Genomic DNA, 144179 nt, shown 5'->3' on the forward strand with positions numbered 1-144179 from the left:
GAACTCATTGTTGGCTCCATTCATTTGGAGCAGTGTTTTGTGTTAGTGATGCAGGGGTTATCGTCCGATTTGATTTTAGTCCTTCCTTGGCTGCAGACGCATAATCCCACTTTTAACTGGAATACTGGTGATCTTACTAAATGGAGTAATGAATGCATGACGTCATGTTTTTCTATTAATTTGGTTTCTGTCGTTGAGGAGGTGAACACTCTACCTGAGTTTATTCAGGACTTCGCTGAGGTCTTTTCTAAAAGGGCCTCTGAAGAGTTACCTCCTCATAGAGAGTACGATTGCGCAATCGATTTGGTACCAGGAGCTAAGCTCCCTAAAGGTAGGATATTTAATCTCTCTTGTCCTGAACGTGAAGCCATGAGAGAATATATCCAGGAAAGCCTGGCCAAGGGTTTCATTCGCCCCTCTACTTCTCCGGTAGGTGCTGGTTCTTCTTCGTGGGGAAGAAGGATGGTGGTCTTAGACCAAGGAACCAATATCCCCTTCCTTTGATTCCTGATCTCTTCAATCAGGTTCAGGGGGCCCAATGGTTCTCTAAGTTTGATCGTCTGGGGGCTTATAACCTTATCCGGATCAGAGAGGGGGATGAGTGGAAGACTGCGTTTAATACACCCGAAGGTCATTTCAAATATCTCGTCATGCCCTTCGGGTTCTGTAATGCTCCCGCGGTCTTCCAGAATTTCATAAATGAGATTTTAAGAGACTATCTGGGTGTATTTCTTGTAGTGTACCTTAATGATGCCCTTGTGTTTCCCAAGGACTGGTTTTCCCACATTGAGTATGTCAGGAAGGTGCTCCAGGCCCTTCGGAAAAACAAACTCTTTGCAAAAACCGAAAAATGTGTGTTTGGGGTGCAGGAGATACTATTTTTGGGTCAAATCCTCACTCCTAACGAATACTGCATGGACCCTGCCAAGGTTCAGGCTGTGGCAGAATGGGTCCGCCCTAACTCCCTGAAGGCCTTACAGTGTTTCCTGGGGTTTGCTAATTATTATAGGAGATTTATTGCTAACTTCTCGGTCATCGCTAAGCCTCTTACGGACCTCACTCGTAAAGGTGCTGATCTCCTCCACTGGCCTCCGGAGGTGGTCCAGGCTTTTGAGATCCTTAAGAGATGCTTTTTTCTCTGCCCACTGCTGATTCAGCCTAACCAAATCGAGCCATTCATCGTGGAGGTTGACGCCTCCGAGGTGGGAGTGGGTGCATTCCTGTCCCAGGGTACTAGGTCTCTCCCCCATCTCCGTCCCTGTGCCTACTTCTCCAGGAAGTTCTCCACTGAGAGAAACTATGACGTTGGCAACCGTGAACTCTTAGCCATTAAATGGGCATTTGAAGAGTGGCGCCACTTCCTGGAGGGGGCTAGGCACCAGGTAACGGTCCTTACTGACCACAAGAATCTGGTTTTCTAGAATCTGCCCGGAGGCTAAACCCGAGACAAGCTCGATTAGCGTGATTTTTACGAGATTCAACTTTGTGGCTACCTATAGGGCTGGGTCAAAAAATATTGAAGCTAATGCTCTGTCGCGTAGCTTCATGGCCAGCCCTCATCCTGAGGAGGATCCCGCTTGTATTTTGCCCCCAGGTATAATCATATCCTCTGTGGATTCAGACTTAGTCTCCGAAATTTCGGCTGATCAAGGTTTTGCTCCCGAGAACCTTCCTGAGAACAAGCTGTTTGTTCCCCTGCAATTCCGGCTAAGGTTGCTCAGGGAGAATCATGACTCTGCAATATCTGGCCATCCAGTCATCCTGGGTACCAAGAACTTAATTTCTAGAACCTATTGGTGGCCTGGGTTGCTTAAAGATGTTAAGGCCTACGTCGCCGCTTGTGAAAGTTGTGCCAGGTCCACGATTCCCAGGTCCCGACCTGCGGGCTTACTATGTTCTTTGCCCATTCCCCAGAGACCTTGGACCCATATCTCCATCAATTTTATCACCAATCTGCCTCCATCCCAAGGCAAGTTGGTGGTGTGGGTTGTAGTAGACCACTTCAATAAGATGTGCCACTTTGTACCCCTCATGAAACTACCCAATGCCAAGACGTTAGCTACCTTGTTTGTCAAACACATCCTGCGTCTCCATGGGTTTCCGGTCTATATTTTTTCTGACAGGGAGGTACAATTTGTTTCATTGTTTTGGAGAGCTTTCTGTAAGAAGCTGGAGATTGATCTGTCCTTTTCCTCGGCCTTCCATCCTGAAACTAATGGCCAAACTGAGAGGACTAATCATTCTCTAGAACAATACTTAAGGTGTTTTATCTCAGACTGTCAAAATGATTGGGTCTCCTTCATTCCCCTCGCCGAATTTTCCCTTAATAACCGGGTCAGTAACTCGTCGGGGGTATCCCCATTCTTCTGTAATTTTGGGTTTAATCCACAGTTCTCCTCCGTTTCACCTGGTGGTTCCAACAATCCCGAGGTAGATGTCGTTCATCGGGAACTGTGCACAGCTCCCCGGTATATAGGGCCGTACAAAATCATTGAGGTCCTCAACCCTGTCTCCTTCCTGCTGGAGTTACCCCCGTCTTTTCAGATACACAACGTGTTCCATGCCTCCCTCTTGAAAAGCTGCTCCCCGTCCTTGGCTACATCGAGGAATCCTCCGTTCCCTGTTCTCACTCCGGATGGGGTAGAATTCGAGGTAGCCAAGATTGTGGACAGCAGGATGGTCCAAGGCTCCCTCCAGTACCTGGTCCATTGGAGAGGATACGGGCCTGAGGAGAGGACTTAGGTACCCGCCCGGGATGTTCACACCGGTATATTGCTCAGGAAGTTCCATCTTCGGTTCCCCAACAAGCCAGGTCCACCTAGGAAGGGTCCAGTGGCCCCTCATAAAAGGGGGGGGGTACTGTAAAGGGTTTGCCAGACACAGGTTCTGTGTCGACGCCCGGGGTTAATCAGCCTTCATCAGCTCCAAGGTCTGCTAGAGTGACGCGATCTGTTACCACTCAGGCTGGCAGGCTGAGGAGAGGGAGAACCTATCACAGCCTGGCCTGACGGTTCTAGCTCCCGCCCTTGGTCTATTTATACCCTCACTTGCAGCATGTTCCTTGCCTGTGATTGTCTGGTTTCCTGGCTCTGCGATTCCTGCTATTTACCTGATTGACCGCTGTTACTTATTGACCCTGGCTTTACTGACTATTCTCCTGCTCTGATTTTGCTACTTCGTACTCTCCTGGTTTGACTCGGCTCGTTCACCACTGCCTGTTGCTCACGGTTTTTCCGTGGGCAACTGCCCCTACTTCCCCCTTTGCTTCTGTGTGGCCTTGTCTTGTGTTGTCTGTCTTGCACTTATTGAGCATAGGGACCGTCGCCCAGTTGTACGCCGTCACTTAGGAAGGGCCGTGCAAGTAGGCAGGGACTGAGTTGCGGGTAGATCAGGGCTCACCTGTTCATCTCCCTACCCCGATTCATTACAGTAAGGGAAGCAGTAGCGTGATCGCTTACCTCCGTATCCTGAGGAGTCTGGTGACGATACTTAGGCCTCTGCTTCACAGGACTCGCTGAGGGAGAAGATGGCGACGGCCGCATGGAGTTTTTGGCACCCAGAGGATCCGAGACGTCCAATGCAAGCGGGCTGTATCTGGAGCCCGAAACTGTCCCCGCTCTGTCAGGCTGAAGGCGATCCGAGGTCATCTGGTGGCTATCTCTCCTACTCGATGAGCAGGACGAGAGTGGAGAAGCTGGTTTCCCGGAGCTCGAGGTAGGTGAACGGGAAGCAGTACTGCAGGCGCCGTCATCCCCATATCGGTCTTTGTCGAAGTAGAATTCGAGCTTACCCTGCTGTTTAAGGCTCCTCTTGCCTCTAGTCATCATTAGCAGGTTTGGCAGCTTCTTCCAATGTCCAATTAGGTGGATTTGAAGAGCCGTGCTATCACAATTGCTGCTTTAGTGCCGGAGCTCGACGTTCAAGCGGCCATGTCTCTCGGCTGCCAAGCCACGCCCTCTCAGATTTCCGTTTTAACGATGGAATCAATAGCGCAGTGGACTCCACTATTGATAATTAATTTTATTATTCATTTACCCCATTATTACATCATCCTATTATGACCTGACGCACTCTGCTCAGCTTACAACATACCCTGATGTACTCTGCCCAGCTTACATATCCCCTTATGTACTCCGCCATTTAAAATATACCCTGATGTACTCTGCCCACTTTACCTATACCCTGATGTACTCCACAGATTAGATATACCCTGATATACTCCTCAGTTTACATATACCCTGATGTACTCCGCCCAGATTACATATACCCTGATATACTCATCACAGTTTACATATATCCTGATATACTCCGCCCAGCTTACATATACCCTGATGTACTCCACCCAGTTTACACATACCCTGATGTACTCCGCCCAGCTGATATATACCTTGATGAACTCCGCCCAGCTTACATATACCATGATGTACTCCCCCAGCTTACACATATTAAGATGTACTCTGCCCAGCTGATATATACCTTGATTAACTCTGCCCAGCTGATATATACCCTGATATACTCCGCCAAGCTTACATATACCCTGATGTACTCCGCCCAGCTTACATATACCCTGATACACTCCGCCCAGTTCACATATACCCTGATGTACTCCACCCAGCTGATATATACCTTGATGAACTCCGCCCAGCTGATATATACCCTGATGTACTCCGCCCAGTTTACATATACCCTGATGTACTCCGCCCAGCTTACATATACCCTGATGCACTCCGCCCAGTTCACATATACCCTGATGTCCTACGCCCAGCTTACATATACCCTGATGTACTCCGCCCAGTTTACATATACCCTGATGCACTCCTCCCAGTTCACATATACCCTGATGTACTTCGCTCAGCTTACATATACACTGATGTACTCCTCCCAGCTTACATATACCCTGCTGTATTCTGCCCAGTTTACATATACCCTGATGTACTCCGCCCAACTTACATATACACTGATATACTCCAACCAGTTTAGAATATAACCTGATGTACTCCGCTCCGCTAACATATACCCTGATGTACTCTGCACAGCTTACATATACCCTGATGTACTCCACCCATATTACATATACCCTGATGTATTCCGCTCAGCTTACATATACCCTAATGCACTCCGCCCATATTACATATACCATGATGTACTCCCCCAGCTTACACATACTCTGATGTACTCCGCCCAGCTGATATATACATTGATGAACTCCGCCCAGCTGATATATACCCTGATGAACTCCGCCCAGTTTACATATACCCTGATGTACTCCGCCCAGCTTACATACACCCTGATGCACTCCGCCCAGTTCACATATACCCTGATGTACTCCGCCCAGCTTACATATAGCCTGCTGTAATCCGCTCAATTTACATATACCCTTATGTACTCCGCCCAACTTACATATACCCTGATATACTCCAACCAGCTTACATATACGCTGATGTACTCCGCTCCGCTAATATATACCCTGATGTACTCTGCGCAGCTTACATATACCCTGATGTACTCCACCCAGATTACATATACCCTGATGTACTCCGCACAGCTTACATATACCCTGATGTACTCCGCTCAGATTACATATACCCTGATGCACTCCGCCCATATTACATATACCCTGATGCACTCCACCCATATTACATACACTACCGTTCAAAAGTTTAGGGTCACTTAGAAATTTCCTTATTTTTGCAAGAAAAGCACAGTTTTTTTCAATGAAGATAACATTAAATTAATCAGAAATAGACTCTATACATTGTTAATGTGCTAAATGACTATTCTAGCTGCAAACGTCTGGTTTTTAATGCAATATCTACATAAGTGTATAGAGGCGCATTTCCAGCAACCATCACTCCAGTGTTCAAATGGTACATTGTGTTTGCTAACTGTGTTAGAAGGCTAATGGATGACTATAAAACACTTGAAAACCCTTGTGCAATTATGTTAGCACCACTGTAAACAGTTTTGCTGTTTAGAGGAGCTATAAAACTGACCTTCCTTTCAGCTAGTTGAGAATCTGGAGCATTACATTTGTGGGTTCGATTAAACTCTCAAAATGGCTAGAAAAAGAGAGCTTTCATGTGAAACTCGACAGTCTATTCTTGTTCTTAGAAATGAAGGCTATTCCATGCGAGAAATTGCCAAGAAACTGAAGATTTCCTACAACGGTGTGTACTACTCCCTTCAGAGGACAGAACAAACATGCTCTAACCAGAGTAGAAAGAGAAGTGGGAGGCCCCGCTGCACAACTGAGCAACAAGACAAGTACATTAGAGTCTCTAGTTTGAGAAATAGACGCCTCACAGGTCCTCAACTGGCAGCTTCAATAAATAGTACCCGCAAAACGCCAGTGTCAACATCTACAGTGAAGAGGCGACTCCGGGATGCTGGCCTTCAGGGCAGAGTGGCAAAGAGAAAGCCATATCTGAGACTGGCTAATAAAAGGAAAAGATTAATATGGGCAAAAGCACACAGACATTGGACAGAGGAAGATTGGAAAAAAGTGTTATGGACAGACGAATCGAAGTTTGAGGTGTTTGGATCACACAGAAGAACATTTGTGAGACGCAGAACAACTGAAAAGATGCTGGAAGAGTGCCTGACGCCATCTGTCAAGCATGGTGGAGGTAATGTGATGGTCTGGGGTTGCTTTGGTGCTGGTAAAGTGGGAGTTTGTACAAGGTAAAAGGGATTTTGAATAAGGAAGGCTATCACTCCATTTTGCAACGCCATGCCGTACCCTGTGGACAGCGCTTGATTGGAGCCAATTTCATCCTACAACAGGACAATGACCCAAAGCACACCTCCAAATTATGCAAGAACTATTTAGGGAAGAAGCAGGCAGTTGGTATTCTATCTGTAATGGAGTGGCCAGCGCAGTCACCAGATCTCAACCCATAGAGCTGTTGTGGGAGCAGCTTGACCGTATGGTACTCAAGAAGTGCCCATCAAGCCAATCCAACTTGTGGGAGGGGCTTCTGGAAGCATGGGGTGAAATTTCTCCCGATTACCTCAGGAAATTAACAGCTAGAATGCCAAAGGTCTGCAATGCTGTAATTGCTTCAAATGGAGCATTCTTTGACGAAAGCAAAGTTTGAAGGAGAAAATTATTATTTGAAATAAAAATCATTATTTCTAACCTTGTCAATGTCTTGACTATATTTTCTAGTCATTTTGCAACTTATTTGATAAATATACAGTAAGTGTGAGTTTTCATGGAAAACACAAAATTGTCTGGGTAACCCCAAACTTTTGAACGGTAATGTATACCCTGCTATACTCCTCACAGCTTACATATACATCGCATTCCAAATTATTATGCAAATGTTATTTTTCGCTGATTTTCCTAAATAGTCGATGCAAATGACAGTCAGTATAATCTTCAAGCCATCAACCGTTGGAGTATAAAGCGAATTTTATTGAACAAATCTCCTAATGATAACAGATTTTTTTTTAGAAGTAAAAAACTCAAAATGCACTGTTTCAAATTATTATGCACAACAGAGATCAAAACATTTTAAAGGTTGTAAAGAGAACGAAAATGGTAATTTGTTGAATTTGCAGCATCAGGAGGTCATATTTACAGAAATCAAAAGCTCTTTCATTAAAAAAAAACTTAACAGGCCAAGTTACATGTTAACATAGGACCCCTTCTTTGATATCACCTTCACAATTCTTGCATCCTTTACATTTGTGAGCATTTGGGCAGTTTCTGCTTGAATATCTTTGCAGGATGTCAGAATAGCCTCCCAGAGCTTTGATGTGAACTGCCTCCCACCCTAGATATTTTGCTTGAGGATGCTCCAAAGGTTCTCAATAGGGTTGAGGTCAGGGGAACATGTGGGCCACACCATGAGTTTCTCTCCTTCTATGCCCATAGCAGCCAATGACACAGAGGTATTCTTTGCAGCATGAGATGGTGCATTGTCATGCATGAAGATAATTTTGCTATGGAAGGCACGGTTCTTCTTTTTGTACCAAGAAAGAAAGTGGTCAGTCATAAACTCTACGTACTTTGCAGAGGTTATTTTCACACCGTCAAGAACCCTAAAGGGGCCTACCAGCTCTCTCCCCATGATTCCAGCCCAAAACATGACTCCGCCACCTCCTTGCTGACGTCCCAGCCTTGTTGGGACATGGTGGCCATTCACCAACCATCCACTACTCCATCCATCTGGACTATTCAGGGTTGCACGACACTCATCAGTAAACAACACGATTTGAAAATTAGTCTTCATGTATTTCTGAGCCCACTGCAACCGTTTCTGCTTGTGAGCGTTGTTTAGGGGTGGCCGAATAATAGCTTAATGCACACTTGCAAACCTCTGGAGGATCCTACACCTTGGGGTTTGCGGGACTCCAGAGGCATCAGTGGCTTCAAATACATGTTTGCTGCTTTGCAATGGCATTTTAGAGGCTGCTCTCCTAATCCTATTAATTTGTCTGGCAGAAACCTTCCTCATTATGCCTGTAATGCCGGGGTAGGGAGACAGACAGGTGAGCCCTAGTCTACCCGCCACTCAGTCCTTGCCGACTTGCACGGCCCATCCTAGACGACGGCGTACAACTAGGCGACGGTCCCTTTGCTCAATAAGTGCACGACAGACCAACAGACAAGGGTACACAGAAGCTAAGGGAAATGGGGCAGTTGCCCACGGCAACACAGTGAGCAACAAGAGTAGTGAACGAGCCGAGTCAAACCAGGAGTGTACGAGGTGCCAAACGCAGAGCAGGAGAGTAGTCAGTAAAGCCAGGGTCAATTTGAAGAAGAGGACAATAGTACAAGCAGGAGCAGCAGAGCCAGGAAACCAGACAGAATCACAGGCAAAGGAGGAGAAGGAAATGAAGGTATAAATAGACAGAGGGCGGGAGCTAGCTTTGTCTGGCCAGGCTGTGATAGGTTCTCACACTCCTCAGCCTCCCAGCCTGAGTGGTAGCAGATTGAGTCACTCTAACAGACCTAGGCACAGATGCGGGCTGATTACCGACGGGCGTCGACAACGAAGCTGTGTCAGTCCAATCCATTACAATGCCTTTATCTGAACGAACCCGTCTGTGCTCTGAATCAGCCACAAATCTTTTCACAGTACGATGATCACGCTTACGTTTTCTTGAAATATCCAATGTTTTCATACCTTGTCCAAGGTATTGCACTATTTCACGCTTTTCGGCAGCAGAGAGATCCTTTTTCTTTCCCATACTGCTTGAAACCTGTGGCCTGCTTAATAATGTGGAACGTCCTTCTTAGGGCTTATTCAGACGAACAGGATATACGTCCGTCCAACGCGCTGAATTTTCACGCGCATCGCACGGACCTATATTAGTCTATTGGGCCGTGCAGACATGTGCGTGATTTTTACTCAGCGTTGGTCCGCTGCGTAAAAGTCACGACATGTCCGTTCTTTGAGCGTTTTTCGCACATGACGCATCCATTGAAGTTAATGGGTGCATGAAAACCACGCATGTCACATGGAAGCACTTCCGTGCGAACAGCGTGATTCGCGCAACAGCTGTCAAAAGGATGAATGAAAACAGAAAAGCACCACGTGCTTTTCTGTTTACAAACATCCAAATGGAATGTCATAATGATGGCGGCTGCGCGAAAACCACGCAGCCGCGCATCATATGATGCTGCCACACGGAGCTGTCAAGTGTCTTTTGCGCAGGCAAAACGCCGTGTTTTTTGTATGCGCAAAAGGCACACGCTCGTGTGAATCCAGTCTTAAGTAGTTTTCCTTTGATTGGGCACACCTGGCAAACTAATTATCACAGGTGTCTGAGATTGATTACAATGATCTAAAAAACCCTAAGACACAATACCATCCATGAGTTTAATTGAAAAACGAATAATTAAATGTTTATGACACTTAAATCCAATGTACATAATAATTTGGAACACGGTGTACCCTGTTGTACTCCGCACAGATTACATGTGCCCCCACATTATAAGCTGAAATACCAGTAAAACCCCAAACAAAACTACTACCAAGCAAAATCTGCTCTCCAAAAGTCAAATGGCGGTCCTTCTGATCCTGACAGTGCCCAAACAGCAGTTTATGATCACATGTGGGGTATTACTGTACTCTGGAGAACCCACTTAACAATTTATGGGTGTGTGTCTAAAGTGGCACAATCTGAGCACAACACATTGGGCACTGAAATAACATATCTGTGGAAAAAGGCCATTTTCAATCTGCAACATCTACGGTGTACTAATTTCTGCAAAGCCTTTGGGGTCAAAATGCTCGCTACACTTCTAGATGAATTCCTGGAGGGGTGTAGTTTCCTAAATGGGTCACTTCTCAGTGTAGCGTCCATGGCCGCGGGCCGTCGGGTTCACTCACCTCCCGACGCCCGCAGCCATGGATCTGTGAGCGCTGGTCCCCGTCTCCCTCCTAGGAGACGCCAGCGCTCACTTCCGCTCCGTTCGGCTGTGTACCGTACGGTGCGCGCGCACGCTCGCGCCCGGCCTTAAAGGGCCAGTGCACGCAATAAGGAAATCGTCATCATCAACTGCCACGATTTCCTGGTCTATAAGAAGGCCCCTGGCCTTCTAATCCTTGCCTGAGCGTTGTTAGTTTTCCCAGTCTGTCTTGCAAATGGTCCCTTAGTGTTTCCCGTTCCTGTTGTTACCCATGCCTTGTTCCCCGTTCCTGTTTCCCGTGCTTTGCCTTAGTATCAAGTCGTGCCACGTCCTGTGTCATCTGCCACGTACTGTGTCATCTGCCACATCCAGAGGAATGTGCCACGTCCTGTGTCATCTGCCACGTCCAGAGGAATCTGCCACGTCCAGAGGAATTTGCCACGTCCTGTGTCATCTGCCACATCCTGTGTCATCTGCCACGTCCGGAGGAATCCGCCACGTCCTGCGTCATCTGCCACGTCCGGAGGAATCTGCCACGTCTGGCGCAACTTGCGGCTCCTGTGTCATCTGTAACGTTTGGCGCCATCCGCTGCACCCATCTCATCTGTGCCAGAGCTGCGGCCACCATCTGGACTATTTAGGTACCCTTGTGCGGGACATTGTATTTCTGGGGTTTCCGGTGGTTTGGCCAGCTGCCTTCCCACTACGGCGGTATGGCCTAGTGGGTCCACTAACCCGCTTCATGACACTCAGGGGTTTTCACTGTACTGGTACCTCAGTGTAATGCAACATGGCGGCAAAAAACTATTTTGCAAAATCTCCACTCCAAAAACTAAATTGTGCTTTTTCCGTTTAGACCCTTGCCGTGTGTCCAAACAGCAGTTTACAACCACATAAGGGGCATTTCCCTACTCAGGAGAAATTGTGTAACACATTTTGGGTGTCTTTTCTCCTGTATTCCCTGTGGAAAAGAAAAATTCTCAGCTAAATCTACATGTTATTGGGAAAAAAAAAAACATTTTCACTGCCCTAATCTAATAAAATCGATAAAACACCTGAGGGGGTCAAAATGCTCACTACACCTCTAATTTTATTCTTTTAGGGGTAAAGTCTCCAAAGTGGGATCACACCTGGGAAATTTGTACTGTACTGGTACTTCAAAGGCTCTGCAAATGCGACATGGCCCCCATAAACCAAGCAAAATCTGAGCTGCAAAATCCAAATGGCGCTCCTTCCCTTCTGAGCCCTGCCGTAGGTCCAGACAGCAGTTTATTACCACATATGGGGTATTGCCGTAATCAGGAGAAATTGCTTTACAAATGTTGATGTGCTTTTTCTTCTTTATTCCTTATAAAAATTAGAAAATTCTGTTTTTTCAGAAAAAAAGTAGATTTTCATCTTCACAGACTAATTCCAATAAATTCAGCAAAAAACTTGTTGGGTAAAAATGCTAACTATACCACTAGAAAAAATGGTAGAGGGGTGTAGTTTCCAAAATGGGGGCACTTTTGGGGGGTTTCCACTGTTTAGGTCATTCCAGTGCATTGCAAACGTGACATGGCACCGAAAACTATTCCAGTAAAATCTGCGCTCCAAAAACCAAATGGCGCTCCCCTTCTTAGCAATGCCGTGGTTCCAAACTTCAGTTTATTACCACATGCGGGGTATTTCCGTAATCGGGAGAAATTTCTTTACAAATGTTGGTTTGTTTTTTCCTTTATTCATCTCAAAAATTAAAAAATTCTTAGTTTTTCCAGAAAAAAAGGAGATTTTCATTTTCACAGACTAATTCAAGTAAACTTAGAAAAAAACCTGTGGGGTCAAAATGCTAACTATACCCCTAGATAAATTCCCTGAGGGGTGTAGTTTCAAAAATAGGGTCAGTTTTGGGGAGTTTCCACTGTTTTTGCACCAAGACCTCTTCAAACCTGACATGGTGCCTAAAATATATTATAATAAAAAGATGGCCACAAAATCCACTAGGTGCTCCTTTGTTTCTGAGGCCGATGTTTCAGTCCATTACAACACTAGGGCCACAGGTGGTAATTAAACTAGGGCCACAGGTGGGATATTTCAAAAATTACGCCACGAGAAAATAATCTCCGAATCGCTTGGATAGGTAAAAGCATTCCAAAGTATGTACAGTATGTGCCCTCAATACTTGGTCGGGGCTCTTTTTGCATTATTACTGCATCAATACGGCGTGGCATGGAGGCGATCAGCCTGTGGCACAGCTGAGGTGTTATGGAAGCCCAGGTTGCTTTGATAGCGGCCTTCAGCTCGTCTGCATTGTTGGGTCTGGTGTCTCTCAGCTTCCTCTTGACAATACCCCATAAATTCTCTATAGGGTTTAGGTCAGGCGAGTTTGCTGGCCAATAAAGCGCAGTGATACTGTGGTTATTAAACCAGGTATTGGTACTTTTGGCAGTGTTGGTAGGTGCCAATTCCTGCTGAAAAATGAAATCAGCATCTCCAAAAAGCTTGTCAGCAGAGGAAAGCATGAAGTGATCTAAAATTTACTGGTAGACGTCTGCGCTGACTCTGGACTTGATATAACACAGTGGACCAACACCAGCAGATGACACGGCTCCCCAAACCATCACTGACTGTGGAATCTTCACACTGGACCACAAGCTTTACTTTTGCAGCCTTCTTATAGTCCTTGTATCTGTATATTCATTCATATTTTTTACTTTATAATGTTGATGCATCATTACAACATTGACTGTATCATTACTAGAAATATATATGGTATCTTTACTTTATATATAAGTTGCCTGCTATTATTATGTATGTCCATTTGGGTCGATGTTATTCCTCTTCCTCGTATTAAACTGAGATATTCAGAAACAGGACCTGTTCATTGAATATTATCTTCCTAATGCAGCGCATTGGTAGGTCGTCCTACGGAGCGTATATATCCTGATATATAAATTTTTAAATGAATACAATCAACGATTCCAGAGTGTCTACGTACTAATACAACACTAACGGTTATCACTCATTATTTCTATACATTACGTAGTCTGCCTACCTCCGCAGCTCCATTTGATATTTCTTTGGAGATGGTCCTTTAGACCTAACTTAGGTACTTGTTCCCCTTGATCACTTACCTATCACTTAACTGGTAATCTAGTGTACATAATCTCAGCATCGTAGATTCTAAGTGCCCAGACATGCGCACTTACCCTCTGAATTACTAAATCGGCTATGTTCAGCCTGGGACGCTACACGCATGCGCATCCCGCGCGTATTGATTGGATCTTGTGCATACCTTCTTAATTGGCTAATTTATATGCCAATCTTGCTGTGTGTAGGCTCGTCCCTAGTCAGGGAATCCTATTGGCTCCCACACAGGTGATTCATGTGTGGTGTGCGCCCGAGGTCTTAAAGGAAGAGGAATCAGAACGCGCGCTAACTAGCCCCAGCTTGATCCCCTGAGGACGCTGTGTTTACAGCGAAACATGTCGGGGGGGGCTAATACAATTTTAACAGCTATGTCAGACTCAGTGGCGGATTAAGTAGACTATGGGCCCTGGGCTGTTACCCAAACTTGGGCCCCCCTTCTCCCCCGCCGAGCCGTAACACTACCTTTTTGTGCAAGCATTAACAAATGGGTGTTATGATTCGCCTTGTCAAAGGGCTGTGTCCCTACATACTGACAGTCTCCAACCATCGCTGACAGTATCACACTGTGCAGGGACACAACCTCCTAACAAGGGGAATGGTAACACACATTTGTCTATCAGTCCTGGACTGCACAAAGACTTTTAGTGAAACACAAGGATTTCCTATAATAAACATGTCAGGAGAGGTGACAGATTCTCTATAAATCTAGTGACTCACATGTGACGACTCCTCAGATTCTGGTAACTTTTTTCCTCTTTTCTTCTCCATCCGGTCCAGACTTCATGACGACTTCTCCCGGTCATGACCCATTTCTGCAGAATTTGCCACTTAGATGTCTTCTGTTGCTCACTTTTCCAACATTTCTACACCTATAAACGAAAACAAAATGATCATGGTGCCACACACTGTGCCTCTAAATATAATAGCACCAAACACTGCGCCCCTGAATATAATTGTGTCAAACACTGTATAGTAAAGCACCACGTGCACAAAGGCCCCTGTATATAGCGTCATACACATCCCCCTGTATATAGCATCACACACACAGCCCCTGTATATAGCATCACACACACAGCCCCTGTATATAGCATCACACACACAGCCCCTGTATATAGCATCACACACACAGCCCCTGTATATAGCATCACACACACAGCCCCTGTATATAGCATCACACACACACACACACACACAGCCCCTGTATATAGCATCACACACACACAGCCCCTGTATATAGCATCACACACACAGCCCCTGTATATAGCATCACACACAGCCCCTGTATATAGCATCACACACACAGCCCCTGTATATAGCATCACACACACACAGCCCCTGTATATAGCATCACACACACAGCCCCTGTATATAGCATCACACACACAGCCCCTGTATATAGCATCACACACACACAGCCCCTGTATATAGCATCACACACACACACACACAGCCCCTGTATATAGCATCACACACACACAGCCCCTGTATATAGCGTCAAACACACATCCCCCTGTATATAGCGTCACACACACATCCCCCTGTATATAGCGTCACACACACATCCCCCTGTATATAGCGTCACACACATCCCCCTGTATATAGCGTCACACACACATCCCCCTGTATATAGCGTCACACACACATCCCCTGTATATAGCGTCACACACATCCCCCTGTATATAGCGTCACGCACACATCCCCTGTATATAGCGTCACACACACATCCCCCTGTAAATAGCGTCACACACATCCCCCTGTATATAGCGTCACACACATCCCCCTGTATATAGCGTCTCACACAGCCCCCCCTGTATATAGTGTCACACAGAGCCCCCTGTATATAGCATCACACACACACAGCCCCTGTATATAGCATCACACACACAGCCCCTGTATATAGCATCACACACACAGCCCCTGTATATAGCATCACACACACAGCCCCCTGTATATAGCATCACACACACAGCCCCTGTATATAGCATCACACACACAGCCCCTGTATATAGCATCACACACACACAGCCCCTGTATATAGCATCACACAGACACAGCCCCTGTATATAGCATCACACAGACACAGCCCCTGTATATAGCATCACACACACATCCCCCTGTATATAGCGTCACACACATCCCCCTGTATATAGCGTCACACACAGCCCCCCCTGTATATAGCGTCACACACACACAGCCCCTGTATATAGCATCACACACACAGCCCCCTGTATATAGCATCACACACACAGCCCCTGTATATAGCATCACACACACAGCCCCTGTATATAGCATCACACACACAGCCCCTGTATATAGCATCACACACACAGCCCCTGTATATAGCATCACACACACAGCCCCTGTATATAGCATCACACACACACAGCCCCTGTATATAGCATCACACACAAACAGCCCCTGTATATAGCATCACACACACACAGCCCCTGTATATAGCATCACACACACAGCCCCTGTATATAGCATCACACACACACAGCCCCTGTATATAGCATCACACACACACAGCCCCTGTATATAGCATCACACACACACACAGCCCCTGTATATAGCATCACACACACATCCCCCTGTATATAGCGTCACACACACCTCCCCCTGTATATAGCGTCACACACATCCCCCTGTATATAGCGTCACACACACATCCCCCTGTATATAGCGTCACACACACATCCCCCTGTATATAGCATCACACACATCCCCCTGTATATAGCGTCACACACATCCCCCTGTATATAGCGTCACACACAGCCCCCCCTGTATATAGCGTCACACACAGCCCCCTGTATATAGCATCACACACACACAGCCCCTGTATATAGCGTCACACACACATCCCCCTGTATATAGCGTCACACACATCCCCCTGTATATAGCGTCACACACACATCCCCCTGTATATAGCGTCACACACACATCCCCCTGTATATAGCGTCACACACATCCCCCTGTATATAGCGTCACACACATCCCCCTGTATATAGCGTCACGCACAGCCCCCCCTGTATATAGCGTCACACACAGCCCCCTGTATATAGCATCACACACACACAGCCCCTGTATATAGCATCACACACACAGCCCCTGTATATAGCATCACACACACAGCCTCCTGTATATAGCATCACACACACAGCCCCTGTATATAGCATCACACACACAGCCCCTGTATATAGCATCACACACACAGCCCCTGTATATAGCATCACACACACAGCCCCTGTATATAGCATCACACACACACAGCCCCTGTATATAGCATCACACACACACAGCCCCTGTATATAGCATCACACACACACAGCCCCTGTATATAGCATCACACACACACAGCCCCTGTATATAGCATCACACACACAGCCCCTGTATATAGCATCACACACACAGCCCCTGTATATAGCATCACACACACAGCCCCTGTATATAGCATCACACACACACAGCCCCTGTATATAGCATCACACACACAGCCCCTGTATATAGCATCACACACACAGCCCCTGTATATAGCATCACACACACACAGCCCCTGTATATAGCATCACACACACAGCCCCTGTATATAGCATCACACACACACAGCCCCTGTATATTGCATCACAAACACACAGCCCCTGTATATAGCATCACACACACAGCCCCTGTATATAGCATCACACACACAGCCCCTGTATATAGCATCACACACACACAGCCCCTGTATATAGCATCACACACAGCCCCTGTATATAGCATCACACACACAGCCCCTGTATATAGCATCACACACACACAGCCCCTGTAGATAGCATCACACACAGCAGTGATGAAGGGAGGTAGTGAGTTATGGAAGAATGAAGGGAGGGAAGAACAGGTGGAGGGAGTGAGTGATGAAGGGATGGGGGTTTGGAAAAGCACTCACCAGCCTGGAGCGCTGTGTAAAAACTTGACTGGTGGGCGGGCCTTCTTCCCTGCAGATATTCTGCTCCTTCACTGTGATAGACGGACCTGATTGGTGGGCGGGGGTCACATGGGCACGACGTCATCAAAGGTCCTTTAGCCTTCAATTCGGAGCACATTTATGTAGAGGTAACGTTCACTATCCCGACTAAGCCCTCCCCGAATTGTTCTGCCTGCACCTTCTCTCTGCAGTGACAGTTAGCGCTGCATAGTTTTTACGATTATGTGCAGTTCGGGAAGCAATGGGCCCCCTGAGTGCCTCGGGCCCCGGGCGACCGCCCGAAACGCCCATATGATGATCCGCCATTGGTCAGACTAGCCTCTACACTACAATCGATTGTGATACTAGCGTATGTTCAGCAGTCTGCAGCTGCTGACCTAAGCATTTACGCTCTTGCATATATCATACTCTATCCTGCCACAGTGAAGGCATAGTTCACATAGAGCAGGGCTAGCTGACCTTAGCTACAAATTTTAACTTATTGTGTCTGTTGTTCGCCTTTCCTTGGACATTTTATTAGCATACCATTAAAAGTTATATTTTATTAATTACTCAGTTAGTAGTTGGGAAATTGGGTTTACATTAGTTCATCGATTCATTCATATACCTGCCAACTACTAGGGTCTTCCTAGTATCCTAGTGTTACTGGCTCTTTAACCCCTCAAATGCTGCAATCAATCGCGACCGCAGCATCTGAGGCGTTGAAAAGAGGGGGGGCCCCCTCCGACAGCCCATCGCCCCCCCCTGCAACGAGATCAGAGGGTGACGATGGTTGTTATGGCAGCCCAGGGGCCTACTGAAGGCCCCCAGAGCTGCCTGAACTCTGCTTCTGTTAAGCCCTGCTTGTGGCACGGCTTAACAGATGCCTGTAAAAATGACAATATACTGCAATACATTAGTTTTGCAGTATATTGCACCAGCGATCGGTGGTTCAAGTCCCCTAGGGGGACTAATAAAATGTGTAAAAAGAAGTGATATAAAGTTTTTAGTAGTGCAAGAAAAATAAAAAAATAAAAAAAGTTCAAAAAACCCCTCTTTTCCCATTTTTCCTCTAAAGTAATGTAAAAAATAAAAAAGTAAACAAAATTGGTATTTCTGTGTCCATAAAGTCTGCACTGTTACAATATAGCAATATTTAGTGCGCACGTTGAGTACCGTAAAAGATAAAAATTGGAAACCTACAAAATCAGTTTTTTTGGTCACCTTAGCTCCCCAAAAAAATTTAATAAAAAATTATCAAAAAGTCATATGTACCAACAAATGGTGCCAATAAAAACTACAGCTTGTCTCGCAAAACATAAGCCCTTACACCGCTCAATGCACGGAAAAATAAAATGGTATGGCTCTCAGAATTTGGAGACATTTTTTTTACCACACAGTGAAAGACGTAAAAACGGATACCAGAAAATAATGGAGGAATTGCAGTTTTTCCCAATTTCAGCACGCAAATAATTTTTTTCAGCTTCCGAGTACATTATATGGTACTTTAAATGCTACCAATAGAAACTACAACTCCTCCCGCAAAATATAAGCCCTCACACCACTCTATTGACGGAAAAATAAAGACGTTATGGCTCTTGGAAGGCGGGAAGTAAAAAATGAAAATGAAAAATAAAAAATGGCTGTGTCCTTAAGGGGTTAATATGCTTGGATACAGCACTTTGTGAACAGCCAGCTTCTTTAGCAATGTCCTTTTGTGGCTTACGCTCCTTGTGGAGGGTGTCAATGACTGTCTTCTGGACAACTGTCAAGTCAGCAGTCTTCCCCATGATTGTGTAGCCTACTGAACCAGACTGTTGGACCATTTAAAAGCTTAGGAAACCTTTGCAGGTGTTTTGTGTTGATTAGCTGATTAGAGTGTGACACCATAATTCTACAATCTTGAACTTTTAACCAATATTTAAATTGCGTGTAGACGGAACAAAGGCAAACCCAGCAGCACAGGGTTGACGGCCTTGGGCAGGACAAACAGGGAGATGAGCTCAGAGTGAAGAACTCCCACTAGAAGTCACAACGGCTTGGTCACAGACAAAACAGGGTCAGGCAGTGGCAGTCCATCTACCGAGGCAACGATCAACGGCATTTCCAGCAAAACAGTGGGCAACTGAAGAAGATCCACAAGGTCTTGGCAGATGAAATTGGCTGCAGAGCCAGAGTCCAGGTAGGCAGGGACCGGATGGGGCCTCTCGCCAGCGATGATGCTCACAGGAATGAATAGTTCTATTAAATGCAGTATCGCCCAGTGTTGTCTCTCCAAAAAAACCTATGCGTTGCGTTTTTTTGGCTTCTGGGGACATAGACGCACTACATAGCCAGCAAGGCCACAAGAGGTCCGCCTGCGCTGTTTCTCCTGAACAGACAGTTTAAGCCGATCCACGTGCATCGGAAACTTGGGTGAAGCAGTAGAAGAAGGCAAGAGGGGTTGCTGGAAGTTGGGCTCCAGTCTAGGAAGCCGTCTCTCCTGTCGAACTTCTTGAGATCTCTCTCTGAGTCTTATGTCCACTCAAGTAGCAAGTAGAATCAGGTTGTCCAAGGCAGATGGAAGCTCTCGAGCAGCAAGTTCGTTCTTTATTCGTTCTTTCGTTCGGGCGATTGGCCATGCCAGAAGGACACTACCAATGCCTCATTGTTCCAGGACAGTTCTCCTGCCAGGGTCCGGAACTTGATGGTGTATTCGCCCACGGAGGCGTCCTCCTGGCAAAGGTTAAAGATAGCAGTGGCTGCCGACGAGACTCGTCCAGGCTCATCAAATACAGTACGGAATAACCGCACGAACCGCTGGAAGTCTCGGGTCCATGTCGTTCCCAGATTGGGTTCGCCCATGCCAGGGCCTTGCCGGCAAGTAAACACATAATGAAGGTGATCCTGGCTCCGTCCGAAGGAAATGCTGAGGCGTGCAGGGTGTAGTGGATATGGCTTTGGTTCAGAAATCCCCTGCACGTACCTGCGTCTCCATGGAAACGAGGTGGCAATGGCAGCGAGAACCGAGGATCTGAACCGGAGCTGCCAGGAGGTGTAGCAGGAGGATCGATTCGTAGGAGCTTGAACAGGAGCAGAGAAGGAAGCAGCTAGCGCCCCTAGCTGCTGTGCCATGGATTCTGGTGCCACCAGAAGTTGATCCTGTCGTGCTCGCAGATCCTGCAGGTCCGCCTGCATGGCTTGGGAGGGTGACAGGCCCTTGAATTGACCAGTGGGGTCCATGGCCTGAGCGTACTGTCACGACGCGGGGTGTGGACCCACTGGGCCGTACCGTGTAGCGGGATAGCAGCTGACCAAACAGGTGCAGTACAAAGTCTATAGTCCAGAAAGGGTACCTGAGGCAATGTAAACAGTAGCGGTGATTCAGGCTGAAGATAAGGCTCCAGCAGTAGATGCACAACTCGACTTCAACTCTAGACAGCACAGAGGCACTGGATACAGGGTACAGGCAGCAGGAACGGGTAACACTGGGAACTGGAAAACACTAGGAGACCATTTGCAAGACAAACTTTAGGTACACAACAACGCTCAGGCAATGATCATTTACCCCCTTTGTGTCCATGAATAGCCAAATACAATTTTTTTAAACTAATACTCACCTAGTCCCTTTCTCACACTGAAATGCTCTCTTTAGGCCTGCAAACTATGAGACGCTGGGACAGAATCTCTGTGCATGCCAACGTGATGTCGTCTCATAAACTGCAGGCCTCAAGTGGGCCGTAGCCTATATGAGAGTGAATGTTTGAGCCATAGTAGTCAACTGTACCTGTGTCCTGAGAGGATACCCGGATGCCCGGTGCAAGCGATGTCCGTGGGACATGAGCATAAGTGATGGCCACATATGCTCGTGTACCATACACCTAAGTACGTTGCAATTGAAACATATTGGGGGGACACTAGTAGAACGGTCTAATTTTAATAGCACTTAACACCAGTAATACTGCAATAGTAATAGAGTCTGGTAATCTGGATCCCTTCAGTCTCTGTTGTAGTACAGAAGTTCATTGTAGCAATATATAGTGTTCCGCAAATACAATAAGGAAAATTATACAATAATAATACTAGGTGCTCAGTAGTGATATTAAATCCCATTATTTATGGACCGTTTCACAAGATTTTCTTCAATTTTTAACATAAAATTATAAAGGCTGTTTTCATGGTCTGTTAGAGAAGGGCTGGGTCACTAGTTGCACTATATTCCCCTTAAAGGCTATATACATATTTAAAATAGTTTTCTTCATTTGTTTGTTTGTTTTTATAAAAATACTTTTTATTAAGAATAATTTTTACTTTTTCAGTTACAGCTGCTTTGTATTCTGTATACAGAGCGGCTGTATCTAGCGCTGAAACCTGTACCTGTCAGGTCAGTGGCACTAAAATGGTTCAGTGTCAGCGGGTTCTGTGTTTCTCTGACACGCAGGATCCACCTGTTATCCATCACATATAGGTTTATAACTTAGATGTGATTAGTAACAGCTGACACTGAACCCGTCAGTATACAGGATACATGATACAAAGCAGCTGTATCTCAAAAAGTGAAAATAATTTTTAACAAAAAGTACAAAACACACTGATAGACATTTTGTATTTTAAAAAAAATGACATCAAAGCTGTACATAGCCTTTAAGAAATTTATTTCTGGCATGAATTAGTTCCCTTTTCAGACCATTGTTCTTCCCATAATAACTAGTTGGTTTAGCTCTACTGTATTATACTTTATTTGGCTGAATTGCTCCCTGTAGCATCTTTATACCAGCCTGTAGCCCGGGGTTCAGAAACATCCTATATTATCTAGTGTTGACAATGGTTCCATGAGCTGTAGCAGGGAAAGTTGCCTCTTTACGTTGGCTTCTGTTCACCTGTAAGAATGAGCACTGAGAAATGACAGATTTGAGCAGTGGATTAGTCCCTGATGCAAGATCTGCAAGCAGTGGTCTCCTCAAATGGAGCAAAGAAATTTTTGGGGCTCTCTCAAGGCCCAAGTCGGCATCTTTCACACCCCGTATAGAAGAGGCTGGACGCAGCCCGCAGGGATTAAGGGAAGCCGACATGACCGTCCTGGTGGGGAAAGGGTTAATTAGGTGAGGGAGAGTTGGAGGGAGTTGGAGGGGGGACGGGAAGGAGTTAAGGGGGACGGGGGGCCGTTACTGAGCTTCCCGCTGTTTCTCGGCATTGAGCCGGAAGCAGCGGGAGGAGTAACACAGAAACAGTAAGCTCCCCGTTGCCCGTGCTTCTCAGGATGTCAGAGACTTTAATGTTAGAGCGGCTGCGTGCCGCTGCTGTGCACCACGGTCCCGGATGGCTAGAGGAGACCGTGGCTGCAATAACGAAGATCCCGGACGCCGTTTCGCCACGTCGGGCCCGGCGTTCGGGGTCTGTTGCAAAGGACAGGCTCCCCTCCCCCGGCCCCCTTACAAGCATGGCTATGGCGGCGGGGGGGGAGTCGGCAACAACCGCTCCTGCGCAGAGCAGGCAGAGAGCGTTGCCGGGGGTGACGGCGATGCAGGCCGGGTCGACCCGTCCCTCTCGGCGGTCCCGACCTCCAGAGCGCCTCAGTCCGGAGGCAGTCCCGCGGACACGGCGTCGCAGAGGGAGCCCGATCCCGGACGCTGCAGGCCAGGCAGCTGTGAGGACCGCCCCTTCCCAGGCCCTGCGTCCTGGCAGGAATCCCAGGCCGCGACGGGGTCCGGCGGTAAGCAGGGAGTCGCAGGCTGGGCTCCCTGTCACCCCTCCCCCATCAGATGGAAGATTTGGAGGACAAGGTACGGCCGCCCCGCCTGGTGATGTTCCGGCCAGGGGGCAGGCTTCGTCAGGATCGTCTAGACGGACGCCTAGATCTTCAGCAACGTCGAGGCAACAGGTCCGGTCGGAAGTCTGGGTCCCGGCGGTCGGGCGGCAGGTTGCCGGCCCATCGGTCAGCGCGTCCTCATCTCCGTTCCGAAGATGTCGTTGGGATGGACAGTCGTCGGCGAGAGAAGAGCTGGAGGAAGGTGAACTGGACGTGTATCGTCGAGGTCAGGATGGTCCGGCTGACGGGAACACAGCACCTGTGCAGCCCGGTGAGTGTATAACTCCATCATTGTCTTATCCAGCGATTTTTATGTCGGGTGTCGGCGGGGGGGCTGCTAGCATTGCATCGGGGGCCGGTAGTGGCGCGGGCGGACGCGACGGAGCGGGTTGGGCAGACTTAGTGGGTTGCTTACGGGAGCTGGTGGGGCGCCTAGACAGGGCTGCGGCGCCGGTAGTAACGGAAGTGTCCCCTGCGGTAGTTTGGGAAGGCCCCAGGGACGTGGGATCGTTACAGGCGCGTCCCGTGATGGCGGTTAGAGAGGCGGTCGCGGTGTCGGTACAGACCGAGGCACAAAAGGATGGCGATCGAGTGCGTATGGATGATCGTGCTCGGGGGGAGGTGTACGTTTGTTTTGAGGGTCCGTTGGGGGCGCATTTAAAGCAGGAGGTGCGCGATAGGATCTGGAAGGACGAATATGTTGAAATTTTTTCTCTCTTGCCGCTGGCTAAATTTAATTTGGATAAAAGCAAGCGGGATGAGAGTAAAAAGGACGAGGAGGAACGGCGGCGGTATAGGCTTATCCCGCAGACGTTCGTTAATTGGTCGCAGGCGTTCGCCATATTGGCTAGTGTGATAGGGGAAAAGGCGCCGGAAAATTGTTCGGCGTTGTTTTGTTATTTTGATGCCATTGGGGAGGCTCATAGGGCGTATGGGGGTCAGGCGTGGCTGCGATACGATGAGCAATTCCGTCAGCGGAAGGCGGTTCGGCCGGCGATTCGGTGGGACCAGAAGGATATTGCTCTCTGGTTACGGGTTACGGCTCCGGTTAGGCAGTCCTTTCCCGGGAGCGTCGGCCAGGGAGGCCAGTCTAGTCAGGGTGGACAAAGCGGCGGGGGAAAGGCGGGGTTTTGCTGGCAATTTAATGAAGGTCAGTGCAAGTTCGGGGCCACGTGCAAGTTCAAGCACGTGTGTTCCGAGTGTAATGGTGCATCACACGGGGCGGCAAAATGTCTGCGAAAAAAGAGGTCAGGGAACCAGCACGCGGCTGGTCAAGGGGGTGTCGCCGGTGAGGGTGGAAAAGATGGCCCCTTATCTAAATGAGTATCCGGATAGGGCGGCGGCTTAGTTGCTTTATGAAGGGTTTCGTGTTGGTTTTGTTATTCCTCCGCCTCCTTATGAGGTTCCGGTTACGCGGAGGAATTTAAAATCGGCTTACTTGCATGCGAAAGTCGTGTCGGAAAAGTTGTTTAAAGAAGTTTCGTTGGGCCGCATGTCGGGGCCGTTTGTTGAGTCGCCGGTAAAAGATTTAGTTGTGTCCCCGTTGGGTATTGTCCCTAAACGCGAGCCCGGAAAGTTTCGTTTGATTCAACATTTATCGTATCCCAAGGGTTCGTCGGTAAATGACGGGATTGATCACGAGTTGTGCTCCGTAGTTTATACCTCATTCGATAAGGCGGTGGGGTTAGTGCGGGCTGCGGGTCCAGGGGCGCTGTTAGCAAAAACCGACATCGAGGCGGCGTTCAGGTTGTTGCCGGTCCATCCAGAAAGCCAACGGCTGTTGGGTTGTTTTTGGAATGGGGCCTTTTACGTGGACCGGTGCCTTCCGATGGGGTGTTCCCTTTCTTGTGCATACTTCGAGGCGTTTAGTAGCTTCGTGGAGTGGGTAACGAGGGGAGTATCCGGGGTCGACTCATTGATCCATTACTTAGATGATTTTTTGTGCGTTGGCCTGCGGGGTTCGCCGGTTTGCGGTAATTTGCTTCATGCACTACAGAAGGTGGCGAGGGATTTTGGGATTCCTTTGGCGCCGGAAAAAACGGAGGGCCCGGTAGCGACGATTTGTTTCTTGGGAATCGAAATAGACTCGGTGGTAATGGAGTGTCGTCTCCCGGCGGATAAGTTGGGTGCTTTGAGGCTGGAGGTTCGACGGGCTTGTAGAATGAAGAAAATGACGCTGAGGGAGCTTTAGTCGCTGCTGGGGAAGTTGAATTTCGCCTGCCGGATTATGCCGATGGGGAGGGTGTTTGGTAGGAGGTTGGCGGCGGCAACGGCGGGAGTGCGTGCGCCGCATCATTTTGTGCGGCTCAAGGAGGAGCACCGAGCTGATCTTCAGGTTTGGGATGACTTCTTGGGCCAGTACAATGGTCGCTCGCTATGGATGGCCCCAGCGCAGGATACGAGTGATTTGAATATTTGTACGGATGCGGCTGGGGCGGGTGGTTTTGGAGCTTACGGGGGAGGTCCGTGGTGCGCGGGTCAATGGCCGGCTAGCTGGGTGTCCAGTGGACTCATGCGGAATCTGGCCCTGCTCGAGCTGTTTCCCATCGTGGTGGCGGCTACCATTTGGGGGGACAGGCTCAGGGATAAGAAGGTCCGTTTTTACTGCGACAACATGGGGGTGGTGCTTGCCATTAATAACATCACGGCGTCCTCTCCTCCGGTAGTTCAATTGTTGCGACATTTAGTGTTGGTGTGTTTGTCATTGAACGCGTGGGTGGTGGCGGTGCATGTCCCGGGGGTACGGAATTGTATCGCTGATGCTCTTTCTCGCTCGCAGTGGGACCGGTTTCGGCAATTGGCACCGGGAGCGGAACGTCTCGGTTTGGCTTGTCCGGAGCATCTTTGGGATCTGGTATCGGTCCCGTAGAGCAGCTGTTACAAAGGTCTTTGGCGCGCACGACGTGGAGTCCTTATGCTGCTTGTTGGAGGCAGTGGGAGGAGTGGGTAAGAGAGTTGGGTGACATCAATACGGATAGAGACAGGTTGGTGGCACTTTTGTACTGGTTAGGGGACGCCTGGGAGGCGGGGTTTTCAGTAGCGAAGGTGAACCGGTTCATATCTGCGGTGGCGTTTGGGTTTAAGTTGCGGGGCTTTCGGGATGTATCGAAGGAATTTCTGGTATCGCAGGCTTTGAAGGGGTTGCGCCGAGGTAGGGTGGAGGCGGATAGTAGAAGGCCGGTGTCGTTTGCTTTGCTTAGCTCGTTGGGCGGTTCATTAGCATCGGTATGTCGTTCTTCAGATGAAATGGATTTGTTTCGGTTGGCTTTTTCGTTAGCGTTCTTTGGAGCATTTAGAATAGGTGAGTTGGTGTCGCCAAGTACCAAACAGGCAGGGGGGCTGAGATCTGGGGAGGTGAGCCTATTTGCAGATCGGCTGGAGGTATGGTTGCTTCGGTCTAAAACTGACCAAGTAGGGAAGGGTAAACTGATAGTTTTGTTCGCTCTCCCGGGGTCGGTCATGTGCCCAGTAGAGTGCATGCGGGGTTTTACGCAAAACAGGGGGTCTCCAGATTTGCCTTTGTTACGTCATGTGGACGGGTCGTTTTTGTCCAGGTTTCAGTTTGGAGCTGTATTTAAAAAATGTTTGACGGCGGTTGGTGTTGCGGTAGGCTCATATTCATCTCATTCCTTCAGGATTGGCGCAGCAACAGAAGCGGGGCGCTGGGGGTTGGATGATGAGGGGGTGAGGCGTATTGGTCGTTGGGAGTCTAAAAGGTTTAAGTCCTATGTCCGCCCCCATATGTTATGATTTTTGTTGTTTACGCGTTACAAATGATATATGGTGGTGCCTAATTGTTTTTTCCGTTTCAGATTCGCCTCCGTGTTTGGTGTGGTTGATGGGTCATTCGTACGTGCACTGGGGGGCTTTGAGGGCGGACGTCCGCCCGGATGGTCGCCAGTTGCGCATTCCGCGACAGGACGCGGTTGTGCATTGGCTGGGTTTTAGAGGTATGTCATGGAGCAGGGTGTTGGCGGAATTCCAGACATATGCGCGGCTTGATAGGGTTCCGGAGGTCTTAGTGTTGCACGTGGGTGGGAATGACTTAGGAGTCCGCCCCTTTCGTGAGTTGGTGCGGGATATCAAACATGATATGTTGTGTTTGTGGGTATATTATCCCAAGTTGGTGATAGTGTGGTCGGACATAATCCCAAGAAAGCATTGGCGGTTAGCTAGATCGGTGGAGAGAGTCAATAAGGCTCGCATAAAAGTTAACCGGGCGGTGTCCCGTTTTGTGGCAAAGAACGGGGGCATTTGCGTGAGGCATAGGGATTTGGAGTCAGGAGTGGGGAATTTCTGGAGGAGTGACGGGGTTCATCTGACCGAGGTTGGCATTGATCTATGGAGCTTGGCGATAGCAGAAGGCATAGAAAGGGCGGTGGTGGTGTGGAGGAACTCACAGGCTTAAGGTGGTCAAGGCCTGTTTCGCTGTGGCGGGGGGAGTCCTTGAGGCCAGTCAGTACAAAATGGTGGGGGGGTCGCATCGGGGGTATGCGTCCCCCAAAAAAGGTACATGGTTGAAGACTTCATCGGGTGTTATCCCTTTGAAGTGGTCTTCTGGTAGAAGGTATATCACTTGAAGGCTTCATCGGGTCTTATCCCTTTGAAGTGGACTTCTAGTGGTCGGTATATCACTTGAGGGCTTCATCGGGTGTTATCCCCTTGAAGTGGACTTCTAGTGGTTGGAGCCATCTGCAGAGGTGAACGGTGCTTCCGAGCTGGTTTACGGCTGGAGGTAATTGGTGGTTTGCAGATGGCTAATTCGGTGTGTTCTTAAAAAAGGAATATCTGAAGGGGCTTCAAGGACTTCCTCTGCTCGGGTTAATGTTAACGTTAAATTGTTATTTACGATTCTGACCCATGTTGGGTCATGTGAATTATTAGGAGGAATTCTCTGGTGGATTCCTAACTAGTTATCCGAATGTTTCGGATTTAAATTGTTTTTATAAAACTGTGAAATTAATAAACGGCTGCTGTGGCCATTTCACATCCAACCTCGGTGTCATGTGTCTTTACTAAAGTGGGGGTGGGGGGATAGTATGGTCTAAGGTTAACACACGACTCTACTTAGGCAGGTCAAGATACTCCCCTAACTTTGAATAATTTGGAGAATTTAACAAGTTTAAGATCGCATCAACATTTATAGATGCAGGGCATTTAAGAGACAATTTTCAGTGTTACAAAACAACAAAAACAGGAAATGTCAACTTAACTCGCGTGAAATATTTATATATTTTTCCTTAAAAGAACTTCCCTCATTCAGCACAGACACCTCGAAGGGTTTCTCTGGTGCCTACGTGCAGCACATGAATGTTGCCATGTCTTCAAATTTCTTCACAATCTTTGTCTGTAAGTAGAAACTTGTCTTATAAAGGGCTAAATCTAAAACAATCTTCACATAAATGAATGAGCATAGAGATTCTATAGTTTATTCGATTTATTCAATTTCATGACTTTGCTATCCTACTAATTCGGGTTGGGTTGAAATACAAATGTAGTAGTTCGGACTTTGTCATTTAACTCTTTAGTGCTGCATTGTTTGAACAATGTGATCAGAGTCATCAACCTCCTATAAAAAAGTGATATATTCCTGTAAGTAGCATTTACTGGGAACTGAATTGTGAAGACTGGACTTTAAACGCATCGTCTGTGAATTTACTGATAGTTGGCATCCCCGATTGTGATAACTTATACCCTCACCCTCACTTTATACACTGATGTTTGGCTTTCCCAGCACTGACTAAGAAGGCTCTGTTCACATCTTGTTTGTTACGCCAATAAGCCCATAGACTTCAATAGTCAAATGTATGCTAAATACATTTGGCCGGCAAATGCTGGTATACCTTTTTTTCCACTGCATTGAAAACTGTATTTAACTACAATTGTAGTCAAGAGGATCCCTAAAAAAAAAAAAATGCAAAGTGTATTTCTTTTTTACAATGGGAGTCAATAGCAGACATTATATATGCATATATATGCAACTGTAAAGGCATATAGTTGAATGACTCTGGGGCATACATTCGGTGGTGCACTGTTTAAAATGAGCACGCTGAGTGTATGCCCCATATGCAGTATATGCAGAGCCTTATTTCAATTTCAGAGAGTTTTTTTATAGACCTAAAAGAGTTGAGCAAAATTAGAAAAGAGGGTTTACAATTTGCCAGAAACATCGCCACTTGCCGATGGAATGTGTCTGGTATTGCAGCTCAGCACCAATCACTTGAATAGCTGAGCAGCAATACCAGACACTACCCATGCACAAGTGTGGCACTGGGGAAAAAAATCTCTTTTGCCTCTCTCATCTGACAGATTCAAGTCTGCTACATATGCTGATTACTTTACTAATCTATGGAATTAGAGGACAATGTGCTGGGACATGCAGTTTAATCACAGGTGGAAAATGGGACATACGGATGTAGCAGAGTTGAATTTACAATTTTTAGATCTTTTGTGTATTTTAATAGCATAGTGTGTTCACCCACAGTCCTATGTAAAACCAGAAAGCTTGCAGAATTGCAATGAGATGTATGCCCCAGTGTTAAAAAACAGCCTGTGTCTCCTGACATGCAGAATAAAACTGTGGGGAAGTTGGTGAACATACTCTTTTAGGTCTTATATGTGTGGCTTTGGCTCTGTTCATGTCTGCATCAGCACGTCCATCACAGATGATATCAGATTTGACGGTAAAAAGAGTGTACGACAAATCTGGCAGAGGTTTCCGTTATAAACATAGTACATTCATAATTTAGTTTTGTGGGCCACGGTGGTATTTTAGATTATACTGTATATTAAAAGACTGTTCTCCCAATGTGGCTAAATCATGATTGTGTTGTTTTTTTTAGACTTCAGTTATTTTGATAGATCTGGACCTAGAATTGCAGTGAAACACATGTATTGGCCCTCTCCCAAATTCACTCACAAATTTACCTCTCTGGCCTGATGTTACCTCTCACCTCCCGCTTCCTAAAACTCAACAAGGACAAAACTGAATTTATAATTTTTCCCCATTTAACTCCAAGCCCCTTACCAGAAATATCAGTCACAGTTAATGGCTCCACACTTTCCCCAGTCTCAAAAGTCAGCTGCCTCAGGACAACCTTTGAATCTGCAATGTCCTTCAGACCACACAAGCCCTCACTACCTCCTACTGTCTTCACCTTAAAAACAGTTCTTGAATCCACTATTTCCTCAACCTTGAGTCAACAAAAATGAATACGCATGCCCCCATGAAGACTCTAAAAATCCTCTTCTGCTACTTCCCCTGTTACAGACTTGCACAACTCCAATCTATTCTCAACTCCACTGCCCAATTAATCCCCCTCTCCTCTTGTTCCTCTTCTGCCTCTCCTATCTGCCAGTCCCTCCACTGGGTATCCACTGCCAAGCGAATAATTTTTAAAATAGCGACTATAACATAAAAGTCAGTTCACATCCTGCCCCCCATTAATCTCTGCCCTAATCTCCCGCTACCTCCCCACAAATAATCTCCAGTCCACAAAATGTCTCCTCCACACATCTAAGCCTTAATCTCCCACTAACTTCCAACACGTAATCTTCGGTCCTCACCAGACCTTTATCTCTGCACATCTCTGCTTCTACCATCATCATCTTCAAGATGCATCTCCCGTGCATCTCCCATACTCTAGAACTCACTAACCCAACACATCAAACTCTTTTCCATGATATAAACTTTCATAAGCAACCTGAAAATCCCCCTCTTCAGAAAAGTTTACATCCTGCAATAACTACATCTCCACTACACAACTTTTAAGCACCTTTTGTCTCGTTCCCCTTCCCCTCACAGATGGTTTTCCCTCGGGGATCAAGCCCTCTATCCATCTGTCTCTCAGTAAACTCAGGTTTATTGTACCTGCTAGTTTTTATTATTTGTTCATGTGATGTAAGTAAACCCGCTGTATTTCATATGTACAACACCCTGAAAGTTGATGTTGCTATAAAAGAAATAATAATAATGTATGTAACACACACTGTGCTACATTTTTCTTTTTTTGTGGTCTTCCAATACTAGAGGAAACGACATCACTACCAGTATGTAAGGATGTAACCTTTAGGTCCTCTTACACGGCCCGACGAGACAACTCGTTGATTGGCGCTTGTTTGCTCCTTTCACTAGGGGCTATTTATGGGGTCGAGCTCTCATTACTATGATCACTCGTCCCCATACATCTCTATCATCCTGGCAGCACGTCTCCCTGTTTACCCAGGGAGATGTGCTGCCAACAACGATAATATTTTAGGCTGCGTAAACTATACAACTAACCGATGGACAAGTGTTTGCCTGATAATTAGCCGATGTATAAGTGCCTTTACAGTCCAAAAACAATGTAATTTATCTTGCATGTCATTCCACTGATTTAACCACTACATTTTCTTGTCTCTGTTCTAATTTAACGTATCTTACCTTTCAGATGTGTTGTTATCAGCAATACATTTATCTTGGGGTAAGTAATTTTATTTTCTCAAAATTGAATATCAATTTTCAATTGCGAATGACTCAATGGTCAATATTAAAGAACCAAGAAAGTAATAGGATTCTATGAGACTATAAAGCAGGATTTACAGTGTTTTGCTTCATTTTGTTGCATTTTTTGATGCCATTTTTGTAAGCGCATTGTGGTGCTTTTGTTAGTGCGGCCAGATGTTACATTAAAGTCTTTAGTAAAATATCAAATGCACTAAACAGAGCTGCATTTTGGTTTGTGGTGTTTTTTTTTTCCATACGCAGCATGCTCTGTGTATGGCATTTTTTCAGGCGTTTTTCCCATAGGCTTCTCTATAGGACTTAAAAAACGGCAGAAAAAAGCCTGTACAAAATGACACAAAATGAAAAAATGCCCCCAAAAAACACTTTAAAAAACACGTTTCATTTTAATAACGCTGGTGTTTTTAGAAGCGCTTTTTGATGCAATTTAAAACGCCAGAAAAATTTTGTACGTGAAGTAGGCCTTAAGGGGTTGTGGCACAGCGCAATTTTGTGCTTTATATATAAATTGTGCTATGACTCTATTGTGCTGACTGTAGGGTTTGTTATAAAAAGTCATAAATTAAAGGGTGGTATTGTAATGTATGTAGGCAGGTGTGTTATAAGGCCAATGTATGCAGGGTAGTCACGGAAAGATGGAATGAAGACCAGGATGATGGAAAAGCAAAGTCTTTATATGCATACCAGTGTTGCACACACACAACCACAACAGACATAATACAACACTTCTCAGCAGAGCGGCACAGTTCGTTATCAAAGTTACAAATCTGCGGTTCAGGCACACAGGAGGACAGAGTCACTGGCACCCCTTCCTGATAAAGGACCAATGTACTTCTTAAAGAGGCTCTGTCACCAGATTTTGCAACCCCTATCTCCTATTGCAGCAGATAGGCGCTGCAATGTAGATTACAGTAACGTTTTTTTTTTTTAAAACGAGCATTTTTGGCCAAGTTATGACCATTTTTATATTTATGCAAATGAGGCTTTCTAAAGTACAACTGGGCGTGTTTAAAGTTATGTACAACTGGGCGTGTATTATGTGCGTACATCTGGGCGTTTTTACTTCTTTTACTAGCTGGGCGTTGTGAATAGAAGTGTATGATGCTGACGAATCAGCATCATCCACTTCTCTTCGTTACCACCCAGCTTCTGGCAGTGCACAGACACACAGCGTGTTCTCGAGAGATCACTCTGTGACGTCACTCACTTCCTGCCCCAGGTCCTGCATCATGTCGGACGAGCGAGGACACATCGGCACCAGATGCTACAGTTGATTCTGCAGCAGCATCAGCGTTTACAGGTAAGTAGCTACCTCGCCCAGCAACGCCCAGCTAGTAAAAGAAGTAAAAACACCCAGATGTACACACACAATACACGCCCAGTTGTACTTTAGAAAGCCTCATTTGCATAAATATAAAAATGGTCATGACTTGGCCAAAAATGCTTGTTTTTAAAAAAAAAAAACATTACTCTTATCTACATTGCAGCGCCGATCTGCTGCAATAGGAGATAGGGGTTGCAAAATCTGGTGACAGAGCCTCTTTAAAGGACGAGTGTCACGAAAAAATTTTTTTTTATATGTTATTGGTTTTAGTTTGATAGTTAAATACATTTTATTCATTTCTGTTGTTGTGTTGTACTTTTTACGTTTTTACTTCTTTTACTTCTCTATGGGGGCTGCCAATTTTTTTTCCATCTCTGTGTGTGTCGATTAACGACACATACAGTGATGGAATACGGCACACACATCCCCATAGAGAATGCGAACGGGAGCCGTTTCATCCACTATAGCGTACGCGGTCTGTGTGGGAGCGGCGCATGCGCCGCTCCCACACAGACCATAAGTCAGGTCTTCGCTAGAGCGAAATCCGGCGCCATGTTCATGTCGACCAGAAGCCGCGGCCGGACTGTGAGATGACGACTTCCGTCTGCGGCTTCCGGTCATGTGTTCAGTGCAGCGAGGCGGAGGCGCAAGAAGAACAGGCAGTAAGAACTTTGGCAGAGCGGAGGACGCGTCAGGAGCAGGTAAGTTCTGTTCATGTGCGTTCATGTCATGCATATATAGCAGCCTGTGGCAGCATATACAGGGATGCCTGTGGCATCATACCAACGGAGGCCTGCGGCATCATACCAACGGAGGCCTGTGGCATCATACCAGGGAGGCCTGTGGCATCATACCAACGGAGGCATGTGGCATCATACCAGGGAGGCCTGTGGCATCATACCAACGGAGGCCTGTGGCATCATACCCAGGGAGGCTGTGTTGCATCATACCAACGGAGGCTATGTGGCAGCTTATACAGTGTGGCAGCATATACAGTGTGGCAGCATATACAGTGTGGCATCATACCAACGGAGGCTATGTGGCAGCATATACAGTGTGGCAGCATATACAGTGTGGCATCATACCAACGGAGGCTATGTGGCAGCATATACAGTGTGGCAGCATATACAGTGTGGCAGCATATACAGTGTGGCAGCATATACAGTGTGGCATCATACCAACGGAGGCTATGTGGCAGCATATACAGTGTGGCAGCATATACAGTGTGGCAGCATATACAGTGTGGCATCATACCAACGGAGGCTATGTGGCAGCATATACAAACCGGGAATCGGGACGGTAGGGAGGTATGCTTAATGTTTAGTTAGAGGCTGGATGGCCTAGGGTTTACTTTTGTATGGTTTTTGTTGTAACACTGCTTGCTGTGTTGAAGACAATAAAGCTAACTGCGGCTGGTTTAAACCTTTATTCAATGAGCTGGAGTGAACTTTCTATGTGTGCCAACCATCTTACCCAGGAGATAGCGATCCTGTGAGCTAAGTGGTCCCCTAGTTGTCACACAGTCTATCCAAATTATGCTTGTGCTTGCTTACTTGTGATTGCTTGCGCATAGGCTTCTGCCACAGTTACCCGCAAATGCCTGCTGTTACCTGCTTCTGCCTAACACCCGACCGACAGTATAACTCGCGTGTGTAGGCTCCTGCATGTCACCCACTGATTCTCCAGATCCACTGAACTTTAGGCCCCTATCTCATGCCGCTTGGCACTAACAGCTCACAGCACAGGAGCTTGTTGTTCTCACTATGAGCATAGTCAACACACTGAACTCCATAAGGCAGAAACTGCCGCCTTAAATAAACTAATCACCATTCCCAGCATAAGGATGCAGCGTCCATGCTGGTCCCCGATGATGTGGCACGTCAACAGACTAACTAAGATGTCACCCGGCGCCAAGCAATTTAAAGTCACAATAGCCAACCATCATTGCCTGAACCTGCCAAAGCAAACCACACAGTGAAATCATAGTGTCACGGCGCGGGGTGTGGACCCACTGGGCCGTACCGCGTAGCGGGGTAGCAGCTGGCCAACTAGGTACAAAAGAATGTCTATAGTTCAAAACGGGTACCTGACGCAATAGTAGACAGTGGCAGGATCACGACTTGGCTTTCACAGCAGGTGACGCCGCGGATTCAGCGGGAAGGCACGACTTGGCTTTCACAGCAGGTGACGCCGCGGATGCGGCGGAAGACACGACTTGGCTTTCACAGCAGGTGACGCCGCGGATGCGGCGGAAGACACGACTTGGCTTTCACAGCAGGTAACGATAGTACGGGATACAGGGTACAGGCAGCAGGAACGGGCAACACTGGGAACTGGAAAACACTGGGAGACCTTTAGCAAGACAGATTAGGGTATACAACAATGCTCAGGCAAGGAACCAGTGGGCAGAGCTCATTTTTATAGTCCAGCAGCCATTTGGGCTAATAACTTATTACTGGCAGCTGGACGCGTACTGGCCCTTTAAGGCCGTGCACGCGCGGGCGCGCGCGCCCTGCGGGGAACGGCGCGAGGACCCGGAAGACAGTGCCGGCGCCTGCCAGAGGGAGGAGGACGCCGAGCAGAGAGGTGTCCATGGCCGGGATCGTCAGGGGGTGAGTTAGAACGGCGATCCCCGGCCATGGACGTAACAGTATCCCCCCTCTTACGCCCCCTCCTCTTGGGACCAGAGCGGGAAAGAAATTTCTTCACGAGAACCGGGGCATCGATATTCTCCTCTGGCTCCCAAGACCTCTCCTCTGGACCGAATCCCCTCCAATCCACCAAGTAAAATGTCCTGCCTCCTACTTTCTTGGTGGCCAGGATCTCCCTCACTTCAAAAGTTCCGGATGAACTGCCAGGAGCCACTGCGGAACCAGGAGTCCTGGAGTAGCGGTTTAGAACCACGGGTTTTAGCAAGGAGACGTGGAAGGAATTAGGGATCTTGAGGGTAGGAGGCAGTCGAAGCTTGTACGACACAGGATTGATCTGCAGCAGAATCTCGAAGGGTCCAAGGAACCTGGGGGCAAACTTGCAAGATGGCACCCTCAGCCGGATATTCCTGGAAGACAGCCAGACCTTTGTACCTGGAAGAAACTGGGGAGGTTCTCGTCTTCTAGTGTCTGCCTTTCTCTTCATGAGGTCCACCGCCAGCAGAATAGAAGACCGTGTCTGCTGCCATCAGAAAGTTCCTGAAGGTAGAATCGGCTGCAGGCACCTGAGACATAGTAGAGCCGGGCAGGGGTATTCGAGGATGTTGGCCATAGACTATAAAGAACGGACTGGCAGTGGTGGACTCACTGGTATGGTTATTATAAGAGAACTCCGCCCACGGAAGCAGCTGCACCCAGTCATCATGTCTTCTGGAAACAAAGTGCCGTAGGTAGTTCTCCAGAATTTGATTAATCCTCTCAACTTGCCCATTGGACTGAGGGTGATAAGCTGAGGAGAAGTCCAACTGTACCCCGAGTAGGCCACAGAGTGCTCTCCAGAACTTAGAGGTGAACTGGACCCCTCGATCCGAGACAATATGCAGAGGTAATCCATGCAGATGGAAGATGTGTTGCAAGAAGAGGTCAGCCAGTCGAGCGGCAGAAGGCAGGCCAGTCAGGGGTACAAAATGAGCCATCTTTGAAAAATGATCCACCACCACCCAGATCACACTGCATCCTGCAGAGGGAGGCAGATCCGTAACAAAATCCATAGCAATATCCCGCCAGGGGGCCTCGGGCACCGGCAGTGGTTGGAGCAGACCGGCTGGTCTGGAGTGGGAACCCTTGTTGGCTGCACACACCGTACAGGAGGAGACAAAGTCTATGACGTCTTTGGGCAGCGTGGGCCACCAGAACTGATGGGCAATCAGGTCTCGGGTCTTACGGGCACCCGCATGTCCTGCCAGCTTGGAACAGTGACCCCAGCGAAGGATTATTCCTCTGTCTGCCAACCGTACGAAAGTTTTTCCTGGGGGAATGCCTCTAACCTGCAGAGGGTTGACAGGGTAGATGCAGGAGGGATCGATAATATTCTGTGGGGGCTCCACAGTGTCCTCTGTTTCAAAAGACCTAGACAAGGCATCGGCCCTCACATTCTTGTCGGCAGGTCGGTAGTGGAGTTCGAACTGGAACCGTGCAAAAAACAATGACCATCTGGCTTGACGAGGATTCAGTCGTTGAGCCGTCTGTAGATAGGTCAAGTTCTTGTGGTCCGTGAAGACCAGGATAGGATGAGCTGGGCCTTCCAGTAGGTGTCTCCATTCCTGCAGAGCCATCTTGATGGCCAGTAACTCCCGGTCCCCAATCGAGTAGTTGCGCTCTGCAGAAGAAAACAGCTTGGAGTAGTAACCACATACCACCGTCTTGCCTTTCGAACCCCTCTGGAACAATAGAGCCCCGGCACCAATAGAGGAGGCGTGCACCTCTAACGAAAACTGCAGAGACACATCAGGATGGTGCAGAATGGAGGCAGACGTGAAGGCTTTCTTTAAGGTTTCAAATGCGATCTCCGCCTCTGGAGTTCATACTTTGGCATTCATACCCTTTTTAGTAAGGGTGGAGATGGGAGCTGTCAGAGAAGAGAAGTTGGGGATGAATAGTCTGTAGAAGTTGGCGAATCCCAGGAAGCGTTGTATGGCCCTTAAGCCTTGGGGACGTGGCCACTCCAGGACAGCCTTGACCTTCTCAGGATCCATCTTGAGACCCTGATCAGAGATAATGTAGCCCAGGTAGGGAAGAGACTTTTCTTGGAACACACACTTCTCCAACTTGGCGTAGAGATGATTCTCTCTTAATCTAAGCAACACCTGGCGGACATGGCCCTGATGAGTCACAAGATCTGGGGAAAAAATCAAGATATCATCGAGGTACACCACAACACAGACATAGAGGAGGTCACGAAATATGTCATTCACAGATTCTTGAAATACTGCGGGAGCGTTGCACAGGCCGAAGGGCATGACCAAATATTCGTAGTGTCCATCACGTGTGTTAAAGGCAGTCTTCCACTCGTCTCCCTGACGGATCCGGATTAGATTGTAGGCCCCACGCAGGTCAAGCTTGGAAAAATTTTTCGCCCCCCGTATACGATCAAAGAGCTCAGAAATCAACGGCAAGGGGTACCTGTTCTTCACCGTGATCTGATTGAGACCCCGGTAGTCAATACAGGGTCGAAGGGATCCATCCTTCTTTTTGACAAAGAAAAACCCGGCTCCGGCCGGGGATGAAGACTTTCGTATGAAGCCCCTCTCTAGATTCTCTTTAATGTAGGCCGACATAGACTGGGTCTCTGGCAAGGAAAGAGGGTATACTCTACCGCGAGGAGGAGAAGAGTCAGGAATCAAGTCGATAGGACAGTCGTATTCTCGATGTGGTGGCAATATCTCTGCCTCCTTTTTGTCGAAGACATCAGCGAACTGAGAGTAACAAGGAGGTAGCCCAGACAATGACTGAGGCGAAGAAGGCTGGGATGGAAGGACATGACCCAGACAGCGGTCTAGACACTTGGGACCCCACTGAAGAACCTCTCCAGAGTTCCAATTCAGGACTGGGGCGTGAAGACGGAGCCAAGGCAAGCCCAGCAGCACGGGGTTGACGGCCTTGGACAGGACATACAGAGAGATCAGCTCAGAATGAAGAGCTCCCACCTGGAGTCTCAACGGCTTGGTCACAGACAATACTGGGTCAGGCAAAGTCCATCTACCGAGGCAACGATCAATGGTCTCTCCAGCAAAACAGTGGGCAACTGAAGGAGATCCACAAGGTCTTGACAGATGAAATTGGCTGCGGAGCCAGAGTCCAGGTAGGCAGAGACTGGATGAGGTCTCCCGCCAGCGACAATGGTTACAGGAATGAACAGCTTGGACGAGAATTCTCTATCAAGTGCCGTAGCGCCCAGGGTTGTCTCTCCAACCAATCCCAGACATTGGGGTTTCTTAGGCCTCTGGGGACACAGACGCACGACATGGCCAGCGAGGCCGCAATACAGACAGAGTCCAGAGGTGCGCCTGCGCTGTTTCTCCTGATCAGACAGTTTAAGCCGATCCACCTGCATCGGGACCTCGGACGCAGCAGAAGAACAGGGCAAGAGGGGTTGCTGGAAGTTGGGCGCCAGTCTAGGAAGCCGTCTCTCCTGAAGAATCTCTTGGGATCTCTCTCTGAGCCTTATGTCCACGCGGCTAGCCAGCTGAATCAGATCATACAGGGCAGCTGGGAGATCTCGAGCAGCCAGTTCATCTTTGATCTCAGGCGATAGGCCATGCCAGAAGGATGCTATCAAGGCCTCATTATTCCAAGACAATTCTCCTGCCAGAGTCCGGAACTGGATGGTGTATTCGCCCACGGAGACGTCCTCCTGACGAGGGTAAAAATAGCAGTAGCAGCCGATGAGGCTCGTCCAGGCTCCTCAAATACGGAACGGAACAACCGCACAAACCCCAGGAAGTCTCTGGTCACGGGTCCCTGTCGTTTCCAGATTGGGTTCGCCCACGCCAGGCCCTTGCTGGCGAGTAGGGATACAATAAAGGCGATCCTGGCTCCGTCCGAAGGAAATGCTTGGGCGTGCAGAGTGAAATGGATTTGGCATTGGTTCAGGAACCCCCTGCACGAACTTGCATCTCCATGAAACCGTGGTGGCAATGGCAGCGAGAACCGAGAGTCCGAACTGGAGCTGCCAGGAGGTGTAGCTGGAGGGTTGGTCGGAGGAGTTTCACTAGGAGCGATGACGGAAGAAACTAGTGCACCAAGATGCTGCGCCATGGAGTCTACTGCCACAATGAGTTGATCCTGTCGCGCTTGCAGATCCTGCAGGTCTGCCTGCATGGCTTGGGAGGATGACAGACTCTTGACTTGGCCAGCAGGGTCCATGGCCTGAGTGTACTGTCACGGCGCGGGGTGTGGACCCACTGGGCCGTACCGCGTAGCGGGGTAGCAGCTGGCCAACTAGGTACAAAACAATGTCTATAGTTCAAAACGGGTACCTGACGCAATAGTAGACAGTGGCAGGATCACGACTTGGCTTTCACAGCAGGTGACGCCGCGGATTCAGCGGGAAGGCACGACTTGGCTTTCACAGCAGGTGACGCCGCGGATGCGGCGGAAGACACGACTTGGCTTTTACAGCAGGTAACGATAGTACGGGATACAGGGTACAGGCAGCAGGAACGGGCAACACTGGGAACTGGAAAACACTGGGAGACCTTTAGCAAGACAGACTAGGGTATACAACAACACTCAGGCAAGGAACCAGTGGGCAGAGCTCATTTTTATAGTCCAGCAGCCATTTGGGCTAATAACTGATTACTGGCAGCTAGACGCGTACTGGCCCTTTAAGGCCGTGCACGCGTGGGCGCGCGCGCCCTGCGGGGAACGGCGCGAGGACCCGGAAGACAGTGCCGGCGCCTGCCAGAGGGAGGAGGACGCCGAGCAGAGAGGTGTCCATGGCCGGGATCGTCAGGGGGTGAGTTAGAACGGCGATCCCCGGCCATGGACGTAACACATAGCATACAATATACATTTGTCACACAGACTCATATCTTCCTTCTGTACTGCACTTCTGGGAAGTGAGCACGTAAGGCAGCATTAAAGGAAGTGCCCGTTTTAGGCACAGCACTTTTGGTGTAATATAATAGAATAAAACTAGGGAACCTTTAAGGATTGAAGTCATTCCACATTCTTACACCATGAAAGAGTAATTCCTGCCAAAACAAAAAATAACCACAACCTGCTCACCAGTGGTTTATATAGAGGAATGGGTTCCCCATAGCAAAGATTAAAATTTGGCCCCTTTAATATTCTGCTTGACACCACTACAAGTCTAACCACCCAGGACAGGTAGTGCTGGTGCCTCCATTGCCCTACATATACCCTTGTCTCTCACTCAAAATGTATATTACTGGGTGTATTTAGTGATTTGGTGGAAACTGAAGTCAGCACTGAACGGAAAACGTGTAAAACTCATTCCACACTTTGTCGACACAGATATTAAGCACAGTGGAAATAACTAATTGTGCTAAAATATGTTTCTATTGAAAGAGGTATTGGCAACCCCATACGAGGCAGAGAATGAAAAAACTAAATAACATATACCAGTATATTAAAAAGTCTTATTATTCTCAAGTTAAAAATACCCCACTAACTTTTAGATAATATTTTTGTGTAAAATGCAGGATCTACATGTAAATTTAAATTTGTTAGGTGGTGCTATTTGGGCACAGTTTGGCAATATAATTTGAACTCTTTGATTCCATCATTTACACCAAAGATAGTAGTAGTATTTCTAAACCATCTGTCCTAAAACATTAAAGGATCCCATTAATATCATGAGGCTTTACCAGTTTACGGTAAAGATTTATTGACTGTTTTGTGTGCACCCACGCCAAACATCTTTGAGCAGGGTGTGATAAGTTTGCCTCTGCATTGGCCTGTGCCAATAGGCAGCACTGGCGGAGGGGAGCCCACTGAAGGGGAAATTTATTATGAAAACACTGAATAATGCATTTTTATATGTACATTAGGTGTATGTATAAGCTATATAGCTAGATGCTACAGCTGAAAAAAGAAAATGTCTCACAAGTTCAATCAAGGGTTGGGAGAAAGAGACGGGATGTGGGTAAATTATAGAACTCCGTTTCACCTAATGATCCAGAGGAAGGTTAAAAAAATATATATATATATATATATATATATATATATATATATATATATATATATGCATAATGTATTAACCAGTCTGCCCTAAAAAGGAAAAAAATCCCTCTATATCCCAAGTGGCGATCAGACTAAGGTGGTGCTATTTTTCTTGTTCTAACTTTGAAAAAATTACCTAAGCTGTTTTTCACACTGCTGTGAGAGGGTGACGGGGAGGGAGGCAGAGGGTGAGCAAATAGTTTTCCGCTTTCCAGATTCGCACTGAAAGAGCGCTGTTTGTGAGGTACAGAGAAAAGTGAAAAATCTAGTTTTGCCCCAAAAGACGAATTACATCAGCCAATCAGAACTCTCATTTTAGGGCAAGTGATGCATAATGCTGGGGCACATTATAATCAGACCTCCGACCAGACTGCTAAATAAATACAGACCTCAGACCCCCACAATAATTCAAACCCCTGACCAGAAACCCTAAATTAAGACAGAACCCAGACCAGACCTGTAAATAAACACAGACCTCCAACCGGACTCCTACACTAAGGGCTGATTCAGACGGCCGTGAATTGCGTCCGTGCAGGTCGCGTGGTTTTCACGCGGCACGCATGGACCAATAGAAGTCTATGGGCCAGTACAGACAGTCCGTGCTTTTTGCGCAGCGTTTGTCCGCTGCGTAAAAAGCGCGGCACGTTCAATATCTCCGAGTATTTCGCGCATCACGCACCCATTGAAGTCAATGGGTGCGTGAAAACCACGCAGGTCGCACGGAAGCACTTCCGTGCGAACTGCCTGTTTCGCGCAACAGCTGTCAAAAGGATGAATGTAAACAGAAAAGCACCACGTGCTTTTCTGTTTACAAACATCTGAATGGCGTGTCATAATGATGGCGGCTGCGCGAAAAGCACGCAGCCGCGCATCATATGATGCTGCCTCACGGAGCAGGTAAGTGGTTTTTGCGCAGGCAAAACGCTGCGTGTTTTGCCTGCGCAAAAACGCCACGGTCGTCTGAATCAACCCTAAGACAAACCCTCCACCAGACTCCTAAATTAATACAGACCCCTGACCAGACCCCTAGATTAATACAGACCCCCAACCAGACCACTAAATAAATACAGACACAGACCAGACTGCTATATTACTTTAGACCCCAGACCAGCACTAAAAAGGATACTATTGAAAACTATAAATGGTCCCACAAAAAACAAGATTATGCTTTTAAAAGTAGTAAAAGTAACAGTAGTCCTAACCTTTTTTGGTATAGCCATAGTCATAATGACCCATGCGACTACAATGACCAGAAAATAAAAGTTATGGTTTTCAGAATGCAGCGTCGCAAAAAAAATAAAAAATGCTCTGCCCTGAAGGGCCAAAATAGGTTAAGCAATACATTTCATGAAAAAATACACATAAATTCTACTTCTGTACAGTGACCTTTTTTTTTTATTTGGGCAGGATATAAACCAGAAATTCAGGCCTTTCCCAACAAAGTAGTGAGGAAGGGGGAAAACGTAACAATCCGGTGTTCATCCGCATATAATCAGGGAACATTTCGTTTACAAAGAAGAAACACTGAATGGTATCAAACCGGAGGCACAAATGTGAATGAACAAAACTTTACTGTAACAAATGTAGAGAAACTTAATTCTACTGATTATTACTGCACTGTAGAAAATAATGGTGGATGGTGGAGTGAACACAGTGATATCCTCACATTGAGAGTGATAGGTAAGTAAATGTCATTAATATACATGTGACTCTGTATGTAGCAATCATTATACAATGCTATAAGTAGAAAGCTGACGGCCAAACGCGCGTCGGGGGCGGTCAGTGTGGAGTGATCCTGCGTGCGATCCATTATGCAATCCATGGGTTTGTGCAATATCCTTAATTTATAAAGCATGGTCATTGTTTTGGGCGCAACTTGTAGCTCTAGCCGTGTACTCTCATATGTATGCACAATTGTGTGCTCTTCTGTCAGGTGCATAATATATCTATTTGCTTCTGTTTTTGTTTAAATATTGATTTATATAACTACCTTTTTTATAGATCTCTGCACTTTTTACCACATCACAGGATGTTTATATTGTGGTAGCATATATATTGGATTATTCACGCAGCTCCTCCATACTCTCCTTTTTAATTGTGTGCTATACTGTTTTTATATTTTGATGGCCAATGTGTTATGTATACTTCAATAAAGTTTATTTTATATTGTCATGGTACATGATTTGTGCTATGTGTTTCATTTTCTGGATATACTAGTAGTCTTCACAGTCTGGTATAGGTATTGATATTTGCTTTATGATTCGTGTGGACGTATTATTGTTTAGCGTAAGCCAATGGTCTATACTTGTATAGGTATTCATCAATGTTATAAGTATGGAAAAGTCTGAGTTATTATTTATAATATAAATCTATTGTGAATGCAGAGACTAGATACAGAAAAGGAAAGGGAATTTTATGGTTACAAGAAAATATAAACTAATAATTTATTATCTGAATGACATTTATATTATGTCGCTGCAGAATTTAGTATGTCCGTTAACGTTGGACATTATCTGCATTTGTCTATGAGCTCCAAATTACTGAATGCTCTCTCAATGGTGGATCTGAGAGAGGCCGGCCGGAAAGACCATGACACGCAGCTTCAGTGTTCAAACGATCTCTGCCCCCAGGGGGCGATCCATCTTTATTTATAGGAAAATGAGAGTAGGTGGTAACCTCATACTTGCAATCATAAACATTCTATATATGGTAATATCCCAAAACTCCACATATGGTAGACATACAGAATTCCAAGCTTATCTTAGTCTATATATTTAGTGAAATGGATTGCAAGTGTTATTGGGTTTTGTCATGTCAGCCTTTGTATTCAGCTGAACACAAGGTCATTAGGTCATAAAGCAGAAGTCTTAGGCTATGTTCACACGGGGTATTTTGCCGAGTTTTTTGACGCGGAAACCGCGTCGCAAAACTCGGCAAAAACGGCCCGAGAACGCCTCCCATTGATTTCAATGGGAGGCGTCGGCGTCTTTTTCCCGCGAGCAGTAAAACTGCCTCGCGGGAAAAAGAAGCGACATGCCCTATCTTCGGGCGCTTCCGCCTCTGACCTCCCATTGACTTCAATGGGAGGCTTGAGAAAGCGTATTTCTCGCTGTTTTATGCCTGCGGCGCTCAATGGCCGCGGGCGAAAAACGGCGCGATAATTGCCGCGAAAATCGGCGTGCAGGGAGAGGAATATCTGCCTCAAAGTTCCAAACGGAATTTTGAGGCAGATATTCCTCCCCCAAAATACTCCGTGTGAACATAGCCTTAGAATAGAATACTCATCCCCCTCTGTCGGCTGTTGTGTCAAAAGATCTTTGAGCTCCAGTGACAATGGTCTGTGTAAAGCAATATATGTTCACACATATAAAGATAATTAAAATATTTTTGACAATTATGAGGATAAAAGGAAGGCGCAGGTGGCTGATAAATAAGTATTGCTCAGTAGAAGGTTATTAGTGTTTCGGAATATAGAAGATTTCGTTATTCTATAAAATCTGTAAATGAATAATATTTCTTTAGCCTTCAAATAAAAATAACAAGTAAACAATTACATTATTCCTTCCCACCGCAGCCATTTTTCGGTTTATCACTTTTGTTTTTTCTCCCCACATTCCAAAAGCTGTAACTTTTTTATTTTTCCATCAATATTATCGTATGAGACCTCGTTTTTTGTACCATATAATGTAGTGGGAAACTATAAAAATTCCTCTTTTAGGTGGTTTTGTTTTAAGGCGTTCCCCGTGCTGTAAAAACGGCAGTCAACTTTATTCTGCAGGTCAATACGATTACAGCGATACCAAATTTATATATCTTTTTTTTATGTTTTACTACTTTTACAAAATAAAAAACTGATTGTTAAAAATAAAATGTACGTTTTTTTCACCATATTCTGTCAGCCATAACTTTTTGATTTTTCCATAAATTTAGCGGTATGAGGGTTTATTTTTTGCAGGGAGAGCTATAGTTTCTATTGGTACCATTTTTGGGTACATGGGACTTTTTGATCAGTTTTTATTTCATTTTTTGTGGGAGATGAAGTGACCACAAAACTGAAATTGGGACATTTTACATTTTTACAGAGTTCACAATGCTGACTAAATAATGATATATTGTAATGGGAAAATGTTATTTTTTTAACTTTTACATTTTTTATTTTTTTATTTATTAAAATACTTTATTTTATTGTTTTTTACTTTTTTAACTTGTCTCCCTAGAGGACTTGAACCAGCGATCGCTGGATCGCTTGCACGATATACTGTAAGGCCTTATTCATATGGACGTGTCCATTTTGCGCACGCAAAAAATGCTGCGTTTTGCGCGCGCAAGGGGTCCATGTGGCATCAGCATATGGTGCGTGGCTGCGTGATTTTCACGCAGCCGGCATCATTATGACACTCTGTTCTTATGTTTACAAACAGAAAAGAACGAGGTGCTTTTCTGTTTTCATTCATTGTTTTTACTACTGTTGCTTGAATCACGCGTGGCACACGGAAGTACTTTCGTGTGCCGAGCGCAATTTGCACGCACCCATTGACTTCAATGGGTGCATGCTGCGCGAAACACGGGCAAGTAGGACATGTCGTGAGTTTCACGCAGCGCACATACGCTGCGTTAAATTCACTGATTGTCTGAACGGCCCCATTCACTAACATAGGTCCGTGCGACGCGCGTAGCATGGACGTATAACACGTTCGTGTGAATAAGGCCTAATACTAATGCATTGCAGTATATCGTGATTCTGACAGTCTCCTATGAAGCCCTGTCGGAGGCAGACCAAAGATGGCGGACCATGGGGGCCTTTATCAGGTCCCCAGGATGCCATGCCAACTAATGGCACCCCACGATCGCGTCACGGGGGGGCCATTGTAACGTTACAGGGGGTTGTCCCTCTGTTTTTAGTCATTTAAATGCCGTGGCCGCTATTGACCGCGGCATTTAATGACTTAAACTAGCGAGATCGCGATCAAGCTCATTCTATGGAGCGGGATCAGCCCGTGAACCCGCTCCATACTCATCCACTTGACATGCGCCGTATATATACGGTGGATGTCGGGAAGGGGTTAAGTACAGTAAACTTTCTCATATGGTTTATGTAACAATAATAACTACATATTAAATACATAGGAAATCGTGGGATTGTATAATATTAAACAAATCATGGGAATATATGCACCATAAATATGTATAAAATCAATATCTTAGAGGCGCTGTCACCACATTATAAGTGCCCTATCTCCTACATAATCTGATCGGTGCTGTAATGTAGATAACAGCACTGTTTCTTATTTTCCTATTTTTTTTCAACTTTTGACCAAGTGGGCCTTGTAAAGAGAAGTGTATGACGCTGACCAATCAGCGTCATACACTTCTATCCATTCATACTTAGCACAGCATGATCTAGCGAGATCATGCTGTTCTGTCACATACACCCACATTAACTTTACTGAAGTGTCCTGACAGTGAATAGACATCACCTCCAGCCAGGATGCGATGTCTATTCACAATCCCGACACTTCGGTAAAGTTTGTGTGGGACTTAATCGCTGCACAGCTTGATCTTGTGAGCTCACGCTATGAATGACAGCAGTAGCGTGATCTCGCGAGATCACGCTGTGCAGCACATTATATAAGAGATAGGGCACTTAGAATTTGGTGACAGAGCCTCTTTAAATAAAATCACGTAACACTATACTTTGAAAAAATCTGTCCGAGTTGTTTAATAACATGTTACCATACATAATTAAATAATTTAAATCACAGGTCTCAGCCATGTCAGCTTGAGCCAATAACCAATCAATTTAGAAATATGATAAATAGGCCTATCCACCCATATCTAAAGTGGGCGATACATAAACCAACCAGGATCACTTAACCCCTTAGTGACCAGCCTATTTTAGGCCCTAATGACCAAGCTATTGTTTTCATTTTTAAATAGTCGCATTCAGGGCCGGCCCTAGGATAGATGGCGCCCTGTGCGAAATGATCTTTCGGCGCCCCACCCCATGATTAAAAAAAAAAGGCCCATAAAAAAAATTATAATGCCCCTTTAGTGCCCCCCTACAGTATATTAATAATATAATATATTACAACCCCTTCAAGGACACAGTATTTTGTCCTCTAATTGTGACCACAGTATTATGCCATCGGTAGTACCCCTACACAGTATAATGTCCGCTTAGTGGCCCCCACACAGTATAGTGCCCCCTGTAGATTTTTCCATACAGCCTGCCTGTAGACAGTGCCATAATTCCCCACCTCCTTTTTGTAGATCGTGCCATACAGCCCCCACCTCCCCCTTGTAGACATTGCCATACAGCCCCCCACCTCCCCCTTTTAGACATTGCCATACAGTCCCCCACCTCCCCCTTGTAGACATTGCCATACAGTCCCCCACCTCCCCCTTGTAGACAGTGCCATACAGTCCCCCAACTCCCCCTTGTAGATCGTGCCATACAGTCCCCGCACCTCCCCCTTGTAGACAGTGCCCCCAAACAAAAACAAAAATTTTACTCACCTAGGCCCCATTCCCATGACGAACTGAGCTGCGCCATGACGGGACACTGTAGCCTAGTACAGATTTCCCCAATCTTTTCGGACTCGAGGCAGCACTGGAAAAACAAAATTTCCTCAGGGCCCCCCTACCAAAAATAGTTTTGAGAAAGACAGAAAATGGCTAAGAACAAGCACTAAACTCGTAGGGTATGTTCACATACATTTTTTGTAAGGCAAAAAAAATCTGCCTCAAAATTCCTTCAGCAACTGACAGTGTTGTGTGACCTTTTTTTTTGTGTTTTTTTCTTAAGCTGTTGAAGCGAATGCAAAAGACGCAGGAAAAAAAAAGCTCCAAACGGGCGCCACAGGTATTTTCTGCCTCCTATTAATTGCAATTGGAGGTCAGAGGTGGAAACCACTTGAAGACCATCAGCCCCCCACTCACAGTAAAATGACCATCAACCCCCCACTTACAGTAAAATGACCATCAGCCCCCCACTCACAGATTCCCCCTGTAGGTAGCGCCACACAGCCCCTTGTAGGTAGCGCCACACAGCCCCTTGTGGGTAGCACCACATAGCCCCTTGTAGGTAGCGCCAGACAGCCCTCATGTAGGTAGCGCCACACAGCCCCTTGTGGGTAGCGCCACACATCCCCCTTGTGGGTAGCGCCACACAGCCCCCTTGTAGATAACGCCACACAGCCTCCTTGTAGATAGCGCCACACAGCCCCCTTGTAGATAGGGCCTCACAGCCCCCTTGTAGATAGCGCCACACAGCCCCCTTGTAGATAGCGCCACACAGCCCCCTGTAGGGAGTGCAGCACAGCCCCCTGTAGGGAGTGCCGCACAGCCCCCTGTAGGGAGCGCCACACAGCCCCCTTGTAAATAGGGCCACACTGCCCCCCTTGTAAATAGCTCCACACTGCCCCCTTGTAAATAGCGCCACACTGCCCCCCTTGTAAATAGCGCCACACTGCCCCCCTTGTAAATAGCACCACACTGCCCCCTTGTAAATAGCGCCACACTGCCCCCTTGTAAATAGCGCCACACTGCCCCCCTTGTAAATAGCGCCACACTGCCCCCCTTGTAAATAGTGCCACACTGCCCCCCTTGTAAATAGCGCCACACTGCCCCTGTGTAAATAGCGCCACACTGCCCCCCTTGTAAATAGCGCCACACTGCCCCCTTGTAAATAGCGCCAGACAGCCCCCCTTGTCAATTGCGCAACACTGCCCCCCTTGTCAAAGGCGCCACACTGCCCCCCTTGTCAATGGCGCTACACATCTCCCCTTGAAATAGCCCCACACAGCCCCCCTTGTAAATAGCTCCACACTGCCCCCCTTGTAAATAGCACCACACTGCCCCCTTGTAAATAGCTCCACACTGCCCCCCTTGTAAATAGCGCCACACAGCCCCCCTTGTAAATTGCGCCACACTGCCCCCCCTTTGTAAATAGCGCCACACTGCCTCCCCTTGTAAATAGCGCCACACAGCTCCCCCTTGTAAAGAGCGCCACACAGCCCCACCTTGTAAAGAGCGCCACACAGCCCCCCCCATGTAAAGAGCATCACACAGCCCCCCCCCCTTGACAATAGCACCACTGCCCTCCTTGAAAATAGCACCACACAGCCCCCCACCTTGAAAAAAATACCACACTGCAAACAGAGCGGAGAGCGTTAGAGGTAGCCTACGGCTCTCCTCTCTGCCTGACATGATTTACCATTAGGAGGAGCAGAGGAGGTCAGGTCATGCAGCCGCGGTGTTCCACTTCTGACTGGGGTCGGTGATGGTCCAGGAGTGGACCCGTCCATTCACCTGACGTGATTCACCTGACCTTATGTCACTGACGTGAGGTCAGGTGACAGGTCAGATGACTGGCTTGGTCCACTCCCAGCACCAACCTCACTTGCCTGCGGCCGGCCTGCATAATTTTAGATTCTGCAGAAGTCGAGCGGAATCTGAAAATATGCCTGGCCGCGGCCACTCTTCCTTTGCACTGTGCGTGTACATTTTCGCGCATGTGCAGTGTAAAGTTCCAGTAAAATAAGGAAAAAGCCTGGACGTTTTTTTTTTCTGCCGGATGCTACGGACAGCAGAAAAAAACACCTATTTTTGCGGACTGTCCGTAAATTTACGGACGGTTGGCAACCCTGACGGAAATAGATGACAAGGAGAAGATGTCATCATATTAGATTAGGTTTAGTTATAAATCTACTTTGTATGTGTATTCAATCAGTTTACTATAACATTAATTAACATCATAAATAGGTTGCAATTTATATATGGACATTGAATTTAATTTGATCAATGGACTTAATAACATATTCATGAAAAACAAAAGTAGAATAAAGATCTGATAACTATTGTTTTTCGACTATTGCCTGATGATAAACCTATATATTTTGAGGTATGTATCTCGCCCTCAAGAGGGAGAAATGTTAAATATGACAAATTACAATATCAATATAAATGGTATTTGATTTGATAGCTAATAAAGTAGCTATTTCGGCACCCTCAGTGGGTAGCACATGAAGTTACGTCTTCTATATATGCAGTTCCGAAAAGAACCTAAATCTATAAGACACGCCTGTATCTTTAGGTATATATGATAGGAAATATACATGGGGGGGATGACACACAGACCCAAAGCACACACTCAGGCTGACAGATGGACATACAGCAGAGGCGTAGCAAGGGGTTTAGCACAGGGTGGGGCAAGACATATCTGAGTGGGTCCCCCCTAACGGATGTTTACAATTGAACAGGCACATTCTAATGATATACCAGCCAATATCCCTGTATATAACCCCCATAATCCCTGTATATACCAGCCATCATCCCTGTATATACCAGCCATCATCCCTGTTTATAACCCCCATCATCTCTGTATATAATCGCCATCACCCCTGAATATACTAGCCATCATCCCTATATATACCGCCCATCATCCCTGTATATAACCCCAATCATCTCTGTATATACCAGCCATCATCCCTGTTTATAACCCCCATCATCCCTATATATACCAGCCATCATCCCTGTATATACCAGCCATCATATAAACAGGATGATGGCTGGTATATACAGGGCTGTTGGGGGTTATATAAGGGGATGATGGCTGGACTACCCATCATCCCTGTATATAACACCCATCACCCTTGTATATAACAACCATAATCCCTGTATATTCCAGCCATCATTCCTGTATATAAACCCCATCATCCCTGTATATACTAGCCAGGCTGGTATTTACAGGCATGATGGGGGTTATAAAGAAGGATGATGGCTGGCACATACAAGGATGATGGGGGTTATATACAGGGATGATGGAGGTTATATACAGTGATGATGGAGGTTATATACAGTGATCATGTCTGGACCAGCCATTATCCATGTGTATAACCCCCATCATCCCTACATGCAACCCCATCTCTATATATACAAGCCATCATCCCTGTATGTAATCCCCATCAACCCTGTATACAACCCCATCTCTATATATACCAGCCATCATCCCTGTATATACCAGCCATCATCCCTAAAAAATACCAGCCTGGCTGGTCTATACAGGGATGATGGGATTTATATACAGGAATGTAGGCTGGTAAATACAGGGATGATGGTGGATATATATGGATAATTGGTAGTCCAGCCATCATCCCTGCATAGATAGTGTCCTACATATAGCCTTTACTGTAGATAATGCCTCTCACACTTGTAAGTGAAAAAACAAACAAACTTTACATACCTTGATCCAGTTCCCGTGCTGTCCTGTGTTAATGCAGACCTGTTCTCCTATGAGCAGGTCTGCTGGGACCTTGCGCCGCTAGCGTAGTTGAAAGGTGCTGATTGGTGGGGCAAGCCATTTTGCCCTGCCAATCAGCGTCACTGTTAGGCGCTGAATGGTTGGGCACGGAACGTGCCCGTCCATTCAGCGCTTATGAATGTAATTGTATAGGCTGGTTTCAGTTGCGCCGCCGCCCCCTCAGACAAGCAGCAGGTGGTCATGGCTCGGGCGTTTGTGGTGGGCCCCACCACCTTAGTGGGCCCAGGGCCACCACCCTCCATGCCCCCCTCACCAGCTATGCTACAGACATACAGAGATCAAAGGAAGGGGTCATGTACCTTCAACATGACCTCCAACAGAGACAGATATTGACAGCTGTATACGTAAGACTATATATATTTTCCTGTAAATTGCTTCAACTATTATTCCTGTATCTTTTACTACAATAATCACAATTATTGCAATTAAATAAATCTCCATTTTTATAAGAAGCATTGTGGTCCTCCTATTATAAACCGATAAAGAATTAGAAACAAAATACCTAATGCTTAACAGGCCCTCTCTGTTCAGCCCTAGGCGATGTGCTTGGTCCACTTTGAAAAGGTCCTTTCAGGGCCAAGATCATAGCCAATTGCAGTACATAGATATGACAAATTACGGCCTCATATAGCCTCGTAGAGTAAGAGGTGACTTTTGTTGAAGTGACTGCAGAGATTCAGGATAGTGGCTGCTGGGGTGTGCTTTAAATCAGGAAAGATCTTTTTTGTCACTTCAATGGCCAACTTTTTGTAATATATACACAGATGCTGTGAGACGTAGTTGGAATCTAGAGCTTGTGCAACTGGAAAAATGTTTTCTTCCACACAGATGTACTCTAAAATCCTTCAGTTTCCCAATTCCACTAAACAAAGAAGAAAATTCATCAACCGTAATTCGTACATCCTATAAGCAGGATCAGTGATCATGTGAATGATCTGAATTAGACCAAGCAGTGGGCTCTGAGACCCTTACTGAAAAGTTTTTATGTGAACAGTTTCCAGGGCAGGCTGCATCTTTTCATATGTATTAGTGTCTATGATATTCACTGAAGCTCCAGTGTCAATTGTAAATGAAATGTCAGCACTGAATATAGCGATTGTAACACTTGGACCCTGTGCTGATTTGCTGGTAGAGGTAATGAAAACATATCATCAGTTGTGGCAGGTATATCCCCTGTGGCCTGAAGCAAAAGTCTTACCTTAGCTTGTTTTGCTGGATTTGAAGGGGACTTAGTAAGTGCCGATTTGCACACAGCTTCAAAACGGTTCTCTTTCCCCACATTTGCTGAATATTTGCCCTAAAGCTGGACATTTATTTGTGGGAGGAAAATCCTTCCCACATCTGTAATATTTTCTTTGTCTCTGCGTTTTGTTGTTTGCTGTAGCTTTATATTTGACGTTATGCACATGTAAGTCATCAGACTTTTCTATTCTAGCATGATGATCTGCTATTTCTATGGCATGGACCATTTGAAGAAGGTCCAGCTGGGAGTAATCTTCCTGAACTGTTTTGCGCCTTATAGTGGATGATGTGCAAGATACATTATATGGACAAAAGTATTGGTACACCTACACACTACAACTAGAGGAGCTTTTATAGCATCCTATTATACATCCATAGTCATTAATATGGAGTTGGTTCCTCCTTTGCAGCTGAAACAGCTTCCACTCTTCTGGGAAGTATTCCTACAAGATTTTGGAATGTGTCTATGGGATTTTTTTGCACATTCATCTAGAAGAGCATTTAAGAGGTCAGACACTGATATTAGACCAGGGGGCCTGGTTCGCAATCTCCGTTCCAGTTCATCCAGAAGGTGTCTGATGGGGTTGAGGTCAGGGCTCTGTGCAGCCAGTCAAGTTCTTCCACACCAAACTCACCCAACCATGCCTTTATGAACCTTGTTTTGTGCATTAGGGCACAGTCATGCTGGAACAGAAAAGGGTCTTCCCCAAAATGTTCCCACAATAATAGAAGCATACAATTGCCCAAAATGTCTTGGTATGCTGAAGCACTAAGAATGCCCTTCACTGGAACTAAGGGACCTAGGCCAGCCCCTGAAAAACAACCCCATAGCATTACCCTTCCTCCACCAGACTTTACAGTTGGCACAATGTAGTCAGGCAGGTAACGTTCTCCTGGCATTCACCAAACCCAGAATCATCCATCAGATTGTCAGATAGAGAAGCGTGATTCATCACTCCACAGCACACGTTTCTACCCATCCAGAGTCCAGTGGTGGCGGCTTTACACTACTCCATCCAACGCTTGTCATTGTGTTTGGGGATGTAAGGCTTGCATGCAGCTGCTCGGCCATGGAAAGCTCCCGGTGCACAGTTTTTGTGCAGATGTTAATGCCAGACGAGGTTTGGAGTTCTGCAGTTATTGACTCAGCAGAACTTTGGCGACTTTTATGCACTATGCTCCGCAGCACTCGGGGAACCCGCTCTGTAAGATTACAGGGTCTGACACTACATGGCTGATTTGTTGTGGTTTCTGAACGCTTCTACTTAACAATAATACCCCTCATAATTGATTGTGAAATATCTAGGAGCAAAGAAATTTAATGAACAGACTTGTTTCAGTACCACACTCTAATTCGGTGAGACCTTTAGGAGGACTCATTCTTTCACAAATGTTTGTAAAGGCGACTGCATGACTAGGTGCTGGATTTCATACACCTGCGGCAATGGAACTGCTGTATGTGTCCATGTCTGCAGCAGGTAATGTGCTGTATATGTCATATACATCTGTGCCAGCGCAATGTAAAAATAAAGCCCTTTTTCATGTATCGTCTTTTATGTCCATTGTTTCCAGAATTTTTAAAATCGATTTAACCATAAGCCAGGGTATTATCATCAGTTGTATAAAATTTTGAGAACACACAAAGACAATCTGCCATCTTAGTTTTTTTGTAATCAAATCCCACTTAGACTACATTCACACGAGCGTGACGGATTTACACGCGTAAAAAACGCATGTAAATCTAGTCCGTGTGCATTGCGTTATTACATCTGTGCTTTGCGAGTGGCATTCGTTTTTCACGCACTCGCAAAGCACATTTTTTTTTTCAATGTGCATTCGTGTGCTGTGCGTGGTTTTCATGCACCCATTGACTCTAATGGGCGCGTACGTGCAAAAAAACTCACCAATATAGGACATGCGGACTAAAATTCCTGCATGTGTGCATGGCCCAATTGAAATCAATGGGTCCGTGTTCTGTGAGTGATTTTCATGCACAGCACACGGACGAGATTCATGTTCGTGTGAATGGGTCCTTAACTATAAAACGAAACATACAAAAGCATACAAAGATTGAGCATGCAGATTCAAGAAATGCAGGTCTCTAATATAGATGAGGTATTAATTTAATCTTAACAGCATATTGTACAACACACATAGAATAGTCAATTGTTGCAGAATCATAATGGTATGTTCACACGGCTTATTTTCAGACGTTTTTCGGGCTGAAAATGCCCTGAAAAATGGCTGAAAATACGGGGGCTGAACACCTCCAAACATCTGCCCATTGACTTCAATGGGAAAAACGGATGGTAAAAGATGAACTTGGAAAAAAATAAAATAAACTCAGCAACAAATAAAAAGTAATAGGTAGTAGGTGTAGTGTATAGAAAATAAAAGGTCTATTGAAGAATATACTATAGTATATGTGCTATGTATGAGAAATTGAAGTCACTCGAGGAAGAGATGGGAGTATAAGAATGAGGTGTAGGAAAGCTGGGAAGGTGAGTTAGCTGCGATTGTAATTCAGCCATGGTTGCCAGATTTTGAGAAATGGGGCTCTATTTTTATTCTAACAACCAGAAAATGTCTCCATCCTGCACAAATGCTGGAACTTCCATAAGGCAATAGAGGGGGTTCCACACTGCTCTATTTTAGGGAGATAAGAAGACTAGCTGCAGTGAGGAGGTGTGTGGCAAGATCATGGCATGGCATCCAGAGAAGGATTAACTCAGGGGACAGATATAGATTTGCAGAGAATATTGTATTTATGGGGCAATACCACCATATGTGAGTGATGGAGCCGGTGTTTCGCTCACATCTCCAACATTTATCAGAAACAATTACTCCTCTCTGAAATAAAAATGCAAGATTTTGGTAGCATCTAGCAGCAAATTTTTTATGAATTTTCCTGTATGCCAATACATTTGGAAAATCTGTTTGAGCAAGATAAAACGTAGTTCACCTCTTCCTTAGTGAATGAAATATTTAGCTCTTTCTCTCAAGAATATAGAAACTTAGGTTTTTCCACTGATGAGTCCAATAGTCCAATGATGAGACCAGTTTCCGTGGGAGAAAGGGGAAACAGATAGCTTTCTAACCAGATAGGATCTCTCCTCTTGAGTTTAAGGTTGGGTATTAATGTTTTACACGCATAGTTAAAATTTATAACTTGCAAAGTCGTGGGTTTAGGTAAGCCTAAGGTTTTATACAAAGAAGATAGATCAGTGTGTTCGTTATTATTAAGCAGTGTTGCCAGTTGGGTGTTAGTTAACTGTTTCCAGTGAGCTGGGGTAGGAAATGGTTTGCCCTCTAGGGTTGCTTACTTTTGATAAGAGATGCGTGCAATAGTGTGGATTTATGCCATAAATGAATAGAACTTTGTTGCCCCAATAAGTGCAGCTCCAGATCTATGTGAGTAGAGGTTGTTTTTAGGTGGGCTAAATGCAAACATATAGAGAGATAATTGGATAAATAGTATGTATAGATCTCTGGGAGCGCAAAGCTTCCTTGTGTCCTCTTTTGGGCGAGTGTGTTATAAGCTTTACTCAGCTTTGTGTCCTTCCACAGAAATTTGAGGAAGATAGTTTTACGTTTGTTAAGGTTAGTGACAGGTATCTCAATTAACAAGGTTTGAATGACATAGAGCAGAGGCGTAGCTAGGTTCTCCAGCACCCGGGGCAAAGATTCAGTTTGGCGACCCCCCCCCCCCAACCTCTTTCCCGACATCTCCTTCCCCCTCGTCGTGTTTGTTTTCTCTACCAATCGACGTGTCATTTCTTTTCCACATTTCTTTTTATGTAATGCGAGCATAAAAACATTTGTACATTTTACAAGCAATATGGTTCTATACACAACACCAGAACCAAGCTCAGTACATATATACAGCACCAGCACAAATACAGCTCAATTTAGTGCAACACCTGCTGTATAGGTATGTACGGCGTAAAACTACAGCTCCCAGCATGGCCCGAACAATGGTAAGGATATGCTGGGAGATGATGTTTCACAAAAATAAATCCTATCAATCATACCACCATCTCGCTGCAGATCATACAGTGACTACAGTACTGATTAGAGGCAGAACATTTGCACATGAACATTTACACTAGGTGACTCACCGGTGACGTCTCAGATTCTAGTTCTTTTTCTCCATCCGGTCCAGACCTCTATGATGACTTCTCTCGGTCACAGCCCTTTTCTGCAGTTTATACTATATAGCCCCCACTGTAGCTATAGCCCACCTCTGTATATGGTGCTCCATAGATAGCCCATCCCAGTATATAGCCCCCCTGTAGATAGACACCCCCCAGTAGATAAAGTCCCCCCCATAGATAAAGCCCCCCGTGTAGACAAAGTCCCCCCTCCGTAGATAAAGCCCCCCCCCCGTGTAGACAAAGTCCCCCCTCTGCAGATAAAGCACCCCCGTGTAGACAAAGTCCTCCCTCCGTAGATAAAGCCCCCCGTGTAGACAATGTCCCCCCCGTAGATAAAGTCCCCCCGTAGATAAAGTCCCCCTTGTAGATAAAGCCCCCCCCCCGTGATAAAGTCCCCCTGTAGATACAGCCACACACTTTTATTACAATTAAAAAAAAAAACTATTCAAACTCACCTTAATCCCGCTCCCACGCCGTCCGGCAGCCATGGAGACCTCTTCTGTGCAGGTCTCCTGGGGTTGAACGCAGCGTCTATGAATGGCGCTGATTGGCTGGTCAGGTTTACTTTCCCTGTCAGTCAGCGCCTTTCATCGACGGAAGCTTCACTGGTACAAAAGGTACCAGTCGCTTCACTCGTGGAAAGTGGAACGTGCCCGGTCATTCATTGCTTCTAATTGTACCTGTGTCCTTGCGACACAGGTACAATTGTAGTGCAGGAGGAGGTGGCGCTGGCGCCCCCCTCTAAGTTGCGCCCGGGGCACATGCCCCGCCTGCCCCCCCCCCTACCTACGCCCCTGCATAGAGAATTTGTGGAAGGTATACAGTACCGTTCAAAAGTTTGGGGTCACCCAGACAATTTTGTGTTTTCCATGAAAACTCACACTTATATTTATCAAATAAGTTGCAAAATGACTAGAAAATATAGTCAAGACATTGACAAGGTTAGAAATAATGATTTTTATTTGAAATAATAATTTTCTCCTTCAAACTTTGCTTTCGTCAAAGAATGCTCCATTTGCAGCAATTCTAGCATTGCAGACCTTTGCCATTCTAGCTGTTAATTTGCTGAGGTAATCGGGAGAAATTTCACCCCAAGCTTCCAGAAGCCCCTCCCACAAGTTGGATTGGCTTGATGGGTACTTCTTGCGTACCATACGGTCAAGCTGCTCCCACAACAGCTCTATGGGGTTGAGATCTAGTGACTGCGCTGGCCACTCCATTACAGATAGAATACCAGCTGCCTGCTTCTTCCCTAAATAGTTCTTGCATAATTTGGAGGTGTGCTTTGGGTCATTGTCCTGTTGTAGGATGAAATTGGCTCCAATCAAGCGCTGTCCACAGGGTATGGTATGGCGTTGCAAAATTGAGTGATAGCCTTCCTTATTCAAAATCCCTTTTACCTTGTACAAATCTCCCACTTTACCAGCACCAAAGCAACCCCAGACCATCACATTACCTCCACCATGCTTGACAGATGGCGTAAGGCACTCTTCCAGCATCTTTTAAGTTGTTCTGCGTCTCACAAATGTTCTTCTGTGTGATCCAAACAACTCAAACTTCGATTCGTCTGTCCATAACACTTTTTTCCAATCTTCCTCTGTCCAATGTCAATGTGCTTTTGCCCATATTAATATTTTCCTTTTATTAGCCAGTCTCAGATATGGCGTTTTCTTTGCCACTCTGCCCTGAAGGCCAGCATCCCGGAGTCGCCTCTTCACTGTAGACGTTGACACTGGCATCTTGCGAGTACTATTTAATGAAGCTGCCAGTTGAGGACCTGTGAGGCGTCTATTTCTCAAACTAGAGACTCTAATGTACTTGTCTTGTTGCTGAGTTGTGCAGTGGGGCCTCCCACTTCTCTTTCTACTCTGGTTAGAGCCTGTTTGTGCTGTCCTCTGAAGGGAGTAGTACACACCGTTGTAGGAAATCTTCCGTTTCTTGGCAATTTCTCGCATTGAATAGCCTTAATTTCTAAGAACAAGAATAGACTGTCGAGTTTCACATGAAAGCTCTCTTTTTCTAGCCATTTTGAGAGTTTAATCAAACCCACAAATGTAAGGCTCCAGATTCTCAACTAGCTCAAAGGAAGGTCAGTTTTATAGCTCCTTTAAATATCAAAACTGTTTACAGCGGTGCTAACATAATTGCACAAGGGTTTTCAAGTGTTTTCTAATCATCCATTAACCTTCTAACACAGTTAGCAAACACAATGTACCATTAGAACACTGGAGTGATGGTTGCTGGAAATGGGCCTCTATACACCTATGTATATAGACAAATCAAGGGTAGGAGCAGCACTGTGATTCCTTGCCTGTTAAGGCTGGTGCTCAGCTTTCAAACAAGGAGTGACCTCTCCCTGCACAAACGTGTATACAAAAAAAGAGAGAAAGAAGCAGCACTCAAAGAAACTCTGGTTTATTCATCCAGCATCCACTGCAACGTTTCACCTTATGAAGGCTTTTTCAAGTCAGGTGTGTTAATACATACACGTGTATATATAGGGGGCAAAGCCCAGACAATCAGTGTTACAAATTAGTACATAATTAATAAAAAATATAAAAATACATAAATATTATAAATATAAAGTGACAAGTGAAACAAAATTCAGATAGTGAACATGAATTATGACATGATGCAATAATACAAACAGACGATGCAACATGGCTAACATATAAAAATTGATCTTTATGATTGATTGAACCAACACAGTGTAATAGATTAAAAATTAGATCAGCTGGCACTCACCGATATATGAAAGGGAAAAAGATAATCATCCCTTGCCTTTCCTGTGACAACCAGTGGCGTATTAAGTAGACTATGGGCCCTGGGCTGTTACCCAAACTTGGGCCCCCCTTCTCCCCCGCCGAGCCGTAACACTACCTTTTTGTGCAAGCATTAACAAATGGGTGTTACGATTCCCCTTGTCAAAGGGCTGTGTCCCTACAAACTGACAGTCTCCAACCATCGCTGACAATATCACACTGTGCAGGGACACATCCTCCTGACAAGGGGCATGGTAACACCCATTTGTCTACCAGTCCAGAAGGGGCTGGACGGAGCCTGCAGGGCTGAAGGGGAAGCCACCATGACCTCCCTGGTAGGGAAAGGGTTAACAGGTGAGGGAGAGTTGGAGGGAGTTGGAGGGGGGGGGTCAGGGAGGAGTCAGGGGGCCGTTGCTGCGCTTCCCGCTGTTTTCGGCATTGAGCCGGAAGCAGCGGGAGGAGTAGCACAGTAAGGACAAGCTCCCACCCTCCCGCCCTTGGTTTGTTACGTGGTGGGTCTTTGCGTACGTCCGTATATGAGTGTTGTGTTTTATTTGTGTGCTTATCTAACATGTTTTTCCTTTTTTCCTGAGTAGGTTCTGTTGTCATGGCAGCTGGCGGGGGGAGTCCTTGAGGCCAGTCAGTACAAAATGGTGGGGGGGTCGCATCGGGGGTATGTTATCCCTTTGAAGTGGACTTCTAGTGGTCGGTATATCACTTGAGGGCTTCATCGGGTGTTATCCCCTTGAAGTGGACTTCTAGTGGTTGGAGCCATCTGCAGAGGTGAACGGTGCTTCCGAGCTGGTTTACGGCTGGAGGTAATTAGTGGTTTGCAGATGGCTAACTCGGTGTGTTCTTAAAAAAGGAATATCTGAAAGGGCTTCAAGGACTTCCTCTGCTCGGGTTAATGTTAACGTTAAATTGTTATTTACGTTTCTGACCCATGTTGGGTCATGTGAATTATTAGAAGGAATTCTCTGGTGGATTCCTAACTAGTTATCCGAAGGTTTCGGATTGAAATTGTTTTTATAAAACTGTAAAATTAATAAACGGCTGCTGTGGCCATTTCACATCCAACCTCGGTGTCACGTGTCTTTCCTAAAGGTGGGGGTGGGGGGATAGGATGGGGTAAGGGAAGGTTCGTTAACACACGACTCTACTTAGGCAGGTCAAGAAGGGGCTGGACGGAGCCTGCAGGGCTGAAGGGGAAGCCTCCATGACCTCCCTGGTAGGGAAAGGGTTAACAGGTGAGGGAGAGTTGGAGGGAGTTGGAGGGGGGGGGTCAGGGAGGAGTCAGGGGGCCGTTGCTGCGCTTCCCGCTGTTTTCGGCATTGAGCCGGAAGCAGCGGGAGGAGTAGCACAGTAAGGACAAGCTCCCCGTTGCACGCGCTCTTACTGTATGTCGGAGGCAGTTTTGTTAGAGCAGCTGCGTGCTGCTGCTGTGCACCACGGTCCCGGATGGCTGGAGGAGACCGTGGCTGCATTAGCGAGGATCCTGGACGCCGTGTTGCCACGTCAGGCCCGGCGTTCGGGGTCTGTTGCAGGAGACAGGCTCCCCTCCCCGGCCCCCTTCCTAGCATGGCGGCGGGGGGGGGAGTCGGCAACAACTGCTCCTGTCCGGAGCAGGCAGAGAGCGTTGCCAGGGGTGACGGCGACGCAGGCCGGGTCGACCCGTCCCTCCCGGCGGTCTCGACCTCCAGAGCGCCTCAGTCCTGAGGCAGTCCCGTGGACACGGCGTCGCAGAGGGAGCCCGATCTCGGACGCTGCAGGCCAGGCAGCTGGGGGGACCGCCCCTTCCCAGGCCCTGCGTCCTGGCAGGAATCCCAAGCTGCGACGGGGTCCGGCGGTGAGCAGGGAGTCGCAGGCCGGGCTCCCTGTCACCCCTCCACCATCGGATGGAAGATTTGGAGGACGAGGTACGGCCGCCCCGCCTGGTGATGTTCCGGCCAGGGGGCAGGCTTCTTCAGGATCATCGAGACGGATGCCTAGATCTGCAGCGACGTCGAGGCAACAGGTCCGGTCGGAAGTCTGGGTTCCATCGGTCGGGCGGCAGGTTGCCGGCCCATCGGTCAGCGCTTCATCATCTCCGATCCGAAGATGTCGGTGGGATGGCCAGTCGTCTGCGAGAGATGAGCTGGAGGAAGGTGAACTGGACGTGTATCGTCGAGGTCAGCATGGTCCGGCTGACGGGAACACAGCGCCTGTGCGGCCCGGTGAGTGTGTAACTCCATCATTGTCATATCCAGCGATTTTTATGTCGGGTGTCGGCGGGGGGGCTGCTAGCGTCGCATCGGTTGCCGGTAGTGGCGCGGGCGGGCGCGATGGCGCGGGTCTGGCAGATTTAGTGGGTTGCTTGAGGGAGCTGGTCGGGCGCCTAGATAGGGCGGCGGCGCCGGTAGTTACGGAAGTGTCCCCGGCGGTAGTGTGGGAGGGCCCCAGGGACGTGGGATTGGTACAGGCGCGGCCCGTGCTGGCGGTTAGGGAGGCGGTCGCGGTGTCGGTACAGACCGAGGCACAAAAGGATGGCGATCGGGTGCGTATTGATGACCGTGCTCGGGGGGAGGTGTACGTTTGTTTCGAAGGTCCGTTGGGGGCGCATTTAAAGCAGGAGGTGCGCGAGCGGATCTGGAAGGACGAATATGTTGAGACTTTTTCTCTCTTGCCGCTCGCTAAATTTAATTTGGATAAGAGCAAGCGCGACGAGAGTAAAAAGGACGAGGAGGAACGGCGGCGGTATAGGCTTATCCCGCAGACGTTCGTTAATTGGTCGCAGGCGTTCGCCATATTGGCTAGTGTGATAGGGGAAAAGGCGCCGGAAAATTGTTCGGCGTTGTTTTGTTATTTTGATGCCATTGGGGAGGCTCATAGGGCGTATGGGGGTCAGGCGTGGCTGCGATACGATGAGCAATTCCGTCAGCGGAAAGCGGTTCGGCCGGCGATTCGGTGGGACCAGAAGGGTATTGCTCTCTGGTTACGGGTTACGGCTCCGGTTAGGCAGTCCTTTCCCGGGAGCGCCAGCCAGGGAGGCCAGTCTAGTCAGGTTGGACAAAGCGGCGCGGGAAAGGCGGGTTTTTGCTGGCAATTTAATGAAGGCCAGTGTAAGTTCGGGGCCACGTGCAAGTTCAAGCACGTGTGTTCCGAGTGTAATGGTGCATCACACGGGGCGGCAAAATGTCTGCGGAAAAAGAGGTCAGGGAACCAGCCCTCCGCGGCTGGTCAAGGGGGTGTCGCCGGTGAGGGTGGAAAAGATGGCCCCTTATCTAAATGAGTATCCGGATAGGGCGGCGGCTAAGTTGCTTTACGAAGGGTTTCGTGTTGGTTTTGTTATTCCTCCGCCTCCTTATGAGGTTCCGGTTACGCGGAGGAATTTAAAATCGGCTTACTTGCATGCAAAAGTCGTGTCGGAAAAGTTGTTAAAAGAAGTTTCGTTGGGCCGCATGTCAGGGCCGTTTGTTGAGTCGCCTGTAAAAGATTTAGTTGTGTCCCCGTTGGGTATTGTCCCTAAACGCGAGCCCGGAAAATTTCGTTTGATTCAACATTTATCGTATCCCAAGGGTTCGTCGGTAAATGACGGGATTGATCACGAGTTGTGCTCCGTAGTCTATACCTCATTCGATAAGGCGGTGGGTTTAGTGCGGGCTGCGGGTCCAGGTGCGCTGCTAGCAAAAACCGACATCGAGGCGGCGTTCAGGTTGTTGCCAGTTCATCCAGAAAGCCAACGGCTGTTGGGTTGTTTTTGGAATGGGGCTTTTTACGTGGATCGGTGTCTTCCGATGGGGTGTTCCCTTTCTTGTGCATACTTCGAGGCGTTTAGTAGCTTCGTGGAGTGGGTAACGAGGGGAGTATCCGGGGTCGACTCGTTGATCCATTACTTAGATGATTTTTTGTGCGTTGGCCCGGGGGGTTCGCCGGTTTGCGGTAATTTGCTTCATGCACTACAGAAGGTGGCGAGGGATTTTGGGATTCCTTTGGCGCCAGAAAAAACGGAGGGCCCGGTAGCGACGATTTGTTTTTTGGGAATTGAAATAGACTCGGTGGCAATGGAGTGTCGTCTCCCTGCGGATAAGTTGGGTGCTTTGAGGCTGGAGGTACGGCGGGCTTGTAGACTGAAGAAAATGACGCTGCGGGAGCTTCAGTCGCTGCTGGGGAAGTTGAATTTCGCCTGCCGGATTATGCCGATGGGGAGGGTGTTTGGTAGGAGGTTGGCGGCGGCAACGGCGGGAGTGCGTGCGCCGCACCATTTTGTGCGGCTCAAGGAGGAGCACCGAGCTGATCTTCAGGTTTGGGATGACTTCTTGGGCCAGTACAATGGTCGCTCGCTATGGATGGCCCCAGCGCAGGATACGAGTGATTTGAATATTTTTACGGATGCGGCTGGGGCGGGCGGTTTTGGAGCTTACGGGGGAGGTCCGTGGTGCGCAGGTCAATGGCCGGCTAGTTGGGTGTCCAGTGGACTCACGCGGAATCTGGCCCTGCTCGAGCTGTTTCCCATCGTGGTGGCGGCTACCATTTGGGGGGACAGGCTCAGGGATAAGAAGGTCCGTTTTTACTGCGATAACATGGGGGTGGTGCTGGCCATTAATAACATCACGGCGTCCTCTCCTCCGGTAGTTCAATTGTTGCGACATTTAGAGTTGGTGTGTTTGTCGTTGAACGCGTGGGTGGTGGCGGTGCATGTCCCGGGAGTACGGAATTGTATCGCTGATGCTCTTTCTCGCTCGCAGTGGGACCGGTTTCGGCAATTGGCACCGGGAGCGGAACGTCTCGGTTTGGCTTGTCCGGAACATCTTTGGGATCTGGTATCGGTCCCGTAGAACAACTGTTACAAAGGTCTTTGGCGCGCACGACGTGGAGTGCTTATGCTGCTTGTTGGAGGCAGTGGGAGGAGTGGGTAAGAGAGTTGGGTGACGTCAATACGGATAGAGACAGGTTGGTGGCACTTTTGTACTGGTTAGGGGACGCCTGGGAGGCGGGGTTTTCAGTGGCAAAGGTGAACCGGTTCATATCTGCGGTGGCGTTTGGGTTTAAGTTGCGGGGCTTTCAGGATGTACCGAAGGAATTTCTGGTGTCGCAGGCTTTGAAGGGGTTGCGCCGAGGTAGGGTGGAGGCGGATAGTAGAAGGCCTGTGTCGTTTGCTTTGCTTAGCTCGTTGGGCGGTTCATTAGCATCGGTCTGTCGTTCTTCAGACGAAATGGATTTGTTTCGGTTAGCTTTTTCGTTAGCGTTCTTTGGGGCATTTAGAATAGGTGAGCTGGTGTCGCCAAGTACCAAACAGGCAGGGGGGCTGAGATCTGGGGAGGTGAGCCTATTCGCAGATCGGCTGGAGGTATGGTTGCGTCGGTCAAAAACTGACCAAGTAGGGAAGGGTAAGCTGATAGTTTTGTTCGCCCTCCCGGGGTCGGTTATGTGCCCAGTAGAGTGCATGCGGGGTTTTACGCCAAAAAGGGGGTCTCCAGATTTGCCTTTGTTGCGTCATGTGGACGGGTCGTTTTTGTCCAGGTTTCAGTTTGGAGCTGTTTTTAAAAAATGTTTGACGGCGGTTGGTGTTGCGGCAGGCTCATATTCATCTCATTCTTTCAGGATTGGCGCAGCAACAGAAGCGGGGCGCTGGGGTTTGGATGATGAGGGGGTGAGGCGTATTGGTCGTTGGGAGTCCAACAGGTTTAAGTCCTATGTCCGCCCCCATATGTTATGAGGTTTGTTGTTAACGCTTTAAAAATGTTATATGGTGGTGCCTAATTGTTTTTTCCGTTTCAGATTCGCCTCCGTGTTTGGTGTGGTTGATGGGTCATTCTTACGTGCACTGGGGGGCTTTGAGGGCAGACGTCCGCCCGGATGGTCGTCAGTTGCGCATTTCGCGACAGGATGCGGTTGTGCATTGGCTGGGATTTAGAGGTATGTCGTGGAGCAGGGTGTTGGCGGAATTCCAGACATATGCTCGGCTGGATAGGGTTCCGGAGGTCTTAGTGTTGCACGTGGGCGGGAATGACTTAGGAGTCCGCCCCTTTCGTGAGTTGGTGCGGGATATCAAACACGATATGTTGTGTTTGTGGGTTTCTTATCCCAAGTTGGTGATAGTGTGGTCGGACATAGTCCCAAGAAAACATTGGCGGTTGGCTAGATCTGTGGAGAGAGTCAATAAGGCTCGCATTAAAGTTAATCGGGCGGTGTCCCGTTTTGTGGCAAAAAGCGGGGGCATTTGCGTGAGGCACAGGGATTTGGAGTCAGGAGTGGGGAATTTCTGGAGGAGTGACGGTGTTCATCTGACCGAGGTTGGCATTGATCTTTGGAGCTTGGCGATAGCAGAAGGCATAGAAAGGGCGGTGGTGGTGTGGAGGAACTCACAGGCTTAAGGTGGTCAAGGCCTGTTTCGCTGTGGCGGGGGGAGTCCTTGAGGCCAGTCAGTACAAAATGGTGGGGGGGTCGCATCGGGGGTATGCGTCCCCCAAAAAAGGTACATGGTTGAAGACTTCATCGGGTGTTATCCCTTTGAAGTGGTCTTCTGGTAGAAGGTATATCACTTGAAGGCTTCATCGGGTGTTATCCCTTTGAAGTGGACTTCTAGTGGTCGGTATATCACTTGAGGGCTTCATCGGGTGTTATCCCCTTGAAGTGGACTTCTAGTGGTTGGAGCCATCTGCAGAGGTGAACGGTGCTTCCGAGCTGGTTTACGGCTGGAGGTAATTAGTGGTTTGCAGATGGCTAACTCGGTGTGTTCTTAAAAAAGGAATATCTGAAAGGGCTTCAAGGACTTCCTCTGCTCGGGTTAATGTTAACGTTAAATTGTTATTTACGTTTCTGACCCATGTTGGGTCATGTGAATTATTAGAAGGAATTCTCTGGTGGATTCCTAACTAGTTATCCGAAGGTTTCGGATTGAAATTGTTTTTATAAAACTGTAAAATTAATAAACGGCTGCTGTGGCCATTTCACATCCAACCTCGGTGTCACGTGTCTTTCCTAAAGGTGGGGGTGGGGGGATAGGATGGGGTAAGGGAAGGTTCGTTAACACACGACTCTACTTAGGCAGGTCAAGAAGGGGCTGGACGGAGCCTGCAGGGCTGAAGGGGAAGCCTCCATGACCTCCCTGGTAGGGAAAGGGTTAACAGGTGAGGGAGAGTTGGAGGGAGTTGGAGGGGGGGGTCAGAGAGGAGTCAGGGGGCCGTTGCTGCGCTTCCCGCTGTTTTCGGCATTGAGCCGGAAGCAGCGGGAGGAGTAGCACAGTAAGGACAAGCTCCCACCCTCCCGCCCTTGGTTTGTTACGTGGTGGGTCTTTGCGTACATCCGTATATGAGTGTTGTGTTTTATTTGTGTGCTTATCTAACATGTTTTTCCTTTTTTCCTGAGTAGGTTCTGTTGTCATGGCAGCTGGCGGGGGGAGTCCTTGAGGCCAGTCAGTACAAAATGGTGGGGGGGTCGCATCGGGGGTATGCGTCCCCCAAAAAAGGTACATGGTTGAAGACTTCATCGGGTGTTATCCCTTTGAAGTGGTCTTCTGGTAGAAGGTATATCACTTGAAGGCTTCATCGGGTGTTATCCCTTTGAAGTGGACTTCTAGTGGTCGGTATATCACTTGAGGGCTTCATCGGGTGTTATCCCCTTGAAGTGGACTTCTAGTGGTTGGAGCCATCTGCAGAGGTGAACGGTGCTTCCGAGCTGGTTTACGGCTGGAGGTAATTAGTGGTTTGCAGATGGCTAACTCGGTGTGTTCTTAAAAAAGGAATATCTGAAAGGGCTTCAAGGACTTCCTCTGCTCGGGTTAATGTTAACGTTAAATTGTTATTTACGTTTCTGACCCATGTTGGGTCATGTGAATTATTAGAAGGAATTCTCTGGTGGATTCCTAACTAGTTATCCGAAGGTTTCGGATTGAAATTGTTTTTATAAAACTGTAAAATTAATAAACGGCTGCTGTGGCCATTTCACATCCAACCTCGGTGTCACGTGTCTTTCCTAAAGGTGGGGGTGGGGGGATAGGATGGGGTAAGGGAAGGTTCGTTAACACACGACTCTACTTAGGCAGGTCATGGACTGCACAAAGACTTTTAGTGAAACACAAGGATTTCCTATAATAAACATGTCAGGAGAGGTGACAGATTCTCTACAAATCTAGTGACTCACATGTGACGACTCCTCGGATTCTGGTAACTTTTTCCTCTTTTCTTCTCCATCCGGTCCAGACTTCATGACGACTTCTCCCGGCCATGACCCATTTCTGCAGAATTTGCCACTTAGATGTCTTCTGTTGCTCACTTTTCCAACATTTCTATACCTATAAACGAAAACAAAATGATCATGGTGCCACAGACTGTGCCCCTAAATATAATAGCACCATATGCTGAGCCCCTGAATATAATTGTGTCAAACAATGTATAGTAAAGCACCACGTGCACAAAGGCCCCTGTATATAGCGTCACACACACAGCCCCCTGTAGATAGCGCCACACACACATCCCCCTGCAGATAGCGTCACACACACATCCCCCTGCAGATAGCGTCACACACACATCCCCCTGTAGATAGCGTCACACACACATCCCCCTGTAGATAGCGTCACACACACATCCCCCTGCAGATAGCGTCACACACACATCCCCCTGTAGATAGCGTCACACACATCCCCCTGTAGATAGCGTCACACACACAGCCCCCTGTATATAGCGTCACACACACAGCCCCCTGTATATAGCGTCACACACATCCCCCTGCAGATAGCGTCACACACACATCCCCCTGTATATAGCGTCACACACACATCCCCCTGTAGATAGCGTCACACACACAGCCCCCTGTATATAGCGTCACACACACAGCCCCCTGTATATAGCGTCACACACACATCCCCCTGTAGATAGCGTTACACACACTGCCCCCTGTAGATAGCGTCACACACACATCCCCCTGCAGATAGCGTTACACACACAGCCCCCTGTATATAGCGTCACACACACAGCCCCCTGTAGATAGCGTCACACACACATCCCCCTGCAGATAGCGTCACACACACATCCCCCTGCAGATAGCGTCACACACACATCCCCCTGTAGATAGCGTCACACACACATCCCCCTGTAGATAGCGTCACACACACATCCCCCTGCAGATAGCTTCACACACACATCCCCCTGTAGATAGCGTCACACACATCCCCCTGTAGATAGCGTCACACACACAGCCCCCTGTATATAGCGTCACACACACAGCCCCCTGTATATAGCGTCACACACATCCCCCTGCAGATAGCGTCACACACACATCCCCCTGTATATAGCGTCACACACACATCCCCCTGTAGATAGCGTCACACACACAGCCCCCTGTATATAGCGTCACACACACAGCCCCCTGTATATAGCGTCACACACACATCCCCCTGTAGATAGCGTTACACACACTGCCCCCTGTAGATAGCGTCACACACACATCCCCCTGCAGATAGCGTTACACACACAGCCCCCTGTATATAGCGTCACACACACAGCCCCCTGTAGATAGCGTCACACACACAGCCCCCTGTATATAGCGTCACACACACAGCCCCCTGTATATAGCGTCACACACACAGCCCCCTGTATATAGCGTCACACACACATCCCCCTGTAGATAGCGTTACACACACTGCCCCCTGTAGATAGCGTCACACACACATCCCCCTGCAGATAGCGTTACACACACAGCCCCCTGTATATAGCGTCACACACACAGCCCCCTGTAGATAGCGTCACACACACAGCCCCCTGTATATAGCGTCACACACACAGCCCCCTGTATATAGCGTCACACACACATCCCCCTGTAGATAGCGTCACACACACATCCCCCTGCAGATAGCGTTACACACACAGCCCCCTGTATATATCGTCACACACACATCCCCCTGTATATAGCGTCACACACACATCCCCCTGTATATAGCGTCACACACACATCCCCCTGTAGATAGCGTCACACACACAGCCCCCCTGTAGATAGCGTCACGCACACAGCCCCCCTGTATATAGCGTCACACACACGTCCCCCTGTATATAGCGTTACACACACAGCCCCGTATATAGCGTCACACACACAGCCCCCTGTATAATAGCATCACACACACAGCCCCCTGTATAAAGCGTCACACACACAGCCCCCTGCATATAGCGTCACACACACATCCCCCTGTAGATAGCGTCACACACACATCCCCCTGCAGATAGCGTTACACACACAGCCCCCTGTATATATCATCACACACACATCCCCCTGTATATAGCGTCACACACACAGCCCCCCTGTATATAGCGTCACACACACATCCCCCTGCAGATAGCATTACACACACATCCCCCTGTATATATCATCACACACACATCCCCCTGTATATAGCGTCACACACACAGCCCCCCTGTATATAGCGTCACACACATCCCCCTGTAGATAGCGTCACACACACATCCCCCTGCAGATAGCATTACACACACAGCCCCCTGTATATAGCGTCACACACATAGCCCCCTGTATATAGCGTCACACACACAGCCCTCTGTATATAGCGTCACACACACAGCCCCCTGTATATAGCGTCACACACACACAGCCCCCTGTATATAGCGTCACACACACATCCCCCTGTAGATAGCGTCACACACACATCCCCCTATATATAGCGTCACACACACATCCCCCTGTAGATAGCGTCACACACACATCCCCCTGCAGATAGCGTTACACACACAGCCCCCTGTATATATCATCACACACACATCCCCCTGTATATAGCGTCACACACACAGCCCCCCTGTATATAGCGTCACACACACATCCCCCTGCACATAGCATTACACACACAGCCCCCTGTATATATCATCACACCCACATCCCCCTGTATATAGCATCACACACACAGCCCCCCTGTATATAGCGTCACACACACATCCCCCTGTAGATAACGTCACACACACATCCCCCTGCAGATAGCATTACACACACAGCCCCCTGTATATATCGTCACACACATAGCCCCCTGTATATAGCGTCACACACACAGCCCTCTGTATATAGCGTCACACACACAGCCCCCTGTATATAGCGTCACACACACAGCCCCCTGTATATAGCGTCACACACACATCCCCCTGTAGATAGCGTCACACACACATCCCCCTGCAGATAGCGTTACACACACAGCCCCCTGTATATATCGTCTCACACACATCCCCCTGTATATAGCGTCACACACACATCCCCCTATATATAGCGTCACACACACACATGCCCCTGTAGATAGCGTCACACACACATCCCCCTGCAGATAGCGTTACACACACAGCCCCCTGTATATATCATCACACACACATCCCCCTGTATATAGCGTCACACACACAGCCCCCCTGTATATAGCGTCACACACACATCCCCCTGCAGATAGCATTACACACACAGCCCCCTGTATATATCATCACACACACATCCCCCTGTATATAGCGTCACACACACAGCCCCCCTGTATATAGCGTCACACACACATCCCCCTGTAGATAGCGTCACACACACATCCCCCTGCAGATAGCATTACACACACAGCCCCCTGTTTATAGCGTCACACACATAGCCCCCTGTATATAGCGTCACACACACAGCCCTCTGTATATAGCGTCACACACACAGCCCCCTGTATATAGCGTCACACACACAGCCCCCTGTATATAGCGTCACACACACATCCCCCTGTAGATAACGTCACACACACATCCCCCTGTAGATAGCGCTACACACACAGCCCCCTGTATATATCGTCACACACACATCCCCCTGTATATAGCGTCACACACACATCCCCCTATATATAGCGTCACACACACATCCCCCTGTAGATAGCGTCACACACACATCCCCCTGCAGATAGCGTTACACACACAGCCCCCTGTATATATCGTCACACACACATCCCCCTGTATACAGCGTCACACACACATCCCCCTATATATAGCGTCACACACACATCCCCCTGTAGATAGCGTTACACACACATCCCCCTGTAGATAGCGTCACACACACAGCCCCCCTGTATATAGCGTCACACACACAGCCCCCCCTTTAGATAGCGTCACACACACAGCCCCCCTGTATATAGCGTCACACACACATCCCCCTGTATATAGCATTACACACACACACACACACTCCCCCTGTATATAGCGTTACACACACACACACAGCCCCTGTATATAGCGTTACACACACACACAGCCCCTGTATATAGCGTTACACACACACACATCCCCCTGTATATAGCGTCACACACACACATCCCCCTGTATATAGCGTCACACACAGCCCCCTGTATATAGCATCACACACACAGCCCCTTGTATATAGCGTCACACACATCCCCCTGTATATAGCGTCACACACACATCCCCCTGTATATAGCGTCACACACACAGCCCCCTGTATATAGCGTCACACACACATCCCCCTGTAGATAGCGTCACACACACATCCCCCTGTAGATAGCGCTACACACACAGCCCCCTGTATATATCGTCACACACACATCCCCCTGTATATAGCGTCACACACACATCCCCCTATATATAGCGTCACACACACATCCCCCTGTAGATAGCGTCACACACACATCCCCCTGCAGATAGCGTTACACACACAGCCCCCTGTATATATCGTCACACACACATCCCCCTGTATACAGCGTCACACACACATCCCCCTATATATAGCGTCACACACACATCCCCCTGTAGATAGCGTTACACACACATCCCCCTGTAGATAGCGTCACACACACAGCCCCCCTGTATATAGCGTCACACACACAGCCCCCCCTTTAGATAGCGTCACACACACAGCCCCCCTGTATATAGCGTCACACACACATCCCCCTGTATATAGCATTACACACACACACACACACTCCCCCTGTATATAGCGTTACACACACACACACAGCCCCTGTATATAGCGTTACACACACACACAGCCCCTGTATATAGCGTTACACACACACACATCCCCCTGTATATAGCGTCACACACACACATCCCCCTGTATATAGCGTCACACACAGCCCCCTGTATATAGCATCACACACACAGCCCCTTGTATATAGCGTCACACACATCCCCCTGTATATAGCGTCACATACATCCCCCTGTATATAGCGTCACACACATCCCCCTGTATATAGCGTCACACACACAGCCCCCTGTATATAGCATCACACACAGCAGTGATGAAGGGAGGGAGTGAGTTATGGAGGAATGAAGGGAGGGATGAACAGATGGAGGGAGTGAGTGATGAAGGGATAGGGGTTTGGAAAAGCACTCACCAGCCGGGAGCTCTGTGTAAAAACTTGACTGGTGGGCGGGCCTTCTTCCCTGCAGATATTCTGCTCCTTCACTGTGATAGACGGACCTGATTGGTGGGCGTGGGTCACATGGGCACGACGTCATCAAAGGTCCTTTAGCCTTCAATTCGGAGCACATTCACTATCCCGGCTAAGCCCGCCCCGAATTGTTCTGCCTGCACCCTCTCTCTGCAGTGACAGTTAGCAGCGCAAGTGCGCTGCATAGTTTTTATGATTATGTGCAGTTCGCGCAGCAATGGGCCCCCTGAGTGGCTCGGGCCCCGGGCGGCCGCCCGAAACGCCCATATGATGATCCGCCATTGGTGACAACTGTCCCTTCATGATCAAGGGGGATGTCTACACTCACCCCAAGATACATAAAATCTTCAACATTAATTCCTTCTACACGTGTAGAAGTGAATATGTAATATATATACTACAGTGCCCGTGTGAGTTAATCTATGTGGGTGAGACTACGACAGAATGTCGTTTAAAATTGAACAATCATAAATCTAGTATAAGGACCAAAAAGGTGGAATTGCCCGTAGCAAGACATTTTGCTGAAACTGGACACACAGTACAGCAACTTAAATTTACCATCATCGATAGGGTTTCCCCATTAAAACGGGGAGGTAACAGGGAACTGATTTTAAAACAACGTGAATTACAAAACTTAATTCCTTACATCCTTATGGTCTGAATGTGGATTATCCGCTCAATGTATATAGATAAGGTTAATGCTAGGCTCACTTAATAATATACCTCCGTTGTCCAAATGAATTTTTTATATATATTGATACATCTGGATTTGCTCTTTTGGCCTATGTTTCTTCCAATAAATTCTGTTGACACATGTTTGGATGGTATTTGGAATATAATATGTGTGTTAAATCTTGATTATATATTCCGAGGTGACTGTATAGTGACATTCTCCTTTTTTCTTCTTTTTTAAGGACTACCTCATAATTGTTATTGGAATCACACGATCGGAAGAAGGAATCGTTGGACTCATATGTGACTGCTGTTCTTCTAGATCACATTTATGTTGATAAAATTATATAATGAATGCAATTTTTTGAATTTTCTATTGGTCATGTGGTGCAGCGGTACCCCATGAGTATGAATAATACCCTTGTATTAATTTGTCAATTTTTTCTATATTTTGAATTTTACTAATTTTGATCATATATGTGTATCCACTATGAGGTCGGTGGCGTCTCGATTGGCAGCAGTGATGGCACTAATAAACTTTCAATAAGAATAGTCATTAGAATATGACACGCTCTGATAGAGTCAATTAGGTTTATTCGCCTCTTGGCTAGTACCCACTATAAAATCTCTTGGGGATGATATATCCGCTGGAGGTCTATGTGGTGACTGGAGACAGGTTACTCTCTTATGGATAATGAGAGATGTAATCTGTACCGGGATGTTGAATACCTTGTAAGTGCCTGAACGAAAATTGCCTAAATGATGTTGTTTGCGTAAATGCGAACGGACCGTTTTCCCTCTTGTTGGAGTGACATGTTGGATCTTATAAATTCTCCTTTTGAGATGATTATCCTCTTTTATATAACAAGAATAGGTTATGGTTAAACTATGGATTTACCTGGCTGGGATTGCGATATTCCCTCTTTAAAGATGGTGGTTTTGAATACCAAACAAAGGATGACGTTTCTATAGTTGAATCTCGCGAGACATACCTGAGGTTCTGCTGCTCCATGTTGCCTTGACGATATTTGATCTGACGTTTAGTTTATCCAATCTATGCGCTCCCTGCGGGCATGCCCACTATGTTGTGTTTAACGACGGTTTCGATGACTTTTGAGGATTATGTGCGTTACATATGAGTCTTATGATTATATTTTTCCCTTTCATAGATCGGTGAGTGCCAGATGATCTAATTTTTAATCAATTACACTGTGTTGGTTTAATCAATCATAAAGATAAATTTTTATATGTTAGCCATGTTGCATCAACTGTTTGTATTATTGCATCATGTCATAATTCATGTTCACTATCTGAATTTTGTTTCACTTGTCACTTTATATTTATAATATTTATGTATTTTTATATTTTTTATTAATCATGTACTGATTTGTAACACTGATTGTCTGGGCTTTGCCCCCTATATATACACGTGTATGTATTAACACACCTGACTTGAAAAAGTCTTCATAGAGGAGGGGAAACGTTGCAGTGGATGCTGGATGAATAAACCAGAGTTTCTTTGAGTGCTGCTTCTTTCTCTGTTTTTTGGATATACACCTATGTAGATATTGCATTAAAAAACAGACGTTTGCAGCTAGAATAGTCATTTAGCACATTAACAATGTATAGAGTGTATTTCTGATTCATTTAATGTTATCTTCATTGAAAAAAACTGTGCTTTTTTTGCAAAAATAAGGAAATTTCTAAGTGACCCTAAACTTTTGAACGGTAGTGTATGTGGTGAAGAGATTTTTTCTGCTGAGAAATATATGGGACGTTAAAGTTTTTAAGAGTAATTTTTATCTTAGCAAGTAGAGGGGTAAAATTTAAATTATAGGTGTTGTCAGGGTTAGATGGTAATTAGACCACTAGATATTTTATAGAGGGGGATTTCTGTTTGAGTTCCCCCAGCTGGTGTATAGGTACTGTAATATTTAGAGCTTCAGTTTTACCATAGTTTATTTTAGAATTGGCGATTAGACCAAAGCATTCGAAGTTTTGCAACACTTTCAGGAGAGATTTACTCAGCTTTGTGAGTAATAGCAATAAATCATCACTAAAAGCTGCAGTTTTATGGATAAAATTCCCAACTTTAAAGCCATGTATATCAGGGTCCTGTCTGATTTTTTTGATTAATGTATCCATGACTAATATGAAAGCCATTTCTAATGTCGAATGTTTATGACAAGGTGCCTTTCACTCGTATTTTAAATGAGGGTGTGGAGTAAAGAGAAAATATGTATTGTATAAAAATAGGAATTAGGAAATAGATCAGGGGTCTAAAACATGCGGCCCGAGGCTATCATCTGTAGAAAGTGTCCTCCCCTTGTACATAGCATCCCACATATTCCCCTGTAGATAGTGCCACCTCCACTGTAGATAGCGCCCCACACACCCTACCCTGTTGACAGCGCTACACCCACTCCCTGTACATAGCTCCATTGGGACTGCCTCTAGGAGTGGAATACCCGGACAGAGCATTGCCGACGCTCTGGTCGGGGATTCCTCTCCTGGAGGAGCCCCTGACGTCACTGTCCATATATGGACAGTGTCGTCAGGGGCTCCTCCTGGACCGTAATGTGGAATCCCTGGCCAGAGCGTTGCCGATGCTCTGGTTGGAGATTCCGCTCCTAGAGGTAGCCTCTGACATCAATGTCCAAATCCAGACAGCGATGTCAGGGGCTTCTACAGGAGAGGATTCCCCGACCAGAACATCAGCAACGCTCTGGCTTGGGATTCCAGTCACGGAGGAGCCCCTGACATCACTGTCCATATATGGACAGTGACGTCAGGGGCTTCTCCAGGTGAAAAATCCCCAGCCAGAGCATCGACAATGCTCTGGCTTGGAATCCCACTCCTACAGGGAAGCCCAATGGAGCTATCTATAGGGGGGGTATGTGTGTCACTATCTATAGGGGGAATGAGTGGCACTATCTATAGGGGTATGTGTGATATAGTCTATAGAGTGTGTGTGTGTGTGTGTGTGTGTGTGTGTGTGTGTGTGTGTGTGTGTGTGCGTGTGTGTGTGTGTGTGTGTGCGCCACTATCTATAGGGGTGGGTGTGTGGCACTATATATGGGGTGTGTGTGGCACTATCTATAGTGGTGTGTGTGTGTGTGTGTGTGTGTGTGTGTGTGTGTGTGTGTGTGTGTGTGTGTGTGTGTGAGACACTATCTATAGGTGGTGTTTGTGGCACTATCTATAGGGGTGTGTGGCACTATATATAGGGTCTGTGGCACTGTCTACAAGGGTGTGTGTGTGTGTGTGTGTGTGTGTGTGTGTGTGGCATTATCTACAGTGGGCACTGTGGCATTATCTTCAGAGGGGACTGTGGTATTATCTAGGGGTGTGTGGCATTATCTACAGAGGGCACTGTGGCATTATCTACTGAGGGCACTGTGGCATTATCTACTGAGGGCTCTGTGGCATTATCTAGGGGGTGTGGCACTGTCTACAGAGGGCACTGTGGCATTATCTACAGGGGGGTGTGGCAGTATCAACACAGGGCACTGTGGCAGTATTTACAGATGGCAAACACTGCCAACTGAGCGGCCAGACTGCATTTAGCGACACTTAAAGTGGAAAACTGGATTGTTAAAATAAGCACGTGGAGTAAACTCACAAATTTCCATTAAGTTTAAACCTAGCGCTATTATTATAGTAATGTAGTATTGTTAAAGTAATATAGTATTGTTATAGTTATGTGGTATTATTATAGCACTGTAGTATTATTATAGTAATGTTATAGTAATGTAGTATTGTTATAGTAATGTAGTAATATTATAGTAATGTATTGTTATTATAGTAATGTAGTAGTGTTATAGTAATGTAGTATTGTTATAGTAATGTAGTATTATTATAGTAATGTAGTGTTATTATAGTAATGTAGTAGTGTTATAGTAATGTAGTATTGTTATAGTAATGTAGTATTATTATAGCAATGTAGTATTATTATAGTAATGTTATAGTAATGTAGTGTTATTATAGTAATGTAGTATTATTATAGTAATGTAGTAGTGTTATAGTAATGTAGTATTGTTATAGTAATGTAGTATTATTATAGTAATGTAGTAGTGTTATAGTAATGTAGTATTGTTATAGTAATGTAGTATTATTATAGCAATGTAGTATTATTATAGTAATGTTATAGTAATGTAGTATTGTTATAGTAATGTAGTATTATTATAGTAATGTAGTAGTGTTATAGTAATGTAGTATTGTTATAGTAATGTAGTATTATTATAGCAATGTAGTATTATTATAGTAATGTTATAGTAATGTAGTATTATTATAGTAATGTAGTGTTATTATAGTAATGTAGTAGTGTTATAGTAATGTAGTATTGTTATAGTTATGTAGTATTATTAAAGCAGTGTAGTATTATTATAATAATGTTATAGTAATGTAGTATTGTTATAGTTATGTAGTATTATTAAAGCAGTGTAGTATTATTATAATAATGTTATAGTAATGTAGTATTATTATAGTAATGTAGTAGTGTTATAGTAATGTAGTATAGTATTATTATTGTAATGTAGTATTGTTACAGTAATGTAGTATTATTATTGTAGTGTAGTATTGTTATAGTAATGTAGTTTTATAGTAATGTAGTATTATTATAGCAATGTAGTATTGTTATAGTAATGTAGTATTATTATAGTAATGTAGTATTGTTATAGTAATGTAGTATTATTATAGTAATGTAGTAGTGTTATAGTAATGTAGTATTGTTATAGTAATGTAGTATTATTATAGCAATGTAGTATTATTATAGTAATGTTATAGTAATGTAGTATTATTATAGTAATGTAGTGTTATTATAGTAATGTAGTAGTGTTATAGTAATGTAGTATTGTTATAGTAATGTAGTATTATTATAGCAATGTAGTATTATTATAGTAATGTTATAGTAATGTAGTATTATTATAGTAATGTAGTATTATTATAGTAATGTAGTAGTGTTATAGTAATGTAGTATTGTTATAGTAATGTAGTATTATTATAGTAATGTAGTAGTGTTATAGTAATGTAGTATTGTTATAGTAATGTAGTATTATTATAGCAATGTAGTATTATTATAGTAATGTTATAGTAATGTAGTATTGTTATAGTAATGTAGTATTATTATAGTAATGTAGTAGTGTTATAGTAATGTAGTATTGTTATAGTAATGTAGTGTTATTATAGTAATGTAGTAGTGTTATAGTAATGTAGTATTGTTATAGTAATGTAGTATTATTATAGCAATGTAGTATTATTATAGTCATGTTATAGTAATGTAGTATTATTATAGTAATGTAGTAATGTTATAGTAATGTAGTATTGTTATAGTAATGTATTATTATTATAGTAATGTAGTATTATTATAGTAATGTAGTATTGTTATAGTAATGTAGTATTATTATAGTAATGTCGTAGTGTTATAGTAATGTAGTATTGTTATAGTTATGTAGTATTATTAAAGCAGTGTAGTATTATTATAATAATGTTATAGTAATGTAGTATTGTTATAGTTATGTAGTATTATTAAAGCAGTGTAGTATTATTATAATAATGTTATAGTAATGTAGTATTGTTATAGTTATGTAGTATTATTAAAGCAGTGTAGTATTATTATAATAATGTTATAGTAATGTAGTATTATTATAGTAATGTAGTAGTGTTATAGTAATGTAGTATAGTATTATTATTGTAATGTAGTATTGTTACAGTAATGTAGTATTATTATTGTAGTGTAGTATTGTTATAGTAATGTAGTTTTATAGTAATGTAGTATTATTATAGCAATGTAGTATTGTTATAGTAATGTAGTATTATTATAGTAATGTAGTATTATTCTAGCAGTTCAAATAACTAATTGGGTAACAATAATTTAGTATTGTATCAAATTTGAAAGTAATGCGGCCCGTCAACTTTAATTTTTTTCCATATGCGGCCCATTTACCCGCTCGAGTTTAAGACCCCTGAAATAGACCAATATTTTACAGAACCTTTTCTAATATAAAACAAGTTAACCCGATCCAGTGCTTTCTTGGCACAGATGCTGAAAAGGACTAGGGGGATCTTTTTTTTTTTTTGCAAAATAAACAGCACGCATAACTCTGGCTGTATTATGTTTCCCTTCCCTATTGGGCAAAAAGAACAAGACTGTTCAGGACCAATTAGAGATGAAATAAGTGTGTTAAGTCAATGGGCCAGTAGTTTCGCCCACCATTTAAAATCTGGTTTAAGCAACAATATAAGGTGTAACTACTGCAACTCTCTGGGTCTTTGTCCTCTTTAGGTAGCACTGTAATATGAGCTGCAAGAGCTAGCTTGTCTAGCATAGAAACATTTAGGAGATAAGTGCAAAGATACAGAAAGTGCGGAAGGAGTGTGTAGTTGAACTTTTTAAAGTAAATAATGGGGAGTCCATCTGGAACCGGACTTTTCCTATTAGGGGTTTAATTCAGAACCTGCTTGATCTCCAATAGGGAGAAAGGGCAAGTAAGGAAGTATGGGCATCGTTTTCAGTAGTCAACAATTTGAGCGAACAAAGAAATTATTTGTAAAGGGCATTCTTGACTCAGTGGAGCGTAGATTGGATCAAATGTTGAAAGATTACAGAGATTGGAATAATATTTCTAGAATTCCTTGGCAATTAGTTGTGTGATGGAAGCGTGTGAGCTGAGGCGGATCTAAGTTGGTTTATAAAGTATTTATTTTTTGGTTTTCTAATTAAGTTTGTCTTCAGTTTTGGTCCCTTATCGCCGTGTGTGTAGAAATTATATTTAGGAATCTGTAGAGATTGTAAATTCTGGGTGTTGTGAATCAAATGTTGAGCTTTTATGAACATGTGTGGAGATCTGTGCAAGTACAGTTCAGTGGGTTTTTTTTGTCTGTTTTTTAATTCTAGAGCCCAATGCTATGAGCTCACCCCTAAGGGTATGTGCACACACACTAATTACGTCCGTAATTGACGGACGTATTTCGGCCGCAAGTAGTGGACCGAACTCAGTGCAGGGAGCCGGGCTCCTAGCATCATACATATGTACGATGCTAGGAGTCCCTGCCTCTCCGTGGAACTACTGTCCCGTTCTGAAAACACGATTACAGTACGGGACAGTTGTCCTGCAGCGAGGCAGGGACTCCTAGCATCGTACATAAGTACGATACTAGGAGCCCGGCTCCCTGCACTGTGTTCGGTCCGGTACTTCCGGCCGAAATACGTCCGTCAATTACGGACGTAATTAGTGTGTGTGCACATACCCTAACAAAGGTTTTATGGGACTTCCATAATGTGGGTTTAGAAATGTTAGGAGTGTTGTTAAAGGTGAAAAACTCTAATAGCATACCCTCTAGGTCTCTAAAATTTCCCTGGTTCTGTTATTTAGTCTCCAGTTCCAAGTTGTTTTGGGAGACTTGTAACTGCAAGCACTAAATATGAGGGGAAGTGATCTAAAACAGTCTACAAGAAACAAAAATAGCACAGTCAAAATTACTGAATTAGGCCTCATGCACATGATCGTAATTTTTATCCGCAATTACGGATCCGTAAAAATATTGATCCATTAATTTCTATGGGCCATGGACACCTTCCCGTATATTTACGGCTGTAGAAATGACCTCAAAATATAGGACATGTCCTATTTTTTGCATTTACGGACCGTATTTTATAATGTGAGCATGGCCCGCAAATGCAGGTGACAGTCCATGGCCCGTCCGTGCAGAATTTACTGACGTGTGCATGAGGCCTAATAGACCACTTTCTCAGATGCAGCACGATCATGGTAGCAGGTCAGACTACAATAAATCACAAATAAAACAAAACGATAGGTGCAGTCTGAGACACTAAGTTTTGATTGAAACAGGGGGGTAGGAGTCCTTGTGCAGACATCCAAAATGTGATCTTGATTTGTGTGAACAAATTGTGCCCCTAAAATCGCAGATTGCTATTAGAGATTCTACCGGGAGCATAGTCTATGTGCTTGAAATTTCCATAGTGAAATACTGCGACACCTGCTTCTCGAAATGTTTGGTTTAAAGAAACAAAAATGTGCTTGGCAACAGAAGGGAGCACTTTAGCGGTGGCACTTTCAGGGACCCTTCGCGTTCTTATATTGTGTCTCCTGCTACTATTCTCTTGGTCCTTCATCATTAAGTACGTTTTGTTGAGATTTTGTTGGTGCGACTCGCTATGCTGGACAATAGTAGACTGAGCGTTCTAAGGCTTCAAATCTGTGGCCTACAAGCTTAATGTCCGCTTTGATATAGACCAATTCCTTGAGTACTGGAATTAGTTATTGTGTAAGCATTTTTTTTAGAAAAGGGCGCAAGATGTTGGTGGAGTTGCGGTCTCCACAGCTGAGTCTAAGCAGGTTCCTGTGGTCCCATCATCTGTGTCGTCTGCACGGTCATTTTCTGCCTCCTCTCTTGGTAACATTTTAGCCCTCCCCACTTGGAGTGAAGCAAGTTTCTGTCTGGGATATTTGTCAATTTCTACTTGGTTTTTCTTTGATTTTGGTGTCCCAAAATGTTTTTTTTGGGGAATTCCCTGTGGGGGGAACCATCATTATGGTTAAAAGGGCACAGCTGTAGGCCACAACTTAAAAAAGTCTCCAAAACAGCACAATAATGGGCTTGAATTGCTCTGCAGCACCAGCTAAAGAGTTGGATGTGCCCAGGGCATCCTGGAATGGAGGATTGCCATAGATTAGTGGTAGGTGTTGTGGAGCTCCTCTGTAGTGCATCCACTCTGTTCCGTGATCAGGCCATGTCCCGATCTGCCATCTTAGTCCTGCTTAGCAATGTAGTGCAGCAGGTAATTGTGCTGCAGTTTGTAAAACTAGTGAATGCGGCTTCCTGAGTAATGTCCTCATATATGGGTACATCTACATCATATATCTTACCATTTGATACATACAGAATGTCAGTCATTAGTCACTGCAGCAGAACTCTCAATCTTCTCGTCACCAGTTGTCCTCATGAAATGCAGGCACTCAGGGATGCGATCTAACAGCAACTTTCTTTATTATAACCTCTAAATTTGTATTCCCAATTCACAGCAAATGTTCTCCCCCTTTCCAGTTTTCTTTCCATTGTGCTCTCCTCTTTTAGGCCCCATGTACATGAAATATGGAACCATTCATTTCTATGGCCAATGGACTTCCCGTATATTTACGGGAAGGTGTCCGGGCCGTAGAAAGCTTCCGTAAAAAAATAGGACATGTCTCATTTTTTATTTTACGGACCGTGTTCCCATACTTTATAATAGGAGCACGGCTCCCACTGCAACGGCTGGGATTGGAGAAACCTCCCATCCCAGCTGTTTTACCCCTTAAATGCCGCAGTCAATAGCGACCGCAGCATTTAAAGAGAACCTTTCACCTCCCCATACATGTGCAGTCACCCAGATCGGCACAGTAAGACGGCAGGGGACCAATCACAGCGGTCCCCGGCCGGCGATTGCTGTGATTGGTCAGTCACAGCAGATTCCCCGATCACAGCTCCCTGAGAAGGTGTATGTGATGGCGCTATCACCGCCGGTTATCCGCTGTCCGACACCCCGCTGTAATGGCCAGGACCGGAGCTAGGCTCTGATCCGGCCGATTAACTCCTTAGATGCATCGATCAACGCGATCGCTGCATCGAAGTGTCTTCTAGCCTGTCTGCAACCATGATGGTTGCCACGGGCGTCGGCGTCAGCTGTTTGTCACAGCTGACATCGTGCTCTAACGGCCAGGACCGGAGCAAGGCTCCTATCCGGCCGATTAACCCCTTAGATCGCACCCTATGGTTGCTAATGACAATCATCGGCACCGGCGGTTAGCAACCGTAGACTAACAATCGCTTCCTAGTACGGAAGCCTAATAGGCTTGCTATCAGTGAATAGCCGACAGCTCTAATACACTGCACTATGTAGGTAGTGCAGTGTATTAGAATAGCGATCAGGGCTTCATGCCTTCAAGTCCCCTAGTGGGACAAAAAAAAAAGTTAAAACAAGTTAATAAAAATGTTGTAAAAAAGTAAAAAAAAATATAAGTTTCATGTTAAAATATACTATAACGAGGGGGGCGTGGCTTGGACATGGCGCTGACCAGACGTGCTGCTTGAGAGCTCCGTTCCTGCACTTCCCTAACCCGATCATAAGCACATTAATAAGCATCATTTTATCACCCTGATGGTCAGGAAATCCAAGGCCTCCACGGGGACTCCTTACTGTACACAGCAGATGTCTTCAGCCGGCTCCATCCAGAGATTTCTGACCGACGCTGCAGCTGGAACATCATCTAAGATGGCGCCGCTGGAGGGGAGGCGAGATGGCTCCGGGACTTCGCTTCCAGAGGGGCTATCATCTGCGGCCGGCGCTGCTGCATCAGGTACCGCTAGTACCTTCCCCTCGATATCGGGCTCTCAGGGGCAGTTTCCCTCCCTGCTGGATGGGATTGAGTCGTGCTCTTCTGGGGCTGAGATGGCGCTGCCTGCGCGGGACTGCTCGCCACGTGGTGCCTGTCATGGCGGCCGGGTTTCTCCCTTATCCTCCCCTCATGTGCTGGGGCCTGCAATGTCGCCTTCTACCTCTCCCAGAGATATGGCTGTTCATCCCTCCTCTCATATAGGTGGTTCTGCTGTCCTAGGGGATGATTTACAGGGCCTGAGACGACAGTTATCAGCATTGCCCACTAAACAGGACATGGAACGTTATGTAAACCGTCTGGAGACGACGTATAAATCAGAGATACAATCTCTTACTACCAATTTATCTCAATTGTCCGATCAAGTACAGCGGATGGAAAGCGATGTTTCCGGTATTACACAGCAACAAGTTTCTCATGCCGACCGATTGGATCAACACTCTCATCAGATTCACGCATTATTTAACCTTGCTGAGGATCATGAGAATCGGAATCGCCGTAATAATATTCGGCTTCGGGGCATCCCTGAGGATATCTCTCCGGGTCAACTCATTCCTGCTCTACAGTCTCTGTTTAATTCATTACTCGGGCGCCCTGCTGCTGATCCTCTGGAGCTGGATAGAACTCACAGGACTCTAGGCCTGCGTTACCCAGATCCTGATAGGCCTAGAGATGTGCTATGCCGTGTCCATTTTTTTTCTCTTAAGGAGCAGATTATGAGGAAGGCACTGGATAAAGGCGAGGTTTTATTACAGGGAGTCAAGATCAAGCTGCTGTCTGATTTGTCCAGGATGACTCTGGACAAGCGCCGAGTGCTACGTCCTTTGCTGGATGTCTTGAGAGAACATGAGATCTCCTATTCCTGGGGTCACCCCTTTCAGTTGCAGGTTCGCAGGGACGGGGCACTGCTAAATGTTTGTGACCCGGGGGATATTCCGGATTTCTGCGCTGCTCTCCGTTTGCCTAGAGTCTCTCTCCCTGATTGGCCTTATGTTCCCATCCCGCCGCCGCGTCCACGATCACGCAGGCGAGGTCGTTCTCCTGCTTCTCCTATGAGGCGTCATGATGGTCGTCCTGCGGAGCTGATGTGATGCCCTTTTAATGTCTCCTAATTGCAGCCTGCTGTCGGAGCCTAATTACAATGGTTATTGTGTTCATCAGCTGAGGCAATTATATTCGGAGTTTCATGTGGTCATTGCTGTGTGGGTCTGCATTATGTTTTAGGTGATTGCTGTTGGAGACCTGGTGGCTAATGTTGTCGGTTGATTGCTGTTAATACGCCACAATTGTGAATGTTTATTTTTATTATTTTTCTTTATTGCTAACCTGTGTGTACATTTATGCTGACAATGAATGTATTCAGGGGTGTTCTCTGCTGGGGTTTCTTTAGGGCCCTACTAACAATGTATATTCTTATTTAATTATTTTTGGGTATCACACTAAGTGCCTTGGTTTTCCTTTCTTTTCTGTTATATCGTTATTTGCTATATAAAAATTGCTGGGTTGGCTAGACCTTGTCCTGACACTTCTCCTCTTAGGGTCTCACTGGTTATATCCGGTGTATATTGGATTGTTTCTCCTTGATTAGATCAAGGAGTGGGTGCTTGTTTCACCCGCTTGTTTGTCCTTGTTGTCGTGTCTCCCTTCCTTGTCTGTCTTGTCCTTCTCTTCATTGTGGTAGCACATTTCTTGACTTGCTAGATCTACGTGTGTTGGAGATGGCACATTTGAAAGTCTGTACCTTTAATGCTAGAGGGCTTAATGTCCCGGAAAAACGCTCGCAGATATTGTACAACATGCACAAATAGCGTGTAAATATCCTGTTTTTACAGGAGACTCATTTTCAGGTGGGCCACACTCCACAGTTTACAAATCGTTATTCTCCAGTCTGGTTCCACAGTGCCAACCCGGAATCCAAGGGCGCTAGTATATGTATTCACAAGTCACTCTCTCATAAACTGGTAGACGTCCTGGTTGACCCGGGTGGTCGGTATGTGTTTCTTAAACTGTCCATTCGGAATAAGCTGTTCACCTTGGCTAATGTGTACCTCCCCAATCAGGATCAGGCGCGAGTGTGCTGCAGGTACTTGCGAAAATTGGAGGAGTTCATGGAGGGAGTTTTGATTGTGGGCGGTGATTTTAACCTGACGTTCGATTCCAGGCTTGACACCTCCTCGGGCAGGTCTGCGGTTCCAAAGTCCCACTTGGGAACCTTGAAAACTGTGATGCATTCCATGCAATTGATTGACGTGTGGAGGATTCTGCATCCTCAGGTAAGAGAATATACTTACTTCTCCCCGCTACACAATATGTACAGTAGGCTGGACGCCTTTCTTATTAGCCACCATTTGCTTACCTGGCCTACCTCTGAGGTGGGCCCTATGGTTTGGTTGGATCATGCCCCTGTATTTCTGACACTCACGTTTCCTAGTTCGGTACCCAATTTCCAATCTTGGAAACAACGATAATTTATTGCGTGACTCAGTGTGTGTGTCAGCCCTTAAGGACTCGCTAACTGTTTTTTTTTTAGGTACATACACATGACACCACCCCATTACCATTACAGTGGGAGGAGCTAAAGTGTGTAGTAAGGGGAGTCCTGATCCAACATGGGGCTCGTTTGAAGCAGGAAAAAGGGGTAGCCATTGCGCGTCTCCTTGCTCAGATACGGGACCTTGAATCCCGTCATAAGCGTGTGCTTTCCTCACAGATATTTGCGGAACTTACTACAGCGAGAGAATCCTTGCGTTCTCTGATAGACCAGTCACACGCTCGATTCAGGGACCGGATGTGAAAACATTCGTACGAATTTGCAGACAAATGTGGCAGGTCTCTGGCACGGATACTACATCCTCGCACCCAGGCGTCGTATATCCCTAAAATTACTTCTCCCTCGGGCGGTGAGGTTCATGATCCGGTGGGCATCACTGATTGCTTCAGACAGTATTACTCGGCATTATATAATCTTAAAGGCCATTTTCAGGATATGCAGGCGGATGCATTGCGGGATAAAATAGACCGGTATGTGCACGACACTGCGTTGCCGTCATTGGGGGGCGGGGAGGCCTTGGGACTTGAGGAAGATTTTTTGGAAACGGAAGTGGAGCGCGCTATTGGAGACTCCCCCTTGGGCAAAAGTCTGGGACCCGATGGGTTTAATAATAAATTCTACAAGACATTTAAGGATCAATTGGCTCCGTTCTTGACGAAAGTTTTTAATTCTGTGACTTCCTCGTGTCCCTTTGCACCTCAGTCCCTTGAGGCTCATATTACCCTTTTACCAAAACCGGGCAAGGATCCGACGTCGTGCGCAAATTTCCGACCAATATCATTGATAAATGTAGACGTTAAGATTTTTGCGAAGTTGCTGGCCTCTCGACTCTCGCCTTTCTTACACGATCTGGTCACAGATGACCAGGTGGGGTTTGTGCGTGGTAGGGAAGCGCGGGACAACACTAACAAGACCCTCCTTTTAACATCATACTGCCAATCCCATAAGATACCGATGTGTTTACTCTCGGTCGATGCTGAAAAAGCTTTTGACAGGGTACATTGGGTGTTTCTCCGCAGTGTCCTGACACAGGTTGGCCTTGGCGCCACTATGGTGGATAGGATTATGGCATTATATCATGGGCCTACGGCCCGGGTTCGAGTTAATGGTTTGTTATCTGACTCTTTGTCTATTACTAATGGCACGAGACAGGGGTGCCCACTCTCACCTTTACTCTATGTTTTGGTCATGGAACACCTGGCCGTGGCACTGTGGAACAACCCTAATGTTAATGGCGTCTGTATTGGCGCGAAACATCACAAACTAGCATTGTATGCCGATGATCTCCTTGTGTACATTACGACTCCCATGGTTTCCTTGCCATCTTTGACCGGGGAATTTGAGCGATTTGGTCATTTGAGTAATTTTAAAGTCAACTATTCTAAATCGGAGGCATTGAATATATTTCTCGATACTGCTCTAGCCTCCCATTTCGCTCGTGTTTTCCCGTTCAAATGGCAATCTAAATCTCTAAAATATCTGGGGGTGCATATTCCCACACAACAGTCGGATATGTTCGCTTTGAATTACACACCCATTCTGCAGCGCACCTTGAAGGTTTTAATGTCATATGGTGGGAACCGCATATCGTGGTTTGGGCGCATTAATGCGGTTGAAATGGACATTCTGCCCAAATTCCTATACATATTCCAAACCGTCCCTATCATAATTCCAACGAGCTTCTTCCAAACATTGCATAGGGCCATAACTAAATTTGTTTGGGGCTCCTCTAAGCCTCGTGTGCGTTTTGCTGTCCTTAGTCGGCCGAAAGTGGAGGGGGGGGCAGGATTGCCGGATTTTAAACGCTACCACCAAGCTGCGGTCCTCATGCGATTGGTAGACTGGTTCCGCTCAGGTGCGGGTAAGCAATGGGTGCGCATTGAGAAGGCTATGTCTCCCCTAGCACTGTCGTCTCTGCCTTCGTTGTCTGCTCTTCAGCGACCTTCATCTTCTCTGCCTTCCCTCACACGTCAGTTTCTTGTAGTCTGGGAGCGGACCATTGCTACGATCGACATTGTTCACCGTCCAGGTCCTCTAACTCCTCTTTTTGATGATCCTTCCTTCCCTCCGGCGGTGGGTGTGGACACATTCCTCTGTTGGGAGAGACAGGACGGTGGTTTCTTGGCTAAGACTCTTACACCTGAGGGTACAATCTTGTCACAGTCTGTTGTCTCTGAGGCCTGCCCGGGGGGACGTCCGGTTTGGTGGTCCTATTTTCAGTTGCGCTCCTATCTTTCTTCCATGGGTGACCGTCTTGTATTGCTGCAGGATAAGACTCCTTTGGAGCACTATTTGTTGTTGACTACTGCCCCCTCTCATTTGTTGTCCTATTTACACGGGATCCTTCTACCCAAATACGATTACTCTCAGCTGACATTCACTACCGCATGGGATGAGGAATTGGGGACTCGACACTCTGCTGAGGAGTGGGGCACATCTTTCTTCCTGGCGCATAAGCTACCGACCTCGTGCTTCGCCCAGGAAAAAAATTATAAGATTCTGACCAGATGGTACCGCTGCCTTCTTTGCTGCATAGGATATTCCCTGATGTATCTGATGAGTGCTGGAGGTGTGGGGAGGCTCCTGGAACCATGCTGCACATTTGGTGGGATTGTCCCAAGCTTCGTCTCTTTTGGGGAAAAATTTTGGATCTTGGTAACAAACTTTTTCATACTGAGGTTCAGACTTCGGCCTCCATTGGCTTACTTTCCATGGTTCCTGGATCACTCCCACACCTCAAAAAGAGTGTCTTTCGGCATTTTTTGACCGCAGCAAGAACAGTGATTCCTTGTCATTGGAAGTCCAGCACTGTACCTTCCTTGAAGGAATGGGTGACGGAGGTGAACGGAATTATGAGGATGGAGGAGTTGATGTCTGCTGATCAGTGTAAAGCTGAGCTCTTTGTCCGCACTTGGGCAGTGTGGTCTGGATTCCGGGGTGGTAATGATCTACCTCTCTGGCTGGATGGCCTCTTTTGAACACCTATATAAGCCTACCTTTTGCGTGCTAGGTCTGTATGTGTTTCCCCTTGTTGTCTTGTGTCTGTGTTAGTCTGACGTATAATGTGCACTTATATGTGATAATTTTTATTCAACTGTGGGGACTGGCTTCCCTAAATAATGCACTATCTTTGCTGCACTTATGGTATTGTCATTCTCATTGCATTCTTATTTAGTTTTTGCTTAATGATTAGGAGGTTACCTCCTACTGTTGTTTCTATGTCTTTGTGTATTTTATGCGATATTGAAGTGGTTATATTGCACTGCGTGTGAATTTTGCAAATTTATGAAACCATGTGTATGCTGTTATGTTTTGTATATTTTCAAAATAAAAATCTTTGATAAAGAAAAAAAAAATACTATAACAGCCTTTTTTCCTATAATAAGTATTTTATTATAGGAAAAACAAAAAAACATTAAAAAAAAAAGTACACATATGTGGAATCCCCGCATCCGTAACTACTCAAACTATAAAAATATCACGCTATTTTGCCCGCACGGTGAACACCGTAAAAAAATGAAATAAAAAACGATTCCAGAATCGCTGTTTGTTAGTCACTACCCCTCGCAAAACAGAATAAAAAAAGTGATCTAAAAGTTGCATGTACCCCAAAATTATACCATTAAAAACTGCAGCCCGTCCTGCAAAAAACAAGCCCTCCTGCAGCTTTTTTGACGGAAAAATAAAAAAGTTATGGCTCTCAGAATATGGTGACACAAAAATAATTTGAAACAAAAGTGATTTTATCGTGCAGACGCTGCAAAGCATAAGAAAAACTATATACATATGGTATCGCTGTAATCATACTGACCCGCAGAATAAAGTAAAATTGTCATTCATAGCATATGGTGAACGCCGTAAAAAAAAATAATAAAAAACATCAGAATTGCTTATTTTTGGTCACCTTGCTTGCCAAAAAATAAAATACAAAGTGATCAAAAAATCGCATGTACCACAAAATGGTACTAATAAAATCTACAGATTGTCCCTCAACAAATAAGCCCTCACCCAGCTCCGGTGGAGAAAAAATAAAGAAGTTCTGGCTCTCAGAATATAGCAACGCAAAATGTGCAGAGTATCCAAAAGTGGATAACATCTGGCACCATTTATCAGCGCGACACTGGCCACAGATCTATGAAATATGATTTATTTACCCCATTATTATACCCTCTTATTATGCCCTGATATACTCCGCACAGCTTACATATGCCCCCACATTATAAACTGAATTACCAGCAAAACCCCAAACAAAACTATTACTAAGCAAAATCTGCGCTCCAAAAGCAAAATGGCGCTCCCTCCCTTCTGAGCCCTGCAGCGTGCCCAAACAGCAGTTTACGTCCACATATATGGCATCGCCATACCCGGGAGAACACGCTTAACAGTTTGAGGTATTTGTCTTCAGTGGCACAAACTGGGTACAACATATTGTGCACTAAAATACCTGTGGAAATTTGCAATTTTCACTTTGCACCATCCACTGAGCATTCATTTCTAATAGAAAAAAAAAACCTGTGTGGTCAAAATGCTCACTAAACCCCTTAATAAAATGCCTTCAGGGGTGCAGTTTCCAAAATGGGGGTCACTTCTTGGGGGTTTGTTTTACTATTTGATCCCAGAGCCCTGCCATTGTGGGCTAATGCTGCGAAAATCACCAAAATAGGCCTCACGTGCGCCTTCCACTCCTAAGACATGTCATATATCCAGGCAAATGATAAATGCCTTGAGGGGTGTATTTTACAAATTGGGGTCACTTCTCAGGGTTTTACACTCTACTCTGGCTCCCTATGGAGCTCTGCAAATGTGACGTGGCGCCCGTACACCAGTCCAGCAAAATCTGCACTTCAAAAGTCAAATGGCGCTCCTTCCATTTTGATCTCTGCCATTTGCCCAAACAGCAGTTTAGGGCCACACATGGGGTATTGCCGTACTCGAGAGAAATTGGGTAACAAATGATGTGTTGTTTTTTTCTCCCATTACCCCTTGTGGAAAAAAAATTAAGTGCAAAACTACATATTTTTGGGAAAAAAAATAATTTTTAATTTTCACTGCCTCATTCTAATACTATCTATGAAACACCTGTGGGATCAAAATGCTCAGTAGACCCCTAGATGATTACCCTAAGGGGTATAGTTACCAAAATGGAGTCATTTATCAGGGGTTTCTACTGTACGGGTACCTCAGGGGCTCTGCAAATGTGACATGGCGCCCAAAAAACAATCAACCAAAATCTACATGCCAAGTAGCACTCCTGCCATTCTGAGCCCTGCGGTGTATCCAAGCAGCAGTTAATGACCACATATGGGGTATTGCTGTACTCGGGAGAAATTGCTTTACAATTGTTGGGGCGCTTTTTCTCCTTTATTCCTTGTGAAAATGAAAAAAATGCAACATTTTAGTGGAAAGAATGTAGATTTTCATTTTCACTGCATAATTCTAATAATTCAGCAAAAAAACTGTGGGGTCAAAATGCTCATACCGCTAGATAAATTCCACGAGGGGTGTAGTTTCCCAAATGGAGTCACTTTTGCCCGGTTTGCACTATTTTGGCCCCTCAGTGGCTTTGCAAATGTGACATGGGGCCGCAAACCATTCCAGCAAAACTTGAGCTCCAAAAGTCAAATGGTGCTCCGTCCATTCTAACCCCCGCCGTGTGTCGAAACAGCAGTTTATTACCACATATGGGGTATTGCTGTTCTCAGAAGAGTTTGATTTACAAATATTGGGGTGTTTTTTCTCCTTTATCTATTGTAAAAATGAAAAAATCTGAGCTAAAACTACATTTTATTAGAAAAAATTTAAATTTTCAATTTCACTGGATAATTCCCATAAATTCTGCAAAAACCGTGTAGGGTCAAAATGCTCACTATACCCCTAGAAAAATTCCTTGAGGGGTGTAGTTTCCAAAATGGGGTCACTTTTATGGAGTTTCCACTGCTACGGTCCCTCCAGTTTTTTGCAAGACGACATGGCACCGAAAACGATTCCAGCAAAATCTGAGCTCCAAAATCCAAATGGCCCTCGTTCCCTTCTGAGCCCTGCCGTGGGTCCAAACAGCAGTTTATTACCACATATGGGGTATTGCCGTAATCGGGAGACATTGCTTTACAAATGTTGGGGTTCTTTTTCTCCTTTATTCTTTGTAAAAACTAAAACATCGTATGTTTTCTCAGAAAAAAAGTCGATTTTCATTTTCACAGACTAGTTCCAATAAATTTAGCAAAAAACCTGTGGGCTCAAAATACTAACTATGCCTCTTGAAAAATTCCTTGAGGGGTGTAGTTTCCAAAATGGGGTCACTTTTGGGGGGTTTACACTGTTTTGGCACCACAAGACCTCTTCAAACCTGACATGATGCCTAAAATATATTCTAATAAAATAGAGGCCACAAAATCCACTAGGTGCTCCTTTGCTTTTGAGGCCGGTGATTCAGTCCATTACCGCACTAGGGCCTCATGTGGGATATTTAGAAAAACTACAGAATATGGCCAATAAGTATTGAGTTGCGTTCCTCTCGTAAAACCTTCTGTGTTACAGAAATGTTTTTATTCAAAATGAATTTCGTAAAAAAAAATTAAATTTGTAAATGTCACCTCTACTTTGCTTTATTTCCTGTGAAACGCCTAAAGGGTTAAAATAATTTCTGAATGCTGTTTTGAATACTTTGAGGGGTGCAGTTTTTAAAATTGGGTGATTCATGGGGACTTTCTAATATATAAGGCCCTCAAAGCCACTTCAGAACTAAACTGGTCCCTGAAACAATAGCCTTTTCAAATTTTCTTGAAAATGCGAGAAATTGGTGCTAAAGTTCTAAGCCTTGTAACGTCCTAGAAAAATAAAAGGATGTTCAAAAAACGATGCAAACATAAAGTAGACTTATGGGAAATGTTAACTAGTAAATATTTTGTGTGGTATTACTATCTGTTTTACAAGCAGATACATTAAAATTTAGAAAAATGCAGATTTTTGCAAATTTTCTCTAAATTTTGGTGTCTTTTACAAATTTATATTGAATTTAACAACCAATTCAGTGTCATAAAGTACAACATGTCATGAGAAAACAATCTCAGAATCGCTTGGATAGGCAAAGGCATTCTGGAGTTATTACCACATAAAGTAACACGTCAGATTTGCAAAAATCGGCTGTGTCCACAAGGCCAAAACAGGCTGTGTCCTTAAGGGGTTAAAGGGGTTTTCACACTAAAGATTTGGTGATAAATATTTGATCCCTGTGTCCCCACATCTACTACCCCCACCGATCACTAGAATTTTGAATGGAGCACTGCCCTGCCATCCCATTCAATGTCTATGGGGCCGACGGAAACAGCTGAACTCTGTACTCGGCTATCTTCGTCGGTCCCATAAACAGTGAATGCAATTGTGCAGTGAGGAGGAACAGGGACCCCATTCTAGTGATCAGTGAGGGCTCTAGTAGTGGGCTTCCAGTGATCATACATTTATCACCAATTCTGTGGATAGGGGATAAATGTTCTTAGTGGGAGAACCCCTTTAATATGTGTCATGTTAGTAAACTTCAGTAGCATCAAAATATTTTGTCTTAGGCCAGATTCATACCGCGTGGGGAAACTCGGACGTGATAAACGTGACATTTACCACGCCCGAGGCGCCCCCCGTGCAGGTTCCGTTTTAAAGGATCCCCATAGACTTGAGTCTATGGAGGGATCCGTGAAAATGGAACAAAATAGGACATCTTCTATTTTTCAACGGCTCCATTTTTCAACGGCTCCATTGAATTACATAGGTCCGTGTGCCGGCCGTTGCTTCATTGGCTATCACACAGACATATTCAATGCTCATGTAAATCAGGCCTTACTTTCTGAAGATATTATTATTGTATTTAATTGTTCAGATTATCAAAGTTAATTCTGATGATGTGACATCCCCATGACGGCTAAGGTGACAGATAATCGGATTCTGAACCATAAACACATGTAATATGTTCTTACCTGCTACCTGGTGATTCCTGAAAATCACAATTAAGGCCCTGGTGCAATCTGGTGAACTCTGGTACATGCTCAAAAATGACAGACTGGCATCAGCATGGCAGAGACCACTAGTGCACATCATCATCAGTACTTGTATTAGGTGTTTTGTTGTGATCTTAAGAAGCTGCCACTATACCAAGGAAAACTTGCTGTGGACCTGCCGAGTACTAGACTATCTGGTACATTTCTGCTTTTTGAGCATGGTTTTGTCACATTTTTAGGATTTCTGGACCATAAATTGCCAGATTAAAGGAATTTCAATGTACTTCATACATGTTTCTAATTTGATGCTCCTTGGATATCAACAACTCTTAACTCTTTCAGATCCACGCAAACCAGACATCTCATGTTTGCAAGATGACTCAGAAGACATGCAGCTCCTAATAACCTGCAGAGTACCAGATCCTCCAGCAGAATGCAGACTGAAGCGCTTTCTTCTGTATTCAGGAAAGGAGAGAATTACAGATTTGTCTGCTGTGGAAAGTTCCCTACAAGTGACTTTTGAAGTTTACAACCTCACAGCAGAGTACAGATGTTCTTATGTTTTAGAAGTAAAAGAACAACCGCGTCATGTCATTGAATCACCACTCAGTAATAGACTGACACCTACAAAATGTAAAGGTAAGGATACAATAAATCAGGGGTTCTCAGCCTTTTTTTGGGGCATGGACCCTTTGTCAGTCTGTAAGCATTGACCATATATAACATTCTGATATATCTGCAACAACTGTAGTGTATATACAACCTCTGATTTCTACTGGTGACATGTTCTGATAATACTATTATCTGCTAACAATTATCACTGACGGAAATACTAAATTTCAGTAAGAGGTTTGTAAAAATAAAGATGTCATTTTTACAAGCTTACAGATGACCTGAAATCTATCCAGAGAGCCCTTATGTGGAAACCACAGAAGAACTCTTGAAATAAATACATTGTGTAGTGTTAATAAATAACCCTGGAAATTATAAGGGAAGGCGAGCGATATGGCACAATTAAATGAATTATTTTTCAGTGAGGGAGGGAGGTGGGCATTATTTGAAACCACTGCATTAAGCACCCAGGAAAAGTTTCCCTTCTCTGATGATAACTAATATACTGTATGTCTGTAGCTCAAAACACTAATATGGTGATAATATGTAATGTATGTGATATGACCAGCCATAGGTGCCACCACTCCAGCCAGAAGTGTTCCCCCTGAGCCCAGCTTGTGCTTACCCCCTGCCCAGGCCACCTGCCTACGTCTTACATGCAATACATTCATCTACACATCAGGCACAATAAATGACACTAATGGGACACGGCAGTAGCCATGGCTTAGAAGGGTATTCCAGTTTCAGCAAATAGTGTTATTTTATTTTTTGTTTTTTTAAACATATTTTAATTTTATTTTTTCAAAACAAGAACAACATCAATTACACCTCAGCATTTGAGGCGCTGTATAAATGTTTTATTTTTCATAAAGAAGTTATACAATTTTGCAATATTTTTTTCTGCCTCAATTCCTCACAGTTCCTCTGCTTGCAGTAATTCATTAGGAACTTTCATTGTTTACTCTTGGGGGATAAAAAATTGTCCTGTCATACGATGGACACGTCGGTGCTTGGCTCATTACTGGAAAAAGCTCTGATAACTGTCATTTTAACCATTTCTGTACCTCTGTGTCCATTACATGATTCGAACAGAGTTTCATCTCTGGAAATAAACAATGCAGGTTCCTTTTGAATGACCGCAAGCAGAGATCTTTAAAACTGTGATGTATTGATACTGAAAGTATATTTTGAAATTGTATAACTCTTCATTATACAAATAATAATCTTAACTCCTTAACGCCGAAGGACGGATATATCCGTCCTCAGCAGCTGCTAGTTCGCGCAGGAGGACGGATATATCCGTCCTGTGATGGCGCGGGTACTGACACTGTACCCACGCGATCAGCGGCAGGAGCCCGGCTGTTATACACAGCCTGGCTCCTGCTGCAACTGCCGGAATCGAAGCGCGCTCCGATTCCGGCAGTTTAACCCATTAAATGCCGCTGTCAATAGTGACAGCGGCATCTAATGTGTTTGACAGAGGGAGGGAGCTCTCTCTGTCACCCCATCGGTGCACCCGCAAACAAATCGCAGGTCGCAGTCGGGTTTCCATGACAGCCGGGGGTCTAACAAAGACCCCCAGGTCTGTCTTCAGCAACTGCCTGTTAGGCGATGCCAGAGGCATGACCTAATAGGTTGCCTGTCAGTTTTACACTGACAGGCAATAATGCTTCGGTATACTAAGTATACCAAAGCATTATATATGCGATCAACAGATCGCATAGTGAAGTGTTCTGATGGGACTTAAAAAAAAATGTCAATCAGTTAAATAAAGTTTGTGAAGAAAAAAAAATAAAAATTACAGTCAAAGTCATATAAAACTACTTTTTTGGCCCAAAAAGTGGTTTTATTTAGTAAAACTGTCAAAACAAATTACACATACACATATATGGTATCCCCGCGATCGTAACAACTTGACCAATAAAATGAACACATTAATTAAACCGCCGGATGAACGGCGTCCAAAAAAAACGCAAAAAACAACGGCAAAATTCTCTCTTTTCTCCCATTCCCCCCATAAAAAATAAAATAAAAGTTAATCTATAAGTCCTATGTACCCCAAAATAGTACTAATGAAAACTACACATTGTCCCGCAAAAATCAAGCCCACATACGACCACATCGACGGAAAAATAAAAACGTTACGGCTCTTGGAATGCGGCAATACAAAAACAAGTAATTAAAACCTTTACATATTTGGTATCCCCGTAATCGTGCCGACCCATAGAATAAAGTTAACATGTTATTTACGCTGCATAGTAAACGGCGTAAATTTATAACGTGAAAATTAATGCTGGAATAGCTGCTTATTTTCAATTCTCTCCTAAAATAAAGTTAATAAAAGTTAATCAATATGTTATAAGCATCTAAAAATGGTACAATTACAAAATACAACTCGTCCCGCAAAAAACAAGCCCTTATACGGCTATGTCGACGGAATAAAAAAAAAGTTACGACTCTTGGAATGCGACCGTGAGAAAACAAAAAATAATCCTTGGTCATTAACGTGCAAAATGGCCCGGTCATTAAGGGGTTAATCTGCTAAAACTGGAATACCCCTTTAACTGTTGTGGCTGTTGGAGTATGAGGGCGACAGACACCTTACCAGACTCTTGGCTTTACTATGCGACTACAGAATGTCCACTATTGTCGTTTTACACTTAAGTTCACATGAACTTTATTCATTACATTTTAGGTAGTATATATTGAAATTTAAGTCCATAAAATAAAAACCTCAGGGCAAATACAACACATAATTAGGTATAAAATTTTGCATGTACACTCATATAAGAGGACGGGAAAGGGAAGGGGAGCTGGGTTTTCTAAATGTAACAATAAATGAAATTAATCCATTTTGTTTTTGGATTTTATAGATAAAGAGAAAACAAAAAGTAGCAACGATGGTAAGTATTTACCTAAATAAATGTTTTATTTGATTTTAAACAACTTTTAAATTGATTTTTAATTTTAAAAAAAACTTTTTAAAATACATCTTTGACCTATGATACAGCTTTTATGTATACAGCATACATAGAAGCTATATCTTAATAAGTAAAACATTCTTTTAAGAAAAATCTATATCAAAAGTTGTTTAAATTAGATAAAACATTGAGTAATTAAAAAAAATGTAGCTTCAAAAGTGTACTTAGCCTTTAAAGTTAAACTCAAAATCAATGTAGTCACCAAGTTTTATGAATTATAAGCATTTCTCCTACGACAGGCTAATATATTTGGGAAAAGATCTCTAGTCTGCGCTAGATATAGGCAAAATATTGATGCTGTTTTTTAGTCTGTCATTAGGCTGCAGGAGAGCTGAAGGTAATTTGATTTCTTATGTTAGCTTGTCAGGGGTGGTACTGAGGGTTGATGGATTCCCCCTCTAAGAATGGATCGCAGACTGTAACAGTTAGGGTATGTGCACACACACTAATTACGTCCGTAATATACGGACGTAATTTGGCAGCAAGTACCGGACCGAACACAGTGCAGGGAGCCGGGCTCCTAGCATCATAGTTATATACGATGCTAGGAGTCCCTACCTCTCCGTGGAACTACTGTCCCGTACTGAAAACATGATTACAGTACGGGACAGTTGTCCTGCAGCGAGGCAGGGACTCCTAGCATCGTACATAAGTATGATGCTAGGAGCCCGGCTCAATGCACTGTGTTCGGTCCGGGACTTGCGGCCGAAATACGTCCGTCAATTACGGACGTAATTAGTGTGTGTGCACATACCCTTAAACCAACAACACAACTGCAATTGTTTAGTGGTTTCAGTTCACATTGAAAAGTGCACAATAAGTCAGATGGTTACCGTTAACCCCAGGTGGCACTGTTGCTTGTAGGCTGCTGGTCACTCTGTAGGGCAATGGCACGTGAACGTTCTGGAACCCAATACACATACAGTACATCCTTCTATACCAAACAAACAACTGTGACACAAACTACTACTACTACCACTACACACAAACCAACTTTCACTCCACACAGGCCACTATTAGCTTCTCAGAGACCACTGGGAAGAGCACCCTTCACAAGGACCACTTACCCACACAAATAATAATGCTCTGCATCACACGCTTAATATAACTTTCTGTACTCAAACAGGAAGATAGTCACTGCTTCTACCAACTCTGATCTGAAGAGTCGTCCCTCTACAATTCCCTCCTGCCAAACAGGTGTTCAGTCCATGATGGGTCTGGACCGAAACTATTCAGAATATATACATATCTACAACGAAAATGTCCCTCTTTGTCTCAGGTCATTGTTAACTCCACAGAGGCCCCACACCAAGGCAGTTGTTCTTTCACACATGTCTTCACTTAGGATTTTCTTCCCTCTTAGGATTCATGCTAGGCTTATTTGTGGTGCAATGACCACACCCAGGTTGTATTTCCTCACACAGCTCCATGAATTACCCACTGCTACATTCTTCAATGACTATTCCAGTAGTCCAGCCTTTTCTAGGGCTACAATCACTAGTCCACATCTCAGGCCTACATGGCAACCAGTCCCCACTGTAGTGCTCCTCACAGGCCCACCAATCCAGGAATCTCTCTAGTCCCTACGAGGCTTCACTACATACTGCAACCAGTTTTTAGCACAGTGGTTCTCATATACCCACTGGTTCCCATTTCCAGACTGGCAATCTCCATAGCCCTAGCCTACTCTCCAGAGCTTCCACTCAATGACAAATACTCTGCCACCAGCACCGCTTCAATCCCAGACTGTACAAGTCTCCCAATAGCTCAATGTCTGCTCCGTGACGACTACTACTGACTCTGCTGGGTAAAGCTGCCCTACTGCTCTCCTCTAGGGACTCACTTAATTCTAGCCAAAAACAGGTTCTCTAGGCACCTTCAATTTTCCTCCCACTGGCGTCAATACCACTTTCACTTGCCCCAAACACTAGCATTGTTGTGCGGCTCACCAGCACCACATGTCCATACCTTCAAGATTCATCTTCCCTCCATGGGCTTGCTCGCTACTAGCCAAAAACAGGTCCTCCAGGCACCTCTCACTTTCCCCCCACTAGCGCCAACACTACTTTCACTTGCCCCGAACACTAGTATTGTGGTTTGGGTTACCAGCGCCATGTCAATACCGTCCCCACACTTTGGCAGAGCATGTGCTGGCGTGGACACCCACTCTCAAATGGAAGACCTGGTGGTTCCCAGAACATAGGGGCTCACACTCTCAGCAGAACCCAATTCATTAGGTTCTAGAAAGGTGTGGGACAAATCACAACACAACATACACACCTCACACACACAGCATGATACGCACACCCCAATCACACAACACAGACAGACTGTAATGCTGGGGGTAGGGAAACAGACAAGTGAGCCCTAATCTACCCGCCACTCAGTCCCTGCCTACTTGCAACGACCCGCCCTAGGCGACGGGGTACAACTGGGCGACGGTCCCTACGCTCAATAAGTGCACGACAGACAAACAGACAAGGGTACACAGAAGCTAAGGGAAATGGGGCAGTTGCCCACGGCAACACCATGAGCAACAAGAGTGGTGAACGAGCCAAGTCAAACCAGGAGTGTACGAGGTACCAAACGCAGAGCAGGAGAGTAGTGAACAAGCCGAGTCAAACCAGGAGTGTACGAGGTACCAAACGTAGAGCAGGAGAGTAGTCAGTAAGACAGGGTCAATATGAAGCAGGGTCAAATAGATCAGAAGCTGCAGCAGGGCCAGGAAACCAAACGAGAAGAATCACAAGCAAGGAGGAACAGGAAAGGCAGGTATAAATAGACAGAGGGCGGGAGCTAGCTCCGTCTGGCCAGGCTGTGATAGGCTCTCCCACTCCTAAGCCTGCCATCCTGAGTGGTGGAAGATGGAGTCAGTCTCACAGACATAGAAGCAGGTGCAGACTGATTACCTATGGGTGTTGACACAGAAGCTGTGCCTGGCCGATCCTTTACACAGACTGTAACATCACAACACAGGAAAAGCACATTTAGTCGTTCACTCACACTCTAGCCCACCGTTCACATGATTGTTCTTATTCTGTGCCATCACCTCCCATCTACTCCACTGCATTTCACAGGTTAGAGCCTGCTGCAGCTGCTTCGTCTCCAATATGTCCATCTGGAGCTGCAGCATCCTACCAGAATCCTATGAAGTTTCCCATTTATCAGGTCATTTCCTAGGGAACGGCTCCATGCCTCAGGCCTAAGTCTTGTTTCTCTCTCAGCCCAGGGAACTTTTGTACACCATGTGGCTTGGCCACAGACTAACTACTTAATTGAAGTCAGCTATATATTTCCCTAATACAAAAGTGACATCTAATTACAGCAGACAATACTACATTACAAATTCCTACACATTGAACTACATACAAACAGGGCTGGACCCAGCATGACACAGCACATATACAAGCTACTCACTTAGTCTTTTATGTAAGGGGGAATATAGGTTTTATCCTTAAAGCCTATGAATGACTTCAAAAGTAAAAGCCAACTACTGTGTGTCACGAAGCGTGTTAGTGGACCCACTAGGCCGTAACGCCGTAGCCGGGAGGCAGCTGGCCAAACAACAGAACACCCCAGAAATAGAATGTCCCGCACAAGAGTACCTGTATAGTCCAGACGGTGGCCGCAGCTCTGGCACAGATGGAGATGGTTGCAGCAGATAGCGCCAAATGTGGCGGAGGACACAGGAGCCGCAAGTTGCGCCAGACGTGGCGGGTTCCTCCGGACATGGCAGATGACACAGAACGTGGCGGATTCCTCTGGACGTGGCAGAAGACACCGGACGTGGTAGATTCCTCCAGACGTGGCAGATTCCTCCGGACGTGGCAGATGACACAGGACGTGGCGGATTCCTCCGGACGTGGCAGATGACACAGGATGTGGCACGACTTGATACTAAGGCACAGCACGGGAAACAGGAACGGGGAACAAGGCACGGGTAACAACAGGAACGGGAAACACTAAGGGACCATTTGCAAGACAGACTGGGAAAACTAACAGCGCTCAGGCAAGGATTAGAAGGCCAGGGGCTTTCTATAGACCAGGAAATCGTGGCAGTTGATGATGATGACTTCCTCCTATTTGCGCGCGCTGGCGCTTTAAGGCCGGGCACGAGCGTGCACGCGCACCCTACGGGACACAGCCGAACGGTGCGGAAGTGAGCGCTGGCGTCTCCTAGGAAGGAGATGGGGACCATCCATGGCTGCGAGCGTCGGGAGGTGAGTATACCCGACGGCCCGCGGCCATGGACGCTACACTGTGCTTTTAAAAACTTGCAGATTACCCAACTGTTCCTATTCATAACCTGTCCTCTGTCCTGAGGAGACTTTTTAATGTGGCCTTGGGTAGACCTTCCTCCAATAACATTTCATTCTAGGTTCGCTATAAAGAAATCTTTCGGCCCACAGACATTCTATATAAGTCTGCCAAGCTTTCCAACAGAGATGACCTTTTGGAAGACCTATATTCATACCGTCACTTCCAGTATGAGAACTCACAGGTTGCGCTGTCATCTGGCCTTTTCTGGTGACCATTACAGCATCAGGTGGCTTTAAAATGCCTGATTTATTCACTTCAAGATAAGGGAGTCCCTTATAAATCCCAGTTCCCGAACCAGTGGATTAATCCCAGGTTTCCCCTAGACTATCCTCATACGCTTTAGCCCCCAGATGTCTCCATGCTCGACTGAACTATTGAGGCCGCACTATGCTCCGCACAGACATTAAGGTGACCTAGGGCTCACACTGTTACTACAGGTTCCTGTCTCATCTCAAGACTCTTTATGTAAATATAGATTTCACATAGACTTTTCAGACACCTTGCCAGACGCTTTCTTTTACCTTTGAACCACTATTGTCGTTTTACGCTTAATTCCCATCATGTCTTTATTACACTTTTAAAGAAAACCTGTAGGGATTTCCTTCATTTTTGGGTGGTACCAACTGTGAGCGTTAGGAGCTGTTTCTATACAGCAACTGAACAGTAACGTGTAGCCCGGCGCTCAGAACTTCTCAGGAGTAGATTTGCGGTAATCAATTTGCCTGCTTTGCGGCTATGTTGATTCAGTGGTCCATAGAAAACAATTTGAGAATCGATTCCCTTATTTTTCTCATAAATTTGCCAAAAGCGAATCTCAAAAGTGGTGAATTAATCCACCAATGCATTGTAATGGGTGATGAATCAGTGAAACGCAAATTGGGTGAAAAATTGTCTCACCCGTTGCTAGAAGACTGAACTTTACTTCATTCAGAATATTATTTATCAGCCATGTAATAAGATTTCCCTGTGTATTATGCAGCACAGCTAGAGAAGGGGAGGAATAGACAGCTTCTTGTCAAGGGTTAATCTTCTATAGAAGGACACAGCTTCTTGTAAAGAAATAAATGTCATCCACAGGCACATGTGCTGGGCGCCACCAAGCAGTAGGGGAAGGGCAGAACATAAATGATGTTAGGACCGGTGGACCCGGGGGTACCTGCTACTTATTTAAAAAGAGACTGGGAGAGGATGGGAGCACAAAGAGTCAAATTTGGACTGCAATTTTTTTTATAAGCATTTATTGAAATTTAAGTACATAAAACCTTAAAAGATGTTTTATATTCAGTGTAAGTGGAAAAGGAAACCAAGCTCGGTTTTCTAACTTTACCAATAAATGGAAGAAACTTTTTTATTTTATTGTAATTATTACAATAAATTTTTATATATTTCTAGATAAAGAAAAAGCAAAAAGTTTCGACGATGGTAAGAATTTAACTAATCAGAGAAAACTGTGCGTTGATGCCCAAATGATACCAAATCAATGTAATGACCAACTATTATGAACGTAGAATTACACTTGTCTTTACTATGGGACTGCAGAATGTTCGCTATTGTCATTTCGCACTTAATTGCCAAGGCTATTTTTTTTACTTTTTGAGAAAATCACAGAGCATATATTCACACTGTGCGGTTTTGTCTGGTTTCTTTTGCAGCTTGGCCGAAAACCACAACTAAAAAACGCATGCGTTTTTACCACAATTTGGGAAATTGTTGCTTATCAAGGAAAAATACATCCGTTTTTTTGGGAGCAGTTTTCGCCACGTGGTAAAAAATGCGGCAAAACCGCACTGTGTGACTACAGGAAGCGGAGAGGATTCCTCCACAGAGCTCAAGACTGTTAAGTACAGCTGTTTATGTGCTGTACAGGTAGGGAGTACTGTAAATGCTATCTGTTGGGGGGAGGATTCTGTATAAATAATTTTTATGGGGGAGGGGAAACTTTACTGTAAATGCTAGGTGTGGGGGGAGGGGATTCTTTAAAAATAGCTTTTGTGGGGGAAGGGGATATAACAGTGAATACTATGTTTGTGTGGGGGATTCTGTATAAATCGTTTTTGTGGGGGAGGTAGTGTGTGTGTATGTGGCTGCACATAGTGATCTAGTAAGATCACTATGTGCAGAGTAAATTAATAGAGAGAAGTGTATGATGCTGATTGGTCAGCGTCATACACTTCTCTCCACAACGCCCACTTGGTCAAAAAGTAAAACACGCCAAGTTGTCTATTAAGAAAGTCATTAACATAAAGCTAAAATTGTTCATAACTCCGTCAAAAATTATAGTTTTTCTAAATAAAAAAAACACTGCTGTAATCTACATTACAGCGCCGATCACATTATGTAGAAGATAGGCCACTTATAATGTGGTGACAGAGCCTCTTTAATAAGGAGAGCAGGAGGAGTAGGGACGCTTGCAGAATAGACAGAGGGCTAATGTTTTCCACAGTGTGATAGAGAAGGGGCTGGCTGCTTTGCTCAGTTTGGGTAAGTCAGCTCCATCATGTCACTAACACACAGAGAGGGAGAGCTCCCTGAACCTTGAGGCTATGTCAGCACATTACAGCTAGGGGAGAAACTCCACTTCCTGGACCACAACAGGGGATGGTAATCTGGACATCTGTAAAATTAAAGTATATTACTTAGTGTCTTCATTTTCTGGTGTCAGACAACCCCTTTAAGCATGTTTTATTCTAGCACTGTATCTGAGATTGCAGATGCATGTGCGATCCCAACATGAAAATATTACCTGCCGTCTTTTAACAACGGCTGGATTAAAAGCCCAGTTACATCTGCCAACTTTATACGGGAAGCAGAGGTAAACAGGTTAAGGATAGGCCACTACTCATGGGCCAGTACTGTGTACTTACCCCAGGCTAAAATTTGCCAGCCAGCCCCTGAGGAGGAGACAACGGATTGTAAAGCATTAATCTTCTAAAGGAGGAATAGACAGCTGCTTGTAAAGATTTAATCTGCTAGAGGAGGACACAGCTGCTTGTAAAGGGTTAAGGTGTTCATACACATAAGTTTAACGTCGGCCAAACCTGCCGACTTTGGCGGGACCGCCCAACCATTTATGAGGGTGTCCCGACACTTCCCTGATGGCAAATAACTGGAGAGAAAAGGATCAGGCATAATGGATTTCAACATGCCCATTACTTTGTACTCACTGGAAATTCCCCTCTCCCCAGGGGCAAACGCAGGATTTTTAAGCGGGGTTTCAAAACAAATACTTTTCAAACAAAGTTATTTTTGACCATGCCTCTGCTACCCTATGTTTTTTACACTATGAGAAGTGGTCTGCACTTATCCACCAGTCTAGCCCTTTACATTACAAGTTCTAATGGGGTAGGATATGTGCTGACCACTACTGGTATCGTAAAAACCTGGGTTCACACTGAGTTTTTTGCAGGCGGAAAATCTGCCTCAAAATTTTCCACTGCCTGAACGCCGATTTTCACTGCGTTTTTCGCCCGCGGCCATTGAGTGCCGCGGGAATAAAACGCAGTGAAATATGCTTTCTCTGCCTCCCATTGATGTCAATGTGAGGTCAGAGGCGTAAACGGCCAAAGATAGGGGATGTCCCTTCTGGTTTTTCTGCTCGCGGGAAAAAAACGCCCCTGCCTCCCATTGAAATCAATGGGAGGCATTTTCGGACGTTTTTGGTGTGTTTTGCGGCGCGGTTTCCGCGTCAAAAAACTCGCCAAAAAACTCTGTGTGAACTCCCCCTAAAAGAATCTTAAATTTCAGCTTCAAAAACGCCTGAAAAGCAGAGGCTGTTTTCTCTGAAAACAGCTCCATATTTTCAGACGTTTTTTGTTAAGTGTGTGAACATACCCTTAGGGTATGTGCACACACAAAATAAAAAAACGGCTGAAAATACATAACTGTTTTCATGGGTACAGCTCCTGTTTTTCAGCCGGTTTTTTTAGCAACTCACGGTTTTCGCTGCTTTATATGGCCGTTTTTGGAGCTGTTTTTCAATAGAGTCAATGAAAACACCAAAACATGCACTTCTTTTTCGGGCCATTTTTTTTACGTGTCTGTTTTTCAAAATGGCTGCGTAAAAAACGGCCCGTCGGAACAGAGCGCTCCGATGGTTTGTTCGTTTTTTGACCGTTTACGGCCCGAAAAACGGCCGAAAATAAGCTGTGTGAACATACCCTTAGAGTGGTCAAGCTATGGAATGCCCTTCCCCAAGATGTGGTGATGGCAGTGATGGCAGATCCTATGTCAGAATTTAATAAAAGGCCAGATGCTTATGTATTTATTTATGAATGGCATTGAGGGTTATAATTAATCAAGCAATGAATGACGGGTAATTTATTGAGAAATGTTGAACCTGATTGACCTACGTCTTTTTTCAAACGATGTAAGTATGTTACAATAAATAAAATACTTTTCTATTTTCTTGAAATTATTCATATTTTTTTGGGCATTTCTAGATAAAGAAGAAACAAACAATTTTGACAATGGTAAGTATTTAACTAATCTGAGAAAACTGTGAGCTGTTGTGCAAATGATACCAAATCAATGTAATGACCAACTATTGTGAACGTACAATTACACTTCCCTTTACTATGGGATTGCAGAATGTCCGCTATTATCATTTTACACTTAATTGCCACGGTACCTCTATCACATTTTGATAAAATCACAAAAAGTGACAGTAGATTCAATTCTAAGAATTATTTCAAATGTTTATCATGAGCTGAACAGCAGATTTTCCTCAGTAGTACAGGATACAGTTTTTCATTTAGTTTTAGCAGAGTTTTAGCAGAGTTTTACTTAATTTCTTGCCGGTACAAATTGTGAGGTGGGGAAGGCTAAGCCTACACCGTATCTGAATGGTAAAGAGCAGCCTTGTGCTCAGATCTTGGTAAGAGTAGGGGTGAACAAATTAATTTGCCTGTTTCGTTTTGTACTGGTGCACAGAGTACAATGGTAGAATCGATTTCTTTATTTTTCTCATAAATTTGCCTAAAGGGAATCTCAAACGTGAGGTATTAATTCCCCAATGTATCGTTATGGGTGATGAATCGGTGAAACGTAAAACAGGCGAAAAATTGGCTCACGTCCAGCTAAAGACTTAAGCTTACTTTATACAGAATATTATTTATCAACCATATAATAATACGATTTCCCTGTGTATTATTCAGCCCAGCTAGAGGAGGAAGAGACAGCTTCTTGTGAAGGGTTAATCTGCTAGAGAAAGGGAAGATAACTGATTGTAAAGGGTTAATCTGTTAAAGGAGGAAGAGATAGTTAATTGTAAAGGGTTAATCGGCTACAGGAGGACACAGCTGCTTGTGAAGGGTTAAGGTGTTCATACACACTAGTTTTATGTCAGTCAAACTGCCGATTTTAACGGGAACGGCCAAACATCTATGGGAGAGTCCTGACTTTCCCCTGATGGCAAATGTCTGGGGAGAGTAGGACCAGGCATATTGGATTTCAACATACCCTCTGGTTTTTACGCTACGAGTAGTGGTATGCACTTATCCACCAGCCTAGCCCTTTATATTACAAGCTCTAATGGGGTAGGCTAGTGGATATGTGCTGACCACTACTGGTGCCGTAAAAACCCCCAAAGATAGTGGCACACTCGGTGCCCTTTGTAAATAGTGCCCCACACTGCCCACAGTAGATAGTGCCACAATGTCCCTTGCAGATAGTGCCACACACTGCCATGTGTAGATAGCACTCGTGCTCCTGTAGATAGTGCCACATCGCCCCCTGTAGATAGTGCCACAGTACTCCCAGTAGATAGTGCCACACTCAATGCCCATGCAGATAGTGGCACAGTGCCCATGTAGGCAGTGCCACAGTGTCTGTGTAGGTAGTGCCCAACACAGTGCCCATGTAGGTAGTGCCACACACTCCCTGTAAAAAGCACCACACACAGTGTCCATTAAAGTAGTGCCCATGTAGATAATGCTACAGTGCCTAAAGATGCGGATACAATTGAGTCAGATTGCAAGTAAGGGCCTACCAGCCCTGGTCACAGGCGGGGGTTTCCGGGCAACTGGAAACACTCCCCGCACGCGCCACTGTTCCCATTGAGTACACATGCACGTTCAGCAGAACTTTTATCACAAAATTAGAGAAGACAATTTTTTTTTCACTTTAGTGATTATACACCGCTTTATATTTTGGTCTCCTATTACTTCATGAGGTTTCCCAGAAACTGATACGTCCTCTTTAAACTTCTTATATTTTCTGATTGGATCTTCATGTTCCCTCCTCTAGAGTACAGGAGGTTACACATTTAGTCATAATGGCCCATTAAGAACTTCACCCCATAATCATGTGCTGGACGCCTCCAAGCAGCAGGGGAAGGGCAGAACATATTAATGATGTTAAGACAGGTGGACCTATGGTTACCTGCTACTTGTGTAAAAAAAGATTAGGAGAGGATAGGATCACAAAGAGCCAAATGTGGGCTGCCATTCTTTTTTATGAGTGTTTATTGAAATTTAAGTACATAAAATAAAAACCTTGTAACATACTGTATAAGTAGGCACCACATATTGCTGTATCATGCTCTGGGTATGTGGAAAAGAAAACCGAGATGTTTTTTAACTGCAACAATAAATAAGAGACTTTTCTATTTTCTAAATTATTTTAAAAAAATTGACATTTCTAGATGAAGAAGAAACAAACATTTTTGACAATGGTAAGTATTTCACTAATCAGAGAAAACTGTGTTCTGATGCCCAAATGACAACAAATCAATGTAATGACCAACTATTATGAACGTACAATTACACTTACCTTTACTATGGGACTGCAGAATGTCCGCTATTGTCGTTTTACACTTAATTGCCACGGTACCTTTATCACATTTTGAGAAAATCACAAAAAGGGACAGAGGATTCAATTCTAAGAATTATTTCAAATGCTTATCATGAGCTGAACAGCAGATTTTCCTCATTAGTACAGGATACAGTTTTTCATTCAATTGTAGCAGAGGGAGTTCAAAATTATCCCAAGAATTTAACTTTCTGGCAGGTACAAATTGTGAGTAGGGAAGTCTGATTCTATACTTCATCTGAATGGTAAAAAGGAGCCTTGTGCTCATATCTTGGGTAGGGGTGAACAAATTATTTGTTAACCCGTCAGTTCTGCGTACATGACAATCTAAATTTATTAAAGGCTATGTACACATTTGACATAGTTTTATTTTTTTTAAATTAAATTGTGCATCAGTGTGAATCGTGCAACTTCCTAAATACATTTTATTAAAATTTTTTTTTACTTTTTGAGATACAGCTGCTTTGTATTCTGTATACAGAGCAGCTGTTTCGTGTGTAAAGACCTGAATCCGTCACATCCGCAGGACTGGCAGGGTCAGTGACAGCGGGTCCTGCGTGTCAGGATCCACCTGTAAGCAATCAGTTATAAACTTAGATGTGATCGCTGACAGCTCGATCCTGCGGACCTGACGGATACAGGTTCCAGTGCAAGATACAGCTGCTCTATATACAGAATACAAAGCTACTGTATTTCAAAAAGTAAAAATTATTTTTAATAAAATGTATTTAGAAAGCTGCACCAATCACACTGATGCACAATTTTATATATATATATATATATATATAAAATTGTCAAAGGTGTACATAGCCTTTAAGTTTCTTTAGAAAAATGTATCTTTTTTTTTTTAAGGCGTTGTCTATGACCAGACAGCTGATGACCTATCCACAGGATAGGTCATCAGTATATGATTGGTGCGGGTCTAAATTCATAGCTTAGATGTCATCGATTACAGGTGGATTCTGCATGTCAGACACGCAGGGCCCGCCGACACTGACGGATTCAGTGTAAAACGTGCAATACAACTGTTCTGGATAGAGAATACAGAACAGCTGTATTTCCAAAGTTTAATGGAATTTTTAATAAAACTATTCACAAAGTTACACCAATCACACTGACTAAGCTATTTATAAAAATAAAAAAAATGCCCTTAAAGGTGTACATAGCGTTTACATGTTTTAGTATAACATTTTAAGATTTGCAATTATTGCATAATACAAATATTGTGCTCATTTGTGTATTATGATAGTAACAATATCCAATGTTTAATAACTTTCTTGACAAGACATTGCACATTTTCAGTGTCTTATTAGTTGCGGTTCTTTTCAGGTGTTTGGATTCCTGTTGTTTCCGCTGTTTGTGGCTTCTTCGCTTTGATCCTGGTAGTAATCTTAGTGGTTTACTTCATAAGGAAAAAAAGTAAGTAATTAATATTGATCCAATAGTGTATGATTTAATCATGTAATAAATACAGAACTGCATTAGTATAAACTAAGTTCTGTATCTCTGCATGTGGCAAGTCATTTCCTAAACACTATCCATTTCATTGTAACTATCACTAGGACAGACTCTATACTCTATAAAGGACAGAGATCAACGTGTATGCTATATAAAGCCAATGTCTGTTTCAGTCAATACCTACGTTTCTCCAAAAGTCAACTACACTGGAGCATTATTTCTGTATTGCGTAATTCCTCTGTTACCCTCCTGGAAATGATAGAATAAATTGTCAACTGAGTGTTACCATTTCACATATGAAAGGGCCATGTCCCTACATACTTATACTGGCCAATCAGTGCTGACAGCATCACACTGTGTAGGGGCCCACCCTATTAACAAGGTCAATGGTAACACCCAACTGTAAATTTATTCATACAGTTCCAGGAGGAATAACAGAGGAATGGCGCAATGCATAGTTTTAAGAAAAGATGCCCTAGAATTGTTATTTCTTGAGAAATACAAATATTTGCTGAAATAGACCTGTCAGGAGAGCTGACCAGTCATCTTTAAGCCCTGCATACACTGTGCTTTATAATCGAGCTTTATAATCGGTGCTTCTTCCACCCTCTCACATGCAATGTTGTCGATCATTATGTCAGAATGCCAGGGATGCACTTAGTGGCATTTCCTAGTACCCAGAAACCCTCATCTCTGTTCAGAATAGGTGACCACACAGCCATTAGATAATGTAATTATTTTTCAGAGTTGGTTTCAAAGGGGTATTCCGGTTATAACAAATTATCACCACCTATTCACTGGAAAGGCGATAACTACTCGATCAGTGGGGGTCTGACCGAGCATAGCACTCCATCAGTGCCATTACCTTTGAATGGAATAGCAGAGCCCACGCTCGATTTAATCCCTTCTGGCTGCGGTCTTGTAGCTGGGGGAACATGGGACTGCTGTGAGGAATGGGGAACCCCAAACTGCTGTGAACAGCATTTTCACATTTCTGCTTTAGTGCAAGCTCCTGGGCATAAGAATATTAGAATGGAAAGCAACCTAATGGCTTACAGTATATGGGAGAGTGTCGTGAGCATGCTCTGTGCCATGTACAGTTGTCACTGTGCGGGAAGAACTGATTTGTCTCCATCACTTATGTCAATGTGATCCTGTGTTATCTGCCTCCATCTTTGTTAAATAAATGTACATTTTCATTGTAATCCTGTCCTCTGATTATAATGAGATGGCTCCTGCCCCGATTGTACACAGCTCAAGCTAAAGAATGACAGGAAGTGGTAGCGTATTATGAGGGCTCAGTGTCCAGTGTGTCCAAATATTTCAGGATTTGTTTTTCATGCAGGCAGTGCCATGGTACTTGCTTTAAACAATAGGTCGTTTTCTGATTTAAAAAAAAAAATTACCCTGGGACCAGTCGTCTCTCCACCTTAGGTGCCTCCATGGGGGGCAATCATCACTCAAGAAGGCTGTGTCCTATAGTGATATCAACTTGTTAGGATTTCATATGTAGCTACTTTCCTTAGAAAAGAGATGGGATTCTAAAACAATGGGAATAAGAATCATCTCCTGCATAAACCTAGTCATATTGACTCTCCTTTTATATCACTAGAATAATCTAGCCATAAACATTTGATATTTATTTTTAATATTAATATATTTTATTCAACAGAATCATCACCACAAAAAATGAAAAACAGGTAACAAGACCTTCATATCACTACGATTAAAAATTATATTTGCTATTTTTTACTACTAATATTATATTTGTATAATTTACTAGTATTGCTATCAACATTGTTCCCTATCATAAAAATGTGTCCACTTGAAGGGTAGGCAGAATACTTATATATATGACATGAACTGAAGGGCGACATCAAGAGCTGTAAACGATTGAACTAGACTTATTATCACATAACAATGTTCTACACATGCTTATATCTCCTGAAGAAATGTTCAATGATAACCATACAATACACATTGTCAATGTGTTTTACAGTGAATATTGCAGTGAACAAGCGGAAACTACCACTGAAGCAACATGTAAGTATGATGAATCACATCCTGAACATCTAGAAAGGTTCTTCTATTGAAATGAATAGAAACCCTTAAAGGAGGCGATTCCATTGCTATCTCCTAAGGCTCATGTGAGTCCCTAGGAGCAAGGTATTTTTGTGCCCTATGCAGATTAGACGAATTGCCCCCCCCCCCCCAGACACTATGCCCCCTTAATACAATTATATCACACACTGTGCCCTCTAAATACGATCATGTCACACACAGTGCCCCATACAAATAGTGTCACATGCTGTGACATCTGAAAATAGTCCGATAGGCTGTGCCCTATGAAAATAAAGCGTCAAATACGTAGTGCCTGCTAAAAATAGTGCTATGTGATGTGTAGCCTAAAAATAGTGCCACATACAAATCAAGCACCACATGCTCACGGTGTGCTCTATACAAATAAAATGCCATACGCACACCCTTTGCCTCATACAAATAAAGCATCAAGCACACACACACAGTGCCACCTGTAGATAGTTACACATAGTGCCCCCTGTAGATTATGTCACACACAGTGACCCCCTGTAAATAGTCTCACACAGTGACCCTGTAGATAGTGACACACACAGTGCCCCCTGTAGATAGTGACCCACACATTTTAACTGCATGTATATTTTTTTTTTGCTACATTGTACAGCCAGTCTATTGTCCGCTCGAGTGTGTGTGATGCTCTTTTTTTTTTTTTTCAATATGTTTTATGATTGTCTTTCATGATGAATAAATAAATTATTGTTATTTTGCGACACTTTGCTAGTTTAGCACAATTTTTTTCTGTAGGATTGTATTGATTATATTGGTGCATGGCTATTTATAAGTCTATAGTGGCCAGTCTTCCAGAGGGTAGTTTTTCATTAACTTACATTTGTCATAGCTCTCAGTGGATGGTGGGAACCTTTGTAAAGTTTGCTAAGTGACCCTAAGATTTATTTTTAAATAACCTGTATCCTAATGGTAATTATGGCATTTATTGAATGTGTGCGTGATTTTTACAGACAGTACAGTGAACAAGATGAGACCAATTTCTTATGTAAGTACAGTCTCCACTTATTTTTAAATACTGGCCTCAAAAGTTGATGCAGTACTAAACAATGGGCGTATTTTCCCTGTCCTCTCATATCCCCTGCGACATTGTTGTAAATGCAAGCAAAATTCATAAGTCACATATACTATCAATGATAATGCCATAAATTGTAATCTTAAAGTCCTCCATATACTGCAGAACTAATATACTGCCTAAGTAGCTGTGCCGCACAATGCCACCATTTAGTGCTCAAATAACACCAACACACAATGATGAAATATCAGTTCCATATCTAAAGCAATCTAATTACAATGTTATACAATGTCTAAATAATACAGCTATACAATTACAATGCTGGTGGTCACAAGCCTCGGGTGCCAGGCCATCGCTGGTGCTCCCTTCATTGGCCTTGGCTGCTGTGCCCTGTGTAACCACACTAGCACTTGAAGCTTGTCTACCTTGATTTACCATTTTTATGGTGTTCATAAATGAACAAATAAATTTCTATGAAACCTTAATCAGGTTGTACATGCTGCCATATCTACAAGCTGCATGTTGTGGAGGAAGGGCAATACTGTAAGCCAAATTTTCAATAGTGATGTTATTAATATAATGCCCTAAGCACAGCTCTGTAATGTTTTCTTTAAAAAAGTGACTGTATAAGTATTACGTTTTACTCATTCAGAAGTTAGTTAGCTTCGCGCACCCGCCATTCAGTGGCTAACAACCATCTCTGGATCAAGTCTCAGGATTCACACCATTCTGATCTGCAAAGCTTGTGCAAGTATTTCGATTTTTGAAGGGGTTAAGAGAGGAAGGCCACAATTAAGGACTTTTATTCGAAAACTATAAGTGCTATTATTGTGAAATAGAGGTGTAACATCAGCTCAGTCACGAAACGGTAGGCTACACAAGCTCGCGAAACAGGGTCGTGCTGAAGCACATAGCGCATACAAATCAACTATCCTCTGTGGCATCACTCGTTTCCACTGCCTCCGGAAGTGACATTGGCACAAGAACTGTGCGTCGGGAGCTTCATGAAATGGGTACCATGTCTGGACAGCTGCACACCAACCTAAGATCACCATGTGTAAAGCCTAGTGTCGGCTGTAGTGGTGTACTCCATTGCACACCTTTGGGATGAATTGGAATGTCGATTGCGAGCCGGACCTCCTCGTCCAACATCACTGTCTGACCTCACAAATGCTCTTTTGGCTGAATGAGTACAAATTCCCACAGACACACTCCAAAATCTTGTGGATAGCCTTAACAGAGAGGTGGAGGCCATTATAGGCACAAAAAAGGGGCCACACACTATTAATACCCATGGTCTTGAAATAGAATGTCCAAAAAGCTTACATAGGTGTGATGGTCAGGTTTCCACATACCAGAGTGGTTGCTGGGGATCTGCTGCTTGAGAAATCCATATAAACTCAGGGGTTATTACTGTTTCCTTTTAGCACCTTTTTGGTCCTAAATTTGAATCCGACCAAGGGAAACATCTGCTGAGTTTGTTTGTTCTCCCCATGGACTTGTATATTTGCAAATAGTCCATAGATTACTATTTGGATGGGGTATATACTTATCTGCTTAAAAGGGGTGTTTCTGGGAGAAATGGGCTAGTCGGGGCAAGCTGGGTGATTTGAGATTCAAATGTTGTGAAATATTGACATGAACTAGTAATTTCCCATTTATTTCTGAAAACATTAATTTGACATTAGCAGAAAAGTATATATAAAGAAGACAGATCTAGATGTACATGTTTTATATTGCAGGTGGAGAGGGATGTGAAAGACACAGGCATGGATGATGATAATGATGATGGAATCACCTATGCAAGGTTGAACAAAATCACCCTAAAACAGAAGAACATAGAACCAGATACACCTAGGAACACTGACGTATATGCAGAAGTCAAAAACTCACAACTAAACTGATAAAAAAGGGTAAAATAAAATATGTGAATTCAACTTTTGAATATATTAATAGATTATATATGTCAGCATCCTGTCCTGTATACTTGTCTTCTGTACTTATGTGTAGTTGAAATAGTAAAATAACAGCTTTTTCTATTTCACACTGCTTCTTTTTTTAGGTGACTTGTGGCTTGGTAATGTCGATGTCTTTTCAATTCAAGAAACTTTTTACATGTGGGGATACTTGTGAGGATGACAAGGTGCAGAAGTAGCACATAAAGGCCCATCTGCTTCGTAAAGATATACTCATTAAATCTCATACAGAAAGAAAATTTTACCGTTGTTAGGTCCACAGCGGCGGACCTTCGTGCTTGCCTACCCCCCAACGGCCGTGGCCATGGACAAGTCGGTGCCGGGCGGCATTACCCTCCTGAGAGACGCCGACACTCACTTCCGCATCGCTGCACTAGTTCCCGTAGGGTGCGCGCACGCGCTCACACCCGGCCTTAAAGTGTCAATGCACACAAATGAGGAAAATCTGTAATTAGCCCATGATCACCCTGGACTATACAAATGGCTCTGCCCTTTCATTCATTGCCTGAGCGTTGTTGTGTTTACCCATGTTAGTTATAGCATATGATCCATTAGTGTTATCCTGTTCCCGATGTTCCTGTGCCCTTCTACCCGTATCCTGTATCCCTTGCTATATCTGTTCCTCTGCCTTAACCTGTTGGAGTTGTGTTGTGCCACCGGTAATGCCTGCTGATATACACCACATCTGGTGTCTACAAGTTCATCTGTGCCGAGCCTCCATTACTGTCTGGACTATTAAAGGTACTTTTCTACTGGGAATGTTGTTTGGCCAGCTGCTACTCCGCTAAGGCGGTGTGGCCTAGTGGGTCCACATACCCATGGATCGTGACACACGTATTTAACAAAATATAATGTCCATTTCTCTCCCAGAATTAGAGTTCACAGGCATAGCTATAGTGGGGTGCAGCGTTAGCAGTTGCACCCGTCCCTGGGGCACATAAGGAGTAACCAGTATTATAAATGGTACATAGTAGGTGGGGGCCCTGCTATAGATTTTGCATACAGATCATACTAATGTAGAGTGGACACTGAAGAGTGAATATTTTTGTGCATTAACGAGAATGAGTGTGTATAAATTAAAAAGGCATCTTTTGTGTAATCTGCATAATTATTAAGGATGTTATCTGGGACTTTAAAAATTGTCAGCAGGGCAGGGGATGGTAAGCAGGGGATAATAAGCTAGCAGATATTTACATCCTGAAAAGCCCCCTGCTCCAGCTCTGAGCCCCCGTTCTCCGCCGCTTCGCTCATGGAAGCTACTGCAGTGGTCACATGTCATTCATTGGTCACTTAAGCCAATTGCTGGCCTCAACGATCACATGCCGTTCATAATAGCATGACTGCTGAAGGCAGCAATGAACAGCACGTGTCTGCTGCAAGAGCTTCCGGGACCGGAGCAGCAGAGAACGGTGCCTCAACGCTGGAGGGGGCCATTTTAGGGGTGAGTATCTTATACATTATTAATTTATATCATTCCCTGCCCTGCTGATGATTTTTAAATGTCCCGCATAACCCCTTTAAACCAAGTTTGCGTCTTTGCAACGCAACTGGTTATGAGGTTTTTTTTCAAGCCATATGATTCACAAGTGTGCTCTTCCTCTATTCTCCCAGGTCAGATATCACAGACATGACATCTATTTCCTAGTACAATGAATTTGTATCTCTGCAATTAATCATCTAGCTTTGCTTCCTCTATTGTAGATATATTGTTTCCTTAAATTTGAAATTATACTGCTCTAATACCGTCTAATGTGTAATCCCGGACATATCCAGCACACACTAGGATAAGAAAATTAATATAACAAGTTTATTTAAATAATTTAATAGCTAAAAATTACAATTTTACGGTCAATGACCGTAAATAAAAAACCCTGTAATTAAACGGAGCTCACTAGAGGAACCTGGCCAGGTTTATAAAGGGGCGATAGTAATGCAGCATGCAATTTGCAGATTATACCATTAAATATACATACACCAGAACATGAAATTAACTCAATGAGATGGACCTAATACAGGTAAATATATGAAACAAGCACTAAATACTGTAAGTGCGGTGCTGCATGACTGCCAGAGCAGGAGAGTGAAGAAGTTAACAGGGGATCCTGTGGGAGGCCCAACCTGCAACTCTGGTGACTCTTGTCACTGAATCTTTTCAGACTGCTTCCAATTGTTACCAATAAAGGATGTAAAACTACTATCTACAAATCACGTCTACCCTTCCCTGCAGTGAGCTGGAGTTTGCACACTGCCTGTGACACACATGCTGCTGCATAAGAAACAGTCTGCGGCCTCTCCTGTGCCTTAGACCTGTATCTGTGGCTTGCCTGCATCCTGCTCACAGTTTGATAAGATCCATAGAAGAACACTTATAATGTCAGCAATGTTATGGGTGTTTGGGGTCTCAATGTGCCTGCTGCAGTTTCTCTGTGAGAGGGTGATTATTTTTCTTTAAGGCCAGTTTTCTTGTAAGACAATTAGCATAGAAGAAATGTAAAGGTCATACAACTTTTTAACCAGCATAGCATTTATAAGAACCTGTTTCCACATACATCCTGCATAACAAGCAAATCAAAGACGTACTCATAGCCCCGTGATACTTATGAATGAAGCAAGGTCGATTGTGAAATCGCAACGACATGTCCAAAAATATTTTACACAATTTAATAAGACAGCAGAAATATTTTTACTGAAAATGTCAAAGCACTAGACATAAATAGAGCAACCTGTGACTACTACTAATAATACATTTTCTGTCTACACCCTCCATTTGTGGCAAAGCAAGCTTACATGATTTATTTTGCGTTGTTTATATAGTGCTTACATATATTCTAATTACTAACATCAATCCCTGTTCCCAGTGGAATTCCCAGTCTAATACCTACCGCTCTAATATTGAGCTTGAAAATGCCTTCATTGAGAAGGTGGAAATGTCTTCATTGAGAAGGTGAAAAGTTGTAGTGGATGTTGGATGAATAAACCCAATTTTTTTTTAGTGCTGCTTCGCTCTTTCTCTTCTTTTGATGTGCATTATACAAGGAGAGGTCACTCCTTGGTTTGTAGCAGAGCACCGGCCTTACCGGGCGTGGAACCACAGTGCTGCTCCTATCTTCGATTTTGCCTATATACCACTCTAATATAATACAGCCAGTTTCATAAGAAACAACTTAACCTATATGTATTATTTTGAAGTTTGGGTGGAAAGGCTCTTGCACAAAGCTTTATTATGGCTCCATGTATGAGCTGCATATTTGGAGCCAAGGATGGGATCAGATACTGTCTTGTAAGATCATCTCCAAACATCTGAACTTGATACGGATATTGCTCTGTGTTGGTTTTGAACTCAGGATCACAGCGTTGTACATCACCAGTGCTACTCAGTGTTTCATACAATTAACAGTGCTTACCAAGGTTGCATCAGGCTGGGGCTAATGCTATGATTGGGATGACTGACGGTGGTAGTCCCCTTTTTTTTTTTTTTTAACACAATGTGCTCCCTTATAAGGCCATACAAGAGATGATGCAAAGAAGAGGAGAGTGAAAAAATTATTTAGATCACAGGAAGAAAGGAAAGGAGGAGATAAAGATTTTCAAATCCTAAACCCACTTGTTCCTAAAGGTGGTCAATGGGGAATTTTTGCTGTAGGGACACATGGTTACTTGTTACACCCCAGCATATCATCCCCAGTTGCAGGAGGAAATACAGCCCTAGGTGGAGATATATTAAGACTGCACCAGTCTTAAAGGTTTATTCCCAACTTAGACATTCATGGCATATCCGTAGGATGTCTGATAGATGCGTGTCTCAGCTCTGGGACCTGCACCTACATTGAGAACCCTCGTTATCGTTGTAGGTGCGGGACCCAAAGCTGGGATCCACATCTATCACACATGTATGGCAAATCCTACGCATATGTCATAAATATCTATGTTGGGAATAATTGTCCATATTGAAATGTCCTGAATACGAATTAAATGAACACAGTTTCATCTTTTATACATGTATTTAATGCATATTTTACGCAGAAGTCAATGGAACCTGAAATATACAACCCTTTTTTCTCTTACTTTTATAATTGCCTGTATTTGTTCTGATTTTGCTCCGAGCACAACACTGATACAGTGATACCGTAGAAATGTATATGAACGTTACAGACACAATATTGACAAACACTACCATTTGGAATCTTTGAGAAATTCCCTTCTTTTTGAAAGAAAATCACTTCATATTACTTATACGAGGAAACTTTTGCTTTTTTAAATGCAATATCTACTTAGGTATACAAAGACCAATTTTCAGCAAACATCACACCTTTGTTCCAGTGGCTCATTATGTTAGCTAATTGTAAATTATCATGTGTTAGGCTTCCTTTACACAAACTTTTTGTGTGGCCTTTTTTCTCTGGACTTTTAGTAAAATGGCACTTGCGTTTGTTGTGGCGTTTCTGGTGGCATTTTTTGCTCATAGTTTACTACTTGCGCTTTTTTTAGGTGTCTTTTTTTTTACAGGAAAACGTTCTGATTAAAAGATAAATCCACTTGTATAGAATAAATAAACCGCCACTGCTACATATATGGAAGTAACTCAAGACCCACAAATACCATGCATCAACTTTTAGTAGTTCCAGCTGTATCAATTTGCAAAAGGTGGTGCTCTGTGGCTAAACAGAAGTACAGTAGATCCCAGTAATTCACGTATAGAGGTAAATTCCACAGCACTCACTATATACCAAAATTCCTCTTTATTCGGTCACAAGATATCGAGAGTAATGAGCCTATGGTCATTTCACGTGTGCCCACGCTTTATCAAGGCCTCAGTGTCTTAACTAACCCCGAACCTTTATAACAAATTAAGGTAACTTTAATAAAACACAGTGGACAATATTGCTAAACACATTAAAGTGGATCTGGCACTGGTTCAAAAATCCACCATAGCGGTCAGGAAGTGGCAAAGAAAAACGAGGATCAATACTGCCAGGAGGTGTAGTCTGAGGATCAGTACTGCCAGGAAGTGTAGTAAAAGGAACGGCAGCTCATGCTTCCTGCCGACGTGCGAGAATGTTCAAGCATGAAGAAGTTGGTCCAGTCGAGACCGGAGGTCCAGCATATCCGTCCGCATCTCTTGGGACGTCATCTTGGTCTTGGATCGACCAGCGGGGTCCATGGCCTGAGCGTACTGTCACGTAGGGTTCGTGGACCCACTGGGCCATACGGCCTTGGCGGTATGGCAACTCGCCAACAGGGCGCAGGTCAGAGTCTATAGTTCGTATAGGGTACCGGTGGCAGCTCGGACAGTAGCAAGGCAGGCTCGGCTGGCACTAGGCAGCGGGTAGACATCAGGCGTGGAGTAGCAGGACAGGCTTGGAATACAGCACATCACGACTACAGCTCAGCACGGCACTTGACCAGGATATCACGGGATACAGGATACGGGATACACTGGGAACTGGAAAACACTGGGAGACCATTTGCTTAGACAAACTAGGATACGACAAACAACGCTCAGGCAGTGCAGGCAGGGGCCGGGCCCCTCTTATACACCGTGTTCCAAATTATTATGCACATTGGATTTAAGTGTCATAAACATTTAATTATTAGTTTTTCAATTAAACTCATGGATGGTATTGTGTCTTAGGGCTCTTTGGATCATTGTAATCAATCTCAGACAACTGTGATAATTAGTTTGCCAGGTGTGCCCAATCAAAGGAAAACTACTTAAGAAGGACGTTCCACATTATTAAGCAGGCCACAGGTTTCAAGCAATATGGGAAAGAAAACGGATCTCTCTGCTGCCGAAAAGCGTGAAATAGTGCAATACCTTGGACAAGGTATGAAAACATTGGATATTTCAAGAAAACTTAAGCGTGATCATCGTACTGTGAAAAGATTTGTGGCTGATTCAGAGTACAGACGGGTTCGTTCAGATAAAGGCATAATGAGGAAGCTTTCTGCCAGACAAATTAATAGGATTAGGAGAGCGGGCTGCTAAAATGCCATTGCAAAGCAGCAAACAGGTATTTGAAGCTGCTGGTGCCTCTGGAGTCCCGCGAACCTCAAGGTGTAGGATCCTCCAGAGGTTTGCAAGTGTGCATAAAGCTATTATTCGGCCACCCCTAAACAATGCTCACAAGCAGAAACGGTTGCAGTGGGCTCAGAAATACATGAAGACTAATTTTCACACCGTGTTGTTTACTGATGAGTGCCGTGCAACCCTGGATGGTCCAGATAGATGGAGTAGTGGATGGTTGGTGAATGGCCACCATGTCCCAACAAGGCTGCGACGTCAGCAAGGAGGTGGCGGAGTCATGTTTTGGGCTGGAATCATGGGGAAAGAGCTGGTAGGCCCCTTTAGGGTCTCTGATGGTGTGAAAATGACCTCTGCAAAGTACGTAGAGTTTATGACTGACCACTTTCTTTTGTGGTACAAAAAGAAGAACCATGCCTTCCGTAGCAAAATTATCTTCATGCATGACAATGCACCATCTCATGCTGCAAAGAATACCTCTGTGTCATTGGCTGCTATGGGCATAAAAGGAGAGAAACTCATGGTGTGGCCCCCATGTTCCCCTTACCTCAACCCTATTGAGAACCTTTGGAGTATCCTCAAGCAAAATATCTATGAGGGTGGGAGGCAGTTCATATCAAAACAGAAGCTCTGGGAGGTTATTCTGACATCCTGCAAAGATATTCAAGCAGAAACTGTCCAAATACTCACAAATTCAATGGATGCAAGAATTGTGAAGGTGATATCAAAGAAGGGGTCCTATGTTAACATGTAACTTGGCCTGTTAAGTTTTTTTTTATTGAAAGAGCTTTTGATTTCTGTAAATATGACCTCCTGATGCTGCAAAATCCTTTTATATTTCTAGGACGTTACAAGGCTTAGAATTTTAGCTGCAATTTCTCACGTTTTAAAGAAAATTTTAAAAGGCTATTTTTTCAGGGGCCAGTTCAGTTGTGAAGTGGCTTTGAGAGCCTTATATATTAAAAAACCCCCAATAAGTCAGCCCATTTTAAGAAACACACCCCTCAAAGTATTGAAAACAGCATTTAGAACGTTAACCCTTTAGACGTTTCACAGGAATTAAAGCAAAGTGGAGGTGAAATTTATAAATTTCTTTTTTTTCTTGCAGAAATTAATTTTTTTCATTTTTTTTTTTGTAACACAGAAGGTTTTACAAGAGAGCGCAACTCAATATTTATTGCCCAGATTCTGCCGTTTTTATAAATATCCCACATGTGGCCCCAGTGTGCTAATGGACTGAAGCACCGGCCTCAGAAGCAAAGGAGCACCTAGTGAATTTTGGGGACTCCTTTTTATGAGAATATATTTTAGGCACCATGTTAGGTTTGAAGAGGTCTTGTGATGCCAAAACAATGGAAACCCCCCAACAAATGACCCCATTTTGGAAACTACACCCCATGAGGAAATTAGCTAGGGGTATAGTGAGCATTTTGACCCCACAGGTTATTTGCAGAAATTATTGGAAATAGGATCTACATTTTTTCCAATAAAATGTAGGTTAAGCAATTTTTTTCTCATTTTCATAATGACTAAAGGAGAAAAAGCACCACAACACTTGTAAAGCAATTTTACCTGAGTAAAACGGTACCACATATGTGGTCATAAACGGCTGTTTGGACACAGGGCAGGGCTCAGAACTGATGAAATTATCTAGGGGTATAGTGAGCATTTTTACCCCACAGGTTTTTTGCAGAAACTATTGGAATTAGGCCGTAAAGATGAAAATCTAAATTTTTTTCCAATAAAATGTAGGTTTTGCGATTTTTTTATTTATTTCCACAATGACCAAAGGAGAAAAAGCACCACAATATTTGTACAGCAATTTCTCCCGAGTAAAACAATACCTCATATGTGGTCATAAATGGCTGTCTGGACACACCACAGGGCTCAGAAGCGCTATTTGGCTTTTGGAGCTAGAATTCATCTGGATGTGCGTGTGGACGCAATGTCGCTTTTGGTATAATAAAGGGCTAAATGAAGGATGAAATTACTAATTTATGGATGTATGGTACGCTTTGAAGCAATACTTGATACACGGGCCTGGTTTTTCGGGGCAGGTTCCAAAGTGGTAAAAAGTGTACTTTCTAATATCCCTTTTGGAACACACTCTGCACCTTTTTTGTGTTCTTCCCTTCTTTGCAATTCTGGGCACTTCATTGGGGAAATGTTGTCCTGGTACAATACGTGGACCATCGCTACCAGCAGATGTGCTTGGTTCCTCCCCCGCCTGGTTCCAAAATAGAAGTGCCTTGATAACCACCTCTTGAAAGTTAAGTAATGTCCCTGTCCGGCCTGCACATTGGGATAGCACGTAAGCTGTATACATTGCCTTCTGTACAATGCACGGCCAGCTTTTTGTACCACACCTTTGTTTTCCGCAGGGCACTATATGGCTTCAGTACTTAATCAGAGAGATTAACCCCACCCATGCACTTATTGTAGTCCAGGATGCAAATTGGCTTGTGGGTGACTGTGGTGGTACCTCATTCAGGGACAGGAGTGCTGTCGCTGCCGTCAAATTGTGGTCAATATAAGGACATACCTCTTGTCCTTATATTTGACGAACAACATGACCCTTGTCCAGCAATGGGTGTAATAAATTCCACACTATTTTCACACTAGCTCCCAGGATGGGGGGGGGGGGTATTCTTAATAATAGAGTCCTTCCCTTCGTAAACTATAAACCTGTGTGTATACCCAGATGTACTCTCACACAGTTTGTACAATTTAATTCCATATCTTGCCCTCTTATCGGGCAGGTACTGGCAGAATTTAAGCCTCCAATTAAAATTAACAAGGGATTCGTCTATGGAAATATATTTAACGGGGGTGTGCACTTGTGAAAATTTGGTGCTGAAATTATCAATGACTAGCCCGATTTTAAATAGACGTTCTAATGTGGGGTCATCCTGGGGCGGGCACTGTGCATGATCATTATAATGCAAAAATGTTAAAATCGTTTCAACGCGAGTGTCATGGCCATGCTGTAAATCTGGGTGTTGTACAAAATATCCGCACTCCAGTATTGCCTAATCTCTGGCTTTCTCAATAGCCCCATATGCAGCACAAGGCCCCAAAATGTCATCATCTCTAGTGCATCTACAGGGGTTCACCTAACAAATGATGAAGTGGAGTTTTGGGTTAAAAATGGTTGGGAGTACAGATTCATCTGGGCTACCATTTAATTAACATACTCCTCAGAGAAAAGGACCTTGAAGAAGTCAATTTCTGTGAAGCCTGCAGTACCAAACCGATTTTTTGAGCTACCTATAAAATCCGGAATTTGAGGCTCTTAATTTTCGGGGGGTGGAGTCCACACCGGATCAATCATTGGGGTTGCCTCAGCTGCTCTCCTGGGTCACCTTTGGGGGGGTTCCTCATCACTGGAGGAGGAGGTAAAGGAGGAAACAAAAAGGAGTGGGGCATATTCCTCGTCTCCCTCGCTGGCCGTATTAGTGTCAGAGGCAATGATGGCGTATGGCTCCTCGACTGAGTACATCCTTTTGGACGGTTGAGACATTTTGATTCATTACTGGGGGGTGTGTGGTGTTTTAACACGTGTAATAAACTTTTATTTTTACACAGGGGGGGTGTGTGTGTAGTGTTTTTTCACGTGTATAGTAAACAGAAATGATAAGATAAGAAGAATCAAAAAAGAAAAAGAAGAAAAAAGAATAGGTGGATATAAAAAGTAAGACTAAATTAGAATAAGATTAAACTAAAACAGCAAAAAAAATTAGACTTAAACTGTAAATCTAATAATGTAAAATTTACTGTACGAACGTCAGTTAAAAAAAACTGAGCATCCGTCAGTAAGTGAAGCTCTCTATTACTAAAAAAAAAACCTGTAGTCTAAAACTAGGCTCTAAAAATTTACTGTACGAACGTCCGTGTGAAAACGCCTGAACGTCTTTCAGTAACTGACGCTTTCTATTGCTAAAATAAAAACTGTAGTGAACTACAGTAAATTGATACTAAAGCTGCAGAAAAAAATGCTAGATACATCTATATCTATATCTAAAACAAAACTAATGTTTCTAACATTAGCGTATGCTACCCAACTCCCTACCTACTAGCTACAACTAACTACTATTATATATTTTCTTTTTTACTGTTTTAGAAAAAAAAAAAACCTGCGGCAGAAAAGATGCTGATCATTAATGTGCACCACTGATCAGCACGCAGTGCAGGATGCACACTTTGGAAAGGTGCGGGTGAAAAAATATAAATATATTTTTTTAAAAAACCTGCGTCAACAAATTACCATAGATGCTGATAACTAATCAGCGGTCTGTGGCCGCAGACTGCACACAGGTATATGGTGCAAATTTATAATTTAAAAGTAAAATTCCTGGACCAAAAATTGAGCACAGATGCTGATCACTGATCAGCGCTCAGCGGACACAGGACACACACAGGTAATTGGTGCGGGTGAAAAAAGGGGGGAAAAAAAAAGTACAAATAAAGAACCTGCGGAAAAATAAAACCACAGATGCTGATCAGTGATGGCAGTCACTAACAGGCACTTCGTGGCCGCAGGATGCACACAGGGGGATGATGCAAACTAAAAAAAAAAAATCTTATGCCAAAAATTGAGCACAGATGGTGATCAGTGATGGTGGTCACTAATCAGCGCTCAGTGGGCACAGGAAAAGGAGGGGTGGATTAGGACAGGAAGGATTGGGGTGGGACAGGGACAAGGACAGGGAAAGGGCCAAAAATCTGTCTGATCAAAAAAATAAAATGACTGCTGGTGATCAGATAGCAGCAGCAAAAAAAGCACTCTATTTTACAGAGTAGTGCAGATCGCACTACAAATTCCAGCAAAGCACGCACAGAAAGTCTCTCTACCGCTCTACACACTGCCTCAAACCGAAATGGCGGCGTGCAGAGCGGTATCAATAATCATAACACCCGCCGGTGCTCTGATTGGTCGGTCATTACAGACCGGCCAATCAGAGCGCTCCTAGAGGTGGCATCACTGCCACCTCCCTAGATGACATTGGTGGTGACGGGTGCTGTCTTAGACAGCACCAATCACCACCGTCTAACTATGCCCTGTGACTCCAGGGCACAGTTTTAAAAAAAATGCCTGCGATTGGCCGGTCAGAATTGACCGACCAATAGCAGCGATCTCCGATGCGGGGGGGGCAAAACGGTACCCTGGGCGAATAGTAGAGATGGCCTGCTGTCAGGGACAATAGCCATCTTTACTTTTTTACGATGCAATTAGCACAGATGACCGCTTCCCGCTGCGCAGTACCTATACAGTGCTTTGTGGGAAGCACCTCCCGACAGCGCTGTATATATAAGGCTGATGGTGGGAAGGGGTTAATCTCAGAAATTTACTGTAAGTGTCCTATTACACGGCCCGACATGGGCGCCTATTACACGGCCCGAGACAGCTTGTTGATCGTCGCTCATTTACTCTTTTCACAAGGAACAATGTATGTGGACAAGCTCTTCTTACTACAATTACTTGTCCCAATAAATTTCTATCATGTCGACAGGACGTCTCCCTGTTTACACAGGGAAATGTGATGCCAATAACGCTAATATGTTAGGCTGCAGAAACGATACGGTCGGCCGATGAACGTATCGGCTGATCTTTGCCTTGTTTATACAGGGCAATGATCGAGAACATTGGCCCATGTATTAGAGCCTTAAGTCAGTATCCTCTTAACATAGTAAGGGTGATAGCTATCATATCATAGCAAGGCAATTGTAGCCAAAGGTTTAAAATTTGTTTTCAATTATCTCATTATCACTAATATATTCTACAAACTCTGAGGATTCTATTCCCTTTTGGTTTTACCTACATATTGGAGATTACATATACAGGTAATAAGATACACAACACCTCTTGTCCTACAATTAATCAAGGATCTATTATCAAAAACCCTGCCAGTGGTATTACTCCTGAATGTCTTGCTAGTGTGGATCACAGCACATGCTTTACATCAGGGGTCTCAAGCACGCGGCCCGCGGACCGCATGCGGCCCCTGGGGCTGTCATCTGCGGCCCGCGGGACACAGAGCCGCTAGTATCGGCTCTGTTCCGAGACTCTGGAATTCCCTGACATCGCTGTCCACATATGAACAGAGATGTCTGGGGCTTCCCCAGAGCCGGAGTCCCGAGCAGAGCGCTGGTGTCGGCTCTGCTCCGGGACTCTGTGGAATTCCCTGACATCGCTGTCCACATATGAACAGCGATGTCTGGGGCTTCCCCAGAGCCGGAGTCCCGGGCAGAGCGCTAGTACAGGCTCTGCTCCGGGACTCTGTGGAATTCCCCTGACATCGCTGCCCATATATGGACAGTGTGTCAGGGACTTGCCCGGAGCAGAGCGCTGGTGTCGGCTCTGCTCCTGGACTCTGTGGAATTCCCTGACATCGCTGTCCACATATGAACAGCGATGTCTGGGGCTTCCCCAGAGCCGGAGTCCCGAGCAGAGCGCTGGTGTCGGCTCTGCTCCGGGACTCTGTGGAATTCCCTGACATCGCTGTCCACATATGAACAGCGATGTCTGGGGCTTCCCCAGAGCCGGAGTCCCGGGCAGAGCGCTAGTACAGGCTCTGCTCCGGGACTCTGTGGAATTCCCCTGACATCGCTGCCCATATATGGACAGTGTGTCAGGGTCTTGCCCAGAGCAGAGCAGAGCGCTGGTGTCGGCTCTGCTCCTGGACTCTGTGGAATTCCCTGACATCGCTGTCCACATATGAGCAGCGATGTCTGGGGCTTCCCCAGAGCCGGAGTCCCGAGCAGAGCGCTGGTGTCGGCTCTGCTCCGGGACTCTGTGGAATTCCCTGACATCGCTGTCCACATATGAACAGCGATGTCTGGGGCTTCCCCAGAGCCGGAATCCCGGGCAGAGGGCTAGTACAGGCTATGCTCCGGGACTCTGTGGAATTCCCTGACATCGCTGCCCATATGTGGACAGTGTGTCAGGGTCTTCCCCATAGCGGAGTCCCGGGCAGAGCGCTAGTATAGGCTCTGCTCTGGGACGCTGCGGAGTTCCCTGACATATCTGCCCATATATGGACAGTGTGTCAGGGTCTTCCCCAGAGCGGAGTCCCGGGCAGAGCGCTAGTATCGGCTCTGCTCCGGGACTCTGGGGAAGCCTCTGACATCGCTGTCCATACATCGACAATGATGTCAGGGGCTTCCCCAGAGCAGGAGTCCCAGTGATGTCAGGAGCACAGCTGGAGTCCCAGGAAGAGCCTACTAGCGCTATGCCTGGGACTCCAGCTCTGGGGTTGCCCCTGACATCTCTGTCCATATACGGACAGTGATGTCAGGAGCAGAGCTGGAATCCCAGGCAGAGTGCCAGAAGCGGCTCTGCTCCGGGACTCCAGCTCTGGGCAAGCCGCTGACATCACTGGGGCAGCCTCTACAGAGGGCACTGGGGCAGCCTCTATAGAGGGCACTGGGGCAGCCTCTACAGAGGGCACTGGGGCAGCCTCTACAGAGGGCACTGGGGCAGCCTCTACAGAGGGCACTGTGGCAGCCTCTACAGAGGGCACTGTGGCAGCCTCTACAGAGGGCACTGTGGCATCCTCTACAGAGGGCACTGTGGCATCCGCTATAGAGACACCAGCTGAAGGTTGGTTGAGTGATGCCAAAACATGAAGCCACGCAATGTTGGAAGCTTCCAGAGGCGACATAGTAAAAACAGGAGGGCAGAGATATTTTTGATAAATTATCTATTTCGGCTTCAATTTTCAAGAATAATTCTTCTATCGTGCCTTTACTAAGTCGAAATTTCCTCAAACAAATTAAGTTGTAGTCAAAACTAAGGATTTCTAACATATAGAAACCACACTTCAGAACTGAATTAGTCCCTCATAAAGATTTGTGAATTTCCTGAAATTAGTTTCGGGCAAATTAGATTCAGTCCGAATAAATTCGCTACGGATCGTAAGTGTCCCAATTGCCCTGGCTGACTCTCTAATGTCTTCTAGGATTGTATCCAAGTTGGATATAGTCTTACAAAACATAAGAGTGTCAAACAGGACAATCAAGGCACTTGCGATTCCACACCAATAGCGACCGTGATATCTAAGCTGTTAGAAAGAGGGGGAGCTGGCCCCTCCGACAACCCATCAGCCCCCTCGTGACGCGATCACGCAGTGGCGATTGTTCTCATGGCAGCCTCGGCGCCTAATTATGGCCTCCAGGTCTGCCTTTTCTCTGCTTCTGTTAATTCCTGCTTCTAACTAACAAAAAATAAATAGTTAAATAAATAGTTAAGTAAAGTTTTTAGTAGCCTATAAAAGTTTTAAGTAGTGTACAAAAAATATTAAAAGTTCATAAAGCCCCCTTTTCCCATTTATTCCTCTAAATTTATTCCTCTAATGTAAAAAATAAAAAAGTAAAGTTGGAACTATTACAATATAACATTATTTAACCCGCATGTTGAATGGCATAAAAAAAAATAACAACGCCAGAATTAATGTTTTTAGGTAACTGCAACCCGTCCCGCAAAAAATAAGCCTTCATACTGCTCAAACGATGAAAAAATACAAAAGTTATTGGCTCTCAGAATATGGCAACACAAAACTTTTTTTTCTTTGTAAAAGTAGTAAAACATGAAAAAAAACTATATAAATTTGGTATCGCCGTTATCATATTGACCATAAGAATAAAGTTATGTAGGACGTTTTTACCACAAAGTAAAAGCCGTAAAAACGAAAACCCAAAAAACAATGGAAGTTTTTTTCCAATTCCACCCCACAAAGATTTTTTTTTCAGTTTCCCAGTACATTATAACCCATGATTCACATGTAATATTACCCCTCTATAAATCCCTTGTTAGGCCTCATTTGGAATATGGAATTCAGTTTCGGGCTCCACATTGTAAAAAGGGACATTGGAGAACTGGAGAGGGTTCACAGACGGCAACGGGATAATTAAATGGGATGGGAGGTGTCGATTACAATAAAAGGCTAGAAAAATTGGGCTTGTTCAGCTTGGAAAAAAGACGTCTTAGAGATGATCTTATTAATATGTATAAGTATATGTGTAGTCAATACAGAGAACTAGCACATGATCTGTTCCTTCCAAGGACTCTACAAAGGACAAGGGGACACCCATTGCGTGTGGAAGAAAGACGTTCCAGACATCACTATAGAAAAGGGTTCTTTACAGTTAGAGTGGTCATTCTATAGAATGCCCTTCCCCAAGAGGTAGTGATGGCAGATCCTATGTCAGCATTTAAAAAAAGGCTAGATGCTTATTTATTGACGAATGGCATTGAGGGTTACAATTAATCAAGCAATGAATGACGGGTAATTTATTGAGAAAGTTGAACCTGATGGAACTGTGTCTTTTTTTAACCTATGTAACTATTGTATGGTTCTTTAAATAGTGCCAATAAAATCGATAACTCCTACCGCAAAAAATAAGCCTGCACATCGCTCCATTGACAGAAAAATAAAAAGTTATGGCTCTTGGAATGTGGGGAGCGAAAAACAAAAACTAAAAAACTAAAAGTCGCTCTGGCTTGGACTTTACTTGTAAACTAGAAAATAAACATTATTTAGGTGATTTATCTCATGACATTGTTCATGTAAGTTATTCTATTTATAGCAAATATGTAAATTATATTCAATTATAGAGACTAAGATATCACTCCTATAGCCTTACTACCATAAGGGAATTATGTTTTTACTGTCAATGTAATATAGATTATACCCAATAGATGTCTCTGTAGCCCTAAATATTGGTGAAGCATCATAAAGACTGAATGAATTGCGTTTTTGGATATTTGTTCACACACTGTGTATTGTCCTTTCTGACAGTCTGCACACAAAATACATTAACCCCTTTCCAATGTAGCCATTTTTCAGATTTTCATTTACATTTTTTCCTCCCCACCTTCCAAAACCCAGAACTTTTTATTTTTCCATTGATATAACCATATGAAGACTGGATTTTTGTGGGACGAGTTGACGACTTGACGTTTTTCATGGCACCATTTATTGTACCATATAATGTACTAGAAATTCTTTGTGGGGTGGAATATGAAAAAAACTGTGATTCCTCCATTGTTTTTTGCAATTCGTTTTTTTCGGCGTTCACAGTGCAATTAAACCTGTTAACTGTATTCTGTATTCTGCAGGTCCAAACGATTATGGCGATACCAAATTTATATATATATATATATATATATATATATATATATATTACTACTTCTACAAGTATAAAGCTAATCACAGTATATAAAATATAACTTATTTTGTCGTTACATTTTTATTTTTCCGTCGATTGAGCTGTTTGTGGGCTTATTTTCCGTAAAATATAGAACTTGTCCAGAAGTCTATAGATTTAAAATTCTTAACAACAGGTTCTCTGTTGTTAAGACATACACGCCAGGGGAGGGCGCGTTGTTTTGCAGTGTATCGCATTTTAAATACTCCTTTAATTACATTTTTGGGAATCAATAGAAGTTCAACCGCCCTCCGCCCTCCATCACGCATATTTAACCCCTTCACTACTGCCATTTGGCTATATATGTTCCAACTGCCAATGTCCCGTGCAATTGTTACATATATAAACGTTGCCAGCCTGTGTCACGATGGGTGCGTGCACCGTAGAGGGATAGCAGCCGGCCAACAGGATACCAAGTCAAAGTCTATAGTTCGAATATGGGTACCTGTTATAACTTCAGACAGTAGCGATGGTGGTACTGGAAAAATCTAAGGGACCATTTGCAAAGACTAACACGGGTAACACAACAACGCTCAGGCAATGAAGGAAGTGGCAGGGCCCTTCTTATAGATCAGGGATCATGGGCCAATTTTGAAATACAATTCAGGTGGGACACAGCAGAGTGAAGCGGAAGTGAGCGCTGGCCCGCATCTCCTCGTCAGGAGACGCCAGCAGATCCATGGCTGCGGCCGTCGGGGGTGAGTAATCTCGATGGTCCATGGCCATGGGTGTCACAGCCTGGAACGGGGTTTAATAACTGTCATGCTGCTTCATTGTAAGCAACGCTGCACTATCATGTCTGCCGGGGATTTGGGAGCCCAGGAATACACCCCCTCTGCAGATAGCACCCCCTGAGCTACCACTAGGAGTGGAATCCACGGCCAGAGAACTCTGGCCGGGAATTCCCCTTCTAGAGGGAGCCCCCGACGTCTCTACATCCCCCTGTAGATAGCCCCATCACCCCTGTGTCACCCCCTTGCATATAGCATCACACCCCTTGTAGATAGCACTCCCCCTGCATAGGAGCACCAACCCCCTGTAGATAGCACCACCCCCTGAAGATGGCATCCCCCTGAAGATAGCACCCCCATGTAAATAGCACTCCGGCTGTAGATAGCAACGTCCCATGTAGATAACACCACCTAAGCTCCCTCTAGGAGCAGAATGTCGGTCAGATCGCTCTGGCCGGGGATTCCACTCCTAGACGGAGCCCCTGACGTCTCTTCCATATATGGACAGTGACGTCAGGGGCTTTCTCTAGGAGCGGAATCCCCAGTCAGATCACTCTGGCTGGGGATTCCGCTCCTAGATATGGACAGAGATGTCAGGGGAGCTGAATCCCCGGCCTGCTTAGGTGGCACTATGTACAGAGTTGAGGGGGGGTCTGGTGGTATCTACAGGGGGGGGTGCTATCTACAGGGGGAGTGGTGCTATCTTCACGGGGTGGCGCTATCTACATTGTGTGGTGCTATGTGAGCACTGGCACTATCTACAATGGGCAATATGGCACTATCTACATGGGCACTGTGGTGTTTTCAGGTGGCTGGGGCAAAAAAAACCAAAAATAAAATTCAATACAAAAATTTTAACGGCCATGAAAAACGGATGGCAAATGGTTAAAAACGGTCAGACAGCTGAGAAATTAATTCAAATTTTGAGACACACTGATGCAAAACAGCCATGAAAAACTGACAGTTGATCCATTATTAACTGCACGTTTTTTCACATTTGTGAATATAGCCTCATAGCCCTCTTCACTCTCCCCTCACAGCGATCCAGGGTGACAGAGAGAGAAGAAGACTAATTGTTACAGAGCTATGTATATATATATATATATATATATATAACAAAGAAATCTTGCAGCACTCCAATATGAAAAGGCGACGTCTCTGTTCTACAATAGGACCTTTATCAAGCAAGACAGAAACGTTGCCTTTTGTTGACTGAATATACCAAAATTTTTACATATTGGGGTGCTGCAAGATTTCTTTGTTATTTACATTATTTAGTCCTTGGATCATGACGACTTGCTTGGCACCCATACAAACTGCCTTTCGTGAGTGCTGCTGCTTTATATATATATAATATAGGTAAATATATAATTTATTATTTATTTATTTTTTTTAAAGTGTTTTTTTCACATATTTTGTGATTTGTCTGCCCATAACAGAAATAAAAAACATGAAATTAATTAAATTAATTTAGAAAATTCAAGCCTCGTAAGTCTTGTAAAATTTGCAAAGATATTATCGTTTAAAGAAGCGCATGTCAAAATTTTTAAATTTGACTAAAACACAGGTGCAGCAATGACCCTTGGTCATGAAAGGGTTAATATGCAAAATCTTTATCATTTTCTTAGCTCTTTAACTTTCCCAGACCGCCTCTGTTTAAATTGCTTAAGTGATGACATGCTGTACTGACATGCTGTCCAGTATCATGGAACGTCATCGCTGAAGCAAATAAGCAGAGACTGCAAAAGAACCAATGGCACTGAAGTGGCAGTGGATTTAAGAGTTACGTATGGGTTTGTTTTTTGTCACCTATGCAGTTTTCAATATAAAAAATGTTTTGAGCCCTGAAAACCCTATAAACTTAATGGTCTAGAGTGGTAAAGGGGTTTTATGTGTAAGGTTATAATTTCTACGATACGCATGGGAAGATTGAGAAGTGAAATGAGAAAACATGGGGATAGTTTGGGGAGACAATTGCTAAAGGCAGCGACAACTAAGATTATGCGGGAATGTACTGCGGAATGAAGGATGAAGGATGATAAACTGAAGGTGATGTTGAAGCCATATAGCCAGGGTCGGTAACAGGGGTCAAGCAAATAAGAAATGTGGTACCATGGAGTAATCAGAATGATAGTCAGATAGGTCAAGGTTAATGGAGGTCAAGCAGAGCCGGGATGCAGTTTATTGGAGCAGTCAGAAGTGAGGTCAGAGATTTAGATCACATGCAGCAAAACTCAATCAAAAGTACACAAGCCAAAACAGGGGAAAAAAAGTTGAAACGCCAAGAAGGCCAATGAGAAGCACCATTAAATAGAGCACACTTGACTTTGACTGGTTGGGATTAATATTTATTGTGGTGTGGGGTAGTAAAGGGGTCAATATCCCTCGTGGTCTGGGATTGTGAAGCGGTTAATTTCCCTTCTAGTTTAAGGGGGTTCTTCATATTCCAAAAGGAGAGCACTCCAAAACTAGATAAGTTTACATTAGAAATATGTACTAGAACAAGTACAATGCATGTAACAAATTCTTACATAAGCACTTGCAGCTTGTAAGAACTGCGTGAGCTTTTTAGGGCGTTGAGGTTTCTCGAATGTTCCCTCCCCTTATGTAGAATTGTGTTTTGTATTACTTTAATTGTTTGTATATTGCTTTAAATATTTAATGTTAGCCTGCTGTGTATGTATTGCCCTGTTTGTAATGCCATGTTTACAGTGCGCCCATCTGGCCTTTATTGTGGAAGGGCTGACAAGCCGTTGCACTTGGCTGCTCCGCCAAGACCTGCCATCACTGCAAGAGGATCCCACGCAGAGCCTGACTATGACATAGTGGCAAGCATTGTGACGCTCAGCTGTGCGCTAGAACGCTAGTTGGGAGGGACTAGTGTAGGAGATATAAGGGGGAGTTTGGCACCATTAGAGGGAGGGTTCGGCTAGATGACATGAGGTGCCTTGTTTCCCTGTGTGTGTTGTGTCTCTAGTTGGGCCCTGAGTTCAACCATCTTGAAATCAGGGTGTAGCGACAGGATACTAGTGAGGATAGGTGTAGAGTTGGATCAAATGAGCCACAATCAGACTGCTGGTAAGCTTTGGCACAAGCTGGAAACCCTGAGTCCCTGAGGGGTGCTGCACCTGAGACCTGTACTGGAGAGTGTCCTGTAAAGTGGCTGAAGTGAGGCCTGTCCTAGCGAGAGTCAAATAAAGCAAGTGGAGTATAGTGGGACAGTGTGAAGCCACAAAGGGTCTTAGAAGCAAAGACAAGCGGTAGTGAGTAATCCCTCCTCCTGTTACAAGTCAAGTTAAGCGATCCTTAAAGAAACGGTACCTTTTTTCTAACAAGGACTTGTACTGCACAGATAATACTCTGTTACCCTCTTGTTGCTCTGAGAGAGCGCAACCAGGCAAAGCCTAGGCATAGGTAGACAAGACTGGGGGAGGTAAAAGATAGGGGTGTGACTTATCGGGTGTCGTGGATGGGCTTTCAGGCTGGAGTATAAATGCAGTGGAAGAAAGTGAAGAACATTTCCATTATGAGCTGGCTTGATGGAGCAGTTTTTCCTGCCCACCCACCCTATTTAGGATGTGGATTTAAATGTCACAACAGAGGCGGAAGAGAAGTGGGTCATTTGAAGGTGGAGGTGGTTACTTAAAGTGGGAACCTGTAAAAATATGGGTCCTAGGTTCAAAAGGGTAGTCAGCTTCTTATGGCTGTGCCCTGATACAAAGGAGTGATGTATGAACCTGAAAGAGTGTTATGGTACACTCGAGGCAGTGTTTGGCGGCTGAGGGTATAAAGTGGTGATTATTTCAAGGCAACCTCAAGGGCCCCTTAGCTTTTATTTATTGTTAAATGTATCCATTGATATTTTTCAATAAAAGGCTACCGTGGGCATTACAACCAAATTTCATGCATTGCGGTATTTCTTTAACTAATATTGTGGAAGGTTGAGTACAAGTTTAGCCGTAGTTTCTTAGTTATGTTGTGTGAGGTGTATGCTGCACGCTTTCTCCCGTGTTTGGTTGGGCTAATCAATGAAAGGAAGTGGGTAGTGACCATGAGGACCCACGGAGGTGCAGGGCACATGTAGAATAAGTACCATAAGTGGAGCAATCCCGCTAATTACACAATGGTGGGGCAGGCGGTGGTAGAGAGGAGCCTTCCTGACATCTATTGCAGCACTGTAGGATGGGTGAAAGCACACAGTCACTTAGGGTGGACCCGTTGGTGTATCTCACAATACCCGGCCCTGCAAGAATCTGTCAGTTATATCTTCTGTTCATTATTTGTAGTACTCATTTTAAAAGAATGCACTCAAGTACCGTGCTGTTGTAATAAGAATAAAGGCTATTGTTCAATTCTTCATCATCATTCACTACATATAAAGATGGTTTTCTTCTTAGCTTTATTTACCATCATCTCAGAACGATTTCCAAATATGTATTGCAAATATTCACTCTAAAATGTGGTAAAAATGGAGAAATGTGGAAAAAATACACCACATTTATGCTGCAAGACTGCAAGAAAACGGAACAAAAGTACAGGCATCTGATTAGGTAATGGTAGCGAGACATATATACTATAACCACAGTGTTCTATTTTTAAAGAAACATAATAATATAAACTGATAAAATGACATGACCCATTATTGATCCTTGCAGAGTGTTTTAAAGATGAAAACAAATTTGAATTATTAGACATTCAAATTCAAATTAGAGCTTTTCCGACTCCAATATTCAGTTCAATGTTTGTGAACACAACACAACCTAATACATGGTTGTGTTCCTGGGCCTCCAGTCCCATGGTTCCCTTCATCAGAATGTGACATACTGAACATGTTGTAAGGAGGAAGGCCCGAGGTGGTATAGGTCGTGGAAAAGATAGTATGGAAACCAGGAGTAGTGGCAAAACAAAAGCCTTTACTCCAGAGGAGAAAGCAACACTTTTCAGCACTTGAGAGGCACAGGCTCTTAAATAGAGGTCACAGACAGCAGTTCTTGCAGGCAAATGATAGCTGGCTCATCTACCAGGACAGAGTCGAGGGCACTCCTCTCTGATACATGGTTATCGTCTTGAACAAATTCAGGACTACACTAGGCCTTAACTGGCTTGCTGGCTTACTTGCTGATCATAGTTGCGGGGAGGATCCTGTCAGAATCTCCATCTCTCACGGGGAGGCTCCACAGCACGTGGGGAGGCTCCTGCTTGTCACCCACCGATGCTCCAGAACCACTTGCACTTAGGTCCTCCTCTCAATTTCTCTTGTGCCACTTCGCATCAGCATACTAGCTTCACTCACCAGCAGCTTGTCACACCAGGCTCCTTTAGGCTTTGTCCGCACATTGAACACTGAATGGCGGAAACAACAACCTTTCCTAAGGTAAGCACCAACCTCAGGGTGAGGACACGACATCGCCACGTTATGACATCACCACTTTGTATTGGAACGCCCAAAAACTATCTAAGATGGCTTCCAAGCAGTTTCTCCTAGGCCAAAGAATTTAGAAACAAACCAGCAAACCATCACTGCCCGTACCTGCCAAAAGAACAATAACGTTACTGTGCAATAATACAACACAAAAATATACACTTGTGTCTTCCTGGATAACTCCCCCTGAGGAAGGAAAGTAGTTAAAGCAGCACATAGACACAGTATAACATAAAAGGTACTCCATCACTGGCCAACAAAGTACAGCCCCTTCGAGATATGGTGATCCTCCCCACACTATTATAATGTGACTGGTCATAGTGGTGAGGTGCCAACCATACTGACATCATTGGGTCAGGTGGCTTTATTGGTTGTCCATAATATAATGTAATTTAATCATTTTACCTCTATATAATAAAAATGATTTTGTTTGCTTTGGGTGAAGATAGGCTTTAAATGAGTCGCATGAGATTAGAAAAAGGCCTGCTTTTTTTTTTGTTTTGTTTTTTACAAAAACAGCATCACACCTGTTTATGAGGTGTGTGTGTGGATCAAATGCTTTCACAAATAATACTTTTCAAGTAAATAGGACTGAGCTTCAATACCAGATATATTCTATGAACAAGAGTGGCGTTGTTTCTTGAAAAAGAGCTAACCCCTTACCATCTTATATAACAAGCTTTCTGCGAATATACACTGATGGCCTAACATTTGTTTCGGGGCCGATTCTATCTCATTGGATGTCCAATTCAATTTGGCCTGAATAAATTCACTGCAAATCACAAGTCTCCTGATTGCTCTGTCTGACTCTCTGATGTCTTCTAGGACTGTATTCAAGCTTAATACAGTCCTAGAAGACATCAGCAAGTGAAACAGGGCAATCGGGGGAACTTACAATTCCACCCCTTAAATAAAAAAAAATATCATATTTAACTAGCCTCGTCTTCTGTAGTGACGCGTCCCTGCCGGCCTATCCATGTGACAGCTGCAGCCTGTGATTGGCTGCAGTGGTCACATGGGACAAAACAACTAAATCTCAGGATGCCACCAGGGACACGTGGGAGCAGCAGTCTATTGGGACAAAACAACGTCATCTCAGAAGGCCAGCAGGGAGACCAGGTAAGTATGGTATTTTTCTGTCTTCTCCCCTCTTCCTTTTTAGAATCTGTATGATGGCAACTGGTGGCCTACATTTTGCTGATTCGTGCCCCCAAAGTTTCTGATTTTGCCAAATCAGAAACTTTTTGGAAATTTGGACCGCATTCGATTAGTTTAGAATTGATTTACTCATTCTCCAGATCAGCGGGCGTCCTAGCGAATGAATCCCCATTGATCACACAGTAATGGCCTATTCTAAGCACTGGTTATAGCAAATAATAAAGCATTATTTTGTAACCTCATAGAACTCTGTTTTGTAGACTGAACTGAATGGGGGTTCAGTAATAGAAGTAATGTTGCCTAGCAGGATTGGGGTCCTGGGTTTGAATCTGACCAGGACCAACATCTGCATGGAGTTTGTATATTCTTCCTGGGTTTATATGGGTTTCCGCCCAGAATAGTAAAATATACTGGGGAGTGCTTAGATGGACATAAAGGAAATGCTTTTTATTTAATCTCTCTGCTTTGACTTATGTTATTATAGTCTGTTTCATTGAGGTCAGATTTTATTATATTGTTATCATCATCATGGATCTGGAATTAAACAGATTAGAGATGATAGGTCACACTAGGGAGTTAGTTACAGGCCGTTCTCTATCAAGCGATATGTCTCTGGGAAACGCTACGAGGCAAGATGGTCTCTAATGAATTTACTTTGGGAAAAATAAGCTATCATTCATATGATAATAGATTAACTCTGCTTTCCTGGATCCTCATGTGGGCTGCCAAGTATATGCGTACAGTCTGTTTCCAGGAGATATTCTGTTACTCGTGTTAACTCATGATGGTATCACCAGTGTCAAATATCCATTGGGCTCATCAGAGTAAAATATTCTGAAGGCCTAGCCTTGAAAAATACTCTATTTACTACCTCTAATTCTGTCATTGCACACCCTGTCATACCATTAATAAAGACTAATAGAATATTTGTGAAATCCCAAAAAAAGGTGATAAACCCAAGTAGCAAGTGATCTCCTGTACTGTCAATGTAATAAAACCTCAGCTAGACTCGATGTGCTTCGTTATTTTGTTATTGTGTCAGCACTTCATGTTAGATGATATTCTGGTTTTCTGGTGGGCCGGTCCAACCTACAGTACATTGCGCTTAAAAAAACCTCAGTAGGAGTTGTGTAAAGGGTATAAAGAATCACTAAATCAATATACAGGGGGGTGCACAAGTTACAATTGTAAAATTTTGTGAGGCAATTTTGAATGAAGAAACACAAGGAGACGGCATTATTAGAAAAATAACTTGGTCCGATGAAGCCAACTTCAAACTTTTAAGTGCTGTAGAATAATTTCTTTAGTTTCCCCTCTTTGCATCCCGACGCTCATAACTTTTTTATTTTTTGTACGACATAGTTGTATGAGACTTTGTTTTTTGCCGGATCAGTTGTACTTTATGTAGGTACCATTTTTTGGTACAAATACATTATCGTTTAATTTATATACATTTTTATTTTGGCGAAAATGCAGAAAAAAAGCAGTTCCGCAGCAGTTTTAATATTATTTTTTTTTACACCATGCACCGATCATCATAAATAATGTTATACATTTGTTGTACAGGTTGTTACGGTCGTGGCGATTCCAAATATGTCTATATTATTTCATGTTTTCGGACTTACATTTTAAAAAGTTTATTTATTATAAAAAATGTGTATTTCTGTGTATATTTTTTTTACTTTTTTTAAATTTATTTATCATTAATTTTTTTTACATTCATTTAACTTTTTTTTTTAATACCATAAAGGGATTTATCATTTTTATTTTTATTTTGTAACTGTAATGTACTGGCATAGATCTATATGCTAGTACATTAGCCCGTGTACTGATTATACACAAGCAGTTGTTAGGGCATACCTCAGTATGCCCTAACAACAGGAAATATGTTCAGACAGCCCTGGGGTCCTTTAATGGACCCTGGGCTGTCAGGCCATACAAGTTATGGGCTTTGATCGCGTCACAGTTATTTTCTGTGACGCAATCAAAGTGCAGTCCCCTCTCCTTGAACGCCGCAATCAGCTTTTATCGCAGCATTCAAAGGGTTAACGGCGGAGAGAGGATGTACTGCACTCACATATCAGTTGTTAGACGGCCCTGGCTGTACCACTGACGTCACTTCCACCCTTCGATAGCATGGTATTTTCGGTTCGTCTGGTATAAACACAGACGCAACTCACATAGCACAGACACACAGGGAAGATCCGGCGGACATCCCATACCAGCGATATCGACGAACAGGTACAGCAGCACATGTCTTTCCTCTTACTTTCCCTTGTTCTCTCCCTTTAGTTTATCCTCTAGTGTTTGTTCCTTTCCACACTAGCCTTTATTTTCTACCGGTACTTTATGGTATGGTCTACAGTGAGGACTCTTTCCTCTCCCCACCATAATAACAAAACAAAATCAATATATGTAACCTAGGTATTAAATGACCATCAGAGGTTTCCAGATTGTTTATGCCCCATACAGTTATATACAGCTATATCTTCCTTGAGCATACTTAATTTAATTTTGTTCTGGCTATTCAGCCCCTAGTCTTGTTTTTTATAGATCATTATGACTTGTTTTTTATAGATCATTATGTCTTATTCTTTCATAGATGATTATGATTTCCTTAATTCCTGTATCATCCTGTGTTACGGGTTCCACTAATTGATCACGCATTTTTCTTTATACGGTTACATAGTTACATAGTTACATAGTTACATAGTTACATAGTTACATAGTTACATAGTTACATAGTTACATAGTTAGTACGGCTGAAAAAAGACACATGTCCATCAAGTTCAACCAAGGGAAGGGAAAAGGGAAGGAAAAATTTCTACACATAGGAGCTAATATTTTTTTGTTCTAGGAAATTATCTAACCCTTTTTTAAAGCCATCTACTGTCCCTGCTGTGACCAGCTCCTGCGGTAGGCTATTCCATAAATTCACAGTTCTCACTGTAAAGAAGCCTTGTCGCCTCTGCAGCTTGAACCTTTTTTTCTCCAGACGGAGGGAGTGCCCCCTTGTTTTTTGAGGGGGTTTTACAAGGAACAGGATTTCACCATATTTTTTGTATGTGCCATTAATATATTTATACAAGTTAATCATGTCCCCCCTTAGTCGTCTTTTTTCAAGGCTAAATAGGTTTAATTCTTTCAATCTTTCCTCATAACTTAAATTCTCCATGCCCCTTATTAGCTTCGTTGCTCTTCTTTGTATTTTTTCCAACTCCAGGGCATCCTTTCTATGAACTGGAGCCCAGAACTGGACTGCATATTCTAGATGAGGCCTCACTAATGCTTTGTAAAGTGGCATTATTACATCCCTGTCCCGCGAGTCCATGCCTCTTTTAATACACGACAATATCCTGCTGGCCTTTGACGCAGCTGATTGACACTGCATGCTGTTATTGAGTTTATGATTTACAAGTACACCCAGATCCTTCTCAACAAGTGAATCCGCCAGTGTAGCGCCCCCTAGGACATATGATGCATGCAGGTTGTTGGTACCAAGATGCATAACTTTACATTTATCTACATTAAACTTCATTTGCCAAGTGGACGCCCAAACACTTAGTTTGTTTAAATCTGCCTGTAATTCATGAACATCTTCCATAGTCTGAACTATATTACATAGCTTGGTGTCATCTGCAAAAATAGAAATAGTGTTATTAATCCCTTCCTCTATATCATTAATAAATAAGTTGAATAATAGTGGTCCCAGCACTGAACCCTGGGGTACACCACTTATAACCGGGGACCATTCAGAGAAGGAATCATTGACCACAACCCTCTGGATACGGTCCTTGAGCCAATTCTCAATCCAATTACAAACTATATTTTCTAAACCTATAGTCCTTAATTTACCCATTAGGCGTCTATGGGGGACAGTGTCAAATGCCTTTGCAAAGTCCAAAAACACTAAATCCACAGCGGCCCCTCTGTCTAGACTTCTGCTCACCTCTTCATAAAAACAGATTAGGTTAGTTTGACAACTTCTGTCCTTAGTAAAACCGTGCTGGCTGTCACTTATAATGCTATTTATTGTCACATAATCCTGTATATAGTCCCTCAATAGCCCCTCAAACATTTTCCCCACGATGGATGTTAAGCTTACTGGTCTATAATTACCCGGGGAAGACCTAGAGCCCTTTTTGAAAATAGGCACCACATTTGCCCTGCGCCAG

The 144179-nt window shown here is 44.5% G+C and overlaps 1 protein-coding gene across 1 annotated transcript; it reads left to right on the plus strand.

Moving 5' to 3' along the window:
- Positions 1-28500: 28500 nt before the first annotated feature.
- Positions 28501-117747, plus strand: LOC142661447 (uncharacterized). The gene is made up of 13 exons (XM_075838841.1): positions 28501-28572; positions 31653-31685; positions 43133-43405; positions 95536-95832; positions 98679-98708; positions 104499-104528; positions 107546-107575; positions 111243-111332; positions 113044-113071; positions 113371-113414; positions 114428-114462; positions 116232-116402; positions 116552-117747. Exons 1-12 carry the CDS (start codon positions 28530-28532, stop codon positions 116391-116393), a joined length of 1095 nt encoding a protein of 364 aa, XP_075694956.1. The 5' UTR covers positions 28501-28529; the 3' UTR covers positions 116394-116402; positions 116552-117747.
- The last annotated feature ends 26432 nt before the right edge of the window (positions 117748-144179 follow it).

The sequence above is a fragment of the Rhinoderma darwinii genome, chromosome 10 (assembly GCF_050947455.1).
Source record: "Rhinoderma darwinii isolate aRhiDar2 chromosome 10, aRhiDar2.hap1, whole genome shotgun sequence".
Taxonomy (NCBI): Eukaryota; Metazoa; Chordata; class Amphibia; order Anura; family Rhinodermatidae; genus Rhinoderma; species Rhinoderma darwinii.

Coding starts and splice junctions, on each gene's coding strand:
- LOC142661447 (XM_075838841.1), top strand. CDS start 28,530: ATGAATGTTGCCATGTCTTCAAATTTCTTCACAATCTTTGTCT. Junction 95,833..98,678: donor GACACCTACAAAATGTAAAG/GTAAGGATACAA, acceptor TGGATTTTATAG/ATAAAGAGAAAACAAAAAGT. Junction 107,576..111,242: donor AACAAACAATTTTGACAATG/GTAAGTATTTAA, acceptor GGTTCTTTTCAG/GTGTTTGGATTCCTGTTGTT.